The sequence below is a fragment of the Gavia stellata genome, chromosome 15 (genome assembly GCF_030936135.1).
Source record: "Gavia stellata isolate bGavSte3 chromosome 15, bGavSte3.hap2, whole genome shotgun sequence".
Taxonomy (NCBI): domain Eukaryota; kingdom Metazoa; phylum Chordata; class Aves; order Gaviiformes; family Gaviidae; genus Gavia; species Gavia stellata.
In genome coordinates, this window is record NC_082608.1 from 1,294,118 (window position 1) to 1,429,286 (window position 135,169).

Genomic DNA, 135,169 nt, shown 5'->3' on the forward strand with positions numbered 1-135,169 from the left:
GGGTACGCCTCTCCTGCAGCTCCCAGCAGCTTTAGCGTGGCTTTCTTGTTAACCTTTAATGAGAACAAACGAGCTGGCATGGGCTGTCGCTGCGGGCGCGTCGCCTGGCTGTGTGCCGGGTACCGGCTCCGCATGGCTGCCAGCGCGGCGGAGCCTTTGCAGAAGGCTGGTGGGTCCCAGGGCGGTGCCGGCAGCGATACCTTCCGCCGGGGAGAAGTAACAAGGGGGGGAAAGCCCTGCGGTGGCCCCCTGCCCGTGGCAGCCATCGGGTCGGGACTTTGCCTGTTGGTGGGGAGAGCTGGGGGTTGCATCCCGTCCAGGTGAGGTAGGAGACATGGTCTTCATGCGAGTTCTTGAAAGCCGGGGTGGGGATGGGTCCCCCTGCACCATGCTTTGCCGTGTGCTGCGCTGCTGGCTCCTCTCCATGCTCATGACACTGGCATGGAGGCTGCAGGCAGGCGGGCAACCGGACACCTCCATTTACCAGTCCTGCAATGGTTTTTCCTCGGATGCTGCTCGGGGCCAGCCCAGTCTCACCAGCTCTTCCCGCAGCCGCTCTCCCAGTGGGGCTGGTGCTGTGCACTCACCTGGGCACCCGCCCGAGCACCAGGATGAGCACCCAGGGGCTCAGCTCTCTTTGGTGGCACTGCCCCAAGCCCCAGCTCTCCAAGTCTGGCCGTGGCTGGCTCCGGAGCCACGTGCATGGGTGCCCATGGCAGGGGAGCCATGCCACCCTACATGGGAGCCCTGGATGCTTCTCCTCCCCTGCGGTGTGCTGGCCCCGTCCTGCCCAGGGACCAGTAAGGAGGGGACCAGCTCTGGGCTCGGGAAGCAGCCCCAAAACTGGCTCACCCTCTAGAAAGGAGGTTAACCGTGTCCAGGAGCACCCCATCTCTGCAAGCACCCCCCCAAAAACTCTGCCCCAATGCTTTTCCTCCCGAACCTGGCCTGACCTCGCTCTAAAAGCAGCAGCAAACAGGAAAGGAGCCTGGGAGGGAGGTGTCTCTTCCTGCCCCGGTGACGTGGTGACGGCAGCCGGTCCCAGCCTGGATGGGGCTGGCTGCTCCAGCCTCCTCCATCGGAGCTGGAGGGGGGGTGCCAGGCCTGGGTACCCCAGGACCTGTGCAGGGACCTACAGCGCTGGAGGCGGGTGACGTCAGTGCCACAGGCTCCCCTGGATGTTTAGGGCATCCCTGTGCCCTAAACATGGAGTTGTGGGGCCGGGAGGTGCCGCTAGCTGCTGGGGTTGGCATGGAGGGCAGGTGGGTCTGCCTCGGTGCCCCGTGGGAGCTGGACCCCCTTGGTTCTCATGTGGGAACGGCACCCAGCACCTTTGGAGAGTGCTGCGAGGAAGCCCTGGCTGAAGTCAGCCCGTCCGAGGCTTTGGAGACCCAGATGACATAAACTGGAGATATTTGAGCAGGGAAACCCTTTTCCCAGCAGCTCCTGGGTGTTGCAGGGTGCTCACGGGCATGCCACGGGGATGCACGTCATGGGAAGCCCACAGCAAAGCCACAGAATATATATATATATATATATATAAAGCAATGCAGAAGCAAGCAGCAGGGCTGCTGGGACTGCTTCCCGCAGTGGTGTGAGCGTCGGCTGCCTGCTCTGCCCACGGCTTTGCGCCTGCCGCAGCGGAGCGGGCAGGGCTGGGGGCGAGGGGCTGTGCCCAGAGCATCCCCCCACCCCGGAGCAGGGACCGGCAGCAGCTCGGGGCCAGCGGTGCGTTCGGCAGGGTGGTGTTTGCTCCTTGGCTCATGGCCTGCCCTGGGTGCCGGAGGGAAGGGGGTCTCCGAGGGGAGCAGTCTCGCGGGGGGCTGGCTGGCACGAGGCCAGCGTGGCACGCAGGGCTGGCGGGGGACGCTGCGGTGCCCGGTGCAGGCTGCAGCCCTGCTCTTCCCCTTGCTTTAAAGAAACCCAGAGAGGGGCTGGGGAGAAGTTTGCACCGTGGTGACCTGCAGTGTGGTTCCCTCCGCTGCGCCTGTGCCTCAGTTTCCCCGGGGAGGCGGTGGGGAGGGAAGGATGGGGACAGAGTTGTGCTATCCCTGCTCCTGGGGCAGCCAGTGCTGGTGGGGCCCCTTCTCTCCAAGGGGGACAGGCGTCCTTCTGTCCTTCCGTCCTCCGTCCTCCTGTCCCCAGCCCTTGAGTCACGGCCGGGGCTGCGGCGCTGCGCAGTGATGTCAGCCCTCGGCAGGGGAAACGTGGGAGGAGACTGCTGCCCGGGGGGAGCCCTCCCGGCCCCGGCCCCCACACACGGGCGGACGGACAGACGGACGGACGGCATGAGAGAGCAACAGCTGCTCGCGCCACCTGGGACGCTGACCCCAGCCCAAGGGGGACGTGTTGCTGCAGCCCGCCATGAATGGCAAACCGAAAGGTACCGAGCGCCGGTGGCACCGGGGCCCCCCGGCAAACACCGTCAATTTGGGGATCCCCAGCTGTTTTGAGGCTCCTGGGGTGACGGGGCCGGGCTCACGGGGAGCTTTTTTGGGTGAGCGGCTTCCCTGGGAGGAGACCTCTCCCTGCCAGGGGCACCAGGGATGGGTACCCGCCACCCGCAAGGGACACGGTTGTCACCGTGGCATGCAGTGACGGGGTGTCGGGAAGGGGTGTCTGTGGCAAGATAGGACTCAACGGCTGCCCAGCTTTGCCGTTGCCCGCGCTGAGACCCAGGTTTGGTATCTCCAGGGGGGAGAGGGGCCACAGCTGCCCGCTGCTCCCAAGCGATGCACCCCGGCTTCCACGGCAGCACGGCTTTCCTCAGCAAATTGGTTTTCTCCCCCTTGTACCTGCCACGTCTCGTCTGCGGCCGTGCTAATAAGGACAAACAGAGCCTGACTCCGCGTCGAGCATCCCTGGCACCGTGGCCCCAGGGGACCTGGGTGGAACTGGGGGTTCTGGGGCGGCTCTCGTGCACAGGGGCCAAGTTTCCCCAGCAGGATTTGGGGGAGAAGCTACTGGTACCCAGCAGAGCATCCCAGAGATGAGAAACTAGGGGGTGAAGGTGGCACGTGGGACCTTCGCAAGGTTATGCCAACCCCAGCAGGATCCTGCCAGAGGATCCTTCTGCTCAGCACCTCTGAGAGGGGTGACAGCCCACTCAGGAGCAGGATCTGGTGCGCCTGGCCGGGCTGCAGTCCCATCTAGGAGGGTGTGAAGGTGTTCTATAACCCCTAGACCTCCAAAGCCATGGCGATCCTGGCTGGCTGCTCGCTCTGTGCCTTTGGTGGTGGGGTCCCACCTTCACTGGGGTCATGGTGGTCCTGGGCTGGTTCTTAGGAGCCGTCCTAGAAAACAGGTTGGGCTTGAGCTCAGCCAGGCACTGGGGAACCCCCCAGCCCCAGCAGTGGCCACATCCCTGGGTCCCAGTTTGGGGCTTGCATCCCTCTCCGGCTGTGAACTGGGAGCCCATGGGATGGGTGGTGGGGTGGGAGGCTGTGAGCCCCCCCCGGGGAGCCGGCCATGAGTGTCTGCCTGCGCCGTGCCCTGCCCTGCCCTTCCTCGGGGATACTCCGCGGGGTAAATAAGCACTTCCTCCAATTCTTCCCATTTGCAGCTCCTTCCCTTTCCTGCCGCCCTCCCACTCGGCCCAAGGAGCCAGCCGGCCTCCCACAGATGCAAGGGCGGATATCGCCGCCGTGGCCCCACCGCCGCGGGGCCGAGAGCACCCAGCACCCATCCAGCCCCCTGCCCACAGCACCCAGTCCATCATTCCCTGCTCCGGTGGGGGCTGTGACCTTATGGCCGGGAGTTTCTCTCCTGGGTGAGTCACAGGGAGCCGGGATGCCATTCACTGACTCATCTGACTCCCAAAAAACCCCAATCCCCCTCCTTGCTTTGTGTGGGGGACAGGCCGGGGGGGGAGTCCTGCCTGCCTGGAGAAGAGGCAGAGCGTGGAGGTCAAGGAAGAGGCGTCCCAGGCTCCCCATGACCAAGGCGGCATGGCGTCGGATCCCGGATGCTCCCCTCCTCTGTGCCGGGGAGGGACGAGGGGCAGCGGGAGGGAAGAGCTGCTCCAGCCCACGCCGGGAGCCGGCCAAGGGCCGCCCCAGGGCCGGAAGGGGCCGAGGGGGAGGCTGGGGTACGCGCCTGGGTTAGGGCAGCGGGGACGCAGCTGTGCAAACAAGGATGCAGCGGCTGGGCTGGGGGGAGCCGTGCCAACGGGCTGAGTTCGCAGGCTCCCGAGGTCGTCCCTGCCGCGCACCCAAGGGACGCTCAGCCAAGGGTGCCGGGGCGGGGGAGTCGTGCTGCTGGTGTGGCCTGGCAGGACACCCTGCTTGCCACAGAGGCCGCGGGCGGGATGGACTGGCCCGTGGCCACTGTGCTGTGCCCTCGTTGGGGGACACCGGTACCCTGCTGTGCCTGGGGAAGTGGCCGCGGTGCCATCAGCGTGGGGACCACAGCCCAGCCGTGCCAGCCCCTCCTTGGGAAGCCCCTCGGGTGGCCGTGGGTGCTGCTGGCTGGTCAGGGATGCCACTCCCCAGGGCCAGGGGTGCTGGAGGGTGCTGGGTCAGCCACCCAGGGCATTGCCAGCCTCCAGCGAGTGACGTTACTGGTGATGGTGGTCAGAGCACCCCCAGCTCCCAGGGCTGCAGGGCTGGGGGTTTGGGGGGAGCCAGTTTGGGGCGTTTCCGACCGGGGCAGCGTTGATAAACCCGCCAGAGCGACCTGAGGCTGGTGTCTGAGTGTCGGAAACAGAAACCAGCCGGGACCAACCCAGCCGGTCGGACTGCCCCCTCCGCCGCTCAGACCAGCATTCTTGGGATCCCAATCATCTCCAGAGCACCGGGCGTTGGGAGAGGAGCTGGCAGGCGAGCTGGAGAGCCCCGGGGTGGGCTCCAGCACCCCCCCGCCACGCCGCCCGCCCAGCTGCTCACACCTGGCTGCTCTGGCCTCTCGGCCGCTGCCCGCGGGCAGCACTGGCCAGGGACAGACGGACGGACGGACTCCCAGGATTGCGTTTCCTACACCAGGAGAGCTGCAGGCGGTCTGTGGCGGAGGCACGGCAAGGTGAAAAGCTTGGTTGGGAGGCAGCTTCGTTAGCACCGAAGCCCTAATTAAGGGCAGGGGATGGTGGGGCTGGCAGGGACTGGACGTTTGGGGCAGGACTTTTGGGGCAGGACCTCTGTGGCTCCTTCTCAGGAGAGGGAGGGATGCGCTTGGGGCTCAGGCCATGGCAGGGACACGAGTGTGCCGGTGCTCTGCCCGGTGCTGGCCTCCTGGCAAGCCTGGCATGGGGCTTACCGGCCCGGGGAAGACGTGGCGGCCAGCTGCCCCTTCCAAGTGTGCCCCGGGCTCTGCTCCCCACCAGGGCTGGCCGTGCCGCCGCCGTACCAGGTACCTCTTATCTCGGTAATGTCAGGAATGCACCACGCCGGGGTTTTTTCCTCTGGCGTGAGCCAAGCGTGCCAGGAGCAGAGACCCTGCACCCTGCCTGCCCTGCCTCACGCAGGCAGCGCTGCCCTCCGGCACCTGGCTGACTGCCCGCGTGTGCTGGGCTCGAGCATCCTCAGAGCTCCCGGGGCATCGGGTCCTGCAGAGCAGGGGCTTGGTGTTCCCCTCCTCGAAGCGGGTTTGGGGTCCTGGCACGGGAGCTGGGCTGCAGGGTGCCAGGCCTGGGGACGCAGGGCGCTGCGGCAGACAGGCTGGCGCTGGCAAGACCTGGCAGTGCCTGGGGCCAGGCGCTGGGCTGGCTGGCAGCAAGTGCTGGGGCTGCATCGTCCCTTGCTGCCGACTCAGGTCTGCACCCACCCTGCCAGTGATCTGCCTTCGTGGCGTGGTGCATTGCAAGGGGTGTTTGGGGGAGAGTCGGGTCCGTGGGCTGGAGCACAAGGACGTGGTCCTGCCAGCGGCCACCACCCATGGCACTGCTCCCTGTGACGGTGCAGGAGCCTCAGGTGCCTGGGAGCACGTCCCAGCCCGGCGCCTCTGAGGGATCTGGGTGAGTGGCTGGGGATCTCTCTGACTCTCCTGGGGAGTTATGCTGGGGCATTGGTCCTGCGCAGCACCGCCAGCATCCTTCTCCCCCCGCGATGCCCTCAGCATCCTTCTCCCCTGCAGCACCCCCAGCATCCTTCTCCCCTCTGACACCCTCAGCATCCTTCTCCCTGGCGCAAGCTCCTGCCTGCGTGACTCTCCTTAGAGCCCCACCATGCCCCCAGACAGCAACGTGGGCTGGAGAAGGATGGGCTGGCAGGGCTGTGCTCACCCCATAGGAGCTGTGACCTGCCCCATGCATGCAAAGCCCTGTTTTAGGGGTGGTGGGTGCTCTCCCTATAGATGAGCCGCTGTAACGCCCAGCTGGGGCAGCAAGCACCGGTGCCATGGGCCTTGCTCGCTCAGTGGGGGGCAGATTAAAGCGCCGTAATCTGCCCAGGCCCTGCAGGTCAGACAGGCTGCAAGGGATTACAGCTTCTCCTAATGAGCTTAATTGGGACAGTGTTGTCCTGGAAACTGGAGGGACTGGCACCGAGATAACACAGAGGCGACGGGACCCGCAGAGCAGCTCCGTGGTCCTGGGCTGGGACCCAAGTGCCAAGGAGGGACCAGATGGACCTGCTGCATCCCAGCTCCGCTGGGATGGAGGTTATCGGCGGTGGCCACCCTTGACTCCAAACGGCCCTGGCTCATCCCGAGCACTGCGAATGCCCAGCCCCAGCCCGACGTGCGGGGAGGTGACAGCATGGCTGCGGGGCGGCGGGGAGCGCAGTGCCGGGGGGATGTCCGCCGGCAGCCCAGCAGGTGTGTGCCGCGCGGGGCTGGTTTGAGCTGAGCTCCCGGGCTCCGTTGTGCCAGGGGAAGGAGTGGAGATGACGGAGAGGTGGTGGGAGCCCTGGCAGTGCCTGAGTCCCTGTGCCATCCCTGGTGCTGCTGGGGCCGGGGGCTCGCTGCTGGCTGTGCTGGGGGCAGGGGGAAAGGCAGAGTAAGCCCCTTAGGGAGTGGGGAGGTGGCTCTGGCTGGGGTTAGCTCAGCCCCATCTGCCAGCCAGGGAAGCTTTGCATCCCTGGGGCCCTGCCTGGCTTTCCCTGGCAGGGTCCGTGATTGCTGGGCACCGTGTGGGCTCGTCCCCAGCAGCTCCCGGCTCCCCAGCCCACAGCTCGGCTCTGGGGGCTGGCGGGGACAGAGGGACTGAGTTGGTGTCAGCAGTGGCCGAGATGAAATGGAGCATCCAGCAGCCTGTGCCATGGCTCCTGCGGCTGCCCCACGGGCTGGGCTCCTCGGTGTGCCCAGCTGGCACTGCTGGGGGTGGCAGGGCCAGGAGGAGCCCCGGACTCCCCTGCTCTTGCCTTGTGCTTTGGGCTGCCCTCCCAGAGCCCCTGCCAGGGCTGCAGCGATGCTCCCTGCAACATGGGGTGGCAGCCAGGTCGGGGCCCTGCGACTCAGAAGTCTGCTCCGTCCTGGCTGGCATCGATTGCACCAGCTGCGACGGGGACAGGCAGGTACCAGCAGCGGTTTTGGGGCTCCTGGCATCATCTCTGGTGCTGCCAGAAGCAGAGGGCAGGGTTGCGGTGGCCATGGGGCTGGACACGTGCTGCCTGTGCGGACTTTCCAGAGTCCGGCAGGGAATGGCTTGGTCTTTCCTTCCCTGATGCAGAGCTCCTGGCAAAGCCGGGGACTTTCCAAAGTGCTTTGTTGTCCGTGGGTTTCCCTCCTGGTTGCTGGAGCGAGCGGAAGCGAGCGTGGAGACAGCGAAGGGCTGGGCAGCCAAGTCCGGCCCCGCACCCTTCCTGCCCCTACAGTGGGGTGGCACGGGCGACAGCGAGACATGGGACAAGCCGGGGTTCAGGAGGAGGTGGCTGGGCTGGGGCACAGCGGAGGGTTTGCCACGGTCATGTCTGGGAAGGGCGATGGTAGCCCCTTCCTGTGGCTCCCGTGGGGCCAAGCTGGGACACATCCGTCTGTCCGTCCCCACTGAGTGCTCACGGTGTCTGGAGCCCTTCTTCACCCAGAGCAGGACACTGGCACCATCGCTGGGGGCAGCATGGGACCAGCATCCCCGGTGCCACCAGGAGTGTCCCTGGGCTGAGAGGGAGGGAAGGCTCCCAGCCCATGGGTGCTGTAGCCACCCTGGTCCGTGGGTGCCGTTCTTGGTCCCGGTGGCAGCCCTGTGTGTGTTTCCCCACCCTGCTGCTGATTACCCTGCTCTCTTGTGCTCCCCAGGGAGGCCCTCCAGGTCACACTCAACGATGTCACTGTCTGCGCGCCCGCAGCGCCGCGTCCTCGTCACCAAGATCAATAGGAGCCAGTCCTTCGCTGGAGTGAACTCAACGGCCGACCGGCCCTTCAGGTAGGAGATGGGTCCTCGTGCTGCCCGCCATGAGGGACGGGCATGGGGACGGGGACAGGCTGGGGCACGGTGGCGGGACGTGCCGCGCATCCCAAGGTGCCTTCCCGACACATTGCCAGGCATCTCCCGCAGGGACCTTTGTGGTACCCAGGGGATGTTGCACGGGGGGCTGCAGGGAGCATCGAGGCCAGATGGGTGACAGAGCCCATCACCCCAACCCTCCGCTGCGCCGTGTCCCAGGCTGGGTGAGGACCCCACGGCTGCTGCAGCCAGAGCATGGAGGGGGAAGGTGTAGCTCACCCTCATTCTTCAACCAGCTCTTAAGACCTTCCCTGTGACCATCTCATCATGTTTAAAGGGTGCAGTGAAGGAGCTGGGGTGGCTTTGAAGCATTGTGTCTCGACGGCCTTGACATCCTGCGGCGGCTGGTTTCGGGGTTTGAGTGCTGGCATGAATCAGGGTTTCCTCCGGGTCATTTCAAACCTGTTGCTGAAATGTTTTATTGGCTGCCCGTCAGCTGCGTTGCGAGGAGCAGCCGTTCCCTACTCATCCTCTACGGCCGCTGGCGATGTTATGGTCGCATCATACCCTTCCTCCTCCTCTCTGCTGAACCTCACGTCGGTGAGAACCACCCCACGCGCTGCTCATCCCCGCCACCCTCTTCCGCACCATCCCTAGCTCCTGGCTACCCTCTCGCAGGTGGCTCTCGGGACACGGGTTTGGGCTGCGGGACTATGGCATTTTAATGCTTTTAATCCCTTTTCCTAGTGCCTAGCCATGCTCCTTACCTCCCAGTGCACCCACCGGTGCCGGGGGAGAAACATCTCTCAGCTAAACAGCTGGGGAAAGCAGTGCCAAACTGCCTTGCCAGGCTACGGGCACCTTCACTGGGTGGGCACAAGCCCAGGTAGAGCCTCCCCATGCCTGGGAGCAGACCTCCAGCCCTGCTTGGCTCTTGTCCCCAGGTCCTGTCCAGTTTCTGGGCCAAGTGACACTTTCCAGGCCACTGGCACGTCGCTGGATCTGGAGGTGCCAGGGGACAGGGAAGCGGGAGGACTTCTGGATGCCCGCAGCCAAGTGGCTGGTGGGGAGATGCTTGGGGGAGATGCCTCCAGGGCCCCTGGAGGAGAGGAATGACGAGGGATGGTGGATATCAAGCACTTACCCGTCACTCTGGCTTGGGAGGAGGCCAAGACATTCATTTCCTCCCATCAATGATGCGGGGAAGTCTTTCGGCCACTCCTGCAAAGAGCGGCACAGGATGGGAGGTCCGGCCCGGGGCTGGGAACCGAGGAGCCCAGGGTGTCTCCTGGGCGCCGGTGGTGCGACGATGCATTGGAAGGAGGAAGGGAAGAGCCGGTCTGAGTGGGGCGTTGCTCGCTGGGCTGGGGAGTGACTCCGTTGCACAAGGCAGGAAGGGTGGTGTTCGGGTCCCGGGCACTGGGTCGGCGATCCCTTCTGGTCGGCCGGGTGAGGTCCCCAAGACGGCGATGGGGCAGGTGGAGGCAACAGGCAGCTGGTAGCTCCATACGGCGGGTGTGGTGACATCTGGAGAGATGTAGCATCAGTGAGGATGTCCCTGCCCCGTGTTGCTGCACTGTGTGATGGGGTGACAGGGTTGCTTGTCCCTAGGATGCTCCTGTGCTGCCACCCGCTGGGATCCCTGCCTGTCCCTGAGAGCATACGGTGACAGGGCAGCAAGCTGGTGGTGGCACGTGTCACCCTGCCACAGTGCCCAGACCACAGGGAGCATCTCCATGCCCCTGGCAACATGGCGTGCTGGGGATGGAGCAGACCGTGGCCCCTTCGGAGGGTGGCCAGGGCTGGAGATGTCCCCACAGGCACTCCCGGAGCGCAGCTTGGCTCCAGCTGGTGCCAGCCCCTTTTGTCTTTTCTCCCTCCCGCCGGCTCCTGGGACCCCCACACCTCCGCAGAGGCTACCCCGCAGCCAGCCTCTCTGACCCCGCTGGGACGGAGTTACCCCCCCGCTCTTCTCCACCGCCAGCTTCGCGGGTTTCTCCTTGTCCTTCCCAGGGCTTTGGGGCAGCCAAATGCATCGGGAAGGGCTGCAGGCATGCGGTGCAGGCAGTACTGCCCAGCCTCACGGCCCCATCTCACCCAGCCCCACTGGCTGGTTAGACTGGCTGCCGGGGCGTCCTGGGAGAGGCAGGCAGGTCCAGGCAGACCTGGCCTCCATCCCAGAGCTCCTTCTTGTCTCGAGACAGGGTGCCCGGCAGGTTGGGACACCCAGGCGGACCCCGGTGCTGGGTGCTGACCCCGGCTGCACCGGGTTTGCCTGCCTCTCTCCCCAGGAACCTCTCGCCCTTCACCCCCACCGTCTCCCGCAAGACTGGCTCCAGGGTCAGTAGGATGTTCTCAATGTCCCACAAATCCCCACCACCCAAGGTGCCTCAGCCCAACCGCCTGGACGAGGTGTACGAAGCTCTCAAGAAGGGCCTGACGTAAGTGTTGGGGCTCCCCGTGGCCGGGTGGTTGGAGGCAGGGAGCCCCTGAGGGGCACAGGGACAGCTTGCCATGGGTTGGGGTTGGCAGCTCTCCGCTCTCACCAGGCAGGGACATGCCAGGTCTCTTGGGCGCAGTGCCTGGGGGTCTCGGAGCTGCGTGGGGTCCTGCATCCCACCACGTCCCACGTAGAGGCACAAGTGAGCTCCCTCGCCTGGGTGCTGGAGCGGGGAGTGGGGACGCGGGGCCAGATGTGCTGGGTTGGTGTGGTCTGGGGGTGGCAGGAGCCCTGGACACAGCGTCCCAGCCTGACCCCCCATGGTGTGGTTGCCCCCAGAGCCTACCTGGAGGTGCACCAGCTGGAACTGGAGAAGCTCAGCACCCAGATCCGTGAGTCCAAGAGAAATTCGCGCCTGGTGAGTGTAGCTGGGAAGAGCCTTACGGGGAGCGGTGCTTTGGGCAGACAGCCAGAGTTGTGGGCACGGCTGGGTCCGCCTGTGTCCCGGGGCAGAGCCTGCTTCTGTGGGGACATCAGGGCCCAGCCCGGGCTCTGGTGTTGGGCTGCACGGAGCTCCTGTCCTACTGTCATGCACTCTCCAGCCCTGGCTGGGTGCTGCATGGCCCCGCCGACGTGCTATGGGTGGTGGGTGCGATGTGCTGGGTCTCCTTGGGTGGGCAGAGCTGGCTTTGTGCTGCATCTTATCCCTCTCCTCTCTCCTCCAGGGCTTTCTCTACGATCTGGATAAGGTAAGCGGGATCAGTGCCCCGTTCCCCTTGTCTCCCCCTTCCCAGCGCCTGGGATGTGCTACTGCCAGCCCCCCTCTGCTTGCACTGCCCCGCTGCCTGCCCCCCGTCCCCTGCACAGCAGAGTCCCTGTGGGGTGGGACTGGGGCTCTGCGGGCAGGGTGGGTCTGGGCAGGGGATGACGCAGAGACAGGCAGGGGCTTGTAACTCGCATCCTGCAAACAAAAGCTGTTGTTGGTGAGTGCTGAGCCTGGGTTAGCTCTGAGGCTGGGAGAGGAGCACCCTGGAACCTGGCTTGTCTCCTGGGGGACCCTCCAGAGCAGGGGAGGCTGGAGGATGCTGCAGCACGTGGGTGCAAGCGCAGCTTCTGCCCCGCTCACCGCTGGCTGCCACCCTGCACCTCCCAGGCAGGGCTGGTGACCAGGACCCGTCCCAGCCGCAGCACAGGCACGCAGCAGGGCACATCCTGACCTGCGGCTCCTCTGCGGAGGGGTTGGGCTGCCGCTCACACCGTCTCCTCTGCTTTTCCAGCAAGTGAAGTCAATCGAGCGCTTCCTGCGTCGCCTGGAGTTTCATGCTAGCAAGGTGAGAGCTGTGGACCGGGGTCACCTTGGAGCTCCCTCGGTGCAGCGCTGGGATGGATGGCTGTGCTGTCCCCCTGTCCCTCACTGCAGCTCGGGCCTGTCCTTGCAGATAGATGAGCTCTATGAGGCTTATTGCATCCAGCGACGGCTCCGCGATGGAGCCCACAACATGGTCAAGGCTTACAGCACGGGCTCACCGGGCAGCCGGGAGGCACGCGAGAGCCTGGCTGAGGCCAGCAAGGGCTACAAGGAGTACACAGAGGTGAGAGAGCCGGCTGGGGTGGGCTGGCAGGGTGCAGGGTCCTATGGGTGGCTGCTGATGGGTGCTGTCCGTCATTCTGTCCCCAGAACATGTGTCTGTTGGAGAACGAGCTGGAGAGCCAGCTGGGCGAGTTCCACGTCCGGATGAAAGGTAACACATCCCGCTCCATCCCTGGCCCGCTGCCTGCCTGCCTGCCTGCTGCCTGCTGACGCCCCTCTGCCTTCTCTTGCAGGACTGGCAGGCTTTGCCCGGCTCTGTGCTGGTGACCAGTATGAGGTTGGTGGGACCGTATGGGTTGGGATCTGCTCTTCTCCTGCCCTGTGGTCCTTGGCATGCCTGGGGGGCGTAGGTGGGCATTGCTGTGGAGGGCATGTTGCAGGGCAATGGTGGGTGGCATGGGTCCCTGGCCATGCCCGGGGATGCACAGAGATCCCTCACCAACCCAGGGCTGTATCTCCCCAACACCCACGTCTCTGCATCCCCAGATCTTCATGAAATACGGACGGCAGCGGTGGAAGCTGCGGGGGCGCATCGAGGTGAACAGCAAGCAGGTGTGGGACAGCGAGGAAATGGTTTTCTTGCCCCTCGTCACCGAGTTCCTCTCCATCAAGGTACAGTGCAGAAGCGGGCAGGGATGGTGTGGGCCAGCTACCAGCCTGCATCCCAGCAGGGCTTCCCTCCAGCACCTCACCTAAACCTCACCCTCACTGGGGTGGGAGGAGGCCGTCTGGTGGTGGTGGCATCCTGGCACACAGCATGGATGCAAACAGCATGGATAAGGTGAAGTCCATGGCTTCATCTCATCCTCTCCTCCCTCACCTTCTCCAGGTGACGGAGCTAAAGAGCCTGGCCAACCACGTCGTGGTGGGCAATGTGTCCTGTGAGACCAAGGACCTCTTTGCGGCTCTGCCCCAGGTAGTGGCTGTGGATATCAACGATTTGGGCACCCTCAAACTCAGCCTGGAGGTGACCTGGAAGTGAGTATCTCAGCAGGCATTGCTGGTAGCACATGGCAGGGCTAGGGATGCCCGGCATGGCGTGGCAAGAAGTGGTCTGCCCCGGGCTCTCTCCCATCCCAAAACTGGGCTGCAATTATGGGGAGCTGGCCTGGATGGGGTCCTGATGTCCTGCTTGCTGCAGAGCAGAGTCAAGACCTCCCCAGGCTGGCACAAACCCCTCACCTCCCTCCTCTCCTCCCCAGTCCCTTCGACAAGGACGACCAGCCCTCGGCAGCCAGCACCGTCAACAAAGCCTCCACCGTGAACAAGAGGTTCTCTACCTACAACCAGAGCCCGCCTGACACGCCGTCCCTGCGGGAACAGGCTTTCTATGTAAGTGTGGCACCGGGCAGGGCTGCTCGGGAGAGGTGGCCCGTGGAGGGGTCCGCGCAGGGGTGTGTCCAGGCTATGTCCCAGAGGGTGGCACGGCTCAGGCACAGGGGTGGGCAGCTCCTCTCCAGCCATCCAGCCACAGCTCCCCAGTACCGGCACCTACTCCTCCCACGCTCACAGCTCCTCTTCTCTCTGCCCAAGAGCCCGGGGCGGGCGACCGACAAGCCCGGTTGGTCCTTGCTGGACATCTTTCGGGAGACACTCTTCGAGAAGCTGTCTCAGAGCTGCTCCTGCGGCGACGTCTCCTCGGCCGAGCTCGGGAGATGGCCGCAGCAGGGCCGCGTAAGTGCGAGGGCTGGAGCCGGCCAGTAGCTTAGCCCAGCGGTGTGGCCGTACCGCAGTAGACGTAGCTGCTCCTGGTCTCCTACTCACTAGCCCTCGCTGATGCCTGGAGGCCTGATCCTGCCAGGCGGGGGTCTGGCTGGCCCTGGGGAGACAGTCCCCAAGCTGGGCAGCCTGGGCTCCACGGGCCAGCCCCGCTCCTCCGTCCACACGCCCTCATGCAAGAGCCGGGCACTAGTGAGTAGGCGGCTTGTCCATGTCCCTGCACTGGTGGCGTTGGTGTGCTGTGCCGTGGCATTGGTGTGGTGCTGGTGTGGTGCTGGCATGGTGCTGGCGTGACGGCGCTGGTGTGGCACTGGTTCAGTGATGGTGAACCACTGGCATGACGTTGGCGTGCTGGCTGGTGCTGCCCACCATGAGCTAGTGCTGGAGCTGTTGACATCCTTGCAGCCATGGCGGGTCGTGTCCTCGGCTCCACGAGTCGCACCACGTCATGGCCATGCTGGAGCTGCCCGCTGTGCCGGGGAGCCGCTGGCACCCCGAGGCCCCGGGGCATGTGTGGCTGGGCCTGGGGAGCCGGACTCCCCCCTGGCATGGCATGGAGTGCAGGGCTGGAATAGGCAGCCGTGGTCTGCTGGGTCCTCGCTGCCTGCCCTGCTGTGCCGGCAGAGCCAGGGCGGTGTGACAGCCTGTGCCGGGGGTTGCAGCATCCTCAGTGCCCTCCACCTCGGCCGGATCCTGCCCCCGGTTGAAGGAAAGGCAGCCGGAGGAGCAGGGTCGGCAGGAGGGTCTCGTCTGACACCATTTCCCCCCCTCCCCAGAACATGCTGCGGCGCCAGGAGGAGCTGGAGAACGGCACGGCCTGGTCCATCTCCTCTGAGTCCTCAGACGACTCTTCCAGCCCCCAGCTGTCTGGCAGCGCCCGCCACGCCGCGCACAAGCCCATCGTGCAGCCCGAGGTGCAGGCCTCCGCCCCTGCCATCGAGATCTCCTTCTCCCAGCAGCCGGAGGAGGCCGAGGCTGGGCCCGGGGCCGGCAGCGTCAGCGTCCCCACGGCCGGGAGCCAGCCGGAAGACCCGGACAGCCGTAAGAAAGAGGCGGTGGCCAACGGGCATGTGCCCTACTCCCGGACTCTGAGCCACATCAGCGAGGCCAGCGTGGATGCCACGATGGAGGCCAAGGCTGCGGAAAGCCCCTGGGAGCCCACGCCAAGCCCAGAGGACACAGGGACGGGCGAGCGGGACGCGGACCCCCTCCCCGGCGCCTCGGTGGCAGCTGCCACAGCAGGGCAGGAAAGGGGCGCTGAGGCCAAGCCCCGTGCCACCGTGGCATGGGCCACCACCTGCGAGGCAGAGGCTGACGGGGCCGAGCCGGTGCAGAGCCAGGCGCCAGCACAGGGCGGCTGCGGCACCGCGGTCCCCACGGCGCTGGCGCAAGCCTCTGCGGAGGAGACACCCGTCCTGGCCCCGCCACTGCCCGCCGGCATCACCGAGGTGCCACGGGGGAAGGTGGTAGATTCGGGTCTCGAGGAGGCCATTGGCCTCCTGGGCTCGGCCCTGGACGACTATCGAGGGCAGTTCCCAGAGCTGCAGCCCCTCGAACGGGAGCTCAAGCGCCTGGAGGAGATGCTGCTGGTGAGGGGCTCCCAGCAGTGCCCGGGGGTGAGGGGGACGGGGCCGTCCCTGCTGGCAGTGCCCAGGGATGATGGGGACAGGGCCATCCCTGCTAGCAGTGCCCAGGGATGATGGGGACAGGGCCATCCCTGCTGGCAGTGCCCAGGGATGATGGGGACAGGGCCATCCCTGCTAGCAGTGCCTGGGGACAGTGGGGACAGGGCCATCCCTGCTGGCAGTGCCCAGGGATGATGGGGACAGGGCCATCCCTGCTGGCAGTGCCCAGGGATGATGGGGATGGGGCCATCCTGGCTGGCAGTGCCTGGGGACAGTGGGGACGGGGCCATCCCTGATGGCAGTGCCCAGGGATGAAGACGTCAGGGTCATCCCAGATGGCAGTGCCTGGGGACAGTGGGGACGGGGCCATCCCTGATGGCAGTGCCCAGGGATGAGGGTGGCAGGGTCATCCCAGATGGCAGTGCCTGGGGACAGTGGGGACGGGACTATCCCTGACGGCAGTGCCCAGGGATGAAGACATCAGGGTCATCCCAGATGGCAGTGCCTGGGGACAGTGGGGATGGGGCCATCCCTGATGGCAGTGCCCAGGGATGAAGACATCAGGGTCATCCCAGATGGCAGTGCCTGGGGACAGTGGGGATGGGGCCATCCCTGATGGCAGTGCCCAGGGATGAAGACATCAGGGTCATCCCAGATGGCAGTGCCTGGGGACAGTGGGGACGGGGCCATCCCTGATGGCAGTGCCCAGGGATGAAGACATCAGGGTCATCCCAGATGGCAGTGCCTGGGGACAGTGGGGACGGGGCCATCCCTGATGGCAGTGCCCAGGGATGCAGATGGCAGGGCTGTCTTGGCTGGCAAGCCAGGATCTGACCCTGCCATGCCTTCCTCCACAGCAGAAGCAGGGTGTCTTCCTCAGCCGGGCCTCCAGCATCAGCTTGACGGTGGAACATGCACTGGAGAGCTTCAGTTTCCTCAACACCTCCGACATGGAGGACTCGGAGGGCTCTGAGGAGGAGCCTCTCCAAGACGAGAGGTGCACAGTGGGACTCATGGGATGGGGCGTGGGGCAGGATGTGGCCCTGGGGCAGTCAGGATGGGGGATTCCCAGCTCTGCCAGGGTGCCCAAACACATTTAGACTGGCCCACCACAGCTCAGGGCAGGTCCAGGGTGAGAAGCAGCAGGATCTGGCCCAACGGTGGCACAATGCCACGCCGCATCTCTCCATGGCGGCTGGGCTGGGAGGCAGCCCCCGTGCCCTGTGCCCCTGGGGCCTGCTCCTTCGCCCAGCCCTGACGCCGTGATACTGTAGGTCCTACAGAAACTCTGCGTAGGGTTGCCCCTGTGGGTGGGGAAGGGGCTGGTCCAGGTTCCCTGCGCTGACCTGCTGCCTTCGTCTCTCCCTGGCTTGCAGGAGGGCTGGCAGACCCCGGCGTGGCAGCAGGGCCCCCAGCGCCGGCGAAACGGGGGCAGATGACACCGGCATGTGCAGCGGCTCCGAGGCCAGCACCGACCCCATGAGCACCGGCAACGAGTTCCTGGATAAGGCCCTGGTGCTTCACCTCAACAACTGCAACCGCCTGCTGCTGGTGAGGACAGGGGCCATGACACGGTGGCAGGACACGTCCTGGGGAGGGAAGCCCTGGGGTGGGCTGTGGGTCCCCCCTCGAGGGGTGTCTTGCCGCAGCAAGGAGGCTGCGGTGTGGGCGGTGAGCTCTGTCCCTGAGGTCCCCGGTTTGGCCGTGCCTTGCAGAAGCTGGGCACCTTTGGTCCCCTGCGGTGCCGGGAGATGTACGCCCTGGACAGGCTGCTGCGGGAGGCGCAGGTGCTGGAGATCGTGTGCCAGCTGACGGAGGAGCGAGCGGGAGCAGCCGGCTCTGCTGCCGAAGGTAAAGTCACACGGCCGAGGGGACCGTCCGTGCCACCCCATGGGATGCGTGGGGCCTGGTCCCCCCTCGCTGCGTGGCTGGGCAGTGAGGGGCTGTGCCCGTTGCCGTGGTCCAGGGAGGCTTGACAGCGCCTGTCCCCGCAGTGGTGCAGTTCTCGACACGGAAGGAGGGCGTGCTGCCCCTTTGGGACCGCTGCGTGGAGGAGCCCAACGTCTACACCTGCCCTGTGGAGCGGTTCCTGCAGGTGCTCAGCGCTCAGTACGCGGCACCCATCAGCGAGCGGCACCCTGGCCTGGCCGATGCTGGTGAGTGGACACCTAGGGATGTTCGGGGAGAGAGTTGTCAGCCCCACTTGGTGACCATGAGTGGGGGTCTATGGGTGTCAGGAGCCCTTCAGAGGGGCGGCCATGGCTGCTGTGCACCCTAACCCCAGCCCTTTCCCGCAGTGTGTGTGAAACTGGTGGAGGACGTGCTGAATCGGCGGCTGCCCCGGCGGCCTGGCAGCACCCAGGGCGAGCAGGTCACCATCTTCCAGTACTGGAGCCACTTTGAGTCGCTTGGCACCCTGGTGCTTGACACCTACGTGATGGAGCTGGCAGAGGAAGGTGAGTGTCCTCCCACCCTCCCTAGAGCCTGGCATGGGGTGCCGGGGTATCACCAGAGGGGATCACCCCGCAGCACCGCCACGACCTGCCATGGGGTGTCACCCAGAGGCTCAGCCATCCTTGGGGTGGGAACGTAGGCCTGATCCGGTGCACAGTCCACTCCCACGCTGCCTTCCTGAGCACCCTGGGTCTTTGCTGTAGGTCCTCAGCGTCTTGGCTTGGGTGCCCCATCAGCCCCACGCACTGGCACCCTGCGTGGGGCCACCTCTGCCCGGCACGGGTGCAGGGTGCCTGGGGATGGGTTTCCTGGGGCAGCAGGGACACGCGGGCAGTGCCACCGAGCTCCCCACACCTCGGCTTAGCCGGCGGTTCCCCACAGCGTTGCTGGCGCAGAACCTCAACTCGGACGACCAGGACGTGGTGCTGCGTGCCCTGAAGCGCGTGCCCGAGGGCCGCCTGAAGAAGGAGGGACTGAAGGCGCTGAGCCTGCTCCTCGTGGAGGGCAACAGCAAGGTGGTGAGCGCCGTGTCGGCCCAGCTCCGCAGCCTGGCGGAAAACCCTCGCTTCCGCCAACGGGTATGTGCCGGGCAAGCCAGGGATGAGGCGGGATGGTGCCGCGGTCCCCGGGGTGCTGCCCGCCAGCTCAGCCCTGACCGCACCCCATCTCCCCCAGGCCCTTGTGTGCTACCTGGAGCAGCTGGAGGATGAGGAGGTGCAGACGCGGGTGGCAGGGTGTGCAGCGCTGGGCTGCCTGAAGGTGAGAGGGATGTGGGGAGGAGGTGGCAGGGCTGTATTTTCTGGAGGAAGAGGAATTGCACACCGCCGGCTACCCTGGACATAACTCCACAGCCTCCTGCTCCCGGGAGAGAGGAGTTGGGGGTGCCCCAAATGTGCTGGCAAAGCAGGCAGGGGCAGAGCAGGGAGGGAAGGGACAGGATGAGGGATTTTCCTGCGCCGTGGGGCTGCAGTGCCCTGTGCTGCCGTCCCCTCCCGGCTGTGTCCCTGCTGCCAGCCCTGCCAGCCACACTCAGCCCCTTGTCCCTTCCTCTGCAGGCCAAGGAGAGCATCGAGCAGTTGGTTTACCTGTGCCAAACCGACAAGGAGCCCGTGCGGGAGGCAGCCAAGCAGAGCCTGATGCTGTGCGGTGAGTGTCCCGCTGCTCCTCTCTGCTCCCTCCCCGCCCACGGCATCCCGAGTGGCATCTCCCGGCGCCTGCAGTGCCCGCAGGAGAAGGGGGTCCCGGGCTGGTCCCTGCCTACCCCCGCGCACTCTGGCTCATCGTGCCCCAAGCTTTGCTGGGCAAGCGCGAGCTGGCCAGGCGTCCTGTGGCCACAGAGCACTAAGCCTGGTTGTTATTTATTATTTGCTAGATGGCACTGAGAGAACCATCTGAGTGGGTTTCTAGGCCTCCAGATCGCGGCAGCTGCTGCACAGGTTGGGACACGTGAGCTGTCCTCGTCTCCCCGTCCCCACTCCTGCCGCTTTGCTCACGAATGTCTCCGTCTTAGAACCTGTCAGCCATGTCACTTTTTGGAGTCTGTGTGTCTTGGTTGTTCATAGAGCCCGTCCCCGTGGCGCCCTGACACATGTAGACGCCTTGTGTCCCATGTCCCAGCAGATTGTCCATGTCACCACCTCTTGCTGGGGATGGCCGCTGCGGGCAGATTTGCGTGCAAGGGTGCCGGGTGAAGATCTCAAAGCCAGCTTGTAGCATGGATGTGTGCATCCCTCTGTGTGTGCCCGGGGGTCCTGGGGAAGCCCTCGGGATCCCTGTGCCAGTGCATGCAGATGTGCACAGCTGTTGGAGATGCTGGAGCTGGCACAGCCCCGAGCCCTGGCCCCTTTGCCCCAAGCTAGGCTCTCCACAAGCCAGCACTCCAGCACCCCAAATGTGGGTGGTCCCTGCCCCACGTGGGTGATCCCTGCCCCGCGTGGGCACGGGTACGGCAGGCAGCTGAAGAACAGGATTTGCAACATCTGAATCAGGAGCTCTGGGGGCTTTTTTAAGCCAGATCCTGGCTGGGACCTGCCTAAGGGTGTGCTAAGAAGGACAAGAGAGGTCTCCACTCTGTGGCCGTAGCACACCGGCTCAGCTCTGCCCGGCGTTAGTCACATTTCCCTGGAAAGGCCGGGGGAATGAACAGAGCTTCTGCAGTTCGATTCGCTGACCACGGCGTGTACTTGCAGGGGAAGACGGTAAATCAGCTCACCGGCGGCTGGAGGAGACCCTGGACAGCCTCCCGAGGATCTTTGCACCAGCCAGCATGGCCAGTACAGCTTTCTGAGATGCCACGCAAACCCACCTGCCATTCCTTGAGGGCAAAGGCACCGCTGGGCCGCCCGGGCTTGCATGGACTGGGGCCGGCCAAGACCCGGCAGCTCCCGCTCTCGGCAGCACACCGCAGTATTACCCCCGCCGGCAGCTCGCCGCGGCCGCACACTGCCTTACGGAGCACCGCTTCCCCTGCCCCGGCCACTGGCCCCATGGGGTGCCACGTAGGCACCCCTGGGCAGGGGGGGCTCACCGCACACCCCACCCTCTGATTGCTATTTAAAATACACAGGGAGCCCACCCTTCCTGCCCCCCGCGTCAGCTACAGCTGCTGGGACCGAAGCGGCAGGGAGATGTTCTGGATTTCTCTGCCTCCTCTTGCCTTCCTCTTGCTCGAGGGCACGTGCCCCGTCCTGGAAGGACCTGCACTTTGGAAACCACGCCGTTTCTTTCCAGGAGTTGCCTGGGCTGTGGGGACTGCTGCCCTTTGCCACCTGGAGTCCCCAGGACGTAAATAAAATGAAATATGAGATATTAATATATTCTGCTGGCGTTTCTTCTTTCCAGCTCCATGTGCTCCTGTCCCTCCCCGGCTGTGGCTGTAGGGAGTGTAGTGAGATGTGGCCCCAGCCCAGAGCCTTTCCTGGTGTGTTGGGAAGCGCTGTGGAGGGCAGGGGCAGGAGGAGCGGCAGAGGGACGGACAGACGGACAGACAGAAGCTGCCACCTTTTTTTTTTGTTTTATTTTATTTTTTATTTTCAGATTTTTGCAGAAAAACAAAAGCAAAAAATTCTTTTCTATAATGTCTCTATAAATCTATATATAATGTAATTACAGAGAACGACTAATTTTGATTTTAAACCAGAAATAAAACCAAACCTTTAATGAGTGACGGTGTCGTTGTGTGGGTGTTTCTTTGGCCCCCGCTGCCCAGGGCCAGGGTAAGCTGGGGGTCACTGTAGCAGGCGGGAGGGTGGTGGTGGTGGGGTGTCTCATGGGGCATAATTGTGATTTCTGGCATCACCCGGGTGCAGCCCTGCCCCGCACCTCGGCCACCAGCAAGCTCCAGCCTGAGCCAGCACGGGGGGGGCTGCTGGGTGCCTTTCGCAGCCGGGTGTGCAGGGGAGCAGGTACCTGTCACCCAGCACAGCGCTCAAGAAGTCTTGGCCCTCCTGGCTTGGCACAACCGGGGCAGACAGGCTTGCCCTGGTTGTGCGTGGCACTGCCCGGTCCCTCAGCATGCCTCCGTGTCCTTGCCTTCCAGGGATGCTGTCGCTGTGGGGATTTAAATGCCATTTCCAACATTGTCTTTATAAACGCGCGGAGGAATGCTTCTGGACTGAGGGACAAAGCTGGGCTCGGCTGGGTGTTTCTCGGGTGCTTGGAAAGCTGAGGATCAAGACTGCTCCCATGGTGGCCTTTAGTTTCCCCAAAAGGAGAGCAGGTCTCTCTTTTCAGCAGCGGAAGGAGTTTCCACCTTCCCTGAACTTTGCAAGAGTTGCTGAGATGTTGCCAAACTTTGGCTGCTGGGCATGGGAAGCATCACCCAAGGTGGCCCGAGGTGGCCACACTGAGGCTACATGATGGGGGTGCCCAGCCCAGGGAGCCACTGAAACCAGGGCTGCCCCGGGAACAGCGACAGCGTGGAACGCTGTCGCTGTTCCCGGGGCTGCCCTGGTTTCTACTGTCTTCTGTACCTGTGGTGGGAACACACCATGGTGCCCAACCCCAAGCAGGGGTCCGGAGAGCCGGGGACGGAGCTCGCCCAGCTGAACTGGTTTTTTGAACCCATCCCCACAGAGATTTGGCACCTCTTGGCGTGGGTCTCGTTACCGAGCCACGACGAATCAGACACTCACAGAATAGTTTAGGTGGGAAGGGGCGTTTGGAAACGCTCGTCCACTCCCCACTGCTCAAAGCAGGCTCAGCTAGAGCTCAGGACCACATCTGGTTGGGTTTTGAGTACCTCCAAGGATGGAGATGCCAGAATGTCTCTGGCCAACCCGTGCCAGTGCTCGACCATCCTCACAGAAAATGCTTTTCTGAAGTGTAACTCGAATCCCTGTACTTCAGTTTCAGTTTGGTGCTCGGTCTTTCACTGGGCACCACCAAGGAGCATCTGCCTCTGTATTCTTTACCCCCCACCAGGTATTACTAGACACGGACAAGAAACCCCCCCAACCTTCATTTTTCCAAGCTAAACAGTCCCAGCTCTCTCAGCCCCCTCTTCTATGACAGCTGCTCCAACCCCTTCATCATCTCAGTGGCCCTTACGGTCTTGGGAAGGGAGCAGGTTAAAGCAGCAGAGGCAGGGACCCCCACGGCACTGCCCCGTGGCGCTGCCAGCCACCCGTGCCGGAGCAGGCAGCGATTGCACGGGCACTGCCAGCGCTGGCGGAGCTGGGGATTTATGGCCCCCAGACGAGCAGGGTCCATCCAACAGCGCTTCCTGGGGTTTCTGAGCAAGTCCCAGCAGGTTACAGCCTCCACATCCTCTTTCCTCACCGGAGCAGAGCTTTTTGGGCTGGCTCAGGCAGAATGCCACTTGCGGCCGGACACGCAGGGCAGGGCCAGCCTGCGGCTCCGTGCTAACGCTGCATAGCATGTCGCAGTGCATGGGGTGTCCCAGATGGGACACCGCCTTAGCGCAACCACTTTTGGATGCGGTTTTATCTGCAGATGGGATTGCAGGAAGGGGACATTTTGCTGCATCACTGCTTGCTTAGCCTTCTTCCACCTGCTTTGGGGGCTGGAGAAGCCCCCGGAGGGAAGCACGGTGTTTCTCCGAAAGCACTGCATCACACCGTCAGCTGTAGGCAGCAAGAGATGTGGGATGTGGGTCCCAGCTGGCACATACACCTGGGGACAAGAGCACCCGAGGGGTGGAAAGTGGCCCAGCCATCTCATATGTTTTAGTTTCTTTTGCCCCTGAATAACTCCTGGAAATAAAAACCAGCCCAGTGCTCCAGTGGCCAGAGCCACGAATTCAATTCACTCACCTATGTGGGTGTCCTCCTTGCCCTGCCGAAACCTAGCCCCATCCCTGCAGCGCAATACCACCTTCCAAGATAAGCTACACCTTGGCTGGAGAGAGATTGGAGCAGGAAAGCAGCCTTCTGTCAGGGCAGGCAGGGAGCTGCAGGTCAGGACAAAATGACTCTGCTCCTGGAACTGCAAGGAATAATCTCATTATTTATGTGGCTTTAAGAACATCTGGGGAAAACACCCCAAACAGATTAATTTAGGAATCTATTGCCCAGCCCCTTGCTCTGAATGGGTCTATGCCAGCATTGCCAAAGACCTCTGCCTCATGGACACTGCCAGGGCACCCGGAATTGCAGGATTGCCATTTTAACTGGAATAAACTTCAAAAAAAAGTCTTGTTTTTTGGACAGCACTCACCAAAAACATTCACTGCAGTTTGCATCCTGCTTGGGTTTTTTGGTTGTTTTTTTTTTTTTTCCAGGGCTGGGGAGGAGTAGGACAACCGTCACAAGAGCCAGCTGTTTGATAGGAGGCAGGGGACTCAACTTTTCCCCCCGGGACTTAATGTCTCCTCCAGCCCTTGCACAGGAACCGCACCGCTTCACGGGGTGAACTCCCTGGGAGCCACTCTCACAGCACACGGGGACGGACACAGCACCGCAGAGCATGTTTTGCGGCAGCATGTTTGCTATTTCAAAGGAGACTGTGCCAGCACCACGTTTGTCAGCCAAATCTGTGTCAGCACTTAAAAAATCTCCCTCTCGTACGGACGTGCTTGTGCTCAGCAGCACCGATGACTGTTGCAGCTACTTGCTTTTCTTGTAGGAGCTGCAGCCCGTGGGAGGGTGTCTGTGTCACAGTTGCATTACCCATGTGCTTCGGCTTTGGAAAGACGTTCCTTTTCCCCATTTACTGCAGTTTTCCTTTTAATTAAAGGGGCGCATATGGATTCTGGAGCACTTTGCGGTATTGGGTTTTACCTGCTGGTCTCAGGGTAGTGTTCTGAGGAGCCCCTGCAGATCATCAGCACAAAATAACTGATCAGCCAACGGCTGATCTTGGATGGCATGGGGGCTGGTGCAGCTGCCCGGGCTGTGACACCAAGAGCACCCACCAGCCAGAATGACCCCAAGCAGATGCTGTCACTTTGGAGTGCCACAAGCTCCGATCAGCCCAAGTGTGAGAAATTACTTAAATCTTGATGCCAAGTCATTTTTAGGGTGTTGTATTTTGGGAATCTCTGGTTTGAGCAGCCTCAACGTTGGACCTCTCACCTTATACCAGGCTTACATGAAATCATGTTTCCAAGGCATTCACTAGGGCACTTAGAAATTTTTCAAAAAGCTAAGCAGTCTGCGTTGAACCACAGCAAAGCAACAACCTCCTCATGATCATTGAGATGTTCCTCGCAGGGCTGTCAGGCACATACGGACAGGCTTGTTCTCCAAGGACTGCTCCTAGGGTGACAGCTGGGACCTCATTTCATACAGAGACCAAAGTGTGCTCCAGGCAGTCTCCAAAACTTATTTTAATGCTGGCTCTCAAACTCGACTACTGTTTTCCTTAGAGCGGAGTGAGGAGAGGGGTGGTGACTCCTGAGGGCTTGTACAGCGTGAGGGTGATGGAAGCACGGAGCTAGGAAGAGCAGGGAACGAGGGGGGTGACCTCACCCGGGGCCTCGGCAAGGTGGTCGGGAGCTCCTCGGCTTCAGTTCTTGCCATTCTGCTCATGGGCAAAGCATCTCTGAGAAAGGCCTCTCTCAGGCAACTGTTCTAGAAGGAGCATCTGCCTCTGGGTGTCTAATTTGGACAGGCTTGGAGGCTGATTTTCAGGAGCACCCACAATTAGGACTGAAGCTGAGGGCTTGAATCCTCTGCAAATCAGCTCAAAAGCACCTCCAAGTGAGAAACCCAAGGTCAGACCCCCAGCACATGCCGGTAGATGGTCTGGGACACTTCTGGCAGGAGAAGTCCAGAAATAGGTGTTTGCCAGAACAACTTCTGTTTCCTAAGCAGCGACATTCCTACTACAAAAGACAAGCGACTGTTTGTCATAGGATGGCTACAAACAAAAGGCAGAGGGATCATTAGCACTCATTTACTGCCAGCCCTGGGTGAGTATTTAAAGGAGCATGAGAAGCAATTTTACATATAGCCAGTGTTCCTCTCCATTTTGATTCATGCCTGAACTAAGTTTTGAGCTTAAAGCAGGATTCATGGCTACACAAGAAAGATACACCATTCTCCCAAAAATTACAGCATGAGAATTGATGGGTTGACAGCTTAGAATCAATGCAAATGTTTTTTTAAAAACTCACACTACAGAATCTCATTTCTCCAGAAATGTTCTTAGCAGATTCTTCATGCCGTACTGCCTTAATTTCCTTTTACACCAACCTATCTAATAGACAAAGGGAAGGCAATGGATGTGGGTTTTTTTGGATTTTAGCAAGGCTTTTGATAGTCCCACAGGAGTTGGACTCGAAGATCCTCGTGGGTTCCTTCCAACTCAGCATATTTTGTTTCTATGATTCAAATTTCTCATGCAATGAAGACCCCAGAGGTCATGGTTGTGGGCTACACCCTGTCATAATTAATGGTCACTTTTTGCCATTGCTTTGTAACTAATCTTCTTCTCCTTCAGCCAAGGCTGAAGAAACAGAGCTACATCCTTGTGGCTCAACACAGCTCGTCCCCTCTGGCCGCTCGGTTAGCTCCAGTTCCCCCACTGTAACTAATTAATGGACTCAGCCTGGTGCCATAATCTCAGAAGGGAACTTGGTCTCCGTTGTCAACAGCCCCGAAAGGAGTATCAGTGCTCACAACGCAGCCCACGGCACTGCCACTGGTGCTCCACTTCTTCGCAAGGACAGGGAGAGCTTAGGCAGGAGAAACCCGTAAAGCAGGGTCAGGAGCCGATCTTCTCACTCGCCACCACTTCTCAGCCAAACTCCCTCCTCACAGAGCAGCGGCCTGGCAGACTCTTCTCCTCTCCACGACACAGCTCAAGACGACATAAGCATTATTCAGATTAGGATTTAAGGGCACATGTACGTATGTCTGATGGTTTTGTCACTTGCTAAGCAGGTTGGGGTAAAGCCTAGGCTGTTGAACAGCTTTTACTCTGCCCTGCAGTGACATCTCAAGAGGCAAAAATTTGGGGCAAGATTTTTAATATCAGTTTTTACAGCCTTGTAACTCTTTAGTCCTGCTAGCACAGGTTTGTGTTGAGGTTTCTTTACATGTAGTGTTCTCTCTGAATTCCTGGCCTTATTGTCCTCCAGGGACTGATAGGTGAGTAAAAGGAGCAAAAAAAGCAGCTTCCTTCCAATGCATCTTATTTTTGAACTATTAATATTTTAACCTATTACTCTAGCTCCATTTCACATGTTTTTATGGTAAGAAAATACAAAGAGGATGCAGCATAAGCTCACAGAATTCTCCCCTCCTCTCAGCTTGCCTGTCAGTTAGCTACGGGTCTGCAACAACGCTACTGGAGATGAGAAAGTATGTTAAACCCAGAAGATTCAGCAACACAGGAAACTGCAGAAAATGAAAGTCACGCAAGACCCTGTGCTTTCTCATACAAATTCACACATCTCGCTACAGATGCCGTGGCTGTTTCCACCTTTTGCGGGTGGAGGGGGAAAGTTGTGGACAGAAAACGCTGCGGCAGCTAACTCCTGATGGGCACGACCCAACCTTAACCTCCTTAGAGGCTCCCTACTGAATACCTGGCACCACACTCACCATTCCTGCAGTGCTGAAGCTAACTTGAGCACTTCGTCCCACTCGATTACAAGCTTGGCAAACCCAAGGTCCTTTAAAACCACCAGGCAAATACCATCTAATTCCAGTAACTTGTTGGTATTCATAAAATAGCCCTACAACTTTCCTAGTGATTAATTCATGACAGTATTGACTCCTCTTCCAGCTTAAGAAAAGCTTCAGCTGGCAAACCCCTCCTCAGCACGGAGGAAGGCACAAATTTCAGTAGGGGCTTTCGCTGCGGCCTTATCCTCCTCACGAGCTCCTTCCCCTGGAGCTGAGGCACGGTCTCCTGCTCCACTGGGCCTGAAAGTTTCGCTGAGGTGAAGGGGGCAGTTTTAGCTCATGCGAAGCTTTGGAGAGGCGTGCAGGGCCCCGGGCGGGGGTGTCTGAGGGTGCCTGGGGCTCGGGGTACCAGTGACAGGGCAAGGGGCCCTCAGAGCCCGCGCGGCTGGGGCACCAGGCGCTGGGGAGGCAGAGCGGCAGCAGCCCCACGGGGCTCCCAACGCACCCACCGGCTCTACCGGGGCGTCCCCCACGCGGTGCCGCCACCGGGCTGCCTGCCACGCCGGGAGACCCGGCGGCAGAGGCCGGACGGGCTCCCCTCAGGGGCGCGGGGAGGGGCGGGGCCGGGGCGGGCGCGGCGCAGCCTCCCACCACCACCACCCCCACCCGCCCCACCGCCAGCCCGCCCTGAACAACGCGTGACGCACCGACGCACGCACAGGCGCGCGCCGGCTGACGCCGCGGCCCCGCGTTTGAAGTTGGCGCGCGATTCGCGCCCCCGTCCCTCCCGCCCCGCCCGCCGCTCCCAGCCTGCCCCGCGCGGCCGCTTACCCCGCGCGCCGTCCCTCCCTCTTCCCCCCCCTCCCCACCCCTCCCCGCTCCGGCCGGCGGCCGCGGCAGCCGCGCTGGCGCAGGCGCACTCCGCCCGCCCGCCGCCATTTTGTGTCCGAAGCGACTGTGGAGCGATTAAACCGCGAGCTGGTGCTGGGCGCTAGCGGCGGCCGCGGCGGGGCGTGCGGGGCGCGGCGGCTCCGCGGGGCCCGTGGGCGGCGCGGGGCGGCGGCGGGGCCCGGCGGCCGGAGCGAGCTCGGCGGGGTGCGGGCGCAGGTAAGCGGTGGCGGGGGGTTTGCAGTCGCTTTCTCCGGCCTCTAGGTGTCACGATGGGGCTCCGGTTCGGCTGGGGCCCCGCAGCGGCCGCCGCCGGGGAAGCAGGGGGCTTTGTCTCCCTCTATCGTCCCCAGCGCGGCCGGCGCCTGCCTGCCACCGCCGCCATTCCCCACAGCGCGGCGCTGGGTTGCGGGGCCGCCCGGGCCTCCCTTCCCGCCGTCCCCGCCCGGCCGGGCCGCCGCCGAGCCGCCGGCCCCGACTCCATTTTCTTTCCTTTGTCTCCTCCGCCGCGCCACCGGGGCTGATTACCGCCCCCTCCCCGCCACGCGAGCCGCCGGCACCCCCCCCCCCCCCCCCCGCCTTCCCTTCCCGTCCCTTCCTCCTCCCCTCCCCCGCCTTCCCCGCCCCGCTGAGCCGGGCCGGGCCCGCTCCCCACCCGCTCTGCCGCCGCTTCCCCCCCGCCCCCCCCCGCCACCCCGCCGTCTTCGCGCGAACCTCTGCGGGGCTCGGCCCGGCGCCCTCCGCCCGCTGCCCGTGGCCTCCCTGGGTGTCCGGCCGGCTCCTGACCGCAGGGCGGTGGCGGTGGTGGCGGCTGCGTGTCCCGCTCCTGCCGGCCGCCGCCTCGCTGCGCTGGCGTGTGCTGCGGAGTGAGAGGCGCTGCGAGGCGCAGAGCGGGACTCGAGCTCCCTCTGCAAGGCAGGCTGAGCAGCGCCATGCAGCACCGGGACGCGGGCACGGCTGGGGGGCGCCCGCTCTCGCCGCTCTGCCCGGCCGCCAACACCCCCCCCCCCCCCCCGCCACCACCCCCCCGCCGCTCCGCTCCCGGAGAGCGGGTGTCCCGCCGCCGCCCCCCCTCCCCCCCCCCCCCCCCCGCCACCTCCGCGCCGCACCCGGCCCCGGGGTCCCCGCGGGGCTTCAGGCCGCCGCGGCGTGGTCGAGAACTGGCGGCAGCGGGGGCGCACCGGGGTTGTCACCGACCCGGCGACAAGTTGTGGCGCTTGCTTCGACTTGGCCCGGGCTGCGGGCCTCCCGAGGCAGGCTGCGGGGCGGCCGCCCTCCGCAGCCGGGCCCTTGCGTAGGGATGGAGCCCGAAAGCCCATGGCAAACCACGGTTTTATTCCCTCTCTCGCATGGGTTTGTTCTGCGGGAGGGGGGGAAGCACAAAACCCGATTCTTTTTGTGATGCAGAAGAGGAAATCGCACATGCTCTGTGTCCAAACAGTTTGCTTTTTGTTCTCTACATCAACTTCAAATTTCTTCTGTAAATGTATTTCTACGGCATCAGATTTGGCCTTGCCTTAGCTTCGTGAAATGACTTGGATACAGGGGTTTTGTCATGTCGTATGCATCCTTTTCTGTTGGGTGTAATCCTCAGGACTTGCCTGCTGGTGAGAATGAGCTCGCTTTCCTGTTCGTGACTTCCTATTTTTTTTTTTACCCACTTTCCCCCCCTTAAATGAATGCATGGCTCTTCCTCACCTCCTGCCACTTACTGAATCCTGGTAATAAACGCCAGAGGTGTTATTAGAAGCATCTGAAATACTGCTTACCACTTCCAGTATATGTGTTTTTTATTTCAGTGGAGGAAGTGTGTAAATATTTTCTCAGGTTCTCCAGTTTATTCTGCTTGTGCAGAGCCTGTTGAATTTGCAGGGGTCTGTCGGGTGTAAGAAATAGCTCCGTATTGTATTCAAAGCTGTTGTTCTTACTTAAGCTGTACCTAACATTTTACTTCAGCGTGGAAGACATCATTAGGACTGAAGGAAGGAGCAATTTGAGCATAAGGGCAAAGCAATGCTTTCTCTTTTTTTAGGTTGGTAGATTTTTTTTTTTTACTTCAACTTTGCTTTTCTTCTGGATGTATAGGGCTAGCTCAATTTCAATGTCCTCTGTACTTAACAGTGTACATGGGGAAGGTTATTAGGATGCACAGAATGGCTTCATTAATACTCTTGAAACTTTGTGGGCTATTTTTGAGGAATAATGTCTGAGCAAAAGGTGCAAAATTGGAGTTCCTGTAGCCTCAAGTGGCCCTACAACTGAAATAATACAGCAAGTCTCATCCAATTCGGACAGAGCTTGGCGAGCTGTCGCTACAGCGTTAAGGTTGCTGGCAACTCGTGCCTGCAGCGTTATTGAGGGAAAGAGCTGTTTCGGGAACTGCTTTTCGTATTGGCAGGCTGTATCTTGAATATGAACTGTAGCTAATTTGTGGGTATCGTTACCAGCTTTTGTGCCTGCAGGTTGATACCTGCCTGATGCGGTACCATTGCTGCTGTCTTGAAAATGCTAGAAGCTGACCTGCGTTATTCTTGTGTTTATTCAGCACTTTCCTGAAAAATCTAATTATACGTGATTATTAACTTAGGAATTTCAGTATAGGACCTACTCCAGAACTTTCTTCTCTTCCCCTTAGTACTTGATGTCCAAGAACTACTGCTTTTCTAATGAAGATTTTTAGAAGTCAGGTGCTGAGCGCTGTTAGGCTTACCTGCTCTCTGAGAAGAAAGAGCCAGCCTATTCCCTGCCCTTATGCCTCATACTTTGGCAGATTCTTCATCACTTGTGACAGCAAGCGGTGTTGAGCTCTGATCTCTGGATAGCTCTTCTTGCTCTGTCTGAACAGTTTTCTGTATGTTAGCTATTTCACATATATATGTATAGAATATATTTACATAAAAACCTCTCTGATTCACCCATCCTGGCAGTCTTGCTTGTCTTACCTCTTCTTTACCAGAGAGGGAATGCATGAGGGAGTAGTAGAGCGTTAGGATCACAAATACTGCTTCTTCCTGTGCTTGTACGTGCTCTAGAAATACGTGTAGTAAGGAACAGCCACCGCTGCTACCTGCACGTGTGAAGGTGCACACTGACTGAACTGCCAGTCTTCAGCTTCCGCAGTGGAGCTGAAAGAAACCAAAGCTTTGACTCAGTGGTTGTTTTGTTTGTGTTAACTTACTGAACTGTACTGATTTCTTTGCTTAACTTGAAACCTCTGTCCATCCATTTGGCTCTAGTTCAGATGCCCAGTTCAGTCTTTGTTGTACTAAACCTTTACATTTCAATACAGTATCAAGCTCTACTGCTCTGCTATGCTACGAGGTCTTAGAGACGCACACAGATCCAGGAAACTTCCTTTTTTAGTTCAAAGGTTATATTTACTGCTCATAAAAATGGTCTAGAACATGGCTTTTGTTTTTTTGCTAAAACTTAGAAAGAATCTTTGTCCTGTCCTGACTGTGACTGAAGATGTGGCCTTTTTTGTACTGAAGGATATTTGAATTTCATTTAAAAGACCCTGTTCTGCTGCTCCTCCCACTTCTCTCCGATAATCCATCATTCTTCAGGCATTAAATAGGTGTCTAGAATGAGCATATCTCATTTAATAAGAAAACTAAATAGCAGCTGCTTATCTTGAGTGATCTCAGTATTTTCTGATTAACAAAAACAACCTTGAAAAGAAGAGTAGAATAAACATGAGCTGGGTAGGGAGTTTTATGTTTCAGGTTGTATAAACATCCAGGCAACTGCACACTGAACAGTTTTGGTGTCTAATATAAGTTAAAGCTAAAGTGAAGTTTCCCTCATTTAGTATTATGAAAACTTGGAAACAATCAAGTCTTAATGTCTTTCCAATATGGTTCTTAACAGGTGAAAATACAGAAGTAGTACAGAGAGAGGTCTCAAGAATGGTGCCATTAACGTGCGTTACTTAGGGGAGATCTGTGGTAGAATGGATTCCTGAAGAATTATTCTTTAACTGTTCCTACAGACGAAGTTGTGAGTCATAGATGTTTACAATTGCATTTCTTATGTAAAGGTTTGTTTTCAGAGACCCTTCAGTTCCAGCCCTCCCACTTTTTACTGTCAGCTACCTGAGGATTTCAGTGTGCTGTATGGAGTTGATATCAAAAGGTGAGGCCGGGTATGTTTAAAAGCATTTAAAAGCACAAGAAGTGCAGCGATCAGTTAGGATGTGCTGACCAGCTGACACAGGGGAGGGCTACTGCACTGGCAGCAATGAAGCAAGCTATGCTACAGGGTATTTTCTTTACACCCCATAGTTCAGGTAGTATGCCCAAATACATACTGTTTTGTCAGTCAGCTATCAGTGTCTTATTTCTCTGCCACAGAAACAAACCCATGACGTTTCTAAAACTTCATGGGTTTCACTAAAGAGCTTCACTCAAATGTAAAGGCCGAGTAAGGAGACTGAACTAAGTTCAGCTTATACTGAAAATCTTATTTTACCTCTCTTCTTTTTTCCCCAGAATCTAAACATTTCTGTTGACATCACTGAACTTGTCAAATTCTAACAAAACAGAAGCCAAATCACAGATTGTTTGGAGCGTGAAATACACCTTTGTCTTTATTAATATGCATCATGATTAGAAGCTTGTATCTCTCTCAAACATCAGCAGGTAAAGTAGCTATCTGTAAAGTAGAGGAGAAAGTAGCTTGGTCCAACTAGGTAAAGAATATTACTTGCCTTAATTGGGATCCTTATTCCCTTTTTCAGGTATTTAGAATTAGGTTGCTGTTCTGAAAGCTGCTGAAATTCCTCTGTTGTGTGTTTTGTGTTTGGTTTTGTTTTTTTTTAAAAAAAAAAAAACCAAAACCACAAGACAAAACATAAATAACCACCCCCAAAGTACATTGGGAGGTGAGAGAGATGTTTGCCTTGGCCAGTGTATTTTTTTTCCACTTTTAACACTGGAATGTCCCTAGCTGTAGTAATGGAAGGAATACTGTATACTTGATGCACTTTGGAACACTAGGGAGATTCCAGGAGATGGGAGAAGTGCTGATGTATCGGTATTAAAAGGAGATGGAGAGGTGGGTGAACATGGCAGTTATTAATGTAGTGCCGTGCAGAGACACCTGAGCTACCTTGGGTATTTGACTAGCACTGCATGATGTTAATACATATATAGTTTACATTATTACCAGCTCTCCCATTTATTCTTAGTACAGAATTTAGTTAACAAAGAGAGAAAAGTATGTAATTAATCCTAGTAAATAAGACTTTAAGGAAACTAGAGCTTGTTAAATTTATTATTTGACTTTGTTAAAGGAATCTTTCTTGATGTTGAGAACCTACAGAATATAAAAATGAATGCCATTCAGTTCAGGATAGTTCAGGAATAGTCCGGGGGTGTACAAGACTGAATAGTTTCCATGGATGTGCAGCAAAAACTGGTAATTGCTTGTCACAATTTGTTTTCATTACTGATTTTGTTGGTGCAAAATGTCTGTTGATTTAGAATTTTGGCATGATAAAATTGCGGTTCATGGAAAGGCAAATAGCACTAAGGCAGCCATCGTGATTGTCAGATGAAGTAGATCCATTTAGATGTGTGCGCTAAGGCTGCCGTATGTAAAGCTATACACCTGGGAACAAGGCAGTTCAGCTGAATTTAAATCAAAGCACGTGGTATCCTAGAAAGCAGTGGCTGAACGGCATTTGGAGTCATAGTAGATAAACAGCTTAAACATGAGTTTCCAAGGTGATGCTGTGACAAAGAAGCTAATGTAGTTCTCAAATGTGTTAATGGAATGAGTAGAGGTATGCTATTGCCTGTGTGGGGTGGGTTGAAGTCATTACCAAAATACTGTGTGTGGTTCTGGCATCAGCACTTAAAAAACAAGCAAACAAAAAAAATTACTGTCTGCAAGTGGGGTTAATCTCTAATTTGATGGAGAGCTAAGAAGTAATGCCATGCAGTGAAGTGCTAAGCGTTTACTGTGCAGCTTCTCAGCAAAACTGAGAGGTGACTTGATTAGAGTCCTCAGATATCTCCCTGGCAAGATAATACTGGATATTAGTGAGCTTTTTTAATCTTGGTGACAAACACAACAAGAATTTGTAGCCAGATAAATTCAAATTAAAAGACTAAGTTTTTCACAGTGAAGGCGATTAACCATTGGATTATGATATGAAGAGCAGTCGTGTATTTCTTGATTACTTAACATCTTTGAATCAAGATTGTGGAAAAAAATCTGAAAATTGCTTCAGCCAGCTGCAAGGTACTGAACTTCTTTTGTTTCATATACATTTAGAGAACTGTAACTCATAAGAAGTCGGAGTTGCTCATCAAATGAGAGGTAACCATGCTAAAGAAAAAAGATGGGGAGCAGCTCCTCTTCTCTTTTACCAGCTTCTCTCTTTTTTGAACAGACATAGGTTTAGGACTTTTCCTTAGAAATCTAGAACATGATCAAGCCAGTAAAATCTTTTGAACAGGAGAAAGTAAGCACGTATTGATATATATTGGAGATGTGTCAAAATAGTGTCCCGTATGTTTAGTCCAAACTTGTCACTGTAAAAATCTGTGGCTATAGCATTAGTGAGCTGTTGGGAGGATAAAAATTACTACTTTGCTGCCAGGGCACGCTGCTGGCTCGCGTTCAGCTTGCTGTCTGCCGAGGAGCTGCTGTCCAGTCGGTCCCAAGCCTGTATCACTAAAGGGTTTCTTCCTTCCCAGTTCACAGCATGGGAAATGCTCAGTGAGGGTGAAGCAAGGTGATTTTTATTGAATCCACTTCAGAAAACATAGCTTAATAAAATTATTATTTATTTGATATGTTAGATAAAGTTGTTTATTGAATCATATTTTATATATTGCATTTATATGTATTGTGTGAAATTATTTTATAATGCAGTGATCCTCGTTTTAAAGTGGATGCTGAGTGAAATACTGAATTAATCAGGAATGAAACTAGGGAGAGTAAAGCTGTGGAAGAAGGAGTAAACAACACTTAGTAATTTTGAGCTATGATAATGCATCATGTGTGGAGTCTTGACACAACTGTGACGCTTTCTGAGCTCTCCAGAATGTTACAGTGAGTAGCCTGATGGTGGAGTAAGCATCTCTAGGTGGAGATTGCTGAAAGCTAAAAGTACTTTTTATGTCTTACATATGTTAAAGGTGGGAAGGGGGAAGTGTAAGCCTGAGAACTGTCTCACTGCAGAGGTAACTTGCATATATAATCCATGTGCTCCTCTGGATGGTAATTTCAACGGAAGCAGCTGATGCTTGAGTTTGGCAATTCTGTTTTCTCCTGGGTGTTTGTAAGAAGGCAAATAGGGCAGCTCTGCTGCTACCACCTGTGTTCTTTGCAGAAATTCAGTCTGCATCCAGTCTGATTGCTATTCTGTAGTGTGGTTCCTAGCACTCAGGCAAGGCCAACTTTTTAGGTAGATGCGGTGAGTTTTGTGGTGAGCCTGTACCTTGTAGGAGGAAGAAATGGGTAAAATACACCACAATTGATGGAAAACCTGTTCTGGTAAGAGACTGTGGAGACGCTGCAGGTTCGGAAAGGGATCAGCAGGTCCAAAGGCCTAATCCCGTGGCTGGGTGTTGGGATGGGGGTGGTAAACTACAGACATGACTGAATGCTGTCCCTACACAGCGTTTCCTGCTTGAGCTTTTGGAGGCAGACTGCTGGAATAAATGGACACTGATCTGTCCGTGCAGAAGGGCATGTTTATGTCAGTGTTGGAGAAGGGGGAAAAAAAGAAAAAAATCCTAACCCATTGATAAAAGCTATACAAGTGAATGTACAGCTCTTGCTATGTTGGGAATACCACCAACGCATTTAGGGAAGTAAAAGACATGGCTTCCCTGGAAAATTAAGTTGGCTTGCATTGGGACTGTTGTGACTCCATCTCCTTCCACTTGTGTGGTGGAAATTGCATTGCCAGGTGATGAGTTGGTCAGCTGAATTTGCTTCCGGTGTGTGTCCATCTGTTCCTGTCCCCCAAAATAAAGGTGGGGGGCAACTGGATGTAAGTGGATGTGGGAAAACTGCAGCTTTGAGTTTGATTTAAGCCTTTGTGGAACCATGCCTCAAAATATTTTGGGGTAAGTAGAGGCTTTCTGAAAAGGTAGTTGAGACCACAAGTACTAATGGCAGCATTTGGATATTTGTAAACAGTTTTTTTACTGTTTTGAAATAGACCCGTAAACTTTGCTGTATGTTTAAAATCACTGTCAAGGGAATTGAATTATACCATTGTTTAATGATGAAAGAGACATCGTTGCTCTGGACTGGCTCCTGGAAGAGCTTTTCACTGCTGTGGAACCAGTAGTGATTTTTGGCCAAGTACTTCACCTTCTTGTATAGTTTCTCTGTCTCCTTGTGTTCAATTTGCAAAGCTGTTTCCTTGAAGCCACCTTTAACATCCAGACATTTAAAATGAAAGCAGGAAATGCTACTGAATTAAAAATGTCCCCCTGTTTTGGGTTGTACGTACTTGACGTAAGTGTGACAATACTACATTTTAAAACAGTAGCTTTCTTCTATGTGCTAAACTGTTTGCAGCGGAGGTGCAATATAAACTTTAGTCTTGCTTTCCCAGTATGGACTGGGAGAGAACCCTGTAGAGGCACTTCAGGACTTTTCAGATTACAGGTTGGAAAAGTCAAAGTTTTGAAGGCTAGTAGTTTCAGTCAAAGCTTATCAGATTATTAAAACCTTTTTTCTTTTCTTTTCTTTTTGGAGGATGGAAGAAGTTAGTGTTATCCAGTATTCCTGCTGAGTCTATAACTTACTGCCATTTCTGATCTTTGAAGAGAGATTTATCGCTTCCTGTGGCAATACTGAATACTCAAAAGGTACTCATTGATTACTTGATCCTTGCCTACCTTCCATATTAACGCACTCCTCTCCTTCCTGCTCAGGAATGACCACTGTTGAATCCTACCTACTTTGAGCTACTAGAGCATTGTATGAGCCCGGAGTAGTTTATACTTGGCTCCTGTAGTGTGTGTGGAAATAATTTTGTCCTGTTGAAGCAGCTGCATCCTCTCCCTGTTCTACCCAGCGTTTTGACCTACATGAAGAATTTGGCAGCTTCCAGGACAGTATGATGGAGCAGACTATCAAATATTCAGATGTCTGACTTGCCTGACATGACATCTGTAATGTTTTTGGAGACATCTGCTTTGAGTGGCTTGTGCAAACAAATCCTTAGGGATGTTTTCTCCGGCTCCACCAGATTCAAAGAAGGGAGATAGCATTGAATGTTTGTCCTGCTCTGTTATCAGTCTGGCTCTCCCTGGTTAGAAGTACTTGATCCAGTGCAGTTGTTGGTCTGTATGATATTTTAACATCTGTTCTTGTCCCAGAGCTGCCTTTTCAAACAGGCTGTACCGTGCTGGCAGCCAGGGAGCCTTCTCAGCCACCTTCTGGCACTCAAGATATATAACCTCTTGTTAAGATTCTGGAGAAAAGAGCACACAGTAGTCCTTGTTTCTTCAAAGACAGATTTTTCTCTTCTATTAGTTTGGATTTACTCATTGTGGTCCTGGGTTTTCTCCTGCAAATTAAAAAAAAAGTCCTCTGTCAGTACTGCTTCCACCTTTTCTATCTGAGGTTCATATAGGAGCCTCGTCTCATGTTGGTCTTTGTACAGCCCTTCTTTGACTTCATATCACATATGGTTTTGTGCCTCCTAAAAATAATACACTACACCTGTGTTCTTCTAATGCTGCTCTCTTAAATTAAATATTGGGCGGCTTTATATGTTCACCACTCTGAAAGTGCAGGTCACTAGTAGATTGCTGAGAATGACTGTACTTCTGCACGCTAGCTAAAGCATGGGTCAGTGTTTGAGGTCTTAATGAAAGTGTTCCAGGTCCTCTAGAACTTGTGTGGAAGCGAATGCTGAGACCAGTAAATCTCTCTGTCCTAAAAGCATCACAGTTATAACTGCATAGATGAAAAAAACCTCACTGTTTTTGTGTTTTGAAGTTTAAGTATATCCTTAATTTTATACAGTGCCAGAGAATGGTAAAATAATTTGGCTTGGAAGGGACTTCTTGTGGTACCCTGATTCAACCCCTGGCTCAGTGCAGGGCCAGCTTTAAAGTTCGATGAGGTTGTTTAGGGTTGTATTTAGCAAATATTTTCAATAGCTGAAAGATTGGAGTTTCCACAACATCTCTGAGCAACCTGCTCCAATGTTTGACCGCTTGCATTGTTGCAGCTTGCCTGTTGCAGCTTGTCCTTTCACTGTGTACCTCCGAGAGTGTGGTTTCATCTTCTCTTTGCTCTCCTGTTGGGTAGTTAAAGGTAGCAGCAAGATCTCCCCTTAGCCTTCTCATAGCTAACTGTCAGTCTGCTCTTGTAGGTCTTGTCCTCTAGCCACTTCATCATTTTGGCAGCCCTCTAATGGGCTCTTTCCAGTGTATGTCAGTGTACTCGGCTCAAAAATGGACATGTGGAGCACTTAAATGTCTAGCTTTTCCCGTTGTCCTTCAAGTTTATCAAACTTTGCCCATATGTCAAAGATCTGATTGGAATGTAAATTCATGTAAGGTGTTTTATGCCAGAAGATACCCTGGTTACTGTAACAGGAGTAGGCTATCTTTCCAGTAAAGGAGGGTAGGATGGCTTTTCTTCCCCCTGGGACATCACCATGGAATGGATCAGAACAAGTATGCCTTGCATTTTTTGAAGTATGTATCTTTGCAGTGCTGGGATACATTGCTTCTTGGGTTGTACATTAGTAGGCTGATGTACCTTGAGCAGTGTCTGAGCTGCTTACTATAAAACATCTCTTTAAAAAACTCCAGTAAGCTATTTCCTTAGCAGAGTCAATACCTTGAGAAGAGCGATGGTTTTGCTTTGCGTTAACCCACCATCACTTGTAATCTGCAGATATCCCTATAAACTACTCTGAATGTGTGTTGTCTATGGTGTGGAAAAGAACTACAATTATTATTGTTTTGTTTTTCTTTTCCCTTGCTAGAGGTTGCGTACAATCTTTACTCGAAACAGATCTCTCCAGTGTTACGTCATTTGCCAAGCAGAAGGTTAGGTTTTGAAAATGGGAAGAAAACTATTTCTTGATTCAAAATTTCAGGAAAATCAAAGTTAGGATAAAGGAATAGTAGATAAAAGGATTCTTCCATGCAATTAAATGTGCTCTATTGAAGAGTCCTGGTGTGTTTCATCCAGTGATGAAACTTTCTGAGATAATGCAGTTCCATGTGGGAGGTGTTCACTTTGCATCAGGTGTCTCCTTCGCTCTTAAGGCTTTTCTGTGTAAATTTACAGGTTTTTAAGTTTTAGGAAATAGCAGTCTTCTCCAGGGTCACAAGTCAGGAATAAAAACTCACTACTGACAGTAACTATTTTATATGCCTACCGCTGTGCACAAGCTCTCACCAGCGCAGAACCTGGCAAGGATGCAGCTTGTGTCAGCAGTCTTAATGTGCCCTTAGCAGTGGAGCACACCCCACGTATCCTCTGAGCATCCCCTTTTCTGGTCAGTGAATGTATATAGCATATGTGATTTTTACAGAGTAAGTGTTAAATAAAAAGAGATCAGTTCCAAATGCTTTTTTAAAAGCTTACTATCACTGCGCATCCATAGCTCCAACAAACTTATCAGTAGTGCTCTTTGAAACTGATAAACAATTAAAAATAGACTTGCCAAGGGAAAAATGCAGCCAGAACCCAGACTTGAGTGCCTTGTCCTAAATAAATGACAGAAGAACTGGGGAAGAAAGTACTTAAATTCAAAGGGCATAGAACTAGTGTGAAATTCAACACTGCTTGGCCCGTGTCAGAGTGCAGCAAGAGTATGTGCCTTGCTTTAGAATTACTCCTGTGGAGTTGCTTACTGTTCCCAGGGTTTTTAGCATGTATGGACGATGAGGACTGAAAAGTGTTACAGATGAGAAATAATGTGCTGTCCTGTAAATATTTTAGTTTGGTAAATGTGACTATTTTAAGCCCTTAATTGATCAGGGTTACGAAGCTAGCTTCGCAACTCTTCAACAAGCTGAGGCTGTTCTTCCTCGCAGTAACAAGGTTAGAAGTCTGTTAGAGCTGATGTTGTTACTTTATTGATAGTGTTAACTTGCTGCATTGACAGTATGTAATGGGTTACACTTGCTCTGATTTACACCCCTTTTACAAGAAAAAAAACCTGCTTTTGTGTTGTGACTTGGTATTCCACAGCACAGGAGCAAAAGGCCGCCTGAAGTAGGCATAACCAGCTCTAAAATGTCATATTGCATTCTGAATTCGACATGAGGCATACAGAGTTCTGGGTTGTAAGAACCGTAAATGCTAAAGAGTTTGAGAAGAGGTAGAGAGAGGAGTTTGTAAAATGAGTTCATTCTTCCTGGTAAAAAGTATTAAAGCCAATTAAAATACTTTTTTGTTTTTGTTTAAGGCTTTTTTGATAAGCGAAGGGGTCCTCAAGCAGTTATCAATGCTATTCTTAGAGGTGTGGGACTACACGTTTTCTGTTAAAGAAGCATTAAACATTCAAAATGCTTTCCCCCCTTCTCTTCCCTTTCTCTTTTATGTAGTTTCACTAGTACGACTCATCTGTTCTGTTCCAGAGTGTGTTCTGACATCAAGAGCTGCATGAAGAATAGCCAGCATGAAGAGAACAAATCAGTCCAGGCAGAAGTGCAGAAGCGTCAAGAACATAAATGTAAATTAAGGGGTTTTAAAGTGTGGTATGCATTCCATGCTGAGGCAGTAGTTTCCTGAACTCTTAAAGCTTACACTATGCTAGAAGAAACCCTCTTGCCGTGCTTCTCTTTTGGCTGGCCTGAGTGTTTGGGCATACCAGAGACCTGGTCTGGATGGAAATAAGTATCTTTTTGGCTGGGTGAGTTCTGGCCTGGATTAGTTTCCTGACCAGTTAGCTGCAGTCTTAGAAATGCCTGCGCTAACATGAGGAATAGTTGGGGTGATGTGGGTGGGAACGAGTGGGCAATTTAAAGGCAGGGATGGCTTCTCTGACAGAGTTAGTGTGTTTGAAAATGAGGCCTTACTGCTGATGGAAAAGGTTTTTTTCCTCCAAGGTCAAGTGCCTTTGTGGGAGTTCTCTTTTTTCCTTCATCTGCATTGAAGGTTGATTGTAAAAGCACTTCTAGGGCTTGGTGTATAAGAATATTTGAAACATGAGTCCAGATGAATTAGGTGTGTGTATAAAATGGATTAAACTGCTTAAAACTTTAGCATGAGGACCACTGTCTAGGGTTCACCTGGGTTTAATTCTGTTTACATCTGTTCCAACATTTATTAATTCATCTGAACTTTTCTGCGATCTGTGATTCAAAAGCAAGGATGACTTAACATAGGCTCCAGGAGTTTGTTTTGTCCACCACCCTTCTGCCGTAAGTGTTTTCAAAACTCTCCTGGAATTTCCTGTCCCTGCTGCAACAACAGTGAACTACACCTCTACATTTGACAGCCTGACGTTAAGCTAACTAGCACTGACTTTAGTTTTCCTTATATATGGCAAGGTGTAATTTCTGAGGTGACTAATATTTACTGCATGGGCAGCTGTTGTTCATGGGGTAGGACCCATGTTACCATCCCAGGGATGAGCACTTCTGCTCCTCCGATTTGGAGCCTGAAATTCCCTTGTCCAGGCAGAGTATCGCTAATTAATGAGTACTTGGGCAAAGATAAAAGGAATAGCTGTTCCCCAAAGGTCTGTTCTTGGATACTTGTTCATCTAGATGAAGCCTTAGAGGAAAACAAAATCCAAATGCTTGAACCTTATTATGAAGTCTTGGGAACGCCATGAAACTTGTTGCACTGGTCTCTTTTCAGGTGCGGTGGTGTCTGGTGTGGCCGTTTTGATATCATGCAACGCTGCATCAGATGGCCAAAGAATCCTGCTCTGGTCAGACTGATTTTGAAGAAACACCTTTTTTGTTAGCGGTTTGCTAATAGCCCGAATGAAAGCATAAATCAATGTGTGAGGGGAATAATGACCACAAATACTTGCTGATAAAATTATTAACCTTTTCCAATATCTACCTATAATATTAGACTTCTTGTGGAAATGGGTTTTACAGGCCTTTTTAACCTGAAATATTTTTCTAGTGGTCTTCTGTGAGCTCCTTCATCATTTTTGTATTATGAAGAACTGTAAAAGGGAGGGACTGATTAGTTTTATGATCCAGCATCAGCTGAAAATGAATTCTTCTGTGACTGCTACTTTTAAAGTGTAAATCTTCCTGTGTTTACACCTGATAAAATTGCACATTTGTCCTTCTGAAATGAACTGTCATGTTAGCAAAACAGAATACCTTTCTTATTGTATTATATATAAAAAAGAGAAATCCAAAAAAATGGTTTAATTCACATTTCCTCACTTTCACTAGAGAATTCTGTGTATGACGGAAGAACTAGTTTCATCTAGTGAGACTGCATTAGCAGTTATTGGAAGAAATAGGGAAAATTTAAATCTAAAATTTAAAAGAATGTTAGATACGAATGGAAGGAGAAATTAAGGAAGAATGGATCAAGGTTTAAGAACAAGAATATTTACTAAAATTGTCCCTACTGCCTTCTCAATAGAATTCTAATTCTCCAAATCTAAAGGAAAAACAAGGGGAAAAATCGTACTTCCAGAAATAAAGCTGAAATGCTTCCACCAGACTTTCTTCATTAAGGCTTACCATGTCAAGCCAAAAGTTAGTTGTAGCCCAGATGACTTGAATATGTGTGGGATTTATTGCCAATAACTGCAGTGATTTTTTTTTAATTATTATTATTTTTCTTCACAATGCAAGTTTCAAGCAGTTGACCTTATGTATTATGCTTTCCTCTCTATTGTAGGCTACAGCTTATTACGGCGGAGTTAGCAATATTAGTTCTGCAAGAGCCACGATTCTGGGGCCTTTTGCCGCTGTCAGGTGCAAGGATTAAGAGGGAGCTTGTTCTGCAAACAGCTGAGGAAAGATAAGGAATTGAGTTTCCTTCTGTCTTGCTGGGGGACCCTGTATATATATATATATATACACTCTTGTTTTCATGCCTTGCTCATGTCTTCCCCCAAGTTCTTGATCCAAAATAACAGGTTAACTTTATCCTGAGTAATTGCAGAAAATCACAGGTGTGTGCTACTTGCTGACTGAAAAATAGGGGTCAGTGCTGACTGAAGGTTCTCATCACTTTGAATTATTTCATGAGACATGATGAATGTTTGTAAGAGCTCTGCTAAGAACCCTGGGCAGGAGCAGCAACTAGGAAGATTACTTGTGTGTAGGTTACAGAAGGAGAGAGGGAAAAAAAAAAGCGTGGGGGGAAGGCTGGAGGTAGTTGTAGAAATGTCACGGGATGCATTTTGATTCTCATTCTACACCAAGCTCGCTGTGGATAATGAATGTCCTGCAGCCAGGGAGATGGCTTGGCTGTGCTTTTGGGAGTTCCTAAGGGTAAAAGGTAGATTAATTCTGATAACATCTGGCCCAAAGTGTGCTACCTTCACGTAAGTGTAAGTAAAAGGTTACTTTGGTTCACAATTAACAACTAATTGAATAAAATAGCATGTGTTTGATCACAGTTAAATGCTGTTGGCTTTAAACAGGAAGGCGCCCACAAGCTGGCTGTGACCCAGAGGGTTGCAGAATGCTTGAGAGAAAGCAATTTCAGTGGACCGTGTACTCGGTGGATGGCACAAAGTGGAGGGACACAGCGCAGTGTGGCCACCTAGCTTCTGGGATACAAGGTTCTCGGTGCCGTGGTTTGCTTAGCAGTGCTGTGTTTTCCTGTCTTACAGGGATTATGAAACCATTTCGCAAGTTAAGAATCTGGTCTCCTGTCTGGTTAATGGGGAGAAAGGTGGGTTCCTCTAGATGGTAATTTAGTGTAGGGATCCACTTAAAAGCTTTGAATCACTCTCTGGAAGAATGTAGTCTTCTCCCTGCCCTATTTAGGGAGGCCAGCCTTCCAGCACAGACACCTCGATTGGTAACCGCCGGCAGGACTCCAGACACTATCAAAGCTGTCTGTCTGCATCTGATCCCTTTGCAGGGTCAGTATTTAAGGAACCCATCCTTCTACAACTATATGTTCGCAATTGCAGCTGTCATTCCTGTAGCTTTTTTTGCATATTTCTTGGGGCTTCTTCACATTGACAGGCCCCTTTTGTACATAGAAAAAGCACAAGCATTTATTAACCCGTGATGAAGTTCTGTTGCTCTTCTAGGTTTCTTGGTTTTCCTTTTCCTTACTCTTTCCAAGATGCTAGAATATTTCTCAAAGTAATTGCTTAACAGTGAATTAATGAGACTGCTTTTTTTTAATTTAAAGCTGCAGTAGATGTATATGGAGTAGTACACTTGATTTTGTTTTTCAGTGCTGGTGTTGTAAGTGGCAAGGAAGAAATGAGAAAACAGCTGGAGATGGGTGTAGCAGTCATAACCAGTGGATATGGAATTTAATGCAGTAGGCAAACAAAAGCTTTACATTTCCTTTTATTACTAAATAAAAGAAAGTTATCCCACATCTTTCTAGATTATGCTGTTGGTAGTAAATCTTTCAGGTGTTGCATGGGATAGCACTGTGAAAATATCCTCTTCCAAGTTATTTACAGGATGTTACCAGTTCCTTAAAGTTCTGTGAGCTTTGTCAAGTAGTTTCACATTCCTAGGCTTAGCTTTAAAAGAAAAGAGGATAAAGTTGGTTCCCTCTTTCACCTGTTCCTAAAGAATTCAGCACAAGATTCTTAAGCTTGTGTACAACTTTTATTTATAATTGCATGCTTAAGTAACTCCACCCCTATTAGTCTTCTATATTTCTGTGGGTAGTTACCAACAGAAATGGACAAGAGTCTACTATGAAATTTCAGTCTCTGTGTATATAGAGAGTAAGCTGAGTTCTGGGTAACCTGTGGGTCTTTGGCTTTATTCACAGCTAGCCTCCTTTGATCCAGCTGAGCCTCTGGAGCGTAGTACCATGGCTGAGCAACTCCTAGAACCACCTTAAGTTCAAAAGCTTCACAGCCATGTTTGTGAAGTGCTGAGACCAAGCTAGCAAACTTTTCTTGGGGTGTGTGGGCCTACGCAGAGCTCTTCAAGCATCTTCCTACCACTTTCCCAGTTGTGTCAGGATTTTTTGATTCAGTGCCACACAGTGTGTGCTTTTAAACAGAGAGGTGAGCTTTGAGAAGAGATTGCATGTACACCTAGTTCATATCGCGGATTTGTTGCCCGTCTAGGGGTGCTACTGGCATGCCCAGGAGATTGGGAGCAATTGTCGTCAATAGTGAATAAGAGCAGAGCTAGGAAAGGCTGTTCTTAATGCTTTGTGTTTCATATGTCTATTTGCTTGAGAAAAAGTTACATTCATGCCATGTTCATCTCTTATCAGGGAAGCGCTGCTGGAGGAGAAGCAAAGGCTGCCTACCTGGTAAACTGCCTTATCTTTGACTATGCTTAGTTGGGAGGCTTTTCAGAAGAAAGATATGGCTGTTTCATGATGGGGAAGGAGAATGGCCAAGAACTCCTGCAGTTAATTTGCATCTGCTACTGTCCTTACTTATACTTATTATACTTAAATAGACAGATATTGACTGCAAGCAGGGAAAAGAAAAAATGCCCGTTTGTCCATAAACCCTGTTGGATGTATTTTTTTTTAAATCTTTCTCTTGCTTTAAGTGGCAGAAATACTGCTTAACTGTAGACTCTTAGGTGAAGTTTTTGCTTATTCCTCTCTTCAGCTTTCAAAGGTTCACAGGGTATGCAGGAGAAACATGTCTCCCATGGTTTTAACATAATGCTTTATTTCCACTCCTGTATCAATTTTAATAAGTGGCTAATCCATAAGTGTCAAAGCCATGATAATTTTGGAGTGGGGTGTGTATGTGGATTGACTTGAGTTCAAAGTCTGAATGTGTTGCAGGGTGTTTTTTCGCTTGCGCTAATGTAGCTGCTGATATTTTCATGATTTTATGAATGCCAAAAATGTATTGACAGCTAGCATTTGCCTTCATTGTTTCTATTGATTTTTTTCTTATTTTTTTTCCTCAAGGGAACTGTATGTTACAGCACTAAATCTACTTTTCAGTTGCTTTGAATGTCCCACAGCTTTTAATGAGACTGTGCCTTGTTTGGCAAAAACCCAAATATTTCACTGTTGTTTGGTCCATGAAGCTTGATGCAGTTCAGGGTTTGTTTTTTCTGACGTTGGCTGAGAGGCAGGCAAATGCCTCTTTCTGACAGTAGCTTTATCATAAATAACCCAGCTAGAAAAACATGCAATGGCACTAGCCATCCTAACATATAAACATCTATCTCTGCATTTGTATTGTCTGCGTTGACATCTACAGCAAGTTGTCTTTAACGTTTCTACAATTAAGATTAATGCTGTTGTAGGACTGCATTAATTGAATGCTACATCTCGGTCTTTCTGTGTTGATGGGGTGAGTTTTATCAGCCTTGCTGTACTGGAAGTTTTCTTAAATCATGTTCCTGAATGTGAAGAGTTTATACCTTCAAGCTGAATGCTTTGCTGGTTAAGTGTAAGGCTTTTGGAAGGGACCCAGAATGGCAAAATGTTGTGTTGTAATTGGGCTGAAACTCTCCTGTGCTGCAGTTAGTAGGGCTGTTGGCATAAATTACTTTCTCTCAAGCAACCTTTTGATGCCTTTCATTGGAATAAGGTGTCAGTTGTATCGAATGCATATCCCATCTTATTTCTGCTTGTTTCAGCTTTTTAGATGAGCTGCCTGTCAGTTATTTGAGAAAGCTTAGGTCTGTTGTTTGGACGTCACAACTTTTTACCTGGCTAATTGGATCGTGACAGTGCGTTGAGCTCTTTAGTGACGCAGTGACTCTCATTTGAGTTGGTAGAGCCTGTTGAGCGAGCACGTGTGTACAGACTAGCTTGAGCTATTATATGGGAATTGTGGTGTTGATTTCAGATGTTCTTTGGCCTTTTCTTGGTCACTCTCCTTATTCTGAAAGCTCTTTCAGGTTTTTTTTTTAGTGTTGATTTACCAAATCATCTTCTGTTAACCTGCTGCTTTGTTTTCCTTTTTAGATTCAGTCATTATGGAACTAAGCTATTGGTATAACGTACAGTAACAGGTAGGAAGAGAGCTGAAGATAAAAGCCAGAAATAAAAGGTTGGGAGAGTGGTAAAACAAAATATGTTCAGCAGTTTTTATTCCTAGTGTTCCACTATAATGGTCTTAGTTGTAGCAAATGACACATGTTCTCTGAAATACCAGAGACTTTATCTCAGAACTTGGCTGGGTAATTTCTAGGAGTAAGTAAAAAGTTGAGGAAGATCCACTTCAGTTAAAACTAATGGAAATGGAAAATCCTCAGCAAACTGCAGCATCACATCCAGTGAGTTGATGGTATCTTCTGGTAACTCCTCCAATAAATAAAAAACTTTCCTCTAAAATCCTCTTTGTGAAAAAGGAGGATTAAGTTAAGAAAAAAAATGGAGAAAGGAAAAAAGCTAGCAAATACTTTAAGACAGAGTGATTGAGAAGCGACATGGACAGGTAGTGCAAAGCTTACCACAGCAGAGTTGGAGAGTGTTTCAGAGAACTTATTTAATAGGAAAGAGCCCATACATTTTGCCTGGCCCTCTTTCCTCTCGAGTTTAGAGGCCATCCTGTGTCCCCCCGGTTGTAGAAGTATTTTAATTTGAAAATCCACACTTTCTTGGGAAGAAATCTTGGCAGCTTGGCAAGATTTTTGAGCTGGCCAAGACATCAATCGAGACTCCTTCTGTATATTTCTGTATTTTTATGGTACATTGTGAATATAACCTGGAGCAGTTTGTAGTTTTCTTTAAAATACTGTAACATTTCCCTTGCTGGCGAGAGCCTGGTTTAAAGCCAGTCATTTAATTTTCAGGTTCGTTTACTGAGAGGAACGGACTGTAGTGCATAGCATGGAATAGGCAGGAGTAAATGTTCATCCATGTGCTGAATTTTGGAGTGCAGGAGGTCCGAGTCAGAATGATCTAGAGGGCGGTGAAAGAGGAGGTGGTGGCAGGAGACCGTCCCAGCTGCGCCGCTGCACTGCGTGTTGCTCGCCGCTGGAGGACAGCCGCGCTTCGCCAGGCCTGCTGCTTTGGGGTCTGGCTTTCACAGGAGGATGTTGCGAGTAGCGACAAGTAACTCTAGGGTATGAGATAAGCGCCTCTAAGATAAGAGAGGGAGCTGGAAGAAATAGGGGTGTCTCAGTTTCTTTACTGAATGGTTGTAAGAGTCCTTCCACTTATTTCACACACGTGTACACCCCTCCTTGTGAGCATCCTTTGAACTAAGTCGTGCCTGCTGGTGTTTATTTGGTCTCAGTGTAAGCCTGCATTTCTAGGCTGGCAAACTTTCCTGACAACATGAGCTGTATGCCAGAGTCTTCACGTATGTGAGTGACCTGTTCCTTGGAGGACACAGGATTTTCTGGTGTACAAGTCTGAGATGATACCTTCCTACTGCTCCACTGGAGGACCTGCTTCTGCAGGACCCTGGAGGGCACTGGCAAATCTTGGCCTGTTGGCTTGCTTTCAGGTGACTTAGCAGACTTGTTACTAACTTGGATATTGGCAATTAATGTGCAGGTCCTTATGAGAGCCCCACCTCTGCCAGAGCTGCCTGTGCTTGTGTCAAGGTTGCTGATCTCTGTTTTTCTACAAGGCACCAAAGTGGAATTGCATTACCTCTGCAGATGGGCTTTTGCCGTTTTTTCCCCCTCCATCTTAAATCTTTTGTTATTACCCCCCCAGCCATTTACCACATTCTTACATTTTGTTTAGCTCTGTTGTTCCTTTTCTTGTTCAGAGACTTTCGGTCACCTGAAAAGGCTGCTTCTCTCTCTCTCTCTGCAAATAACTTGAGATAATTGAAAAACAGTTTGCTCCGATTGTTTAGCAGTTGCTGTAGGCCAAAGACCAGTGCTCTGTTCTGATCGCCTGCTGGCTGGTGTTAAGTACTTACATCATCTTGTGTACTTCAGCTGTTTGTCCATATGGATTTGCTCTGACTTGAAAAGCTGATGGGTGGGAAAGGAAAGGAGAGGCCGGATCCCTGCAGGGAGTGCACACGAAGCCATATGTCAGTATTTCTGGGTATCTGGTGCCCTCTGGAGACTGCTGCTGCCCACAACATAATGAATATCAAGACTGCACATTAATAGATGTCCCTAGTCTGAGCAGCCTGAAGAACAATATGAACTATATTGTTCTCGCAACAGAAGCGGAGGGTACTAGAAAAGGCAGTAGAGTAAAAGCAAGGACTTTCTAAAAATAGTAACAATTACATGTCTTGTAATCCTTACAGCTAATGAAGACTGACAGCTGTGTTTCATGTTTGTGTATTTCAAAAATGAGTATGCAAGATTAAGTGTAGATACTTAAAAGTAGTATGATGTGAGATTTAAGTGTTGAGTTCACAAGACAGGTTAAATAGATTCCCTTAGCTGGTCTGAGAGGCCAGTCAGTCTAATAGGAAAATGGGGAAGTCTTTTACCAAATCTGGAATTGGAATCAGAACTTTATCACAAGCTTTGTAAGGAAACTGGCATTTTTGTTACTTGTACCAAGGTCCGTTTTACTGCTGAAACATTTTTAACACTTAAGTGAGGGGTATAATAAATTGTATCCTGCTGCAGGGAATGTATTGACGTGGTTGTGGAATCTGCTTTCGTTTTTCCAAAGTAAACCACCTGAAACAGAGGTAGACTTAGGAAATACTCCTTTATGATGACTTTTACCATTTTCATTTGGGGAAAAAGGTAGCTGCAAAATGATTATTTCTTTTAGCTATTATTACTCTTGAAACATTCTTCCTGCAGAATGAGAATACAAGAAATCCATATTTTACCCTGAGTGCGGAGGAGAATGCTGGATAGCCTGAGGTGGAAGAAAATGTCAATGTTACGCTTGTATGGAACTATTTTCAGAGTTACAGTTAAGGCCCACCAAACTGCTGAGCTTCAGTATTGTTGTTTGTTTATGACTATGTGGCTAGATTTAACCCAGGTGTCATGAGAAATCATTAAGAGTCCCTCAGCTCTGAGTCCACATCATTTAAATGGAAGTAAAATTTTACCTGAGCCTTGTCTGCCTGCTGCGGCTCGTTCGGCCCAAAGAGGCACTGTGCGTTGTCCTCTGCTCAGGGGCCAGGCGGTGCCCCAAAGTGGGAGCAGGAATTGAGCTTACAAGAAATATACGTGACTAACTCAATTATGTACTTTTTATTTTTGTTGTTCAGAGAAATTTAAACATACAGGAAATAGTAGCTGTTTGACATGAAGCAAGTGAGACTTAAGTTCTTGTGCTCAATTCATAGTGCTTTTTCTTCCTGGAAAAGTTCTGCAGTTCTCAAATGTGATACTTTCTTTAAGGTTGGCTTTTTACTTTTAACAGAGTGTTATTTTTGTGCCTTTAAAATTTATGGCCGAAGACTGCCTCTGATATTGCTCAGCTATGTGAAGTGACTAAACAAGCTCAATAAGGAATAATACTGCTGTACATCTTGCCTGTGGGATTTGCGGTCTTTAAGAAATGGGAACATGCATATCACTTAATCTCTCCTCCTTGCTTTCCTTCCTTTCCAAGAAACCGGTACAGTTGTCTCACTTCAGGCAGCGTTCTGTGATTGCCTTGGTTTATGGTGGCAATAGGCTAGTGGAGACCTGCTGTTCTCAAATCCTGTTTTCTGAATATGATTGCAATACGTTGCTGCTGTTGAGCCGGTTGTTTTCAGTTAGGCCACTTGTCCCTCTGTGGGCTTTGTGCAGTTGTTAAAATACATCGGATGGTGTGCAGTGTTCATTCTCTTGTTTTTACAGCAGGAAAGTGAAATGGAAGGTGAGGCAGTCGAAGCTATTGTGGAGGAGTCGGAAACTTTTATTAAGGGGAAAGAGAGAAAAACCTATCAAAGACGCCGTGAAGGTGGCCAGGAGGACGATGCTTGTCATATACCACCAAACCAAGCAGACGGAGGTGAAGTAGTGCAGGATGTCAACAGTGGTGTGCAGATGGTGATGATGGAACAGCTGGATCCAACTCTTCTTCAAATGAAGACTGAAGTAATGGAAGGTGCAGTGCCTCAAGAAACGGAGGCCACGGTGGACGACACGCAGATCATAACGCTTCAGGTTGTTAATATGGAAGAGCAGCCTATAAACCTTGGTGAGCTTCAGCTGGTCCAAGTACCTGTACCAGTGACTGTACCTGTTGCCACCACATCTGTGGAAGAACTTCAGGGAGCTTATGAAAATGAGGTTTCCAAAGGAGGCCTGCAAGAGGGAGAGCCCATGATCTGTCACACCCTCCCTTTACCAGAAGGCTTCCAGGTAGTGAAAGTGGGTGCGAATGGTGAGGTGGAGACACTGGAACAAGGTGAACTTCAGCCACAGGAAGATCCCAATTGGCAAAAAGATCCAGACTATCAGCCACCAGCCAAAAAAACAAAGAAAAACAAGAAGAGTAAGCTTCGCTACACCGAGGAAGGCAAAGATGTGGATGTCTCTGTGTATGACTTCGAAGAGGAGCAGCAGGAGGGTTTGTTGTCTGAGGTCAATGCAGAAAAGGTGGTGGGCAATATGAAGCCACCTAAACCAACAAAAATTAAAAAGAAAGGTAAGCTCCCCGTCTGCAAGTAGATTTTGAAAATGTGTTTGTTTATGGTGGGACCTTGCAATATGGTTGAAGTGACTGAGTAGATGCAAGTGGGAGGAACACAGATGTGCCCAGTGTCACTTACTCTTTATATACTATTGTTTCTTGGGCAGGCCTCCCATCTCCTCCATTTAGGCTATAAAGGAGCTCATTTTCCTTGAGTCTGATGCTGTGGCATTAGTATTCTCCTATAAATACAGTTGAAAAGATTCTGCTCTTTGCTGTAATACATATCTTAAGAGTTTGTGTGCATGTGGTTTACATCAGGAACCAACAGTATAATTAGTTCTGTGGGTTTTTTCCTAACCGATTGCTGGGTAGGGTTGATGGTGCAAAATACAGCAGTAGGTATGTTTGACTTTTCTTAAAGCTGTAAATCAAGGAACCCTTTTTAGAGTGGAGAAGGAACATTGAGTGCTGGCATACTAATGAAAACTGAAGCCAAGCCAGCCATAAGCAACGACTGTTCCTAAGGATATGCAGTTGGATTTAATGGTTCCTTGGAGTAGTTACACCTCCAAGAATCTTCCTTTTCCTTGCTGATCTCTTATGTTATGCAGTAGACCACAGTACTGTCAAGAGTAAAGATGACTTCCTTCATGTCTAGGTGTAAAGAAGACATTCCAGTGCGAACTGTGCAGTTACACTTGTCCGCGTCGTTCCAACTTGGACCGCCACATGAAAAGCCACACTGATGAAAGACCACATAAGTGCCATCTCTGTGGCAGGGCTTTCCGGACAGTCACGTTGCTGAGGAACCACCTCAACACTCACACAGGTACTATTGCTTTTGCATACATTGGTTTTTGTAGGATCTGCTCTGTGGTTAGAGCAAATACAAAACAGGGTGGATCTGTCTTGAATCTGTCTAATTCCTCTAACGGAACAAGCTGAAAAGGAAGAAATTACGCAGTGCTGCTGTTCATTTCTCATCTGAACACAGTTTTCTGCCTGGCCAGGTCAGGTGCAAAGCTCATCCTGTACATAGGTATAAAGCCAATCCTGGGCTTGATCTGAAATCACCCAAAGTTACAGAAAATGTCCAGCTTGTCTTGAGCATTAGTAGTAGTTGTGTTCTAAGCTTTGTGTTGCCGCTGCTGCTTGGGGAAAAGTAAGATGAGAGTTTAGCTGGAGCTAAACGTAAGGGAGTTGAAAGTAGCAAAAAAAAAAAAAGCCCAAACCAAACAAATGCCCACCAAAAAACCCCCCCAAAAATACAAAAACAAAAAAAAAAAAATCAACCCCCAAGGAATAGAATATGAACTAGACCAATAAAACTTATGGCTAGGAACTGTAGCACACTTCTGTTTTGTCCTTATGTAAGTTTCTGGTATAGAACTACAGGTTATTGAACTGTAATCAAGCTTTTTGTGACCTTTCTGCCAAAAAAAAAGTCATCCCTCATTTTCACTGCCTACTTACATTATGTCTGACTAGATGGTTTGAAATTTGTAATTAACCAAATGATACAAAAATAACGGAGTTTGTTTTCTCATTGAAAGGATATTAATTCTCTATGGTCTTCAGTCCGTTAGTTATGAATACAAAAGTTGACTCCTCTGTAGTACTTGTTGCTCTAATCTAACCTTTCAGAACATGAAAGCAATGTTGTTAATTCACTTAAAAAAAAAAAAAAAAGCTGTCCCGTATTTTCTTTTGCCACTAAACCTGAACGTCGTCATCTTCCTGTTTTGCTGCAAACGATTAGGTACTCGCCCTCACAAGTGCCCAGACTGCGACATGGCCTTTGTGACCAGTGGAGAGTTGGTTCGGCATCGCCGCTACAAACATACCCATGAGAAACCATTCAAATGTTCAATGTGTGATTATGCTAGCGTGGAGGTACGTTACTTAATTGTTACAGCACCGAATACTTCCTTGTACGCTTCAGAGCTTGTTCGCCATCTGTCATAAACTCTGTTCTTAGGCATTTCCTCTTTGGCCATTTGTTTAAAAGGCTCTGAGCAAAAAAGTTACAAATCGGGTCTGCTCTTGGAAGCAAATGGTGGGGTTTCCTCAGTTAACGAGAGCATTTATGCACAGAAATCCTAGGTGATCTCCATTTCCTCTTTGGAGACAATAGTTGTTATTGTTTCTTAAATTATTTGGCCTTAAGATGATTGCAGGAATTGTGGCGTGCTCCATGTTGAAGGAGGCAGCCATCTCCTGCTGCAGTTGGCTGTACTTTCAGAGTAGAGGTGCCCTCCCATTTTAGAAGTGTGCATTCTGCACATTATCTGTTTATGCCACCAAGGTGACTGTAGGCAAAATTAATGAGCCTTTGCCTCAATATTGGTGAAAAGTAGCTTTGCTAATATTGGGTGATTGTCTAGTTTGCTCGAGCAATTTAAGCTTCCTTGAATGCTCTGCCCTATGCAGTATTGCTACTTATGCTACAGGACAGCTTTTATATTGTGATAGGAAATTTGAATAAGATGATGAGCAACATAATTTTAAAAAAAAAAAAAAAGGATGTTTGCAGTGGGAGAAGGCTACAGTGGGGAGAGGTTGAGGAGGGGTTTTGGGCTTTTTTCCTACCCACACTGTGGCTGCAGTGCTGTAATTCCAGGCCCTGTGGTTTGAGTGTTGAATAAATTGTGTTGCAGTGGTTTTCACAGTATGAATTAGGAAAGAATAACCAAGTTGGTCCTTATGTGAGTTTGTGCTGCATTTTGGAGACATAGGTTGGTGATTAAGCAGTGTGGTCAGGCTGGAGTAGAAAATGCCTTAACATTTGTGTTCATGCTGACCTTTAAGCTGGGTTTGTGCCTTCTCAATAAAAGCAGAAGAGGAAAGGAATTAATTGACCCTGTTGATTGTAGGACTAGATTTTTGTTGTTCTTAGCAAGAAATTCATTTATCTTACCCCTCTGAAAGTAACTGGAGAGGACCCAAGAAAGCACCCTGTGGAGAAAAATACACTGTACAGGGGACAGTAACCCACCTGCAATGTTTCTTGGGTGCGTCCTTTCCCAGAACGCTTTCTTGTGTCTCTCCAGGACACTTCCAAATTTTAGCGTGTCTTCAGATGCTGAGATGGACGATAACAGTAAGGTGAGCACAGGATTAAACCAGGCTGCACTGAATGTGGGAACAAGCATCAGGCAAGACTGGGAATGAGGTTGGGAGGTGAAGTAGAGTGGGCAGGAGTGGGAGGCTACGTGCAGTGTGAGAATGGCGTCGAAACATGCTTGCTTGTTTTAGTGGCAAGATAAAAATATAAATAGACTACCTTAAACTCTTGACTGATTTCTTGTACTTTTGGCAATCTGACCTGCTCATCTGTGCTAACTTCAGTCTTGCTCTTGACTTCCAGGTTAGCAAATTGAAACGCCACATTCGTTCTCACACTGGAGAGCGCCCGTTCCAGTGCAGCTTGTGCAGCTATGCCAGCAGGGATACCTACAAACTGAAGAGGCACATGAGGACCCACTCTGGTATTGATGCCATGTTTTTTTAGTGTGGTTTTTTATGTTTTAGTGTCAGAGTGCTGAGGCTGTGTACAATGTGTTAGCATTGTAACAGCAAAACGGCAAAAAAAATACTATTTTGTAGCTTAATATAAAACCTTCATAAAGCCTGATGAGAATGCACAATGATTTGTAAGCACTGGTAAATTCATAACCTGATAGTAATCACTGCACTGAGAAATGGGCTTGGAGGATTCTGTTTTCCAGTTTGCCTGTGAGGTGATAAAATACAGGCACTTCTTCTGGTACGAAGAGAAGAAACTCCTATTATCAGTGTTCCACTTCCAGTTGAACTTCATAGGCATTTACAGTTTCATGCTTGAGTGTCGTTGCAAAAGCATCTCATGCATATTAGTTTGTAAATATCCTAAACTTTTTCTTCAATAGAAATAGGGATCCTTTTAGCACAGAACGTTACTGGAGTGCCAAATTAATCATATTGCTAAAATTGAAGGGGGAAAAAAATGCCCTTGCGTGTATACACGAGCATTCAGAACCCCCACCCCCAAAAAAATCTGATGCCGCTTGCTGTCTTCCGGCAGCCTGTGTGTAGGTCTTCTGTGCATTTCTTAAAGTAAGGATAATAATTAAACTCATTTGCTTAGAGACTGAACTCGAGTCTCTTTGTAGAAAGATGCATACTGGAGCTAAATTTTCTAGAGAAAGAGGCATTATTGAGCTCCTTCTAGAGTTACTATTTCTATAAACTAGCTGTCTGTGGCAAGTTTCTGGGAAGTTGTTTTGTTTGGGGCTTCTTGGTGAGATTTCTTTTTAATAAAAGTACTTGTGCTATTTTTTTCCTTCTGCTACTGAAGGAGAGAAGCCATATGAATGTTACATCTGCCATGCTCGCTTCACTCAGAGTGGTACCATGAAGATGCACATTTTGCAGAAGCACACGGAGAATGTGGCCAAATTTCACTGTCCTCACTGTGATACTGTTATAGCAAGAAAGAGTGACTTGGGTATGTATCTCACAGAAGTGGCTATATGGTGAAGATTCTACAAAACACTTCCCAGAATTAGAGTTCACGTAACCCAACTGCTGTCTCCTTTAACCTAATACTTCTGGTAACTGTACAACATGAAACACAGGCTTAGATGTGTGGCTGGTGATACATGCTTTTAGCTTACATTAGCTGCTGCAAACTGTAAGAATTTTCAGTTTCTTCTCATTATTTGACAGTGTAGCATGTTTTCCAAGTGTACAAGGCAAGTTACTGTTTTCAGGCCCATAGGTGCAAGGCGTTTATTGAACTTGGATTGAGGTTACAACTGCATATGGATTGGGGTCTGGAAAACCAAAAGATCACTTGGCTTGACCTCCTGCACATTGGAGGCCATTAAGTTTCCTGCAGAGATGTTTTCATCAAGCTAAAAGGTTTGAATTAGACCAAATAGTTTATTTTTCCAGGATGTGGAGCTGTGTGCCACAGGCAGGGTAGGAGAGACTGAGTTGTCACAAAAGCCCTGAGTCCTTGCAGTTAGGAGAGTCTTGATCTAGTGAGCAGTACTCGGTGTGATTCCAGCAGGCAAGCTCTCTTTTATGTTCTACAAGAAGGTGAAAAATAATATCATGCCCAGAGCAGCTGAGGGAGAAGGAAGAAGCCACGATTTGGCAGAACTTTCTGTCTATAAACAGAATATCACCCAAGTAATGGGAAGGCAGGCTCCCTTCCAATAAAGACAAGTGTAAAGTGCTACAGTGAGAGGCAGTTTGAGAGGATGGCAGTCAGTTTATGTCAGGAGCAAACGAGCTGATTTACAACAGAAGAAAACTGATGTTAGCTCTGAAGAATTTTTCTTCTAATAATGCTTTAGTCTACCCTAAGCTACCTTGTGCAGCTGTGGTATGCTCTTAGTTGGAGGATTTTAAAGAAGCTACTAAAACCTCTGTCGGGGATTAGCTGCTGGTATCCCTGTTGCCTTCTAGCCCTGTCACGCTGACTTCTAATCCTGCCGAAAATCCTGTTTCCCCCAGTGTATTACCTGGCTTCTGGCTGTATCCAGGCAATTTGGAGTAGTCTTAAACATAAGAGTCCCCAAGACGCTTTACTTTGACGATCATACTTTATCAAATGCAAGTGTACTGTATCCGCACAGATTGTGACTAATAACCAAATCTAGAATCCCCTGGAAAAACTTGAGTTTTTCTGCAAGACCTTTCTGTCTAGAAATTGTTCTGGTTGCTTTTAATTACGAGTCTTTTAGGTTTTTAGTTGAATCCTAAATTAACTATTTCACTTTTTTGGCTTGAGCTCAAGAGTATGTGGAGGGGAGATCGGTAAGGGAAATATCAGCTAGTCGTTCATGCTTGGAAAGCCATGGTGATTAAAGCCTCCAATTCTTTTGCTCCTAGGTGTCCATTTGCGAAAGCAGCATTCCTACATCGAACAGGGCAAGAAGTGTCGCTATTGTGATGCTGTGTTTCATGAGCGGTATGCCCTCATACAGCATCAAAAGTCTCACAAGAATGAGAAGCGCTTCAAGTGTGACCAGTGCGATTATGCATGCAGACAGGTAAGCTGGTGGGACTGGCACCCCTTATAAGCATTAGAACGGGAGCTAAAAATAAGAGGTGGGAATCTTAGCTGTTAAGTTTGACCAGCTGTTAAGATGAAATTAGCTCTCTAAATCTTTTGAAGGGTGTGAAGGAAAGTTCAGTGGCCTTTGCTTCTTGGTGTAGTGCTCCTCTGTAGAGAAGTACCTTCTAAGTCCCAGCTGTGATGTATCTGTCAACCAAGGGGTAAGAGTCCATATAGGATGGAAGTAGGTAGAGCTGAATCTGCCATCAATCAAGGTGTTCTCACATACCCTTTCCTTGATATCAAGGATACAAGTTTTGGCCTCCTTTTAGCTGAAAATCCGCTCTTCTGTATCCATATGTCTGAGCTCTCAAGCTACTTTTCCTGTCTTGCTTGTCCCTGTCAGGAGCGGCACATGGTCATGCACAAACGGACCCATACTGGAGAAAAGCCTTATGCCTGTAGCCATTGTGATAAAACCTTCCGTCAGAAACAGCTCCTCGATATGCACTTCAAACGATACCATGATCCCAACTTTGTCCCTGCTGCCTTTGTCTGTTCCAAGTGTGGCAAAACATTCACTCGCAGGGTAAGGGAATGTACTGTTCTGAATTGTGGGGTTTTGCGCTGGAATGAGGCTTTCAGCCAAGGGAAGGGGAACGTGTTTACCCAAAAGGAAAGGTGGGTGGGGTACAGGGCACAATACTGATCTTTTAAATAGAGCACTTCTTTCTGAGGAGGAGGTGGGGGGAGACCTGGTATAATTCAGAATTACTGCTAGCACGTATTAGCATTGACATCATGAACAATGTGAAAATGTGACTTTATTCATAAAAGTTAATGAAATTTACCCATTTCCCTTAAATAGTCTTCCTTTAAAAAAAAAAAAGTTAGCAGAAATGTGAAAATGCAGAGCCAGAATATTTGATCTTGAATTCAATGCGTATTGTATTTTTGTTGTGTTTTTTCTCTTCCCCTGAGTAGAACACAATGGCCAGACATGCTGATAACTGCTCTGGCCTGGATGGTGGGGAAGGAGAGAATGGAGGAGAGACAAAGAAGGGCAAACGAGGCCGAAAGAGAAAGATGCGGTCTAAGAAAGAAGATTCCTCTGATAGTGGTAAGAAACAGCTAAGTACATTCTGAGAATTAAAGGCCTGTGATTCACTGTGTGTGTTCGCTGTTAGTTTGCTGTTCTGCAGGTTTGTTCTGACACTTGAAAGGCTTTTATCTAGTTGGCAAGCAAAAAATGATAGTACGTGGCCAAGTACAGAAGATAGTATGATCTTCAGCAGGAAAATCCAGGTGTAGTCTCAAGACCAACCAGTTCAAAGATTATTCGGCAAAAAGGATGTTGCTGATTAGTCTTTTATCTGAAGTGCTTTATGTAATTAATCAAGGAGCGTAGGTTGGGAGAACAGGGATCTTTCTGGCCAGAGAACGTGTGCCTGAAATTTTTATGCGGCAAAAAGGTTTTACAGGAAATGAGATGAGTATGGTCAAATGCCATGTGCAAACCTTGACTGCAAAAACTCCATAGAAATAAGTGCTTAAATTCATGTTTGTACGTATTTGAAAAAGTGTGTTACAGTCAGTTCAATAAAGCTTGTGTAACTAGTTGTTCATTTAAAGCACGAGAAGATCTTGGAGGCAGAAAGAGTACAATAACTGCTTTGATGGAAGGTAATTCAAAACCTGGGATTCTGTAGTATCTAGTTTTTAACTTCTGATCTGTAGACTTCCTGTGAGTTTAGCCTGTTGTAAAAACCTAATTTTACTTAGTTGGTATGGCCTGGGGTTCAAAACAGTTTTTGGAGAAGCTGGCCAAGAGTCATGCTTGTTAGATGAACTGATGAGCATTGTATGATTGTGGCTCAGACTCCGTGTCTGAGAGAATCCCTTCAGCCTCAGTCTGGTTTGACTTCCTCAGGAGTCATTTGACAGACGTGAAGAATTGGAATAATGTGAGCTGAGTAGCAGTAAGAAGGAGGTCCTAACCACGTGCTTGGAGAATTGCATTATTCAGTGTTGTTCTTATCTCTAGATCTGCAGTTTCATAAGTTTCGGCAACTGCTAAATACCTAAAAATGGTGAGCAAAGCTGTGACAAAACAGACCTGTCTTGTGCTAATGGGAAAAACAGCAAATAGCAAATGGTAGCTTTGTCTCCTGTCTGGCCTGTCTGCCCCAAATTAGACAGACTGTTAGATGATAGACACTGAGTTGAGGGGCGAATGTAAAGAAGCTCTAAAAAGGTGGGACCTGAGAAATCCAATAAATGAAAGAGATTTGGCTTGGGGAGTACTCCTTGAGTGACTGTGTAGAATAATGCAGCACATACGTGCCTCAGTGTATATAAGGGACAGTTTGTTTGGGGTTTTTTTCTGCTTTAGTCGAATAAACAGAAGTATGCCTTATGCAATGGCCCTTTCATTCATGAGTGAAGCTGCTCTTCTATGCAGTGGATGCCCTTACAAGTTTAAGGGCAATCACTTTGCTGTCCGAACAGTATTATCCTATTCAACATCTCTTACTGCTTTTTGTCTGCTTTGCTTTTGCTGGGACACTCTGAACATGTCGACGTGCTAACCTAGTAACTAAGGAGTCTTCTGAAGAACCAAGTGTAGAGCAAAAGCTCAGTTAACAACATAAAAGTTGCAAAAACCCCACAGCTTGCATAAAGGCTATTGGATTGGAATCAGCTCCGAAGTGCAATGAGGTGCAAGGAGTTGGTGTGAATGGGAGAGGTGCCATCGTAAGTCCTTTGAGTAGACAGGCCTTGTAAAATACACTGTATTAGGCCTGTCCTGCCTCTGAAGAGAGGTCTTGGAAGATCCTCTTGGTCACTGGTTGATAAATTGTATGTTGATGGCCCTGGAAAGCATGGTGAGTGGTCTGCAGGGCTGTGTTCACTCATAATGTGTAAGAACGCCCCAGTTCTGTGTGGTTCTGCCACATCCAGCGTGAGATTTTGAGGTCTTGGACACGAGTCCCAGTGTCTGGGAGCTGCTACCCTGGTTTCCTGTCTACTTAACAGAGAAAGACTGCAGTATGGCATTGCTTTTTCTTGAGGGCTAGGAGAATTGCTCTTGGATCCCTCTTGATCTCTAGTGTTTCACTATAGTGAAATATATATCCAGAGATACTATAGTGGCTGCTACCACTATTTACGTGCAACTGGCCCCTTTTATCCTCTTGCCCCTCTATTTTCCCACACTTAGTCCTCTCAAAATCACCTCAGCCACTCCCCTAAGCATCCCATAAGTAGTCCTGCGTGATCCAAAACTGCCTTTCCCCTGCATCCCATTATTTGTCCCACCCTAACACCCCTGTAGTCCGAAAGGTGATCTGGAGAGCTGCTCCTCATACCTCGTGGTGGGTTTCACACCTGGACAGTGGGGCTGATGGCTATCCTGGGAGTGGCCCAGACAAGATGGACAAGTCCTTGATTTGGGTTCCCACCTTCCATTGTGCACCCCTGTGCTCCTTATCTGGGATGTGCAGGTGGGATTTTGATGGGCTGATGGCTCCTCTGATGGGCCTGGGAGTAGCCCAGCAGTGTATTATTTGGTCCCCCTCCTGCCATTGTCTCTCTGAGCTCCTTTGTGGATGTGCAGAGGAGTTCTTATCGCGTAATGTAACATAATTATGTTTCCTTTTGCTTTCTGAAGGACAGCTTGTTCTCTGATGTGAGGGTAACAGACTTAACAGTCTGTGCCACCAGCTTCTCGACAAAGGCCTTGTTTGCCTCCTTTCTCATCAGAGTTGACTCCTTTTGGATGAGGATTTGATGATGGTTCTCTGTAGGTGGATGTGTTTTGTCCTTGTTTAAACTGAAGAGTTACCTGATGTAACATCTCTTACAGAGGAAAATGCTGAACCAGATTTGGATGATAATGAAGATGAAGAGGAGACAGCAGTAGAAATTGAGGCCGAACCAGAAGTCGAGCAGGAGGCTCCTGCACCACCTCCCAGTAAGAAACGAAGAGGAAGACCACCAGGCAAAGCTGCCACCCAACCAAAACAATCCCAGCGTAAGTCACTATTTGAAGGTTATGTTGCACTGCTTGCTTTTTCCTTGGCTTTGGCAGTTCTTGTAGGAGAACTGCTCCCCTCAAAAGTGAGCTTATTTTAAAAGTAGATAACTGCACTTTGTCTCTACTTTGTGAAGAACTCAACTTTTGCATGAAACTTGTTGCAAGGATTTCCTGGTCTTGAGGGAACATAGCCACTTCAGACCATGCTAAAAGGAGAGGACATGACTTTTTTCTTTCGCATTATGCCAATTCACTGATGTGCAAACTGCTTGCTGCTTTTTGCACCACTTATGGTGTCTCTCTATAGTACAGTTCCTGGTAAAGCAGCTGTTGGTACAATCACCGTGTAAACTTTCGTAGGTATTACCCCAAACGAACATGCTTTAGGCTTGTAGTTCTGAGCATAGCATCAATGCAGATGTCGTTTCAACTCTACGGAGTTTTCTCCATAAGCATAGATTTCAGTTATCAATGTCTGAGTAAATAAATTCTAGGAACAAAGAAGGAAAGGTAAATTTGTTCCTTCAAGGGGCAATGGCTTCCCCAGTGGTTTGTCTGTCTGCTCAGTGCTACAAGTCTGGCCCGTGTCCTTCCTAGAATTACAGCCCGTGGAAACATTTTATGCTGAATTTGTCACTAGTGTCCCTGGACTCCCCTGAATTTGAAGCTTTGCCTTACGCCCATACGCTGTTTTGGTCTTGTTTGTTGATTACTCTGCGAAGTCCGTTGTTCCAACAGTGCCTTAATATCAAAAGGCATACTGGAACTGTTGTAGTGGTAGCACATCTTCGTACAGGGGCAACAAAATAGACGTTTGATGCTTGGGTGAATGAGGCAGGTTGAATCGCTCCGCACTAATGTGGGAATGTGTGTTGTGGCTCCCACCTTCCCTTTCCATGGAAGAGTCTTAAGTATCTCCTGAAAAGTTATCTGGTGAAGTGCGCAGGCCAGCTCTGGAAGCAGTAAAAAATGTGTCGTTTCCCCCCTCCCCCTCTGTTCTCTGCCCTTTTAGCTGCAGCAATCATTCAGGTTGAAGACCAGAACACTGGTGAAATTGAAAATATTATAGTTGAAGTAAAGAAAGAACCTGATGCGGAAACAGTAGAGGAAGAGGAGGAAGCTCAGCCTGCTGTAGTGGAAGCTCCCAATGGAGACCTCACTCCTGAGATGATTCTCAGCATGATGGACCGGTGATGGAGGAAGACCACGCTGGCTGACTGAACTGGCCTGGGCTGTGTTTAAGCGGCTCAAATCTATTTTTTCCTTTTACCTTTTTTCTTGGCTTTGGGAAATGCATCATTTTAGACCATTTTACCAAACATACTGGGAAATAAAACTTCAAAATGATGTTAGAATGTGATTTAACTAGAACTTGCTGTTTTATGTTAGCATTACAGGATCATGGAACATTAGGAAATACTTTGGAGTCCTTGAGGGTTTCCTGCGAGATGCTTGATTTAGTTTTGCTCTGAACTGCATTGTAAAGCTGGTCCAAGGGCCGTGTTTACATGCACCAAGTTTTAATATACAAAAGTGGAAGCCTTGACTAAAGTACGTGGTAAACCACTCCGGACTTGCCCTTCCGGTTCCCAGAGTCCTTGAGCCTCCTTCTCTCAGTAGTGTTTTTAACTGTAAATGCAGACTTGGGAGGGTTCTAGACTTTTAAAATGTTTTTTGCTTTTCCCCACTGACTAGCTCCGGTTCTCCAAGTCGGCTGCACACGGTAGTTTTGGCATGCTCCAACTGGTTTCTGTCCTTAATATGCTTTGCTTTCTGCAAAGCATTTCTGTAATGGTCAAGCTTGTAAATAACTTTTTTTTACATTTTAATCTTTTTCCATTAATTAAGAGGTATGCAAAAATGCAGTTTAAATAAACCCCAGTATTTTAATTCCTTTCAAACTAAGTGACAAGAGAATTGATAGAGTGTAAATGTTGAAAAAGCTGTTGATAACCAATCACGTAGAGAAGAGACGTACCCAGACTATTGCTTGCAGAACAAGAGAACCCCACACGTGAAATCTGGTTTTGAAGCACACAAAACTGGCATTTGAAACATGTATAATTAACCTTCTTTTTGAGTTACAATTTCACGACTACATTTTCTTTGCTCTATCTTGTAGTTGTATTTTGTGTTTATGAATCCTATGTTAAGGCAGAAGTGGTGATTTATAAGTGGGTCACTGCAGCCCTCAAAACCTGGGCCAGGAAATTTTAATAGGTCAGTAATTATACAATTTTGGATCTCTGATAAAGACAAAAAAGGAATAATGTGAAATACAAATGATGCCTGTATATGAACTGTCACATGTTAAAATATGTAAGCTTTTTATAGAGCCTCAGTCTTGCTGATTTCAAACAAATTTTTCTTCTATGTATCGCTTTTAAGAGAGCTATCAGTTTAGCTATCAGACTCTAGGTTGATGCATTTTTGTACTTAGCTGTACTGTGTGATATTTTTCATTATTTTAGGAAGCCAACATGGGAAAAAAATACTGTTATAAAATATGTAATGGGGTTTGAAAGCTGGGAAGGAGAATATACTGCTGTACAGCTAATAAATAATAATGGATTAACATGTGTGCTCACTGACTGCTTTCTTTGTGTATATTAACGGTGTGACCTGGCAGTGATCTCCGGACTGTAAAGCCACTCCTCCCAGAAGGATGCTGCACGCATGTGACAGGGACGGGCTCTTCTCTTGCTGTGAGCGTTCCCTCTACCCTGTGCCGAATGCAAGGTATCCGTGACATTAAACCTTGGTGTGCCGGCAGCGGGTGAGCGCACACGTAAGCAAGGGCCCTTACTGCGGTGAAGCCGTTGCGTAGCAGGGGTCTAAGCTGCTTGCTCAGCTGGGGCTACGTGGCTGAGCGTGCAGCGGAGAGGTGATGTAAAATGTGCCACTTGCGAACGTCCACATTTACAGCTTGAGCTAAAGTAACACAGGAGTAGTTGTTGCTGCTTTTGTTGGTTTTGGCTGTGAGTTTAAATGGTTGTAGCTGATGGTTTAGATAGCAGGAATATTGTTTCCATTTCATTCTGGGAAGTGGGACTGATACTTAAGTGGAGTTTCTGTGGTGTATCTTCTTAGTTACCTGTGGAAGCAGGTTAGAGAGCCAACTGAGAGTAAGCAGTCAGGTAGCTGCACGCTGTGTAAGTTCAGGATAGTACCTCTTGTACTACTAGCTTCAGAACAGGAGTCGCTACAAATGGCACACTTATTTAAAAAGAAATCTTAAATAGCACAAGAATTGCTAGACTTAATTTTCACTCGATGTTTGGTGACTAGTTATCTCTGGTCCTGAGAGATGGTCTTTCTCAAACTTGCCAAGAAAAGCTGTCTGGAGGTTGATGCCTGGAATTCTGAGCAGGATGGAGGCAGTTTCAGCAGGTGGGAGAGGTAAATGTAAGGGCTCCTTCTGCAAGGAGCCAGGCCCGGCTGCAGGGGTGGATAAATCCTCAAGTGCTTTCTCAGTTGGACAAGGAGCTGGTGTACTCAAGACGGAGGCAGATGCCATTTTGCATAAGCCTAGAGCTAGGAAGGCTTTGTGGCAAGCTGGAACACTGAAGGTGTCCTTGGGATCCATAAGGAGAACTGCCACCAGCTCTTAAACCCTGTGGCTCAACCCACCGCTGACAACTGGGACGTGAAGGGTGTTGCAGTGGCTTTGTTTTAACTGGTGACCCGTGATGGTGCCCCAAGGATGCTCTAGTCGTGGATGCTGCAGCGGAGGCCTGCTCTCCTGGGGTTGAGAGGAGCTGGAAGAAACGGCTGCATGTTAACGGCTTCATGGTGGGCTGAGAGGAAGAGAGCCTGAGAGGTGTGTTTGTCCAGAGACTACAGGTGTGGTTACTCCCAGGTAGTCTTTGATCTGCTGGTGGTGTGTCGTGTTCCTTTGCAGCTCCTGCCCTGCTAGACACAGCCCACTGCCGCAGCAGGGCTGGGGAGATGAGGCTGGGCTCCAAAGGGGACTGCTGGTGGCTTCTGTTGTGCTTATCTGAGGAAATGATTTCTAAGCAGCATTTTATTGCAGGCTGCTTTTTGAACTTTCTCCAGAAACCCAAGCAAGGTTTTAGTGAGGATGGGAGCAGTCACCCTGTGGCCATCCTCCTTTTCTCCTCAGCCTGGTGTGTTACTTCGCTGTCTGCTCAGTTGACCTGGTTTCTTCGTGCTCGCTCAGTCAGTAGTCCCGTTGTGCAGCCTGGATTTTATTTGATTTGAGCTGGGGCTCTTTCTTTGGGTAGTATCTCTGCTTGTGTGTGTCTCTCGCAGTCTTCTGGTTTCCCCTTGGTGGAGTTGCTCTGGAGAGGTGCAGAGCAACGTCCCAGCCTGCTCCCGAGGGCACATGTCCAGGACAGCATCTCAAGCCTGAGTGTGGACAGAACATTTTCTGCTCAACCCTGGTGCTGTTACCAGTGCTGGAAAAGCCATGCCCTGTGTCCTGGACTGTCAGTGAAAAGCCAGGACTAGTATGGATCCAAGGAGCATCACTGCCTCAGCCAATTGCTTGGCCTGGCTGCCGTCTCTGGTGCTTGGGCTGCTGTCCTGAGGGCATGCTGGAGAACAGCATCAGGACGGAGAGGGGCTGAGAATGGCTCTGTGCGACCGCTGCAACCTGCCAAAAGCTCCTTTGGCTTCCAGAGGTTGAGAGCTCCCCCGGGTTAGAGGGACTAATGCCTCTTACGCTTCTACCTGGGGGTCCAAGCCCACTTCTTTAGCCAAGGGTGTTAGACTGAGGTGGTGTTGGTGCAAACCATGGCGTGCTTTCTTCTGCCTCATTGGAGGGAAAACTAATGATCTCTTCTACTCTTTTGTCTTCACATCATTACAGCAGGTGATTCTCCAGGTGAGAAGATGACAAATGTAGCTGAGGGGACAGCGCAGGGAGATTAGGGCAGGGGGGCAGCTGTTGGCAGAGCCTCCAAGAGGTGGAGGACACAGGGACACCCTTGCAGAGCAGTTTCCCAAGCTGCCCGACTCCTGGAAGGCTCGTGGAAGGTGGGTGGAATCCAAACCGGTGCTGACACGACAGGGCTCGTGGACTAAACTGTCCTACGCTATCCTAAACCATGTTGGTGGGAGCAGGGCAAGAGCTATGGTGGATTTGCTGGTCTGAGCGTGCGTTTTGAGAGCAGACTGAAACATGGGCCAGAGCTGTGCAAAAACCTAAGGAGGTTTTCAGCAGGAAGTCACGCAAGCGTGGTGGGCAGCCAATGTGGCCGAGCAGGAAGGGAAAAAGGAAGGACACAGAAAGTGGAAGGGGGGACAGGCTGCCCAGGAGGAGCAGACATTGCTTGAGTGTGCAGGGATGGAGTTGGGCAAGCCAAAGCTCAGCTGAAGTTGAACTTGGAGAAGCATGTGAAGGACAAAAAGAACAGCTTCTGTATTAAGAAAAGCTTCAGCAGCAGTAGGAAGGCTTTGGAAAAATGCAGGCCTGCTCCTTAATGGAGCGGAGGACTTAGTGGCAAAGGACGTGGAAAAGACCAAGGTGCTCAGTGCTGCTCTTGCCTTGATTTTGGCTGGTGAGGTCTGTCTTCAGACTGTCCAGGGCCCAAGCCTAATAGCAGAGTCTGCAGGAAATATCTGAAGGTGCTGAGGAAAGCAGCCGATGTCATCGCACTCTCATCTTTGAAAAGTCCTGGTGATCTCTGGTGATCTGGGGAAGTTCATGACACCTGGGAAAAGGCAAATGTCCCACTTGCCTTCAAGAAGGGTAAGAAGGAACTTGTGGGCTTGGGAACTACCCCATTGCATTCTCCGAGGGGGTGGCTGGCTGTGTGGACAAGGAGAGAGCAGTGAACATTCATCTGGACGTAAGCAAGGCCTTTGACACGGTCTCCTGCAGCCTCCTTATAGCAGAGTTGAAGACATGGGGGCTGGAGAAGAGGATTACTGGGTGGGTGGAAAGTTGGCTGGGCCACCATGTTCAGTGGGGTCAGACCTCTAACTGATGCTGGTTGTTCATGTTCCTCAGGGATCACTTGTAGGACCAACTGGTCTCATCTTGGCTCCCCAGCGCAAGAAACCAGTGAGAGACTGGCACGAGCCCGGCGGAGGCCCCCAGGATGGTTGCAACTAGAGCTCAAGACGGATGAGGAGAGGCTGTGGGAGACTGGTGGGACCAGCCTGGAGGAGAGAAAGCGAGGGGGACCTTACTGTTCTCTGCAAATAGCTGATGGGAGAGTGCGGAGAAGATGGAGCCAAACCCTTTTAGGAGGTGTCGTAGTGAGAGGCCAAGAGACAAACTGGAGCAGAGGAAACTCCAGCTCGAATTAAGGAAAACCTTTCTCGCTGTAAGTGTGGTCAAACATTGGAAAAAGTGCTCAGAGAGGCTGTGGGGTCTCCATCCTTGGAGATGTTCCGATCTCAGCTGGGCATGGGCCTGAGCAGCCTAACTGGCCCAGTCTAGAGCAGAGAGTTGGATCCAGAGGTGACGTGACCACCAGCCAACGTAGCTCAAGGAGTCCGTAGTGGTCGAGAGCCGTGGGAGAAGCTGTCACTGTGAGAGCACCCAGGACATGGTCACTGGGAGGGCACCCGGGTGCCCACATCAGCGCAATGCGGGAGCGTCGGGGCTGGGAGGGGAGCTGTGGGCAGAGGACAGGATGAAGTGGTGTTCTGGAGCCAGGGGTGAAGAGCTCCTACTATTCCCCCTGAGCGTGGTACATGCTTCAGCTCCCCAAGGGTGATCTAAGGATGGAGAGGAGCACCAGGACCTCTTTCTGGGAAGGTCCTGGTACTCTAGGATAGAGCTGAAAATGCCCAGCCCATCTCCTCTGGGGGGAAAGACAGAGGAGATGGGTTGCTCTGGACATCCTGACGTGCCTGGGCTTGCACAACAGATGGGGAACGCTTGTGCACGTGGATGTCTTCCTCTTTTCCTGCTCCTGGGGGAGATGTTCTGCTGCAGTGATGCTCAGCATGTGGGACCCAGTATTTTGGGGAATGAGCTTGGGGAGTGGCTTGCCTGAAGCTCCTTTGTGCTTCTAAGCTTCAGTAGAAGCCATCTTCTGATGGGTGCAAGGGGATAGCTGCTCTCTCCATGTCCTGAATATCCTTCCATGATAAAGCTGGGAGCTGGTGCCCCTCCTGCAATGTTCAGATACCAGTTGCTTAATCTCCTGTCATCCTGGAAAAGCCAGAGAACCAACCAGGACTGTCGTTGGGGGACACCGACCACGTTGGGTGGTGAACACCTTGTGCCCTTCCTGGTGCTCATCTGCTCGCTGACGTAGCTCGGGAGGTTCGAGGAGGTGCCTCGGCAGAGGTTGGTCCCTGCCCTACGCCGTGTTCTCCCCAGCCACCTCCTTGAGAAGAGCTGCTGTGTGTTGTGGTTGGGCTCTGTGGAGACGCCGTCCCTGCAGGGAGATGGCTTCCTGCCTTTGCTTTCACGCTGAAGGTGGTTTCAGAAGCGCTGCAGCCCCAGGTGCAGGCGGTGGGACAGCACCATCGCCCAGCCCTTCCAGGGATTACCTTCTCCTGAATTATTCCACCTCTGGAAAAACTCCTCTGGGAGCCCTCGGTTGGTAGATTGCAGCTCGGGCAGCCTGGAGCTTGGTGATTTCTCAAAAAGGGCAATTCAGGGGGACAAGGCAGCTGGTCTTGGGGACCCAGGCTGCTGGCTGAGAGCAGCTCTCCTAGCTCCCTCAGCACCTTCTCCGAGCCTCTGGTAAGGTCTACTGAGCCAGCGCTGCGGAATGTTGGGTCCGGTGAAGTTGTGCAGCACTGCACAGGGCACGGGTCAGCTTTCTGCTCCGTCCTGGAGCGCAACTGGCTTTTTGCCTGGTCCAAAGCCTTCCCTGGGGAGCAGAGTGCTTGACGCCCTCACTCCTGTGGCTCTAAGGACGCCACCGAGCCTTTGCCTCTCATCCTTGCTTTGGGGCAGCGGATCTGTCATTTTGGCATGACACCCGGGGCGTTTCTGCTCTGGAGAAGCTCTGCCTGCAGCACCCTGCAGTGGGCACCAGCACCCATCCTCTGGAGAAGCACCCTGCCATGGGCACCGGCCCCCATCCCCATCAGCTCCTTTTGCAGATGCCCGGTGCAAGGTGACGGGGCTGGGCTGACCTCCCCGTGCCAGGAAGGGTGGAGCTGCTCTTTTCACGCTCACCGGCCATCTTCAGGCAGAAACATGTCCCCATGAAGCACCCCGGGGGGGCTGCAGGGCAGGGACAGGTCGTGGACCCTCAACCCTTGAAGGCTGGAGCCATGGGGAGATGCTGCTGCTCCTGGCTGGGAGGCACCGGTGGGGTGTCCTGCTCGCCCAGGTGAAGCCACGTGGGAGGAGAAGGGCTGGGTAGAGATGCCCTCTCCTCCCCAGCGGGGCCGGTGGACCGCAGGCGCCGTCTCTTTCATTTCTCTTCTCTTGCTCAGGCGGTAAATCTCGCCTGACGGGGCAGGAAGAGGCACCGAGCGCCGGGAGGGGGAGGAGGTGCCGAGGCGGCGGTGCTGCCGGTTGGTAACCTCAGCGCTTCCTCCCAGCGGGGCGCCTTTCCCGCAGCGCCCAGGGATGCTGCCCTGACACCCGCATCCCCGGGTGGCTGAGCCCCAGTCCCAACCATGGCCGCGTCTCCTGGAGGGATCCCCGCTGAGCTGCAAGGTAAGCATCATCCGCCACCGCGCTGCCAGGGCACTGATGCCACATGGAAAGTGTCGGTACAGGGCCTGCTCGGCCCCGGTTTGCTGCGCTGGAGTTGGCGGAGCCCCTTTTGGGTTCCTCATCGGCAGTAGCTGCGGTTCAGGGGGGTCCGAGCAGGGTCTGGGGCGTGAGGGCTGCTCCTGCCCCCAAAGCTCGCATGCTTGAAGATGCTGCTCGGGCCAAAAGCATCCCCAGAGAAGAGGTTGGATCCTCAAGGACGTGTGGTTCTCCATGGCTCCCGCTGCCCGGTTTGTGGGTGCAGCCTGGTGCTGCTCTCTCCCATGGGTTTGGGGTCCCCCAGACATGCGGCTCAAGGTGCTGGACCCCCCAGGGCTCTCGGCAGCTTGGGTGAGGGCCGGAGCGAGCGGCATGGTTGTGGAAACCTGGTTTGCTTTGCATGGCGACGGGAGGTTGTGGTTCTGGTCCCGCTCCTCCAAGCGAGAGGTGTGAATCGGGAGAGCTGTGGAGGCAGCGCCGGGAGGCGATGCTCAAGGCAGGAGGCAGCAGACGGGAGCGATTCTTTCACTGGTCCGCAGCGACTGTGGGAGCGACTGGTTTGCGAACGCGGGGAGGTTGGCACACACGACCACCCGTGCATATCACGTCTGGGAGAGTTGCCAAAAAAAATGCAAAAGCAGAATACACCCTTGGCTGCACCGTGGGGAGGAAAAACTTGGGTGCCGAGTTGTTCCCCAGTGGTAAATTTGGGAAGGAAGGAAGGAAAAGAACCCAGGACCCTCTTGTTGCTCAACACCAGCTCCCAGCGAGCAAGGCAGCACGTGCAGCGTAAACCAGCGACCCCAAAGCTCTGGTCAAGGCTGCAGAAGCCAATGAGGAGGTGAATTTATCACCCGAGCGCCAAACAAGGCCCAAAGCTGGTGAAGAAGCGCGTGGCTTAGCTGAGAGATCAACCAGGGTCCCACCATCGGGTGTGGATGGAGAGGAGTTGATTCAGGCGGGGACATGGGGGACAGTGTCCCCAAGGGCAGCAGGGCACGGGGAGAGGACCCCACTTCATGGGGACATTGGTCTTTTCAGAGGGCATCACCGCCTTCCTGGGGACGAAGAAGGTTCTTCTGGTGATGAGCGTCCAGCTGCAGGTGAAATCCAAGTACGATGACTATATCTTGGTACGTGCAGAATCCGGCCTGGTTCCCGCTTTCCCGGTTTCCCCAGGCAGCCATTACACGGCTGCAGCAGGGGACGGGGTGGCTCCCGTGTCACCCCACTCCCCTGTCACACCAATGTCCCCCTGCCTAGGTGCTGACGCCCTGGCGAGCCTACGTGCTGCCGGTGATGCTGCCGGTGAGGGTAAGTGCCGGGGACCCTGCGCCGCGGTAGAGCCCCGTGGCTCCCGGGACGGCATGGCTCAGCTGCTTGGGACACCGGGGTGGGTGTCCCATGGGACAGCCGTGGAGCACCCAGGCTGCCAGGTCTGGAGAAGCCTCCAGGAGCAGGATGAGGAGGAGGATGGGGTGAATGGGAGGGCATCTGGTGAAGGCTGAGGAGCATGGCGGGGCACTGCCTGGGGTGTTGGGAAGGGTGGGAGCCGGGGGGCACCCTTGGGTGCCCCTTATCCATCAGCGCCGGGGCTGATTCGGCTCCTTTCACCCCCAGGTTCACAGCAGCTTCAGCTTCCTGGAGGTGAGGGAGATGACGGTGCGAGAGCCCAGCTTGGTGAGTGGCAACAACACCCGCGGCAAACCCAGCCCGGGCACCCACCCCACCTCATACCCACCTTCCCCCATGGCAAACCCTGGCCCGGAGCCCCCCCGCGGGGTCTGGGGGGTGTCCATGCTCCCCGTTGCACGTTGAGGGTCGCCAATGATGATCTGTGAGGGGTCCACATGGTACTTATCCCTTCAGCACCTCCAAAGAAATCCTCTTACGGCCTCGCCCGGGTATCGCCCTCGGGGCTGGAGGTGCAGGGAGGCACCCAGGGGTGCTGGGGGCGAGCGTGGGTGCCTGCGCCTCTTCCCCTCCGGCAGCCGCAGACAGCGCTTGGCCGTTGCACCTCCTGCTCAGCAGGGACAAGGTGACAAATGGCTGTTGGCTTACCCAGGCGAAGCCAAATTTAGCAAGAGGGTGTCTTAAACCCCGTTAATCCTCTTAGAGGGAGGCGTGCGCATAGGGCAGATGCGGCGGGTGGGAACCGTGGAGGAGAGGAACGGGATGCCCTGGCTTGGATGCGTCGGCCGAAACGGGGCTGCGGTCCTCGTTAACCTCTCGTCTGTCTTCTGCTCATTAAAGCATCATCAGCGACGATAACCCCAGCGTCTAAACAGGGTTTCTGCTGCTCGGCAGGCTGCGTGCTTGAGCTCTGGGAGCGAAATAAAGAGGAGCTGGGCGGAAAGCGAGGGGTGCTGAGGGTTGAAACCCCAGGATGGAGGGGGATGAGACATCTGACTGGGATATGGAAAGCCCTGGGGTTATTAATCTGCAGGCAGGGCCGGGCCCCGCTGCATCCCGCAGCCCCGGGCAGCGGCGGAAGCGCCGTCCTTGCACGATGCCAGCGGATAATTGTCATCTCGCTCCCACGCCTCAATCAGCATGTAATTAAATCAGGGAGCGTGTTGCCATGGGATTTTTTTTTTTTTTTTCTGGTAGGAACTGAAAGCTCAGAAAGCCTCAAAACCCGATTAGATAAACTCAGGGAGGAAAACTCCGTCCTCCAGCTGCGGTTGCTGCAGGCAGAGTCAAGGCTGCTCTCACCCCCGCTGCTTTCGGCTGCTTTTGCATTAGCTTAGCTCGAATTTTGGGGAGGTTTATGCCTTATTCTGGTACGCTACGATCTCTGTAACATATATTTATCTTAAACTCCTGATGCTCGCAGCCTTCCCTGTGCTCACAGTGCTCTGGCTGGGTTTATAAGCAGCGGCTGGGTGTTTGCAGTGAGGAGCTGGTGGCTGTCACCATCGTGTCTGGGGACTTGGGGACGCTGTGTGCTGCCAGCTCACTCGGGCATCTCCCATCCTTTGGACCCTGCAGGTTGTCATAGAAATGGATGCAACATCTTATGCCTTCCGGTTCATGTCCTTCGATGATTTGGAGCAAGTTGTCATCCATGTCACCATGTCACTTAAGAAGGTCTTTCCAGACTCATCCCCTGGGTAAGGGTCTTCTGCTCCTCAGGGCTGTGTAGGTACCAGAGCAACCTCTTTGCTCAGAAAAGCCCCAAGTATGGGATGGGTTCACAATAGCACCTTTTAACAGGAGAAAACCACACTGACGGAGGCCAGACTCTGCTCCCCGATCGCATCGGGAGGACTATTTCTGGCCACCCTACACACAAGGGTTGTAGCTAAGCATAAAGTGGTGGGGATGCTCTTCTCTCAGCTCACCGCCACACCACCCCTCTGGTCCTTCCCCAGGATGCTGCTCAAGAACTCCCCCCCCAACCTGTACGAGAGGATCCGACGGATCACGGACTCGCTGGAGGAAATGCTGCAGAACAGCCCCGGGCCCTGTGGTAAGCCCTTTTTTTTTTCCCCCCAGGATGGGCCAGGAGGGTTGGAGCACCCTGGGGACCATCACAGCCCAGCACCCATCAACGCTAGCTCTGCAGACAGCCCCCGCCTCTCCTGGCAGGGCACCCAGGGTGGCTTAGGTCGGGAGGAGCCCTGCTAGTGGGGTCTGCTCTCCACCAGCCCACCCCATCCCACGGGACAGGAGAAGGTCTGAAGGGACGTAGCTCCCAAGAAAGGAGCAGGACAGCTGTGGGGCAAGGATGCTCAGTGTCCACCCGTGAGGACGCGCAGCTGTGGATGCTTCCACCCACCTCATATGGCATCGCTGCAGAGCCAGGGACTTTTTCCGTAGCCTGGTTTGGAGTGGTTTGGAGTTGGATACCCCTTATCATCACGCGACGTACCTTGCCTGGTATCTACATGGATCAAGCAAAGCAAGCCGCAGTCCCCTGAGTTGTGTGATCACTTTTGGGCTGGCAGTAGACCACGCAGGATGCTTTAGTCCCTTTGAGGGTAGAAGAGAGAGCCCTCACCATCCCTTCTGAGCCCCCGGCATCCCTCTCCTGCTTCCTGCCCTCTCCAAAGGTCTCCTCCATGTTCCCATGGGAAGGTCTGCCACCAAGACTCCCTTCTCTTTGCAGGGGGGTTTTCGGAGACCTACGCTGCTTTATGTGATTACAACGGCTTTACCTTCCGCGAGGAGATCCAGTGGGTAAGCTTGTCTGTCCCATGGAGAAGAGACAACCGCAGTGTGCCGCTTGGCAGGCAGGGAAGCAGGATGCTCACGGGGCTGCTGGGGCTGGGAGCATCCCAGCGATATCCCAGAACTGGGAACTGCAGTGTTGCCTGGCTTGAGTGCTCGCTGCTCCTTTGTGGGGTGGAATCAAAGCGGAGATGGGGATGAGATGCCTCAGACCAGGTTATTTCCCAGACTGTCACATAAGGAGAGCCCCTGGAAATCTGGGACCTCGCTGGGTGTCCCTAGAAGAGAACCCTGCCGGGACCCAACCACAGCGGGACCAGCTGTCCTCCTCTTCCTCCGGGACACTGACTCCAGCCCACCTCTCCCCACACCCTTGTCCCCACCAGCCTGGGGGTGCGTTACCTTCTTCTGGCCAGTGCTGGCAGAAGGGGTCCAAGTCCCATCAAGCCATCCCACCAACTTAGGACGTGTGCCCTGCCAGCCACAGCACCAGGGGAGGTTTTAGTCTTGGGGTTTAGGCAAGGGGCTCCCCAAGGGGGGTCCCCAAGGGCTCAGCTCCCTCCAGCAGCACCGGGCACCCAAGCCCTCCCCAGGACCAGGTGCTGAGCCTGACCCATGTGTCCGTCTGTCCGGACAGGACGTGGACAACATCTACCACAGCCAGGACTGCCGAGAGTTCAACCTGCTGGACTTCAGCCACCTGGAGAGCCGGTGAGTCCCCTGGCCGTGCCACGTGCGGTGACTCGTGCCATGCCAGCGCTTGTCCCCGTCCTCCCCGTCCACGGCAAGGATGGCCCAACGCACTCCTCCGCTCGTGTTAGAAGCTTTTATCACTTTACACGCTCCAAGGACACCACATCTGCAGGCTGACACTCCCCCGCACCAAATACGATGAGCCCCATCCCATGGGGCAACAGCCCTGCGAGGCCGGGCAGCCTCCCCTGTTCATTTTTAACACTTAAATAAGCCGGCGAGCTGCTTACGGAGGTGAAAACCGAACGTCAAGGCGGCTTTTGGTAGCTCGTGGCTGTCAGGTGTTTCCCTATGCAAAGCAGCCGGTGCTGCTGCCCCTCACATGTACAAATACATATCACAGAGAGCTGTTACGGGGTTATAACCTCATAGCGGGGCCATGAGCTCTGGCTGTGCCCAGAGTCATCCTCGTGGAGCTCAGCCACATCTTCATCCCAACAAAGATGGAACAAGGCTTCAGCTGAAACTGAAGTCAAGTTTCCAGTCAAGCAAACCCATGTTTTTCTTTACGTGAGAGTTCATAATTAAAAAAACAGGTTTTGACAGAAGCATGCAAATATTTTGATTAATTTTATTTTCCCTGGGGAAATAACCTGGGGAAGCTGAGCTGTGTTTGTGGGTTGCTTTAAATTCATGGACTCCAGTCCTGCTCCATTGAATGGTGTCTTGGGGCACCCCAGGGCTGGGTATCTTGGGGCACCCATTTGGGATCAGGCTTGGCTCAGCTTGGCACCCGATTCCCTTGTCCCTGTCACCCTGCAGAGACGTGGCACTGAGCATCGCCGCCTTGTCCTTCAACCTGTGGTTCACCAAACTCTCCTGCAAGGACTTCAGGCTGGTGAGTGCTGGCGCCGCGGCGCTGGGCATGCCGGAGATGACCGGGTTTCTAGAAAGGCTTTCTTCTCTCCTGCCAGAACCAGGAGATTTCGGAGCAGCTGCTCTACATGCTCAGCAAATCGGTGACGCTGGAGGAGTTGGTGCTGGAAAACAGCGGGTTGAAAGCGTAAGCAGAGGCGTTGCAGGGCCCTGGTGTGGTGATGAGCAGGGTCTCGGCAGCCCGGTGGTGCTCCCTCCACATAAGTGGAGCAGGGGGTCCATGGACCCATGTGCCAGGGGGTGTTGGTGCCCCATCCCCTCCACAGCATGAAGCGCCCTGGGAGCAGAAACTTCCCATAGCCTGGAGGCCAGCGAACATCACCCACCCTTGGAGATGCTCTGCTCTCTCCTGCCGGCTCCTCAGATGGAGCCAGCTCTGCCACATGGGCAGGAGCTGGTGGCACATCCCCATAAGTCTATGGGGTTGGTGGCCACGTCTCCTGGAGGTGGCTGCACCTCGCTCAGATGGGTGACCCTTCTCCCCACAGTGACTTCGTGCAGAGGGTGGCCCAGGCGCTCAGCAATCATCCCGACTCTGTCCTGCACACCATCAACCTTGCTGGCAACCAGCTGGAAGACAAGGGTACCCAACTTCTGGGGCGGGATGAGTTTCCACCCATGAAAACCGATGTTCAGCTCTGGATCCCACCGGCAGCTGCCCCCTGTGCCAGAGGCTGTAACTCGGGGTGGAACGGCCACCCGCTTGTGCTGGCACGGCCGCTCAGGGCTCTCTGCTCTTTCATCAGGGATTGTAGCCTTCAGCCGGCACGTGGAGAAGAGTCCCAAGGGTCTGCAGAGCCTCAGCTTGGCCAGGACGACACTCACTGCCAAAGGTGCAGCCCAGCACCCCGCTCCCTGCCTGGGTGCCGTGGGGAGGCTGGGCATGGCAGCACTTGGGGCCAAGCTGGCACCCAAGGGGTGGCTGGAGGGGCTGCAGGGACACCCTGGAAAGGGCCTCTTCAAGGATGCGATGTCCTGCTGCCCGCTGGGGCAGTGTCCTGCTGCCCGCTGTAGGAAAGTGTCCCTTCCTCGGCTTCATGGCTCTCCCCGGTGCAGGGGACCCTTGGGCATCCATCTCTCCCCCTCTCCTTGAGCAGGGATGAGCACGTTATGCAAGGCCCTCGCAGATAACAAAGCCATCGGATCCTCCCTCCGGCACTTGGACCTCTCTGGAAACCCCAGCACCCTGGCTGGGGACGACATCAGCGTGAGTGCCCGGGCTGCGATGGGGTGACATCACCCGGGCTCGGTCCCCTGGGGTCTGCGCCCTGCCTTGCAGCACCCCAGGGATGGGGAACTCATGGCTGCAACACCTTCCTGCCTAACTGGGAGCAGCTGGGGGATGCACTGGGGACATCCCAGTGGGAGGGTGGGAGATGCCACCGTGGAGCAAGGAGGCATCCCAGGAGCGAGCGGCACGGGACTGGGTCCCTCTGTGCTGGCTTCGTCCCTGTGCTCAGCAGGAGGGAGGGTGCAGGCTGGAGCTGGGATTTCTGGGCTGCAGGGTGCTGGGTGGGGGGTGGGTCAGGGTCCTGGGCAAAGCCACTGAGCTCTCTCCGTCCACAGAACCTGCAGAGCCTCCTCCGCCAGTGCCACTCGCTCTCCTACCTCAGCCTGGCCGGCACGGACTGCCCTTTGGATGCTGTGAGTACCCACTCAGGGAGACTCGGCAGCGAGCCCCTGCCCTCAGTCCCCCTCCCAAAACTGTGCCACACTGCTGGGGGGTGCTGCCACCCCATCCTGGCTGGCACGGGGCTGCGGAGACAGGGCATGCGTGGGGCAGTGGGCAGCCAGCCCAGTGACGTCCCCCTCTGTGCCCTCTGCCATGGGCTGGTTGGGGGACTTGGGGTTCAGCAGGAGGAAGAAGGGAGCCCCAGCACGGGGCAGACCCCCTTAGCATCCCCCATAGCTCAACCCCCACCATCACCCATCCATCCCCGGGCTGTGTGAGGGGCCAAAGCACCGGCTGGGTCCTCCTTGACACGGCTCGCATCCCCACCCTGGCAGCTCTTTGGAGCCCTGGTCCACGGATGCCACACCAGCCTCGTCCATCTGGATGTCTCCAAAAACGTGTACTCCCACAAGTAAGCCCCCGGGGGGGGCGGGAAGGGGTGCGCGGTACCCGGGCAGGCGGCCGGTGCTGCGCAGTAGATGACGCCATGTTGTGCCCGTCCTTTCCAGGCGGGTAAAAACCATCTCCCCTGACATCAAGGAGTTTTTCAGCCAAGCCTGTGCCCTCAGGCACGTCTCCCTGGCGGGTACCAAGCTGCCAGCGGATGCCGTAAGGTGAGGTGGAGCTGTGAGTCCACCAAGGGGAATGGATTTGGGGTGAGCGTGGTCTGGGGGGGGACCTCGCTCGGGGCTTTGCATGTTGAGAGGGCTGGTGGGGAGGATGGATGGGGCTGTGAGAGACAGAGCTCTGGGAAGGATGTCTTTTCCAGCACCCCGCTCTCACTGCCTGGACCGTTGGGGGTGCCCCACGATGGGTGCTGGTGCCCTCGTTGCTTGCACCGATGGGTGGTTTTGACTTTTCCAGGGTGTTGCTGCAAGGGCTGGCAGACAACAGTCACATCAGTGACCTGCGCCTGGATCTTAGCAACTGCGAGGTGAGGGGCCAGCACCCATGGGTGCCGTCAGTCCAGCCAGGGGGTCCCATCGTGGCAGTCGAGGGGGCTTGTTCCCTGTGTGGGAAGGTCCGTGCCCTGTCCGCCGTGGGGCTGGGGTGACGTTCCCGACGGCAGGATCTCGTTTGCAGGGCTCGGCGCGTCCCCTTGTACTGATGTCTTGCTGTTTCTTCCAAGCTGAGATCAGCGGGGGCCCAAGTCATCCAGGATCTCATCCCCGACGCCAGCTCCATCAGCAACCTGGACTTGTCTGACAACGGTAGGTTGCTTTTTCCCCTCCTGGGAGATGATCTCCTCCATCTGTGGGTCCAGCAACCATGGGCTGTTTCACAGAGGCCAGCTCAATGCCAGCGCCTCGCGAGCTTGTAGGAGTCCCCAGGGAGGTGGGTAGGATCTGCTGCGCTTGCCTGCCTCTTGAGCGCGCCGGCTAATGCAACATTAAACTGTACTTGTTACCTGTAAAAGTCCTTCAGCAGCAGACGCTGCAGCACTACAGGCTGCGTCTCATGGGGATGAAGGCACCCAACGGCCGGCAGTGGATTCCTGCCTGAGAACTTACCACCTCATCAGGCTTGTACGGCTTTTTACCCCCCCAAAACAACCATGCCTCCGCCTTCCCTAAGGCAGGCAGTCCTTACATGTGCTATTCTCCCTCTGCTGATGTCCTTCCCAGCACGCCAGGCCTTTTCCATCACCTTCCAGCGTTGCATCCCACGGTGGGCAGCGGTGGTGGCCCTTGCCTCTCCCCTCGTTTAGAGGGAGCATCTCCAGCACGGGTTTGTGGGGTGACTTCTTCATCCCCTCCTGCCTCAGGACTTGCCAAAAATTCTCATTTCACGTCTTTCTTGGTACGAGCCTCTTCAGCTCACTGAATCCGAGGTGGTCTTGCGTTGCTAGCTCAGGGTTTGAAGCACTGAAAAGGTCTCCCTGGGCTGAAACTCTTCCCACCTCTCTGCAGGTGTTTGCAGCCTCTGCTGCTAACCGTGTCCTGCTGTGGGCGAGCAATCCTAATTATCACAAACATCACCTCTGCCAACTCTTAATTTCACCTAAAAGGCCCCAAACCTTAAAGCAGCCTTGCTAAGATCTCACAGCAGACCATGCAGCTCCCCGACAGCCTGATGGCTCTGGGAAATCTGACCTGGTTTGGAGTCCTTCAAAAACTTCTTCAGGCCACCAATGCTCCAAAAGCTCTCTCTCTCACCCAAAATCTCCAGCCAACCTTTGCCAAAATATGCTTCTCTTTTTGGCTTTCCCTTTAGAGCAGCTCTGTGCAGGAGGGACAGTCCCGTAGGTGGGTCTTGGTGCCTCTTGCCCACGGCTGGGCGAGCAGATCCCTGCCCACATCCCTCGGGGAAGGATATCACCTTGCCAAATTTCCCTGGGGATGGTGCAGCCGTGAGGATGGGAGTGCAGGCAGCTGCCTGCAAGCTGTGAGAACTCCCACCACCCTGGACAACATGGGAGGCGGGTGATGGAGGGCACATCCCTGCGGGATGGCAGAAAGCAAGCGCCGTCTCTAGCTCCGTAAGCGCTCCCCGGGGCTCAGCACAGCCTTGGCACCCCAAATAGAAGGATTCCTCAGAGCGGGTGCTCCTTCCCTGGAGTCACTCCTCGGGTACCTTGGCTCTGCACAGGTCTTTGGACTCCTTGGGGGAGCCGTGAAGAGGAGGAAGATGCTCAGGAGTTGCCCTGGGCATCTCTCCACCATCCCACGGTGGCAGTTGGTGGCTCTGCGGGTCTCCTGTGAGGGACCCCGTTGGTGCCACCTCTGTGGACTGCTTGGAGCATCCCAGTGGGCGTCTCCCATCTCTCGCAGGCTTCGACCCTGACATGGTGACGCTGGTGCTCTCCATCGGCAGAAGCAAGTCCATTAGGCATGTCTCTCTGGGGAAAAACTTCAACATCAAATCCAAGTAAGTGCAAAGCCTCAGCACCCGGGCCAGGAGTCATCCCGGCACCAGGCACCCGCCTCGGCTCTCTCTCCCCATCCAAAGGCCATAGGCAGGTCGGCAATGCCAGGCATTGCCTGCCCATCCTGCCTGCTCCAACCCAACGGGGAGCCTGGGGCAGTGGCGGGGACTGTCACCTGCTCCTGGCGCAGTCCCTAAGGGACCGCAGGCGCTGCAGGGACAGGTCACAGCCTCAGGCAAGAGCGGGAGGGAGGACAGAGCTCTGCCAGCTGCCCCCGTGGCCCCGGGGGGATGCGTGAAGGGGATGTACCGGTAACCCCCTCACACCTCTCCCGCAGGGAGGGGCTGTTGGACGTCCTGCACCGCATCGTCCAGCTCACCCAGGAGGATGACTGCGTAAGTCCGGCTTGCCCTCAACCACCCCAACCATCTCACCCATGCTCTCGGTCGCCCTCCGCCACCGCCGTGCAGCCTCCGTGCCAGGGTGCCGTCCAGCTCCCGCCCAGCACAGGCTGGGAGCAAAACCTCTCTCCTTCCCGCTGCCATTCAAATCCTTCTGCTCTTATTTTCCTCTGTCTGAAGCAGATGCTCCGACAGGGAAGCGAGAGCTGTTCCCATTCATCTGGGAAAGCGGGAGCCTGTGTCTGGCTAAAGGCACAGAGGAGATGCTTGGTGTAACCTGGCTGCAGCCCAGCTTTCCAAAAAAACCTCTTTCCTCCTGGCTGCCTGCCAGGCATCGGAGCTAAATCAAGGGTGTTGCCTAAGCACCCGTTGCCCTCCTGTTTCTTGGCGTTCAACATGACTTGGGCTCTCCAAAACCAGCACCAAGTGCCCGCAGCTGCTGCCAGCGCAGTGGCTGCCGGACGGGGATGGAGGCCATGTCTGCAAGGGTGGCACACTTCCTGACATGTGTCCTGGCCACCTCTCCCCCTCCTTGTCCCCTTTCTAGCCTCTCCAGTCCCTGTCCGTGGCCGAATCGCGCCTCAAGCTGGGAACCAACGTCCTGCTGAGCGCCCTGGGCAGTAACACCAGCCTCATCGCTCTGGACATCAGCGGCAACGCCATGGGGGACACGGGGGCCAAGATGCTGGCCAAGGCCCTGCAGATCAACACAAAGCTCAGGTAGCAGCAGGTCCACATCACCTTGTGGGTCCCCTTCCCACCTTGTGCTGGGTGGCCCTGATATGGTGGTCCTGGTTGTGATGCTGATGCCATCAAAGGAGGCTTATCATGGCTCCTGGTGACCACGGATGTGGCCCTGGACCGTTCCTGGCGCACCGTCAGATGCTGTGACCGTACCTTGCTCTCACGGCAGATATCTGGCAGTGGACATGTGAAGGACAAGAGAGCAGCTCAATCCCTGCCCCAGCACTTGCCAGCTCTTTGCCAGGCTCCTGCATAGCCCGGGATGCTGCAGCTGGACCCTTGCAGTCACTGTCCTCACCCCACGCTCTGGCATCAGTTCCTAAAATGCCATTTTTTGACCACTTTGTGCCTGCAAAGGCAAGGCAGGGGACGGGGAAGGGTCTCCCAGCCAGGGCTGTTCCTCTGGGGGACGTCTGCCTCTGCCAGCAGGATGGTGCCTGACCGTGTCCTCCCTGCCCTTCACTCCTTCCAGGCACCCACGTACTTTAGAGCTCCTTGCAAAGTCTAAGTTTAGGTTTTGAATATTGAGATTCAGATTTTTAACCCCATTTCTAGGCTTTCTGGTGCCTGGGGTCAGCCTTGGGCTCAGTCTTCCTGGCACCCGATGGGTGGGCACCCACCTCGGGGCTGCGTGAGTGCGGGCAGGGCTCACTCGTGTCCTTCTCTTTGCAGGACCGTGGTTTGGGACAGGAACAACACAACCGCCCATGGGCTCCTGGAGGTGGCTCAAGCTTTGGAGAGGTAAGGAAGGAGCCACTTGGTCCCCCTGGCTTGTTACTGCCATGGAAAAGAGCTTCTGGCACCACCAGGATGTCACCGTCCCCAGGGCCTCTTGTCCCCTTGAAGCAGCAAGTGCATCACGCAGTTGCATACAGGTCCCAAGGGAATTGGTCCACAGCGTGGGCCTTACAGCCAGCAAAACAACCTGCCACCCGTTGGGTGATGGCACCTTTGTTAGCAGCCTCAGGGTCTCCCCTGGGCTCTGCATCCCAACCCAACACAGCCCCTTGTCACCCAAGGCAGCCCCCAGCGAGCACGGGGGGGTCTGCTGGTGGTGGAGATGCGATGCTCCTCTCCTCCCTGCCCGTGAAAGATGGGTGGAAGTTGTCCACCTGCAGAACGCACCGTCAGGTCTGGTGTTCAGCCGTGCAGGTTCTCCAGAGGTCTGAAGAAAGAGGGGTGGACGGAGAGCCTGGGTGGGCCGTCGCTGCTGCCCCATGGGGGTTTGCTGTTGGCCAGAGTTTGGCCATCCCCATCTCCAAGGCTGGACCTTGGGGCAATGTCCAGGCTGCCGTTGGGTGGGCTCTGGGCCGATGTTATGTCCGTGGGGAAATGTACGGTGGGGATGGGCCTCGCAAGGCTGACGAGGGGTCTGGCAGCACCCGCTCATCCCCACGCTGCCTCGCAGGAATTACACCCTCAAGTCCATGCCCTTGCCGATGAGCGATGTGGCGCAGGCGTACCGCAGCAACCCGGAGAAAACGGAGGAGGCGGTGCACAAGGTGGGGGGGACGCAGGCTGGGGAGCACGTGGGGCTGGGTGCCACCAACACCGGTAGCTCATGGCCTTTCGCCTGCTGCAGCTCCAGTCCTGCCTGACGAGGAACCAGCTGCGGCACACGCTGCCCGCGCAGACCTTCCGGCTGCAGCAGGGCATCCTCACCACCTCTTCCGAACAGGTTTGCCGGCCAGATTGCTGCATGGGGCTGCCCTCCCCTGCCCCAAACAACCCTGGCTAGCTCTTGTGAGCTCTTGCAAGCAGCACAAACCCCTTTTCACCTTTTCTGAGCGGCGGGCTGAGAGTGGGGCCAGGCAGAAAAGATTCTCTCCAAGGAGCCCTCCTGGTTGCATCCATGCGTTTCATGCATATGCAACACTGGGATATCTCGCTGCTACGCTACCCCACGCAGCGTGTTCCCAGCTCCCTGTGCATGCTCGCAAGCAAATCCCCGTCATGTGGCATCCCTGATTACTAGGCAGGGATGCTCTGGGGGCTGTAACCTGCCTGTGCTCCGGCTTGCCCCATCGGGCAGTGCCAGCACATCCTTCTCCTGGAAAGTCACGGCAAGGAGGGGAACTGGCAGTGCTGCTCCGGCGTCGGTGCGTGATGCAGCCTCTCCGCGCTCCAGATGGTGAATGAGATCTGCCTGAGCGTGCAGAAGCATGTCGACATCCTCAGCGCCTGCCCGGGCAGGGAGACGGAGGCGGACATCCTCTGCGCGGAGGAAGCCATCAGGAATGCCAACCTCTCCGTCAGCGTGAGTCCATCGCATGGGGAAATCCCTCAACTCGCCCGGCTTCAATTCAGGATCGAAGCGGGTTATTGATTAGTTAATGACATAACTAACCAGCAGTCAGGGAACACCGGAATCGTCAGTGCAACCAATGCACACCACTGAGCTCTTGCGAAATGTTAAAGAACAGCTGCGTATTTCTGAATCCCCTTCTAGAACAAGTCCCAAAATATTCTTAATCCCCCCCCCCATCCACACAGGTGTGTGCATACACCCTGGGAACTGGGGGTTACAAGCGCACCCCCTCTTCAGCAAGGGCACCTTGCCATTCGTGCCCTCCTCCTTCTTCGGGGAGGTGGGTGCTCCAGATTTGGGCACACCCTGCAACCCACGGATGCCCACACTGGTGAGGAGCACTCCCCCCATCCCTCCTTGGGACACCCCCATCCCACCCCGACTGGATGCAGCCCAGCGATGAGGATGCTCCATCAGCCCATGATGAAGGCCACCACGTTGGCTGAGCCGCTCCTGGCACTGACAGCCCTGGTTTGATCCTCCTGGTTCCGCTTCTCTCTCCCCATCGCACCTTTTCCTTCTCCTCCTCTACTTCTCTTCAAACCATCACCTTTTCCTTTTTCCCAACTTTCTTGGCACCCCGCTGCGTATTAATCCGGTGGAGATAGGATTTAAGAGGACAATGCCGATGGTGGAAAGGTGGTGAAAGGGACAGGAAAGGATCTCCACTGATGTGGGCAGCAGCATCCTGGGTGCAGAGCGGGAAGGAGGGTCGGTGGGTGGTGGGGAGCAGTTGAGGATCCAGCTGGGAGGACACGGGGACCGCGAAGGGCCAGGATGCCCAACCCTGGCCCAGCAAAGCCAGAAGGTCACCGGGTCCCCCCCAGCTGACGCTGGCAATGCTCTTCCACGGGGCAGCCACGGATGCACTGCTGAGCGTGGAAGGGTGGAAAGCAAGGATGAGGCGCCACGGAATGATCCACATTGTCTCTCTTCCCATGGCAGATCCTGCCGCTTTTGTACGAAGCGGGAAACACCCCGTACCAGAACAGCAAGCTGCAGCACAAGCTGGAGTGTCTCACGGAGGAAGCGTCGCAGACCTGCGGCCGGGAGATCCAGGTGGGCACCCGTGGGGAGCTGCCGGCAACATGGGATGCTCATCAGCATCGGCCCGAGGATGAGGGACATGATGTCTCCTGGAAACCACGTGAATCCTGATAGAAAAGACACCAAAACCTCCCCTTTCCTCCCCAAACTTCAGGCGATCATGCAGGCAGCGCTGGACACGGCGCACAGCCTCTGCCCGGCCGTGGTGCAGAAGAGCGGGGTCAGGGACCAGCTGGTCAACGCCATGTCGGAGCGGATCTACCTCCAGGACCACCTCAACCTCAGCGCCGTCCTGGACCAGATGATCACCGATGTCTTCAGCAAGCTGAAGTGGGTGACGTCCCGTTCTTCCTTCTCGCTCGGCAGCGGGCTCTCGCTCACGGGGCCGGATGGGGATTCTGGGGGCTCCCTACCAACTGCTCCCCTCCCCACGTGGTGGTGGTGTGCTGGGTCTTGCTGCTGCGTTTTCCCAGCTGTGGCTTTGCTTCCCATTCAGAGCCAGTTCGGATGTGTCCACAGGGAGCTGGGAAGTCCCATAGGGTGACATTCCTGCAGGCACATCCCCGTGGCTGGCAGAGGGGAGCCCCAAGCATCGATGGGGGGGAAGCGCTTGGCATTCTCCATCCTAGCCAGTTCCTGCTCCAGCAGCACGCACCCAGCGAACCGGAGCCCAGGGCATGTCCTGGGTGCCCCTCTGGGTGCCACGGCCGAGCATCCATCTCCCCAGCAAGGCTCTCCCTGCGGGGGCTGGCCCCAGAGCTTGCAGGGGCTGTGGCCCTGACACCCCTCTCTCCACTCCCAGTGAAATCAAGCTGTCCGTCACAGCCGCCGTGGCCGACTGCATCGTGGATGCCGTGCTGGGAGACCTGACCGTCGCCCAGTGCAAGCTGGTGAGTGCCGGGGGTGCCAGCCCCTGCGGAATGGGGATGTGGGATGGGGGTCCGGGTACCCCAGCATTGCCCAGGCACCAGCCAACGCCCTGACCATGGATTTGCTGTCTGGGAAGGAGGACAATTCCCACCCAGGCTGGTTTTCCTCCCAGGTAATCCTCTCCTGGAGCAGTCGCTGCAGCATTAATGTCCTGAGCGAATTCCGGGAGCTGCTGTGTGGTGGGGGGTGCCGGGGTGAAGCCGGGCACCGGCCGCTTGTGCACCGGGGCAGGCGTGGGGCAGCTGCGCTGGGGCCGGCAGCCGGCTAATCAGGCCTAAATCCGCTCGCAAATCCCGGGTAGGGAGTGGAGCAGCACGGAGCACGCAGGGCGGCCGGGCGTGCTTCAGCCCCTGGGATACTTTAAGCGCTTCCTAATGGTTTTAGGCAGAGAGCCTCCCCAAGCAGGGTCTCGACCTCCCGGTGCTGCTGCCAGAGCCGGCTGAGGATGATGCCGCCGCGCTGGCGAGGGGCAGGAATCCTCCGGACCTCGCCGTGGAGGAGGTAGGGTCTGACCCTGCTGCCGCCGCGTGAAGCCCGCGTTATAACTGCCTTTTATCCGCCTTACCGGATGATGCCGGGCTTAACGCCGCAGCCTCTCCGGGCGCACGCACCCCCGGCACCCCCCCAAGGGCAGCGCTAAGGCAATTAGTGCTGGGAAATGGGACCGTTAGCCTGCCTGGCCGTGCTGCCTGCCCTGCCGGCACCGGGAGCATGTCCTTGCCGTGGCCCGGGCTGGCCCTGGCTGCACGTGGTCCCTCTGGCTGGCCATTGCTTCGGGACTGGGGGTCCAGCGCAGCGTGGGGTCCCAGCCGGGAAAGCATCCGATCCGGCATCGGGGGTGGTTTTGGTGCCGGATCAAGATGAGGGGCTGGGGGCGATGGAGGGTTTGCACCCATCAGCGGGCGAAGCCTGGCTGGCTCTGGCTGCCACGGGATGCTGCTCGCCGCGGCCGGCTTGTCAACGCCAAAGCCACCGCCATCCCTCTCTCCCTGCAGTACAAGATGGCCCTGCGGAGGAAAAACAAGCATTTCAGGAGCATTCGGCCCACGCCAACTGTGAGAAGTAAGGTCATGGCGCGGCTTTCCCTTTGCCACGGCTCGGTGTGTGCCATGCCGTCTTTGCCGGGGCGTGGCAGGAGTTGGGGGGCTCGCCGCAGCGATGTGGGGGGCTGCTGGGCAGAGCCATCCGCGATGGTGCTACAGGCTGCGGGCAGAGCCTGGCAGGGATCTGGCCCCTGCGGAGAGCTCTTTCCGGTGCCGTGGCACGGGTCTGCAGGCAAAGCTCACCTTGAGCTTACTCTCGTGCTGTTTTTGGGGGGACTGGCTGGCTCAGCCCCCACCAGTAGCTGGGTAAATGCCCTAAGCTCCCTCCCCACATAGCCAGGCAGGGGTGGGAGGTTGGTCCATGACTCCGGATGCCGTGGCATCTCCCCCCACCATCCCAGGGACCACCCTGGGCACGAGCATCACCAACCCACCCCCTGCCCCAGGGACCTGGCACAGGGGAGGAGACGTTGCCCACGGGTGGTCCTGAGCTGCCCCAGGCTTCTCGGCTGCCGGTGTTGCCCCACTGCGCCCTGCGTGCCGGCTTTGGGGGGGGGGGGCAGGATCCTGGGGGGCCGGGGGCAATGAGCAGCTGATGGGCGACTTCTGCTTTTCGGGGCTTTGGCTGTGATGCGTATTCGGCTTTGGCTGAAGCAGAACTCATGCCGGACCTCAGCGCCTGGCACCCAGGTGTCCCCAGGGGACCCCCGATGTCCCCAAGCCCAGCAGCATCCTGACCCCCATCCAGCGGGTAACCGGGCTGGGGGGGTGGCGGTGAGGAGCTGTCTGCAGAGCGAAGCCGGTTGTGTTTGAGGGTGCCGCTCGCCGGGCCAGCGCTGGCAGAGTTTGTGCCATACCGCCGCTGCTGGCTGCGAGGGTCAGCTCGGTCCCTGCCGCAGCATCCCCCCCGCACCCCCCCATACACCAAACCTCCGGGGACCATTGCAGGCTCCGGCTACGCCGCAAAGCCGCTGCCTCGGGGGGCCGCCGCGCAAGCTCTCGGTGGGCACGGCCGCGCTCCCCTCCCCGCGGCGTGGCACGGCACAAGCCAGCGCCCCGCCAACCCTCGGCGCGTGGGCGAAGGCGATGGCGGCGACGATGGGGAGGCCTGGCGAGGCCGGGTGCCAACCGGGGCCCTCTCACCCCTCGTAGGTGTCTCGGAGCTGGAGCCGGTGGCGGATAAGGACGCCAGCGGACTCCGAGCTCACCGGGCGCCGCCGTCACTCAGCCCCGCCGCGCCGCCGGCACGCCCTGCCTCCACAAAGGATGCTGAGCCTGCGAGCTGCTCGCTCCCCTCCACGCAGCCTGCCACCGCCACCACCGCCGGATCCCTTATGGACCTGCCGACCGCCGGCGAGAAGCTGGAGCATTGCACCAAAGCCAGGCCCCGGCCCAACCGCCGGCACAAGCAACCGCCCAGCAAGCCGAATGTAAGGGGGTGTGGGGGTGGTGGGCAAGGGGTAGGGGGGTGGATTTGGGGGGGGGGGGTGTCCCTTTTTTTTTTATTTTACAGTTGGGTGAATTATCGCAGTCGGGGTTTGTCGCGAGGCAGGAAAATGAGATGCGCGGAGCCGCGGCTGGTTTATTATCCCGCATTTCAGCTGCTGCCGGAGCCTCCTCCTCGGAGGGGGGCAGCCCGAAAGGATGGGCAGGGGGGCTGGGGGGGGCCAGGGAAATCATCCATCCCCTTTCCTGCTGCCCGCTGGGAGATGCGGAGCGGTGAGAGCCGGCAGAGAGGCAGGGGGGAACGAAAAAACCCGCAGAGTTTGGGTGCAGAGGGCTGGCGCGTTTGGCAATGGCTCCGGCTGCTTCTCTCCTCCTGCGCCCAATTTGCTCCCCCCCATCCAAAACCCCTTGGCCCTGAAGCGCCGGTGGCCGCCACGGCTCCCAGTGATGCTGGTGGGGATCTGCCGGCTGCGGCAGGGTGGGTATCGCCCCCCCACCCACCCAAAGGGTGAGCACTTGGGGATATCCTGCCTTCGCAGCCCCCTTCCCAAAGGAAAAGTAACTTTTGGGTGCAGTTAGCGGAAAGTCTGGCTCCATCGCCGTCCCCAGGGCTGGATCCTCCCGGCATCACCTCGTCCCCACGCCACCGTGATGCAGCTGGATCCTTCCACCAGCCCAAAAGTCCTGGCTTGCATGGCTGTGGCGATGCTTGCCCTCGGACCGTGGTGGGACCAGCGCTGCCGTGGGGCCGGAGGAGAGCCCGGAGCGGTTTCCCGCAGGCAGGGCGGATGCTGGAGGCTGGCAGGGGCCAGGCAGGGCCTGGGGGCCGTCACCCTGGCACATCTCTAGGCAGCGGGATTGGCATGCTCGGCACCCGGCGTTGGCCAAGCCTTGAGCGAGGATGGGCTTTGATGGATGTGATGTGACAGGGAGAACAGATCTCGGATGGCTGGAACGGCTCCTGAGCGGCATCAATCCAGCCGTAATGAAAAGTCGTTATGGATTGAAATGCCATCGATGGGGAAGCGCCTCCCTTTCAGCGCCACCAATGCTGTCCCACGTGTCGGGGCGAGGAAGGTGCCATGGAGGAAGGCTTGGCCATGGCATGGACTGCTTTGCCGTGGGGATGGAGTGGGTGGCCTTCGTGCAGGCTGTGGTGGCATTCCAAGGTTGGACTTGAGGATAACCATCAGCCCGAAGGGTGCAGATGTGGGTCCACTCAGGAAACCCGCTCCATCACCCACCAGGAGTGTGGGTGTCTCTTCCTTGGGGCTCAGACGGAGGAAGCATCCCTGCCAAAGGCTTCTCCCACAGGGACAGTGGGGTCGGAGACCCGGCCCAGCTCTAGGATTTGTCATGGTGTGTCACCAAGGAGGGTCAGAGGCACCTGAGCGTGTATGGATGCCGTACCCCAGCCACCGTGCTGGGGAGCCACCAGCACCCCAGACGTGGCACCCAGCAGGGTGCAGGCAGCCGAGCTGCCCTGCCTGCGCCGGCAGAGCGAGGGGCTGGCAGGAGCCCAGGGTGGGCTGGAGCTCCCGATGCCCCAGGGATACGGCAGGATCAGAGCTGGGATGCAGCTGATAACACCACGGTCTGACTTTTGTGCTGGATGCACAGCGAGATGGAGGTTGCTAGCACCCATCCTGCACAGGCACCCACTTGTAGGTGCAGAAGCACGGGTGGCACATGTTTGTGCGGGGGGGTGTATCTTTGCCCCGGGCCGGGCTGATGGCCACGCTTGTTTGCAGGTGCAGCCCGTGGCCTGTGAGAACAGCGAGGACAGGAGCATCACCCGCGTGGACGAGGGGCTGGAGGACTTCTTTGCCAAGAGGCTCATCCCAGAGGAGCTGCCGTAAGCCCAGGGGGATGCCCGGGGTCCCCCACAGGCACCCAGCCCCAGGATTTCACCTACCCTGCAAACGCTGCTGGTCCCAGTGCCGGAGGGATGCTGGGGAAAACATCCCTTCTTGCGACAGGGACCCAGCTTGTGCATCTCCCCGGGGCATCGCCAAGGGCGAGGCTGGTGGTGGTGGGAGAAGGCTGGGATGCAGCTACAGGGTGCAGGATGCGGCCAGCACCCCGCTCCCACCAGCCTGGGGAGGGGCTGTGGGGCCTGTCCCATAGCGGGGAGGCAATGGGGCAGCACCCATAGGATCCCATGCTGGGAACAGGTACCGTTGCTGGGACAGCATCATCTCGGGGCGGGGGAGAAATGATCCCTAGCCCCTCGGCAGAGCTCTGGGTTCACCTTTTCCAATGCTTCATCTCTCCCCAGCCCCACGGCTCCGGAGACCTGCCCTGGATCAGCCCCTCTGGCCCCCTCCGGCTCCCGCACCCTCAAGAAGAAAATCGGGAATTTTTTTGCCTTCAAGAAACCCAAATCCAGCCGGGGCTCGAGGTGTGAGAAGGAGCCCGAGGGTGGCCCCGCCGCCCCCAGGAGCAGGCGCTCGATGCTCAGTGACATTTTACGGGCCCCCAGCAAGGCGGGCGAGGCGGGCAAGCCGCTGAGTAAATCGGAGGAGGGGGGGCTCGCTGCCGAGCCCCGGGCAGAGCCCGAGCACTGCCAGACCCCTGACTCTGCCCGCAGAATCCGGCCCAAGTACTCACGGGAAGGCAAATCCCAGTCGCTCATATTGCTGTCCGGGGAGGATGAGGATGCGCTGGGGGTCAGGCATGACAAGGTAAGCACTGTCACCGTCACTGAGCCACTGCTGACCCTGCTCTTCAGCTCACCCGGTGGGTACTGCTCCCACCCAAGGGTGCTGGTGGGGGGGTCAGCTGGGCACCGCAGGGGGATGTGGGGGCACCGCAGGGGGATGTGGGGACACCGAAGCGATGGCTGGGGAAATCCCTGCTGGGTTGTGGCCGTGCCTTCATCTCCTGGGGGCACGGCTGGGGTTAGGGACCTGGGTGCCCTGTAGGCAGGCAGGGGGGTGCTGTGGGTGCTGCGCTGGGTGCCGTGTCCACGGCAGGGCTGTGTCTGTCCCGCAGAAGAGGCACCTGGAGAAGAGCGAGGGGGAGCTGCCCGGCTCCTTTGAGCAGCGCGTGCAGGTCATGCTCCACCGCATCGGCGTCACCAAGGGCCCGGCTGCCGAGGGCAAGAAGCAGCAGGTGGGGAGCGGCTCCGCTTTCAGGACAGATCCTGCACCCAACGTGGGGGTAGAGGTGGTGGTCCATGGGATGGGGGTACCCTGGCCAGGACCAGCAGCACCCGGCTCTGTGCCGCCACTGCTCATGGCCTCTGTCCTGTCACCTAACCCTCTGTATGGGGACCCATATATGGGCTCCTATACATGCATGGTGTCTGTCTGTCCCTTCTTCCCTGGCATGCACCCATACCCTGCAGCCACCCCAGAGGCCAGCAGCACCCTGTCCTCTGCCACCCATTGTCCTTGAGGGAGCTGCCACCCTGACCCGCCCCCCCCTTACCAGGTTTCTTTCCTCTCGCAGAGCAAAGACAGCGAGATCAAGAAAGCCGGCTCAGACGGTGAGGGGCTGCATCCCCACCCTGATCCCCCCACAGCTGGGCACCCATGGGGTGGGCACGGGCAGGCACCCTGGGGCTCCCAGCTGCAGGTCCCACCACATCCCCCCCTTGCCGGGTGCTGGTGGCACGGGGTAGACCCCAGCTCGCTGATGCTGGCCGGTGACTTGTGCTTGCAGGGGACATCGTGGACAGCTCTGCAGACTCCCCCCCCTCCCTGAAGGCCCGCACGCACTCCATGTCCACAGGTGGGTCACCAGTGGGTGCCGGGGGGGGGGTCACACTGGCCCCCAGGGCAGAGGGCTCTGTCCCCTCCGCTAGCACCAAGCAGCACTATGTGGGGACTGGTGCCAACGGGGACATGTGGGCGTGGGCACCCAGGCAGGGTCCTTCCCTCCGGAGGGTCCCCTACACCCATGGGTGCCCAACACCCCTGGGTGCCCAACCCTGGCGATGGCGGATGGAAACCCTTGCCTGATCCCCGGGGTGGCTGCAGGCTGGTTCCCAGCACCAAGAGCCATCCCCTGAGGCCGTTACTGCCTGGCACCCACAGCTCTGTCCTGCCCTCCCCACAGACGCACCCTTCCGCAGCTCGGCCGCCGCGATGGAGCCCAGCGCCGGCGTGGCGGAGCCCCGGCCAGCCTGGAAAGCCCTGGGGAGGCAGCTGCCCGCCGAGCCGCAGGGCACCAGCTCCGACCAGCCCCGGCGCTCCTTCATCCTGGCTGAGCCCAGCTGGCTGCCGGAGCCCGGGGGTCGGGAGGGTTGGAGCAGCAGCCTGCCACGGCCGGGAAGGAGTGTGCCGACAGCGCTGCCGCGGAGGGTCAGCCATGGTGGGGAGGTGGGTGCTGGCAGCCCCCTGCCCACAGCACCCAACACTGAAGGTAAGGATGCGTGAGCTGCCAACGGGGTCCCCCATCCCGCTGCTGGCGTGTTCCCGGAGCCCCTTGGGAATGGAGGGCAGCAGGGATCCAAGCACCCAGCACTGGGTGCTGATGGGGGACTGCCAGAAGGTCAGGGTGCTGCAGGCTCCCCCCTTGACAGCACCTCCCTGCTGCTTTTCCAGACAACCGGCTGACACCGTGGCTGGCAGCACCGCGGGGAACCGGCCGCCGAGCTGTGTCCGTCCACGAGGAGCAGCTCAGGGAGCCCGAGTGCCCGGCGGAGCTGGGAGGTAAGTGAGGGCTGGAGTGGGACCCCCAAACCCCCCTTGCATCCCACGCCAGAGGAGGCAGGCGGTGGCACGGTGGCATCCCATGTGCCTTGTGGTGCTGCCTGTCTCAGCTGGTGGGTGGCTGCCCGTGGTGCTGGGGTGATGGATGATGGCATCACCACACTGGGAAGATCCTGGGGGGGAGAATTGGCATTGGGATCAGCTCCAGCAGCAGCCAGGCTGCCTGGGATCACAGGCAGAAAGTGGGCAGGAACCAGGCGGTTGCGCCCCACCGTAACACGGGGCTGGGTTGTGTTTCCCCCAGCGGGCACCGTCCCCCCGCGCCTGCGGCGGTCGCCCGTGTTCAAACGGAGGACCAAGCACGACTCCCTCCCGGAGCCGGAGGGCAAGCCCAGACCATCCTCGGATGCTGCAGGTGAGAGGCGATGCTCCCCTCCCTTGCACCCCGCTAACGTGGGTGTTGGCGTATGGATGGTCCGTCCCCTCCACGCTCACGCCAGCACCCGTGACCTCTCTAGGTGCCACGCTGCAGGACTGGCCCCGTGCCGGGCTGGAGGAGCCGCAAACTGGAGCGGGCACGGAAGGCGAGCGACCGCAAGCCCTGGCACAAACTGTTGCGAACGCACAAGATTCAGCAGCCGTAGACCAAAGACGCCCGGTGCCGGGCCGGGGGGAGCCAGCCCTGGGACAGTGAAGCCCCTGCATGCCGCTGCACTGTTCCCAATAAAACCCTGCAAGCAAGCGCGCGGTGCCGGGGTGATTGGCAGCTGGGGTGCGGAGAGCAGAGACGGGGCGCAGGTCTGCTCCGTACCGGGCTGGCGTGGATGCGGCCACAGGGCCGGCTAACGACGGCATCACCCACCTTTCGCTGCGGGGACGGCCAGGCCACCAGCATCGCCCGGGAGAGCAGGGATGCCCAGGGACTGTGCCGGAGCCCTCAGGATGCACCGAGTGACATCGGCTTCCTCGGATGGCCCCTGCCGCTGCGGGCTGCAGGGCGGGAGCTGGTGATTTTAGGCAGCAGCTGCGCAGGCAGTGGCGGTGCTGGCAGCCAGCCATTTTTAGCAAGCGTTACTAGGGCCCTTTCACCTCTCCAGCTCCTCACCCCGCAGGGTACCGCTTTCTCCAGCCCCTCAAGATGCAGGTTTCCATCAGCGGGACCGTGACCCATCGCATTTCAGCACGCAACTCTGCAGCCAAGCTCCAGCCGCGCCCGCCTCGCCATCCCCGCAGCTCTCCCGATGGCACCAGCGTTACCCCAACACCCAAGAGGCTTTCTCCTGCGTTGACCTCCGCTCCGGACCAAATGCATTCCTTACATGGATGTTTACGACAAAGCAGCAAGATGCTTATTTTTTCTTTTTTTTTTTTTCCCTTTTTTTTTTAATACAAGAGCTGTGTATTTAAAAAATATACAATTTTTATTTTTAATTTCTACAGCATAACCCTGCGGGATATTTTTTGTAACAAACAGTGCAGGACCCTACCTAGACCAATCAATAAAACGTCCAAACTCCTGCGCTGCCTTCGGAGCGGGGATCAGGTTGTAGGGCCTCTGCCATTGTTGCCACCCCTGCTACGGTGGCACCAGGTCACCTCTTGTCACCCACTCGCTGGGCCAGGGCTTTCGGAAAGGATGGAGAGAGAGAGGTGGGAGAGGGATGCTGGCTCATGCACAGGCATCCCTGAACAGATGCTTTCCCCTCTCAGCGCTGAGGGTGCTGGCCTTCAACAGGTCATGTCCCCAGCATCTCTGGAGCCAGGGTCTCTGCAGCCAGGCCAACCCACTCAGCGGTCCCCTCGGGGACAGGGGTCCTGGAGTCCCCCCCATCCCTCCCATAACTGCTCTTCCCAGGCAGCACTAAATTGTTTTGGCTGAACTGGTAAAGAAACGAAGGCCGGGCTGGGCTCAGGAGTCCACCTCCCTGTCTGTGAGTATCCAGCACGCCCACTTCAGCATCGCCTTCGAGATCCTGCGAAACCAGACCGGGGGAGCCAGGGTGAGAAGGGACCCGGCTGGGGACATGCTGCTGGGCACCGGGGCAGCCCGGTGACAAGGGGTGAGGCGGAGTGTGGGGAGCCGCCGCAGGGATGCAAGCAGTGATGCCCACATCCCATGCGGCCAGCTGTGGAGGGAACAAGGGACGGCTGTACGAGGCCATCACTGCACTGACCTGACAGATCTTATCCGCTCGCAGAGCTCGGAGCTTGGTGCCTCGTATCTGTACTGGACCGGCTTCTCCTTCACGTACTGCAGAAGCAAAGGGTAGGGTGAGGCTGGTCTGCCCCAGCGGCAAAGCCCAGAGCACAGCCCCACCACCCAGCCTGATACACCTAGGGAACTCCGGGGACTCTCCCTCAATCATTTCCTGTTCTTCCAATCTTATTTTACCCGGAGAGCTGGAAGATGTTCCAGCAACCGTTAGTTCCCACCCAACAAAGTCATGGATGGGCTCAACCACATCTTCACCCAGTGCTCCAGATCCTCCTTCGCAAGGGTTGGGGCCACCATCTACACGGACACCTGCCTTCAACTGCTCAGCCCCATCGGCCAGGTGAGGAAAGGCCTTGGCATGGACACCATGGGTGGGGGGACACAAAGACCCTCCCTGGGGACCACCCCCCAGGGGACCCCACCAGCTGCTTCATCTTTACCGGCTGCAGAGCTCTGCGCTGCTCCGGCCTGGAGCTGGGGCCGCTTGCTGGGGATGCTTCCTCCTCCTCTTCCTCAGAGAGCTGCTTTCCATGCCGCAGCCCCGTGTCTTCCTTTCTGCTCTTCTTTGCGCCCCGTGTGCTCACGAGCTCCACCCTCCTGCCTGTGTCTCTCCCCCTGCCCCATGGGGCACTTCGGGGATGCTGCCGCCCACTGAGGGCCAGCAGCGCCTGGCCATCTCCCGCCAGCAGCTTCCTCTTGGCACCCACAGCATCTCCTCCCTGGGTCCTGGCACGAGCCAGACCGTGCTTCAACGTATCTGGAGGGAAAGCTGTGCCACTGGAGTCCGCCTGCTCCCTGTGAGGCGTCCCTTCGGACAGGGATTGCAAGCGGCTGCTGGGCAAGACAGGAAAAGCCGGAGAAAGAGATGGCAGGGTGGCCTGAGAGCCCCCCGATACCTGCGGGCCTTGAGCAGCGCAGGGGGCATCGCAGGCTGCCTCCGCAGCTGACGTTGCCCGGGTGGTGCCGGCCTCCACCGGACTGGTATTGCCGTAGGAGCAAAGCAGGGAGGGAGAAGAGGTCTGCACTGGCTCTCCCTGCGGCAAGCCCTCGGGAGTGTCCTGGCTGCACGGTTCCAGCAAGTCAGGGGTGTTGCTGTCAGCAGCCACATCTTGCTGGGTCTTTGGTGAAAGGTCGTGTTGTAAGGTCTTCTCTGGTAAGAGAAAATGCATGGTCAGCTTGGGCAGGGGGCAGGTGGTGGGACCTGCCGCAGCATGTCAGGTTGGGCAGGACAGCATCGGAGCTGGAACGATGCAGGCACAGGGCAACGGGAACACTACAGCACTACTTTTTGGCCAGGGGAAAGCAAGCTGGCATCCAGGATGAGCTATATGGTCACCCAGTGAGGGGAGAGGGGTTGTCTCCTGCCAGCAAGGCAGGCTGGATGCCCTGGGGCATGGGGACTCACCACCCGAAGAGTTCAGGGTCAAAGATATTGGGGGGAGCCTGTTCCAGGGGTTGTCCAGGGATCCCTCCGAGCTCTCCGACAAGGCTGTTGACTCTGCGGCTGCAATGGTGAAGTCGAGGGTTGATTTTGGCAAAGGAAGCGGCTGCCCACTCCCAACCCTGCGGCGGCTACAAAGAACTGTGCACAAGGTCTCGGAGGCAGCACTTGAGGGGAGCTCTGAAAGCCCTTTCCAGCCAAAACTGGGGTGTACTCCAGCCAGACTTCTTCCACGACCTCCACCAGCCCCTGTAGCAGGCAGCAGAGAGGCAAACGCTGCCCAGGGAGCAGGCAGGCAGGAGGAAGACCTCCTACACCCTGCACTGTCCAGGACAGCAGCTCCCTTCATCAACTCCTCTACATAGAGCTCCTGCAGGTACTTCTGCAGCAAAGCTTGGTGACCCCAAGCCCAGTGAGGTCACACAAGCCCATCGGTCAGGAGACTTGGGCTCCGTGATGGCATCCAAGGGACAAAATAGTTTGTTGTGCTCCTGCACAATGAACCAAAGCTGCTCAGCTTCAGGAGGCTGCAGGAATGGGACCATTCCCTGCCTGCTCAAGGCAGGGCTGCGAGTCCTGGTCTCCCAAAGACCTGGCTATGCCGGTACCTCCTCTGCTCAATCCAAGGAGAAGATGGGCTGAGCCAATTTCAGAGGAAAACACTATGAGGCTGGATGGGATCTGGAGGTCCCACTACTCACGGCTGGCTTGGGATACAACACTTGAGTCGCCCGGCACTGTCCTGTCATCATCACTCTTCCCGGGAGTTGCCTCGCTTGTGTCTGCAATGAAAGGGGAACAGCTGGTTGCGTCCCAGCACGGTGTGCACCCAGAGGAAAGGAAGCCTTCTCCCCATCCCAGGGAGACCCTTCGCCTGCCTGGGCACTGAACTGCCCACCTGCCTACCCCGCAGACAAAGCCACTGCACTGACCTGCCTTGGAAGCATCGCAAGCAACTGCTTCCTCCTCTGGAGGGATCACCAGGGTGTTGGCTGGGACCGTGAAGATGTCCTCACCCTGCTGAAATGAGACACGTTACGTGGTTTTTGCTGGGCAGTCCCACTGGAGCTGCAGGAGCCCACCCGTAGCTGGTAGCTGAACGCCATCTCTCTCCCCAGCAAACCTCCAGCTCTGGCCAGCGCTCTTCCCCTTCCTTCTCCCACCCCTCCAGAGCAGGGTCCCCACCATGAGCTATCTCAGCAGCCAGACTGACCTCTTTCTTGCGCTCTGCCTCCCACTGGGTGACAGGAACCTCGTCCTTCACTGTCGCTGGGGTGTCATTGGGCATCCGTAAATCCAAGCATTCCTCAGCATTTTCCTTCAAAACCTCCAGCTGGTTCTGTCCTATGGCATCGATCAACTGAGAGATGGATGGCTCTGGAGCAAAAACACATGAGTGTTAGTGGAGAAGACACCTTAGTTCAGGGCAAGCCTCACTTGCAAACGCTTTTACTCTGCTGCATGACTGTCATGTGCACTGAAGCCTGTGGCAACACACAAAATTCTGCATTTCCTTTGTTTCTAGAAACTATTTTTCCTTTCTCCACACAGGTCCTGGAGCAGCAGCATGAGCATGGGTGTGCAATGGCCCATGCTGCTTTAGCTGTCAGCACCATCTTGTCCTGCTTTGGGCTTAGCAACGTTGCCTTGTGAGATTTGGTCATGTTTGTGCTACCTCTGCCTAACACAGACAAAGCTGAGAAGAGCCGGGAGCCCCACCGAGCAACCAGAGCATCGCGTGCCCCCCCCCCAGCCCTTTACCTGAGCTGGGAGCGTTCTTCAGAGCGAGACTCCTCCTGCAATGACCAAGGAGAAGACAAAACCTGGTTAGGGCTGGGGCGCACAGAGGCCAGCAGCCCTTTGCAGCTCTTGGTCGCAGATCGAGCACCCTGGCTTGGGAGAAGCAGCTTGTGAAAGTAGTGGATTTCGCACTGGGTGCCAGATCCAGTCACTGCTCAGTATCCCAGGAATACCCATCAGGGGGCCCTGTTGCTGCAGACGGACCGATGGAGACCCCTGAGGATCTCCAGAGTTGGGTCTCCAAGCGTGAAGAATGAGCTGTGCAGGGCTTCACCCACCCGGTCGTGCTGCCCACGGCTGGAAGAAGCAAGTTCCCTACGGGTGTTTCCTCCCAGCTCTGCCAGCTCAGAGGGAGAGGCTGGGTTAGAGAGCCCTCTGTGTCACCAGGATCTCATGGTCTACTCAGCTCTGTCACGTCCTGGGCCAGGGAGTCCCACAGGTTAACCAGGAGCTGCCATAACATGTGCCTGCCCTTGCCAGCCTGCTCTAGCCCCACTCAGAGCCTGCAGGCTCTTGTCATGGTGTCTGGATACATCCCCCCAGCAATGGCCAGCCCCGTACTTACAGCCAGAGCTCCTTTATCTTCTGCAGCACAGAGGGCTCCTGGTTCCTGCGGCAAGAGAGAAGCCAGTTACTGATTCCCTCCACATCCCCACCTTCCTTCACAGCTTGCAATGGACACAATTCCTCTTTCAAAGAGGAAAAAGTCCCCACCACAACGAGCTCACACCAGGACTCCCACGGTCAGCACCGCTCTGGGGAGATGAGGAAGCCCCCCTAGAGAAGAGCCCCCTCCCCACCCCATGGGCCGTACCCGTCAGATGACTCCAACCTCTGCCTCTCCATGGGCAGCACGATGAACCGCTGGGCTGTGAGGTAAAACTCGCAGTCCTCCTGCGGGGAAAACAGAGCCCATAAGGCACCTCTGCAGTCCCACCTCTGCTCCTACCTCCCCCGGGGCCAGTGGGGACCCACCCCAGCTCTGCCACTGACCCTCCAATCAAACTGAGAGCCTTCCCCCAAAGGACAGCCCCCTTCAACTGCAGGTTTGTACCCTCCTGCATCAGCCCATGGCTCTTCAAGAGCCACAGGCCAGGCTGGGTCAGCCCGAGGCCACGGGGACACTCCTGAACCCCTGCAAGGGGACAGCAGGCAGCTCTGCCACCAGTGCTCCACGCAGGTCTCCTGCAGCTGCACGGCAGCAGGAGATAACAGCCAAGTGGCCCTGGAGGAGATGCACCACATCTCCATGGAGGGCTCGGGCCATCCCCTGACCCAGCACCCAGGTTAAGCCGTCGTCACTGCCACAGACCCTCCCAGGAGCTGCACATGGAAGAAGAGAGAAGAAAGACTACCCCTCATCTGCCTCCAGCTCCTGGGAGCAGCTCAAAGCAGGTAAGCATGCAGGAAGCAAGGCAAGGTCAAGGAAGAAGTTGCTTCCACTCATGAGAGCCCTTACCAGCCTGGCCTCCTCCCGGAAACACACCGTGTACTTCTGCAAGACGATAATTCTGCAAATAAGGCTGGAAAGCCTGAGCTGCATGTGGGTGCTAGAAAAAGAGCAGAGCAGGAATGTCTTGGAGAGAGGAAGAACAGAGTTGGACCACCCAGACACATAGCGGGACTCCCCAAACAGCTATGCCAACCAGATCGGGGCATGCTGGCACACGTCTCGGCATGAGCGTCAGGGGCCAAGGGCTTCTGGTTCCTGCAGCTTATTCCTGCTGCTTATCCTTGGCTCTGCTACCAGCACCCTGCCAGTCTAGGGGTGTCCAAATGGGGAAACAGAGGAAAGCACTGAAGGAGCAGCCCAGGCTACCATAGTTAATGCTCTGGCTCCTTTCACAAAGACCACGGGCTCTTTAGTCCTTTCTAATCACGTCTACATGGCATCACAGCTTCTGCCATTGAACCCTGCCCACTCCAGCCAGCCGAAACCAGAGCACTGAGCACCGGCGTTCCGACTTTCTTCCCTTAGCAGCTCTTTCACGCAGACTTCCCACCCTGTGACTGCTTTAGCTTAACACAACCTGAAACAAGACCAGGCAGGAGCCCCACTAGCAGCTGTGGAGAACCGCTGTCCCAGCCACAGCCGAGTCACGGTGGAACCCACTTTTCCTCCGCCCGCAGAGCTTCGGACGTAATGACCACGCGGATGTAGTAGGACCCATCTGAGACCTGTAGGACGGCATCTTGGAGGACCCCAGGTTGGCCTGGAGCAGTTGAGTCACTCAAAACCTATCAAGAGATTGAGGAGGGGGGGAAAAAAGTCTCACTCAAACTTCCCAGTGAACAAGGATAGGAAACCAGGCCTGGCTGAGAGCCTGGACTCTTAGGAGAGAAGGTCACCATTCACCGTGAAGCCAGGTGGTAACGCTTACCCCAAGGCCAAGTGGTCCTGGCTGGACCGAGCAGCCTCCATGCCAAGACAGAACAAGGGACATGCCACGTTGTGCAAGAGAGCAATTGAAGGCAAGGTGGGAAAGGAGCCAAAACCAAGCATTTTTTTACCCAAACCAGCAACAGGAATCCAGACAAAAGGGATCTGGGCAGGCTTGGGACACATGCTCCTCTGCAAAGCAGAGGGAGACAGAGAGCAGCAGTAATCAGCAGGATCATTACAGCCATTCTGGTCTTCTGAATGAAGTTCCTGGTGTAGCAGCCCTGAGCCTCTACTAAGCCGTGTCCATGCTGGGTTGAAACAACCCCTGAGGGAAGCAATAAACTGTTCATTCAAGTCTCATACCCACCTCCTCCGTGGGCTGGGAGCTGTGGATCAGTCCCGGCCTGTCCTAATCCCTACAGCCCTGGGCTTCTCCTGGTACACACCTACGGTTTGGTCACATACGTCATGTAGGTCGTTTACCTGACTGGTGATGTTGGGACATGAAGCACAAAGAAGGGACGTGAAATTGCATGTCCCACCGTGCACAAAAGCCACCTGCATCTAACAAGGGGTGCACCCATGTCTTTTAATAGGTGCTCACCGTGCTAAAAAGACCAGTCATTGTCAGCTGGGACCTTCTGACAACAAAAGCCTGCCAAACCTACAGCATAAACTCCCTGTACAAGCCAACAAGGCTTGCTGCTGGGTTTAAGGATGCCCATGGCACCAGGATCCTGTTCTGGCGGGTATCACAGCTCAGCCACCCAGCAGTCCCCGCTGGCCGTGTCCCCTAGCCCTGGTGGGAGAAGTCCAGCGTGCAGGTGGCCAGTCCCACCACGTGCTCACTCACTGTGGGCAACTCTTGATTCCCAACGTGGGGCAGAGTGGCTTAGCGCACGCTGCGGAAGAGCACCGGTACCTGCAGCAGGCAGGGCTGGGTAAAAAACAAGATAAAAAGGACGGTAGGTTTGGAAGTTATAGATCTGAAACAGATAGAGAAGAAAGTAGGCATAGCTGGAGCCCCGAGCAAGCAGGAGAAAGGGTCTGCTTCCAACCTTCATTCATTGTGGAGGACTCAGGTGGGTGGAGGTTGGAGAGTGGTCACACTGAGGGAACTCTCCCCATTAATCTCTCGAGCCCTAGGCAGGAGCCACTCATTCAGCGCTGGGTCTTCATCAGCCCAGGCACAAGACGTCTCCTGCTTGGGAGCGGGGACTGGGCCGAGAAGTAGGGAACCAGTGATTTTACCACTTCCATGTCTTCAGATGGGATGGGGAACAGGACCACAGGGTCTCTTCTCTCTCGCTGTCATTTTTTTTCTCCCCATCTCATCTCTGCTTCCATTTAAATCACAACATCCATCTTTCTCCTTCCTCCTCCTGTTAGTAAGGAGACACCTGACTTGCCTCAAACATTTCATCCCCAAAAGATGTTAGGAGATTGCCAACAATAACATTGTCCATGGTGGGATGCTTCTACAGGCACCCAAAGGCTGTGAGAGAACAGCAAACTAGAGCACCGAAGCTGGGTTTCTCCAGCATCCAGGTCATGACCACAACCCATCATGAGGCAGGAACCACATGCCCTGCCCATGTGGATCTCATATGTGCTTGTGAACCCCGTTGTCTCACAGCACCCTCATCCAATCCCTCCAAGTCCACAGCAGCACTGACTCTGCTCAGTTGTTTTCCTCCTGCTTCCTTCCCGCTGCCCATCAGGCCTCAAACAGGCAAGAGTCCCCTCACTAAAGCTCTCTCCTGCCACAGGGGATAGATCAAATGTCAAAGACATCGCCAGTGCTGCACAAAAAGCTCTCCAGGAACTACGTAGGGGCAGGTTTTGTGCCTCAGAGCCCCATGCCCTGAATCACCCCAAAAGAGGCTCTCCCAGAAAAGCCAGCATCCATGGGAGGACGAGCTCGTGGTCCCACCAGGGCTCACCACCAGACAGGACGAGGCTCCAGACACCTCAGCAGGTCCTGCTTCTGCCTCATGCTACCTGCTGTCAGGACCACGCATCAAAAGACATGATACAAGGAAGGACGGGATGCAGAGAGGAGGAGGAGGAAGGCAAGGAAGCCTGCGAGTGTGAAGCTAGGAGAGGAGAGAGATGACCTTGGAGACCACAAGCTCTTTGGGCAAGAGCAGGGCACGCATACCAGAGGTGCAAAAGTCACTGAAAGCTGCCAGAAATGGGCAAAGCAAAGCTCCTCCACCTCAAAAAAACAATAATCAGGGACTTTGAGGAGGAAGGGTCACCCACCCACAGGCACTGAACTGGGAACCACTGAACGCTTCCAGGAATTTGGATTTCAAACGCTGTTGGAGCACTTTAGGACAGTCACCCTCAGTACCTACCCGCAGGACCTGCCCAGCGAGGAGATTCTCATTGGCATCCAGCTGCTCGTAATTCACCAAGAGGTTGGCAATCCAAGGCTGCAAGACGTAGACTTTAGGAGAAGACATGTTCTTGTTCTCATACACAAACCTACGGGAGATGAGACAAGGCATCAAATCAGAAAAATGGGACACTGCAAAGCTCCGGCATCCCAGGAACAGTTTTACACCCCAAACACAGCCACAACCCCAGGGGCTGGCTCCAATCCAGCCCAAATCCACCCGCTTCTCCACAAGGACACCCATCTTAAGGGAGCCGTGCCGAGGAAGATGTGCTGCTGGGGCCACGCACGTCCTGCAGCATCCCACTCCTGCGGCAGAGAGGGGACATCAGCAGGCTCCAGAGCTGCGTGCGGGCCGCGTCAGGCCTTTTACAAATCTCTCGCCCATTTCAGGACATTTCCCACCCCCGCCGCCCCTCTTCCCATATTGTTTAGTATCCCCCAATAATTCTTTTCCTGGGTCCAGGACTTAACCATCGCTCTCTTAACCGCAAAAGGGGGAAGGGGGTCTCTCTTTGCTGGATAAGGGCCGTGCTGAGGGGCTGGGAGAGGCAGGGTTGGGGACAGGCAGGGGCATGGGGACGGGCAGGGGCATGGGGACGGGCAGGGGCATGGGGATGGGCAGGGGCATGGGGACGGGCAGGGGCATGGGGACGGGCAGGGCTGCCGTGCCTAACCGCCCCCCGGCCCCCCGCCTCACCTGGGCCCCAGCACCTGGCGCCGCCCCGCCGCCACCCCCGGCTGCTCCCGCCGGCCCCGCTGCTCCCCCGCGCCCGCCCCGCCGGGACAAGCGGCGGCCGCCGCCGCTGCCGCCATGGCCCCGGGCAGCGAGGCGAGATGGGGCCGTGACCCAGGAAGAGGAAACGGGGCCGGGCTGTCGAGGATCCGGGGCGGAGCGGCTGGCGGAGCCCGCCCGGCCCCGGCCCGGGCCGCGATTCAGGCCCCGGCCCCGGCTCCGACCCCGGCCCCGGCCCAGGCCCAGGCCCAGGCCCCGGCCCCGATCCAGGCCCCGGCCCCGGCCCGGGCCGCGATCCAGGCCCCGGCCCCGACCCCGATCCAGGCCCCGACCCCGACCCAGGCCCCGGCCCAGGCCCCGACCCCGACCCCGATCCAGGCCCCAACCCAGGCCCCGGCCCTGATCCAGGCCCCGGCCCCGGCCCCGGCCCCGGCCCCGGCCTCGACCCTGACCCAGGCCCAGTCCCTGACCCCGGCCCCGACCCCAATCCAGGCCCCGGCCCCGACCCCGATCCAGGCCCCGGCCCCGGCCCCGACCCCGATCCAGGCCCTGACCCAGGCCCCGGCCCCGGCCCACACCAGGCTCTTTGCTCTCCTCCAGGCTTTTCCTGGGCACACAGACACTTTTCCCCCTTGTTTAGCCAACTTTCTGTTACCGTTTCCCATTCAGTGGTTCACGCGTGATGACAAACCGTCACTGAAACGCCACCTCCTTTTCACGTTGTTTCCTTTGGGTTTGGCCCCAACAGCTCCAAGCAGCCCCCAGGTTCTCCCCAGGCAGTTGTCCGCGGGAAGAAGCATCTTTTCACAACGGGCTTGCGCACGCTTTGCCTCTTGGGGCATTAAAGCTGCTTACCTGCTCAAATCTGGCAAGCAAACCGGGAAACGTTCAGGCACATGCTGAAGGGACAGCAAACGCCTCCTCTCGCGCAGGTCAGGGCTGAAATCAAGCCGTCTTAAGTCGTGGCTCGCTCCAGCCGGCGTCTTTTTATCCCCAGGCCGGCGGCTGTGGCTGCCTCGGTGGGCTTGGGTGAGCACGGTGAAATGCCACGTCAAGACTGATGAGTGCTACACAGAAGAGTAGACAGCAAGGGTTGTTTTTAAAGAAAAAAATGAATTTATCGGGATCTCTGCGTAAGGTAGCACGCGCACGGAGGATCAAATCCCTTGAACAGGACGGCTGGTTACTGTCCAGCTGCAAAGGTCCTCGTAGCAGCATCTCCAGCTGGAGCAGCTGACACTCCCCGAGCTTACACCCACCCCGTCCCACACCATCACCTGCCTGATCTGTTGTTACTAATTATCTTAAACTACCTACAAAACATCTCCTAACCCTCTTATATATATATGTTCTGCTATTACAAATTGTCTGTGCAGAGTTTGGTCGACGCTGCAGCAGGAACCACCTGGGGAGGCCATGGGACGCCCAGCTCCTCCCCGCAGCGTGTTCATCGGCCCGTGGAGACACGCAGGTGGTGCTTCTCCATTGACTTTAGGTGCAGCAGGAGCTCCTGGGGGATCTTCAGGCCTGTCCCGAGGCTCCTGTATCCACCTCTCAGAGGTTTTCTTTGGAAGGCAGCTAGGAGTTCAGTCCATTGGTCGGTCCGGTGCCTCGCTGCTGTAGGAACAAGCCTGGATCACCCTGGGAGTGGATGTCCATCATGTGCTGTGTGTGCACCTGGGCACAGCCCCAATTCCCGGCCACACCACAGTTACACCCGGATTGCAAAATGGAATTTTATCCTTCTATCACACTTACAACTTAAATACTATAGCTGTTGTTAGAGCAGACTGTCAGGAAGGGGTTGCTCTGGGCAGCTCTGGAGGGTTTCCAAGCAGTCCTGGAGGGTTTTTAGGTTTTCCAGCCTGTTACGGTGGCTGAGGGACACTCACCTGTCCCGGCTGCTCCATTTCTGACCCTGGCTTTGGCATTTGTACAAATCAAGGCCAACAAACTGCACTGTGCAGTGTCAGCAAGTCAACCCTTGCCTGCCTGACCTCGGGTGAGGGGAGGGACAGAGCCTGGTGTCCCACGAGGGAGGGTGGCCGTGGGAGGGGACATCTCGGTGCAGGAACAGGGGTAACGCTGCCCTGGAAAACTGAGCAGCTCAGGTTTGATGAAGCAAGGAAGGTACAAAGAGCAGCTTTCCAGACATCCAGCCCAGGGCATTCCCTGTCTGGGCAGGACACCTGGCTCCCCTTACATCATTCCTCGGCCGCCGGGAAAGGTGGATCGTGGGTATGGACCACAGCCAAGCGGCTGGGGCACAGGCAGAGAATTTCCTAGAGCCACAGGCTGATGCAAGCCCTCACGGGAAAATGTGAGATAACTGAGTAGCAAAAGGCACCTGCAGAGTCAGGGTGAGAGCAGTGCAGCGGCGGACGGAGCAGCATGGCAGGACTTCAGGTCTGCTCCGTTCTGGTGACTGGGGCCAACCGGGGAATCGGCCTGGGGCTTGTCCGGCAGTTCCTGGGGCTGCCAAACCCACCCAAGTGGGTCTTCGCGGCTTGTCGGGACCCCAAGGGACAGCGAGCGCAGGTGAGGCTGGGCTGGGACACAATGGGTTGTAATGGGGGACAGAGGGCCAGGGCAGCAGGTTGGAGCAGGGAGGGGGTTTGCAAAGGGCTCGAGCTGTAGCCGGGCACCCCAGGTGCTGCAGGACAGGGCAGCCCCAAGTTGCAATGGCTGTGGGACCATCTGCGCATGGCATGTGCGGAGAGGACAGTGGCACGTGGTGTGTGCCAGATGCACGGAACCCCATCCGAGGGGAGCAGGGCAGCCAAAGTAGGGTGCTGGGCACGAGGCTGTGCAGGGACGGAGCCAGAGCGAAACGGGCTTTGCCTGGGAAAGGCTGAGCCTCTGCGCAGCTGGTCCAGCATCACCATGCCCACGAGGTCCATTTTCTTGCAGGAGTTACAGAATTTGGCCTCCAAGCACTCCAACCTGGTCATCATCCCTCTCGGTAGGTGCCCTGAGATAGGAGTCCCTCGCCCCAGTTCCCCTGGCGTGTGCCCGGGCGCTGCGCACACCCCGGGAGCCCCGCGCCAGGAGGGAGCCGTGCCGACAGGCCAGTGCCTGTGGGGACACTGGGTGCTGCCATCCCTCCTGCCCATGGCCAACCCCGAGGGCACGTCCCTGGGGGGACACAGGGACCTTCAAGCCACCATGGGCACCCGGGCACTGACCTCCCCTGCGCTGGCTCTGCAGAAGTCACCGATCCCGCCAGCATCAAGGCAGCTGCAGCCAGAGTCGGGGAGCACCTGGGGGGCGCGGGGCTGAACCTCCTCATCAACAACGCTGGAATTGCCAAGTTGAACTCACTTGATACCGAAACGCTGGAGGACATGACCCAGATTTACACCACCAACACGATCGGGCCCCTGCTGCTGAGCCAGGTGAGACCCTCACCCAAGCTGGGCTGTCCCGGGGGGCGCAAAGGGCCGGTGGGAGAGGGTCCCGCCTCTGCTCCGGTGCTGATGGGTTCTTGCCCAACAAGAAGCTCATGGAGCCGCAGGCTGGAGCTCAGGAGCTGGAGCCTGGTGGGCTGGGGCTGTGGGAAGAGGAGGGAGGATGCTCCAGTGCTGGTGCCAACATTGACCGCTGTGGAAGAACCTGGTCCTCTCCCCTGCGCCACCCCCGTGTGTGCCCCTGTCTCCTCTTTCTCCTCGTAGGCGTTCCTGCCCTTGCTGAAGAAGGCTGCCCAGAGGAGCCCGGGCTCAGCGCTGAGCTGCAGCAAGGCAGCCATCATCAACATGTCCAGCTGTGGGGGCTCCATCGCTTCTCCTTTTGGTTGGGATCTGATGCAAGTTGTCTCCTACCGCTGCAGCAAGGTACAGCCATGCCATACTGGGGATAGCTTTGCCTCCTCTGCCCTGTCCCTGCCGTGGGGTCTGCACATGTCCCCTTGCAGCCACCCTTCCCCTCCCACCGCCATCCCTTCCCTGTCTCCCCACAGGCTGCTCTGAACATGCTGACCAAGTGCCAGTCCCTGGGGTACCGGGAGCACGGCATCCTCTGCGTTGCTCTCCACCCTGGCTGGGTGCAAACAGACATGGGGAGCTCAGCCGGACACGTGGTAAGAATTCCGCCATGGCGGGTCCATCAGAGCCCCTGGGCTGATTTTCCATGGGAGGAAGTTGCTGCCCTGAGCCCCTGACCATGACCTCCCTGCCTGCCCCATTGCTGCCTGGGCAGCTCCCCCTGCCCTGGCCCCGGGTGCCTGGTGCCCCCATCCCTTCGGCTCCCTGCCCGGCCCCTCTGCCTGGGGCTGGCAGCTTTCCCCTTGCCCTCGAGTGGCTCCTTCCCTTGGCCCCTGCTGCTCCAGGGCAGCCCTTAGCCAGGCCTCGGGCACGGGCTGCCTCTCCCCCTCTGCCCCGCAGGCCCCTGTGACGGTGGACGCCAGTGTGCAAGGGATGCTGAAGGTGCTCTCCTCCCTCTCCGAGAAGGACACCGGCACCTTCCTGGACTGGGAAGGGAAGGTCGTGCCCTGGTGAGACACCAGCCCGACCTCCTGGCAGTGGGGCCCTGTGCCGCTGCTCCCACCTGCCCCATATCCTCAATAAACCCCTGCCCAAGAGCTCTGCTGTGTGGCCCCGCTCCTTATCCCGGGGTGTGGCAGTGCCCGCAGCCGCCTGCCCGACCCAGGGCTGTTGCTGGGGTCCCCACGAGTGACAGCCTGTGGGTCCTGTGGCACCGTGACCGCCCTCTGGAGACGTCCCCTTCAGGAGGCACTGAAGCCAGGGCAGAGCCTCTCTTCTGGGAGGAGAGAGATGTCCTGAGCATCCGCAGGGCTGGCGAACATCCCGACCATCCGCAGGGCTGGCTTTCCCCCTGCCCGGCTGTGGGGCACCCCTGGGGCTGTGCTCAGCCTGGGATGCCCAAAGGGCTGGGGGTCGCAGGGACCGGCTGCCCTCTTCCCTCAGTCAGGGGACACTTGGTCGCAGCCGGGACAGACGGACACATGACACTCGGGCAGCACGTGGGGAGTGTGTGCCAGGCTCGGCCGGGAGGTTTGAGGCTGGGGGTGCAGAGACAGAGCAGAAGGGTGTCAGCTCCCGGCATTTACAGAGGCAGGGGGTACAGGGGCTGCAGGGCCAGCCGTGGGGTGAGGAAGGGGGAGAGAAGCTGCTTCCCATGCCCTTCCCCTCTCCCTGACAGCCCGGAGTAGGCTGAGGGCAAGCCAGGTGACCACGCGGAGGGGTGAGCTAACAAGTGGGAGGCTGCAGCGTGGGCAAGAGGTGCTACCCGTCTGTCCGTCCCTCTGTCCATCACCAGGGCAGGCTGTTCCCTTCCCAGTCGAGGAAGGCTCCGGAGGTGTCCTGTGAGAGGCTGGCCAGCACGGTCAGGATGCCCCGCACACTGTGCTCCACCGTCAGGGGTGCCTGCAGAAGAGGACAAGGCGCAGCGTCACTGCCGTGGGCTGCGACCGGCACAGAAAGCAGCTGGGCTTGGGCAGACGGGAGGGTGCAGAGTCTGGGGAGCAGCACCCAGGGGGCATTTTTTCTTACTGCCGCCCGCCCTGCTCTCTGTGCTGGGTCGGAAGGACAGGGCTGGCTATCCTGTGCACGTGGCATTGCAGCTTGCTGCCTGCTCCCCGCCTGCTCCACCCCAGGAGATGGTCCTGGCAGCCCACAGCATGACACAACGCCCCCTGCCCCAAGTGCCCCTGCCCTCCCCAAGAGGTGGGGATACAGCGGGGGTCCTGCTGACCCTCCCCTGCACAGCCCAGTACCTTCTCCGTCCCCATGTCGGTCTTCACCCAGCCAGGATGGATGGCCGTGCACAAGATGCCCTTGTCTTGGAGCTCCGCAGCCATGCACCTCGTCACCATGTTCTGGGCAGCCTGGAAGAGGCACCGCCATGCCAGCACGACTCGGGGTGCAGGTGGCCAGGAGAGGGGACAATTCTTAGCCAGAAAATGGCTGTGGAGTTGCAAAATGGGACTTTGCCCTGGGGTGAAGCATCGGCACAACCCGCCTGAAAGGCTCAGTCCCGGGTGCTGCTGGTCTCAGTCTCTACGCTAATGCTCAGGAGAACCAGGCAGGGGGTGGGTGGCCTGGGACAGGTGGGTGCCCCCATGGGCTCCCCTCCATGGGCATGGTGCACAGCAGAGCATCCCCAGCACCTCCCCTGGCACCTCACCTTGCTGGCACGGTACGGGTACATGGGGGCCTCCAGCACCCCGAGGCACAGCCCGATGGAGCCCAGTTTGGTGGAGACGTTGATGACCGCGGCCCTGCTGCAGCTCAGCCCCTCCTTCCCCACGCCCATCGCTGCCTTCTCCAGGAGCGGCAGAAATTCCTGGCGCACAGACACCGGTGCTCTGTTAATACGTGGCAAGCCCCGAGCTTGAGGACTGCCCTGGAGGTCTCTGTCGCAGACCATGGACGAACAGCTGGACAGACACCCCCGGCAGAAGGGCAGGGGATGGGCAAGATGCCCGAAGGATGGGCCAGGCTCCAGCCTTTCCCTTCCCCAGGGAAAGAGCGAGCCGGCACAGCCAGCCCAGGGCAGGCGGGAGCTCCAGCTGGGGAGGAGCGAAGCATGGGAGATGCTGGAGCTGGGCTGCCTCTCAGCCTCCCTGCTCCTCTGGGTGGGCAGAGGAGACCCACGGTCCTGGTCTTGCCCCCATCAGTCTGCCTCACTAGAAGGAGCGAGAACCCACCCAGCTGAGGGCACCTTTGCCATGGGGAACATCTCCCCAGGCAGGAGAAACCCAGAAGATCCACATGTACCTTGGCAACCTGGAGTGGCCCGACCACATTGGTGGCAAACACAGAGAGCATTTCCTGCAAATCCAAGGAGCGCAGCGTGGCGTGCGAGCTGACGCCTGCGTTGTTGATGAGCAGGTTCAAGCCCTGGTCCTTCAGATGAGACCCCACAGCCCGTACGGCCCCTCGGATGCTGGGCAAGTTCACTGTGTCTGCCGGGACAAAAAGCAAAGTGGAGGAGAGCTCCAAAGTGGAGGTCACGCACTGCCTACTAGAAAACTAGCTGTGGCTGGGATGGGCTCTCTTTAAACCAGCATTATCCAAAAAAAAAGGACCGGGGTTAGCAGATTGGGGTGTTAAACGCATCAAAATGAGCAGCGGTTTGTCCTCACCTCTTGGTTTCTCACACTTAGCTGAATTAAACTGTGATTTGGCTCCTTTTTAGTCATTTAGGAGGTGACTGTTAAGAAGAATTTAACTGTATTTGTTTTCTGTATTCAAGGAATTTACAATTGCAGAAGAGATGCTCGGTCCTTGCAGACTGAGGCTCCCGGTTTTATTTCCACCAGGAGCCAACGCAGTCGGATGGGCACATTTTATGGAGACACCATCTTTGGGGAAACAACCTCTTCGAGCCCTTCTGTATTGCACAGCAGCTATAGGGGCTGTTAACATAGGGGAGACACATTCATTTTATTGTTGAATTACGTGAAGATCTTTTCTGGTTTATATCCGTTCTGACGGATCATTTAGGGCTATCTTTGCCTTTTTTAACAATTTGTGCTTAAACGGATCTCCCATAGCACAACTTCCCATAGCTTTACAGCCGCTGGTATGCAAAAATCCTTCCTTTTTTCTTTTCTTTTTCTTTTGGTTAGATTTTTTTTTTTTTTGCTTCACATTGTTACCCATGAGGATTTGGAGCTGACAGGTGAATACAAGTAATAAAAGATTTGGGATTATCACCTGCAGTATTTGTTCACAGGCTCTGAGTCTGAACCTCCCCATCTCTACAGATGATCTGGCCAGGCTGTGGGGACAACCCCTCTCAAGTAACTACAAACATCTGACCTCCCTGAAATTGTGCTACCAGGGGGTAAGCATTTCCAGTGCCTTTTTCATCACTGAAATATTGGTATCTCTTTGAAGATCTGCCATGCTTTAATTGCAGGATTTTTTGGCTAAAGCAATAGGAGTGGTATTTTTTTGTGTTCAGGTTTTGGGTTTGCTTGTTAGGCTGTGCATGCCCTAGCGGGTACTCGCCCCACTGAAGTGGCCATTGTTGATTTAAAAGGTGTCGTCTAAACACCTTCAGGATGTGAAATGGGATGGTTAGGCCAACATTAAACTTTATATATTACCTTTTAATACCCCAAGTACACCACCGAGCCCTTAAGAACCATGAATATTCACGCGTATGGGCATGTTGGAGTGTGCCTTTGCTCCCCGCGCACATTTCTGCGCACACTTTTTGCAAGCATTAATCTGATGAGCCTGCTGGGTGGGGGGATCGCAAAGCTGGATTTCTTTTCTGCAACACTTTGGCCCCCGAGCTGTGTTTCTGTTCTCGTGCTTAGACAAGACTGACTTAGCAAAGGTTTGCAACGCTGAAGACTCCCTTCTTGGAGTATTTTGTACACTGTGGAGCAGCAGAAAACCCCTTTTTCCTGGCATTTTTAACTAGCCTGGTGTCTTTATGGTGGTAAGCAAGTATTTGAGTGGCCTGGGACTTGTTACTAGCTTGCCTTGTGCAGCATGGACCTTCACAGAGGTGTCATGAAAATAATTTGGGGGAATTTGATGAAGTAATCTGCTGTGGAGCTGCCGTGAGGGGATGGAGCCTTGGGATTTGAAAGGACACGCATGGCTTGCTGCAGGACGTATTGAGGGTGCTGTTTAGTGACTTCTGTTTGGATAAGGATCAAACGTTCAAGGCTCCATCACTCCACCACGTGCGAGGGATCTTTCAGTTGCTTTGGTGAATGATTAATTCCTCTGGACTAGCAGAGTCATTGCCTGGACCAGCACGTTTCTAGTGCTAGGCCAGCCACGTTTGCTGAAGGAACAAACTCTTGTCTCTTTGGAAGAAATAAGAGGATAAGGATGAGAAATAAAGAGTGAACAAAAGGAAGCGACACATCTTAATGCATTTTGGAGTTAATTTCTAACTTTCCTTTCTGAAAAGTGCATTATTCTTACTGGTTTGAAGCCAACCTTGCCTTAAGATGGAGAAAACCAGCCTGGAGCAGCTTCTCTTTTTTAAAAATATTTTTGTTGCCATTGGATTTTTCAAAGCTTTTTAGCTTATTTTGGGACTTTATTGATAGTCTGGTTTTTGGGGTGTATGTCTTTTAGTAAAGGTTGTTTATTCAGTGGTCAGCCCCTTGAGATGTCCCTTTTTATGTTAGCCATGCTTTAGTGAGCAAAGTAAGCATGCTCTTCCCATCATGTACTGCAGGTTGGGGCTCACAGTTAATTTTAAAGATGCTATTTTTTATGACAGAGAAGTTCACAGAATCACTAAGGTTGGAAAAGACCTGTAAGATCATCAAGTTCAACCATCAACCCAACCCCACCATGCCCACTAAACCATGTCCCGCAGTGCCACGTCCACACGTTCCTTGAACACCTCCAGTGATGGTGACTCCACCACCTCCCTGGGCAGCCTCTTCCAATGCTTCACCACTCTCTCAGGAAAGACATTTTTCCTAATATCCAGCCGAAACCTCCCCTGGCACAACTTGAGGCCATTTCCTCTTGTCCTATCACTTGTCACTTGGCAGAAGAGACCAACACCCACCTCCCCACAACCCCCTTTCAGGTAGTTGTAGAGAGCGATGAGGTCTCCCCTCAGCCTCCTCTTCTCCAGGCTGAACAACCCCAGCTCCCTCAGCCGCTCCTCATCAGACTTGTGCTCCAGACCCCTCACCAGCTTCGTCGCCCTTCTCTGGACACGCTCCAGCACCTCAGTGTCCTTCTCATAGTGAGGGGCCCAAAACTGAACACAGCATTCGAGGTGCGGCCTCACCAGCGCCGAGTACAGGGGCACGATCCCCTCCCTACTCCCGCTGCCCACACTGTTTCTGATACCGGCCAGGATGCCGTTGGCCTTCTTGGCCACCTGGGCACACTGCTGGCTCATATTCAGTCGGCTGTCGACCAACACCCCCAGGTCCTTTTCTGTGGGGCAGCTTTCCAGCCACTCGTCCCCAAGCCTGTAGCGTTGCATGGGGTTGTAATACATTTGTTATACATTAATCGTCTATTTAATAGTAAGAGAGAGATTTGTTGCCTCTTTTTTGGTAAAGCCTGACTTCAGGAATGCCTTCTTTGCTAAGAAATGCTAAAAATTTACTTGAACTTTTCAGGTGATTTTTAACAAATAAATAGGTAGGTAGAAACCGATATTGTCTCTGCATTGCATTAATTCAGTTTTCTTATTATTGGCTCTAAGACTCAAACTTATTTAGAAGCTCTGGTTGCTTCCCACCTCACTTATAATAGTGATGGCAATTCTGGTGCAAACCTTTCCTTCAAACGCCTCTTTTGGGTTTGGATGGGTTTTTTACCAATTCTTCTTGGAAAAAAAAAGGCTGCAAGCAGCCCCTGCTCTCTCAGACACCGCTGTCTGCCTTCTCAAGACACATCTGCAGGAAACCATGTTCCTCAGCCTGGTGCTCCTTATCTCCCCATGCCTCACCCCACGCTGTCCTCCCCAGCGAGCCCCCATCCCTGCCCAGCACCCTGGAAGTTGCCTGCCTGCGAATACCCCAACTTTGGCAATGCCAAGCGCTGCCCTGGCTGCTCTCCCTTTTCTCCCCCAAGTCCCTGTGCTGTCCAGGTCTGTTTGCCACCTTCTTCTGCTGCTCCCCAGCACTGCTGACAAAGGCCACCGAATCTGGCCCACCTCCACAGGAGCAGAGAAAGGACATCTCCCCAGGCCAGGCTGCGGACATCCCGAACTGAAGCATGCCTCCAAAACTGAGCATCAACCTGGGATACCACCACCACCACAAGGCCAGACTTCCCATATGCATCCTTTTAGCCTATTTCTTTTTTCCCTTTTTACCATCGGCAAAGGAAATGCCGACCATGGCCACCTCCAAACAGACCCCAAACCAACCCTCCTTCTTAGGAAGCATCCAGTAAGTTTGCTTGCTGTGCCCTGCCTTGCTTCGTTTTGCGAACCTGCATGTCGCAGCCCAAAACTCGGGCACTGTCTTTAGCATCTTTGGGAAACAGAGGTCATGCCTTTCCCATGAAACTCGCTCAGCTGAGGTGTCCAGACCCACCTCTGCCTGCCTCCGAAGCCGGTTTGACTGCTTCCAGCCAGAGGACAGCTCTGCTTGGAGGGGGAAGCCTGCCCAGATGTGTGCCCATCCCTCCCCGGCTGGCACGGCTACAGCTGCCTGGCTGACAGCGTTAAGGCAGGCTGCCCGACAAAGCTGCCCATGGTCCCATCCCCGAAGCAAGCAGAGGGCTAGAAGCAATGTTGGGTGCAAGGAGGGAGATTGCTCCATACCTAGCTGGACCAGTTTGATGCTGGGGTGCTGCGCAGCTAATTCTCGCAGGGCCTGGAAACAAAGTGATGGAGCAAGGGAGGAGGTTAAAAGTCACCAGCAGCACGGCCAGGTCTCCCACCCCTGTTCCCAGGTCACCCCAGCTGGAGCTGGGATAGGGTGGCTTTGCTTTTGCTGGGGAAGGTGTGCGGGGCTGTTCCCAGCGGATGGGGCAGGGCGGCATCCCCGCAGCCGGCAGAAGAAGGGGTGCCACTGGGCTCAGGCACTGCCCCCCGTCCTGGGTGATCCCAGCATGGAAAAGGGGTTGGCCAGCCATCGGCATGGCCAGGAGCGAGCACTGAGGACATGGGCGACATGTCTGCCCCGCCAGCCTCATCTCACCCGGCTGGGTCAGCGCTGCCATAACTACAGGGCTGGGGGGTTGTGAGACCCCACCAGAGCACTCCTGTCCCCACTGCCGGACCACCCAGCCAGGGCCAGATCCGGCAGAGAGCCGGCAGAGCTGCTGGAACCACAAATTCCCTTTGCCCGCCTGGCTCAGGACCATCCCCGTGCCCTGTGCCCGCACTGACCTTCCCTCTCGGACCCTCGGGGTCTCGGCAGGTGGCAAAGATGTGCTGCGGGGGCTGGGGGCTGGCGGCAAGCTGCCTCACGAGCTCCAACCCGATGCCCCGGTTGGACCCCGTCACTAGGACGCTCCGAGCCAGCGCAGCCATCTCCACGGCCTCTGTACCGGGCGGTGACACACGGCAGGATTGCCACCTGCTCGGCGTGAAGAGGAGCCAGGCACAGCCCAGGGTGTGGCTCCAGGTGCCCACGGGGACTGGGATGGTGCCAGCACCAGCCCTGGCCCCTCGCCTGCCCCAGGCAGAGCCAGGGTCCCCGGGGTGGACCAAGGGCTCCCCGGGCGTATGGGACTGCGTGTCTCCTGCATCACCCAGTTCCCCACCACTCAACTCCTCTAAAGCCCCAGCTCCCAGAGTCCATGTAACTGATGGAGAAGGGTCACCTCCACCACAAGCTTGGAAGAGCACTTGGAAGCACTACCAGGAAGCGGAAAACACATCCAAATATGGCTGTGGCCGGCAATCTCCCAGTTTGGGGGGTGAGTTTGGGATGGTTGAACCCACGGATGCTAATCCGAAGCGCGGTCTGGGAAGCGCCGGGAGAGCATTTCTAACACTGCAAGCTCAACTCATGCCAGTGCTTTCATCCAGAGCACCCAGGAGCCAGCAGAGAACACCCCCATCTCCCCGCAGCGCCTTCCGCCCGCTGCTGGGGCTGCAAACTCACGGCCATCACTCTTCTCCTTGCTAGAGGACAATGCTGGATGCTTATCAGCCCAAGAGGTGCCTGCAAAGCCAAAGCTCCTGCAGCTCAGACCAGCCTGGGGGCATGAATTTTTAGGAGGCAGAAGGGAGTAAGGTGCTAAAAGAAACAAAGACCTGTCGTGTAAAAAGCCTTAGCTAGAAAGGAAGAATTGGGGCAACCTGAATTTAAGGTGGGGGAGGAACTAAGAAAAGGAAAGTAGCAGGGATGGGTCCGTCACATCTGGATGTGCCCAAAGGGACACATCTGTTGCCCAGCCTTGCTCAGCCTGGTGGAGGGGACAGACCTGACTATTCCCCAAGTATTTGAGTGGTTCCAGGTCTGGCAATCACCGAAGAAATACTTGGGCCAGCAGCTGGGGTATGGTGGAGTTCGGAAGATGTGCTTCCAGGCAACACAGAGCATGGAGAGAAAGAAGCAGTCATGTTTCCTTCCATCTTGACGGGTAGACTATGGCCGCCATGAAAGGTAAGCATGCTGGGTGTGGATTTGGGTGGCGTTGGACTCAGACCCGCTGTAGCAGGCGTTATTGAAGGTGTAATCACCTGCACAAGCAGTTGCACTGCACAGACTTGCCCACTCCTGCTGCTATCTGCAAGCAGCATCCAGAGCGGAGTTCCCATTAAGAACCAACAAGACTGGAGTTTCCTCTTTTCCTTCCAGGCTCCTTGGGAAGGAGAGAACAGACACAAGCGAAAAGGGCTGCAAGGACCAGGAATGGTGGGAATGGCTGCAGGCCAGCACCAAGCTGGGGAAGGCAAGCAGCGAGTGACCTTTGGAAATGGCTAACCGACGGCAAGCGAGGCCAAGCAGGACAGCAGCACAGACATGCTTATGGCTCAGGAACCACGGCTTGGGGCCAGAACGACTCCAACAGTGGCCAGAAGGGATGCTCTGGGAAAGAGATGAGACCAATCTACAAGATCTACAAGTGTAGAGGCACTTTGGGACCATTCAGGTTGGAGAAGACCTGGGAGGGCTCTACTCCAAGCCCCGTCAAGAGGAGCAGGGTCAGCAATGACTTCAGATCAGGTTGCCCAGGGCTTGAACCACACCTCAAAAACCTCCAAGGACCCCGTGGTCTCCCTGGGCCCCCATTTCAATGCTTGACCGTCCTCATAGTGAATTTTTTTGTCAACGGGGCACCTCCCCTGTGTACGTGCCACCCCTCTTGGCCTTGGACTGCATGCCCCCACCCCACCAACTCCCTGACTGCATGACCGCAGCGTGTTCACCATGTAGTGAAACCCTCCCCTGCATCTCTTAGCCATGACCTTGTCCCGTCAAGACCCATGCAAAGGCCTTGTACCCATTACGTCCCCCAGCAAGGAAGCCCACAGGGCTTTGGTCACCACTCCAGCAACCACCTCACCCCCCCTCCCCAGCCAGCTCCCTCTCCCCCACATCCTCTTCTTGGCCTGAGCCTTTTGCAGCCCCCTGCTCTCACCACGCCAGCGGCCAAGGCCTCAGGCCTGCCTGCAGGGAGCGGGGCTGCGCCAGGTGGGCCAAGGCCTCATAGTACTGCAGCGTCATGGTGCCTACAGTGAGGAGGGGCGGTGAGGAGGGGCTGGAGGGCCCTTACGGTCCCAGCTCCCTCGGTCCCCCCAGCCCGGTCCTTCCCTGCTCCGGAGCCGGCCTCCCACCCCAGCCCCACAGCAGGGCTGCCACCCCTAAAATGGCGGCTCCCTGCCCGGCTTCAGCCCGGCCGCGTCACGTGGCCGCCGTGTCCCATCATTGCATCAGCCGGCGGGCGGCCCACCCCCAAGGCCGGGCGCGAGGAGGGGGCGGAGCTGATCCAGAGCGACGGCTCTGGCAGCCAATCGGAAGCTGGCATACGGCTTTGCGGCAGGGAGGGCGGAGCGGAGCGGGCCCTGCGGCGGGGCCGGGTGGTGCGGAGCGAGGGGCGGCGGCGGCGGCCGCGGAGGTAGGGCTGGAGGGGCCTCCGCTGGAGCCTGAGGGGCCGCCGGGGGCCACCGGCCTTCGGGGGTTGCCTCCACGGGCTGGTCGCCTCCTCTGGCCTGGCTGGGCCCCCCCGGGCCGAGGGGAGACGGCCTGGCCTGGCAGGGCAGGCAGGCAAGGGGCCGGGGCGGGCAGCGGTGAGGGGCGGGAGGGTGGCGGTGCCCCGGGCTCCTCTCCTCGGCCAGGGCCGCGGGGGGGATGCCTGTCTGCCGGCTCTCCGGCGGCTCTCCACAGGGCTGCCGGGCACCCGCTGTGCCCTCGCCTCTCCTTGGGCGCTTGAGACAGGGTGGTGTCAGGGCAGAGGCCCTGCTCTGCCCGGGGGCCGCCGCTGCGCCCAGTCCTTCCCGCCTCGAATCCTTCCCTCCTCCAACGACTCTCTGGCCTTAGTTGTGAGGGGAATTGTCGTCCCCCTGCGCCGGAGCAGGGTGCTTGACCCTCTAGGGAACTGCATTGCGCTTCATCGGCAGGGGACAGCTTTATGTACCCGCTGGGATATGCAGGAGGTGCTCACCTCCAGACTGTCACTTGGCACTGGTGTGCCTCTGGTGATGTGGCTCCTCTCAGGGAGGGTTTCCAGCCATCCCTGGAGTTGACCCTGCTTTGAGCAGCGTGGGGAGGGGGTGGACGAGGTGATACTCAGAGGTCACTACCAAACTCAGCCATTCTATGATGCTATGATTTAATCACCCTGAATGATTTTAGGCGGCAGCAATCTTCCCCCTCCCCTGTGTCCCTGGTAAGGCAGACATAACCTCTTACTAAGTTCAGGATCCAGGTGAACCTGGTGTTTTAAAAACACAAGTTTTCAAAGAGCAGGTAGCTTGAGCTTGAGCTCTAGAAATTGGGGAGATTGGGGGAGAGGAAATTTGGGTTTGGCTCAGCAGCATTTGGGGCGGACTGATGGTTAAATTGAGGAGTCGATGAGAGTAGTTATCAATATGGCGAGACCCTTTCAGGGATTGGAGGCAATCATCCTGGTGCTACCGCTTGAGCTGACACCATGTAAGAGCCTTGTTTGTTGTTGTCTCCTCAGACTGCAGCAAGGCCTTGCCGCTTTCCCTTCCGCTTGCTTTGGACAGCTGTGATTTGCAGCTTCAAGATGGAAGCTACGCTGACAGCTAGCCAGATCCGGCAACGGTTTATTGACTTCTTCAAGGAAAACAAGCATACCTATGTGCACTCGTCTTCTACAATCCCCCTGGATGACCCCACGCTGCTCTTTGCCAATGCTGGTATGAATCAGGTAGGATTCCCACTCTGGTACTGTGGTCCTTATGAACATATCCTGTAGCAGTTGAAACCTGTGAAAGTGTTTGCACAGCTGTTCATGGCGAAAATTATTGTTGTTTTCTCCATCTTCCTTCTGGTCACAAAGAGGTGGTTGGTGTGTCTGCTGGAGTCCTCTGCGCTTTGGCAAAATTGGCAAGAGCACTGGGAGAGGTTCCTGTGTCTGCTGGGCTGACTGTGCAGCGATGGGAGCACTGCCAGTCTCCCTTCCTTGACCCTTTGTACTACAGCCCGTCCTGGCACAAATTACTAATGGTGTCTTTAAAGAGCAGTTGGGGCTGAGCTGCTGAAAGGGCTCTGCTGGAGATCAGCACGCAGTTTTCACTGTCTTTTTTTTCTGGTCAGCTGGGAATCTGGCTACTTCCAATCCCTTTGGAAGTCCTGGGGTTTGGTGGGCTTCAGGAACACGTGCATGTGTGGGAGTGCTAAGCTATAGGCCTTGCTGCAGCCTCCTCACATGCAGGAGACAGCAGGCTTCTTGTTTCTGCAAGCTGCCTCGGGTACATCCAGGCTAGTGGTATCGTGACGTAGATAATAGTGTTGCTTGCAACATTTGAAAACAGGCTTTTAGTGCTTTTCTTGATTGCCCTTTTTTCTTTCCTCTCAGTTCAAACCCATCTTCCTCAATACTATTGACCCCTCGCACCCGCTCGCTAAGCTGAACAGAGCCACCAACACTCAGAAGTGCATCCGAGCAGGGGGCAAGCACAATGACCTGGACGACGTCGGGAAAGATGTCTACCACCACACCTTCTTTGAGATGTTGGGGTCCTGGTCCTTTGGGGATTATTTCAAGGTAAAATAGGCTAGGTGCAGCTCTGCATGCCTTGCACAAAGCTACCCATCTCTATGAAATCAGCAGAGCATTTGCCAAGAGGAAGGAGAATATCTTGGCACAGAGTGGTTCCTAAGGTGCCTGTGGCTCCTTCGGAATAAATGAGCTTGGAAGCTGCCCCGACCCTGTAGAATGTTTTGAGATTAATTACTTAAGGTTTACAAAGCTGATTATATTAACTCTGCCAGTTTGGAGTCTTCAGGCAGAGGTTTTAGTGGCTGTCCTGGAGCTGTGGGGAGTTGCATGTGCTGTGCAACTATGATGGATGTCAAACAGGAGTGATTATAAAATAATGCCATCCTTTCCCAAGCGTCTTGCTAGTGTAGGGTTCATATTCACAAAGGTGATATTAAGAGTACAGCATAACAGCAGAATTCAAAGGCTTTTTTGGGGCGGTGAACATGCTAGGAGTTAACTTGGCTGCATATGGAAAGCCATATGAGTTGTTTCTTGTGCCCTGTTCACTGCATGTACTGGTTTGCCTGTTTCTTATGCTGAAAGTTTTTGGCTGTGTCTTTGTAGAGAGCTGCTCATGCCTATGGTAGTCAGTACTCTGCATGTGCAGGTGCTGCATGTTGAAGAGAAACTCTGTTTGCATTCACTTGCTGACCTCATCTTACCTTCTGCAGGAACTTGCTTGTAAACTGGCACTGGACCTTCTCACCAAGGAGTTCGGCATCCCTGCTGAAAGACTCTACGTCACTTACTTTGGTGGAAATGAGGCTGCAGGACTGCAACCGGACCTGGAGTGCAAGCAGATATGGTTGAATTTGGGGTAAGGCCTTTAAGTGAGGAAGGTGCATGTTTTGATGAGCAATAGTCATTCAGAGAAAGGTGGCGTGTGTTATGTGGCAGAACACATATAACAGGAGGTTTTAATAAAATTAAAATGTCACAAATAATGTTTGCAGGGTGGTGGAGCTGCAAAGCCAAAGGGAAGTACTGGTATTAGATAGAAGAGACCGAAAGCTTTTGTTTCAAAATCTATTATGTAAGCTTAAGAACATAAGAAGTGCTGCGCTGGGTCAGATCAATGGTCTGTCTAGCCCAGTGCTGCCTCTGACAGCAGTTGGGAAGGTGCTGTTCAGGGAAGGCAGGCACACTTGACTGTGACCTGCACTCTCTTTTCTTCCTCCCCTGCCAGCATCCACAGTCACCGGATGAGTTTGTTAGAGGGTGATCCATCTACTCCCTTTAGCCTCTGTTTGGGGCCCTGCTCCTTCAGAGTGTGTCTGATTCTGTCTTGAACCTGTTGGGTTTTTCTAAATCTCAATCGTAGTCTCCCACCCAGCCTTGTCCTCTCCAAATTGAAGAGTCCTACTCCTTTCTATACTCTCTTCCTAAGGCAGCTGTTCCACCCCTAGGTAGTTTTAGTTGCCCTTCTCTATACATTTGCTAATTCTATCTCACCCTCCTTGAGATGTGGAAGTGAGAACCACACTCAACACTCAAGCTGTGGGTGGGCCAAAGCTTGATGTAGCGGTGAAATGATGCCTTTGGTCTTGTGGCTGTAGTCCCCTCTGAAACCTGCCACTGACCCTGTGACACACCTCTACACTGTGGGGCCAAACCTGCCTCGTGTGTATTAAAGTCTGAGATCCACCTGTCTTCTTGCTGGTGGCTTCGCTGAGGTTGGAGGCTTCGCTGGAGGCTTCTCTGCCTTCACTGGAGGCCACTGCCAGGCACCAACATTCACTTGATCCTCCTCAGCAGGGATCCTGAGAGTTAGGCTCTTGGATTGGTCTGCCTCAAGACTCTGACAATTTGTCTGCTCATCCAGGGAATTAGTGAGCTGAGGTTTCTCTGGTGTAGCCCTTAGTTTGGGGAATTCTTGCCTTGCTGTTAGTCTCTGTTGCTCAATAAGAGTTTCTTGTTACAGGCTGGCTGAGGGCAGGATTCTGCCTGGCAATATGAAGGATAACTTCTGGGAAATGGGAGACACAGGCCCCTGTGGCCCTTGCAGCGAGATCCACTATGACCGGATTGGGGACAGAGATGCTTCCCACCTGGTCAATCAGGATGACCCCAACGTCCTGGAGATCTGGAACCTGGTGTTCATACAGTTCAACAGGTGAGCAAGACCCTCCCCAGGCTGCTCCAGCTCAGCGTGGGGGCTTGCTCGGACTGCCCACTGTTTTAACTGCTGCTGGCTTGCTCGCCTTTCCCTCTTGTCCAGGAGCTATGCACTTTGTGATGCTCTGTCCCCGACCCACCTGTACAGAAGAGGTTGGTCACACTGGCTTTGGGAACAGGCTGGAAATATTTTCTCAGTTCATCTGCCAGGAGTTCAGTAGGGAACAAGTGCCATCCTGCTCTAGGTCTAAGTTGTCACTGAGGGTCTTGTTAACCATATTTTTATCAAAGTTGTCCTTTGAGCGGCTTGTGTCTGGGCCTGTGTCACAAATCTGATGGAACAAAACACATGGAGATGAGAGGAAAGATGGGGTTGCCCCTGCAGAGCCTCCATCCATAACAGCTCATCTTTCTTTTTGTGGCTGGGCAGGGAAGCTGACGGGACACTGAAACCTCTTCCTAAGAAAAGTATTGATACTGGGATGGGCCTGGAGAGGCTGGTCTCTGTGCTGCAGAACAAGATGTCCAACTATGACACCGACCTTTTCGTTCCTTACTTTGAAGCCATCCAAAAGGTACAAACTGGGGAGTCTGGGTCTGGGCCTGACCCAGCTGCATCCATTCCCTGAATCCCTGGGGAGATGCGTGGGGCTGGTCAGACAGGGCGGTTACGTCTGCAGGTCTCTGCTTTTCCAGCTGCTGTGAGCCCTGGGGGTTTGTACTTTACTGAGGGTAGGAACGCAGGCTGGCACAGTAATTGCCGCCTCGGGGCGTGCTTCCAGGAGAAAACATGGGACAATGAGCGGTGCAGCTTTCCCAGGTGTTTCCTGTGAACTGTCCTCGTGGTGCACTCCTTGGTCCTCTCTGAGTGGGAGATGCTCTGCTGTCCCATATGGCCAAGTGGCATCTTTTTGCCATGTGGTAGAGAGCACATGGTGCTGCTGACCCAGAAAGAGAGTTTGTCCTTCAGTTTCCCACCTGAAACATGCTGATCTGTAGAAAATGCCCCGAGAGAGGAGGTCTTTGCCGTGAACCATGACAGTCACTTGCAGAATCAGTGTGCTGTTGCTTCATCTTCCTGGATGGGGTCCACGTTACCAGAGCTGGGAGCTCTGTGTGCAAGTCCAAACCTTTCTTTGCTCCGTGGAAGGGGCAGAGCTTCCTGGCTGCAGATCGTGCTGGAAAAAATAAATGGAGAAGAGCCCAGGCTCCTGCTGCCTCTGAGGGATGAGGTGTGGAGCTCCAGAGTTGGAAATGGAGAGCTGCCTTTCTTTGATGTTAAAGCCACTGGCTGGATACAGCCCATGTGTTCTTGTCTGCCTTCCTGCAGTGTGCTGGGAGCCTGGCTGTGGGGACTGTGCCCATGGTGTGAGCACTGCTTTGTTACAGCAGTATCTTTCTCTTGAGTACAGATAAAAACACCCTTAAAAGAGGGACCATCTCCCATGTGACAGAATTTGAAAAGTTTCTTGGCTGGGCAGGTTATGCCAGGCCGGAGTCCTTGAGCCAGTGTGCAAAACAGATCATTTCCCTGCACTCTGTTCTTCTCCCTCTCTCTTCTGTCCTGGGCTCTTAATGTTGGGATAAATTGGCTTTTTCTCTCTCTGGTCTTGGAGATCCTTTGGCCCTGGAAATGCAGACCGTGGCACCATGTAGAGCCTCGCAGCTCTCCGTCTTCCCTGGCTTCACTGAGTCACCTCTTTCCAAGAGGAGTCTGCCTCTTCTGTGGCTGGGGGCAGTGGGATGGGGCTGGCTTCTGAGGTGCTTCCCTGTAGTTCTGCCGCATTGCTGGTCCCCACTGTCCGTAATCGTCCCCTTTGCCCACCGCCTTCTCCTCCCTGCACAGGGCACGGGCGCCAGGCCGTACATGGGGCAGGTTGGTGCTGAAGACGCCGATGGTATAGACATGGCCTACCGTGTGCTGGCTGACCACGCACGGACCATCACGCTGGCCCTTTCTGATGGGGGCAGACCTGACAACACCGGCAGAGGGTAAGAAGGGAACTGCTTCAATGCTGCCACTCCCATTCTGTTCAGCACAGCTTCCCTGAGAGGACTGGTATCTCATGTGTCTCTGGGATGTCTTTGAATTTGTTATTTAAGCAGCAGATAGCCAAGTGTTTGCTCAGTATATTTGACGCTTGAATCCCTGTAGCAAGGTCCACCCAAAAGGCAAAGACACACAGGTCTGGGGGTTCTTGTGAGTATCAGTCCTGCTGCGTCAACTCCCGGAAAGGATCACTGTGGACCGACAGGCACAAAACCCTGCTTGGTGCAGTGCTGCTGTCAGAAAAAAAAAACAAAAAAACCCCAACAATGAAGTTTGGGCCAGGGGGGCTGTGCTGTGGGTGCTGCTGGACTCACAGAACTGACTCTTAAGCACACAGTGAATCTGGGTCACAGAGCTGGGGCCTGGCACCTCATCTCTGGCTTATTGCTGGTGTGAGTGGTTACTTGAGAGAAAATGTGGGGAGAGAACCCTGTGCTCTTGGTCTGAAGACTGGGTGCTGGCAGGTGGATGCTGGTGGATCCCCTGAGAACAGCTCAAAGGTGTAATGTTTGCATGAGGGGCTCTGCTATTCCCTAGGTATGTGCTGAGGCGGATTCTCCGGCGGGCTGTGCGCTACTCCCATGAGAAGCTCAATGCCCCCAAGGGTTTCTTTGCTACTCTGGTTGATGTGGTGGTGCAGTCACTGGTAAGTTCTTCCCCCACGCCACTGTATCTGCTGAAGACTTTGTCTGCTGAGGTGTGCGGATCTCCATTGCTGAAGGACTACTCCTCTTGGGTCTGCAGGGAGATGCCTTTCCTGAGCTGAAGAAGGACCCAGATATGGTGAAAGACATTATCAATGAGGAAGAGGATCAGTTCCTGAAAACACTCAGCAGAGGACGTCGCATCCTGGACAGGAAGATCCAGAGCCTGGGAGACAGTAAAACCATCCCTGGTAAGGCTGTGACTTCTGTCTGGATACACCAAAAGGCATTTATCTTCTGGGACCGAGTTAGGGCTCAGCTGGGCTGGGAACTGAGAGATGGTGGAAGGTGTGAGGGGGCAGAGTTGGAGTCAAAAGACTGTTGCTCAGAGCTGGGCCACCCCTCTCTCCTCTGGCCTGCGTTCACTTGCTCAGGTTTCTAAGCTGCCCAGATACAACATGGTAGAGTGATCTCTGTGCTGTCAGTGAGGAACCTTTTTGATGTTTGTGTTCAGCAGACCTGTTCCATGTCCTGCCATAGCGCCGAGCCAGTTGGGTGGGACAAAGCCAGTTGGAGAGCAGGAAAAGGAGCGGTGTCTCACGGTACAGGAGTGCCGACTGCTCTGCTTTTTCTCTGAAGGTGATACTGCCTGGCTGCTGTATGACACCTATGGTTTTCCTGCGGATCTCACTGGGCTGATTGCAGAGGAAAAGGGCCTTGTTGTGGACATGGAGGGCTTTGAAGAAGAGCGGAAAAATGCTCAGGTAGGTAACAGCTCCAGGGGGAGCTGGTCTGAGAGTGGGCAGGGAGGATTCTCTTCCTTGTAGTTTGCAGTCATAAGCCTGGTCCTTTTTACCAGGTCTGCTCATACCCCGTGTGCCCTAGTGCCCTGTGGGAAAGGCCAGGGCACGGCACCGCAGTTGCTGTGGGACATGTCTTTTCTGTGTGGCTGGGGCTGGTTTTGCTCACTAACACTGTGCGGCCCAGGGCCTTGAGCTCAGCCTTCAGAGAGAGTTGGTGGAGTGCTAGGTGCACCTCCCCACTGTCCTGTTCTGGATAGGGAAGTTCGGGACTTCCCTTTCCAAGGAGCAGTGTCCAGGCAGGCCTGCAGCTTGGGTGCCTCTTCCAGCAGTTTGCTGCAGCAGCAGAGAGTGGAATCAAGCAGCTGGCTGGGTACTTGCCCTTGCTGGGCTCAGGCCCGCTTTGTCTGCGTGCTGGTAGCACTGGAACACCCTGCTCTGAAGTCAGAAAAGATGGGAGCACTCCAGCTGCTGTCACACGGCTTCCCAGAGCAAAGCTCTGAACCAAGGAGCTCTCAGGGATGTGAGTGAGGTGTGCAACTAGGCTGGTGTGCACAGGCCAGTGCTGAGGTGGGTTTTATCAAACTTTGGTGCTTGTCGTTGGCAGCTCAAATCCCAAGGGAAGGGTGCTGGAGGGGAGGACCTCCTCATGCTGGACATCTATGCCATTGAAGAGCTAAGGGCCCGAGGGCTGGAGGTGACTGACGACTCGCCAAAATACAGCTATGCTTCAGATCAGAGTGGTGCCTATGGTATGAAAAAACCTTCTCAGAATCATCCTCTGCTGCCAAACCTTTCCTGGCATGTACCTCAACAAGGTCCACTCTGGGCTTACCTTTCCTGGGAGGTGGGAGTGGAAATGCGTGCAGGTGAATAGCCTGCTGGTAACAAATTGAGCAGGGAAAGAGAAGGGCAGACTGTTCAAAGGGCTGCTGTACTCTTCAGGTCCGTTGTTGCCAACCTAAGGGAATTCCTGTTCCCTGCAGCTTTGTGTCTCCACACTCCTATGTTTGTGTTTCTTAGCTGCTCCTTTGCCAGTGCTGCAGAGGACTGCAGTTTCTGCTTGGTCTGCTAGAGGGTCCTTGGCCCACTTGCTCTGGCTCTTGCTGCTGATTCTTCAATTTGTTGGAGATTCAGGAGGCCCCAGGCTCCTAGCGGCACACATGGCTGACTTTTACCGCATAGGTGTGGAAGGAGGTGACAGTCCCTGCCTTGGAGAGCACTAAATAGAATTCCCTCTTATCCAACTAACTATTGCCCTAGTTCTTTCTCCTTTCCCCCTGCAAATGTAGCTGCCATGAGCTCCTGCAATAGCTGGGAGGTGTTGCTGTGATTTTCTGCTCCCATGTGGTGTCTACAAAGTTTCGCTGTTTTACTGACACTGCCTGTCGTCCTGGTGACAGATTTTGGGAGCCTCGTGGCCACAGTGAAAGCCATCCGCAGGGAGAAGAAGTTTGTGGAGGAGGTGTCCACTGGCCAGGAGTGTGGGATAGTGCTGGACCGGACCTGCTTCTACGCCGAGCAGGGCGGGCAGATCTATGACGAGGGCTACATGGTCAAGGACGACGATGGCAGGGAGGATGTGAGTGGGCCTGAGAACCTTTTGCTAGACTCAGTCTGACCTGGGGCCTGAGCAGGCGTGTGCAGAGAAGGAGAAGGGGCCAAGCAAGCTCCAGCAATTTCCCGTCCATGGCAGGTGTGAGGCATTGCACAGGTTTCCTTTTTGGGGGTGCAGCATGGCACGGATGTGCAGGAGTTTTTTTCCCCTTGCTTCTTGGGCAACTGAACTCTGCGCTGCAGTGTCAGGCTGTCGCCAGAATGTGGGTGCCTGCGGTGGTGGTGCTGGGATTGCTGTGCGGAAGGACAGAGCTTTCGAGCCGTGATGGGGAGCTGAGGTGGGGAGCTCTTTCAGCTCTGCTGTGCCCCATAACCATGCCCCACCTTCTTTCTCTTCTCCGCTTTGCGGCCCTGTGTGCTGTGCCTGGGGACACTCAGCTTTCTCCTACCACACGCACCAGCCTAGCTTTCAGCTGAGATCTTTCCAGTTGTAGCTCAGACCTCCGTCTGGACTGTCTGTCTCTCCTTGGCCTCTCGCCCTGCTCACTGGATGCATTTCCATCTTTATACAGAAAACTGAATTCACAGTGAAGAATGTGCAGGTCCGAGGAGGCTACGTGCTTCACATAGGAACTCTGTATGGAAGCTTGAAAGTAGGAGATCAGGTCCACCTGTCTATCGATGAGGTGAGTTAAGACATGGTATAACAGATGGCCTCATCTCTTTTCCCTGGATTTTGTCTCCTTTGTTTCTGGGTTTTGCTGACCAGCAGCAGAAACACATTTTGGGTCACGGCTGGGAGGTGGAGAAGGTACAGTGCCCCACTGCGTTGTGGATGACTGTAGAGAGGGCCTGGGCTGTCTGGCCTGCTCCAGACATTGTTCCAGTGGGCTCAGCCTGCTGAGTGAGCGCTGGGTTGAGCCTAGTCTGCAAAATGCATTTCCCTTCCCTATAGAGGTGGCACCTTTGGAGCAAGAGGGAAGGCTCCCATCTTGCAGTGCTTTTCCCTGCTGAGTGTCTGTGACCTGGTCCGTCCTTGGCCTCTCTCCAGACAAGCCCAACAAGGGGACTGCCAGGGAAAAGCCAGGCACAAATTTGGTGGGGGATGTCCTGCTCCGTTAGCTGAAGCTCCAAGGCAGCAACTGTGTTAAGTTGTTTCTGGTCTCCTGAGCTAGTTTAGGTTTCTGTTGGAGCGGCGTGTTAATCTCCACTTCTGCTGCTAGGGGTGATCTTGGCTCCACAGTGTGGGACCCCATCTAACAGTGACTTCTTCCACCAGACTAGGCGGAGGCCAGTCATGAGCAACCACACGGCCACCCACATCCTCAACTTCGCCCTGCGCTCGGTGTTGGGGGAAGCTGACCAGAGAGGGTCGCTGGTCGCACCGGACAGGCTGCGGTTTGACTTCACAGCCAAGGGAGCCTTGTCTACCCAGGAAATCAAGAAAGTTGAAGGGATTGCCAACCAGATGATTGAGGAGGCAAAGGTGGGTGTGGCTGATGGGGTGGATATACTCACCCAAAAACTTGACTCAAGGTACTTTTTTCCTGATCTGGGGTGCTGGGAGTTTGGCCCAGCAGGAGTCTTCTGAGCTGCTGATGCAGTACTGTGCACAGATTGGCATCAGAGTATTTTGAGTGGGAAAACTCAATGTAGATTGCTCCATTCATTGGTACCGAGCCCTCTCTAGGGTTGGAGTGTTTCTATGCCTGCTCTAGTGTCACATTAGCTACGAGAGCCAAGAAGTTTGGCAGAGTAGTTTTGCAGGCCTGGCTGGATTTACAGTGTATACCCAGACCCCCCAGTGATGTGTCCTCAATGGTGAGAGAGTTTCTCTGTCTGGTGCCAGCCCTGTATCAAAAACAGACTCTCTGAGCACCCTGTGCTCTGCTCAGGAGTCTGTGGTTAGAAATTAATGTACAGGAGCACGGGGGATCTGAGCAGGCAGTGGTATCAGGAATTTTGAAGACGGGGCATCTGTCAATGACTTCGGGCTCCCTGCAGCTCAAAAAATTCCAGTGCAGGTGAGGCATGTGACTTCCCTTTTAGGATCTTTCGGAGGAAGTCAGGATTCCCTGGGAATGCGGCCTCTCAGTCACAGCTGACAGGATGGGCTCTTACCTGCATCCCTTTCCTGTCCTCTGCAGACTGTGTACGCCAAGGACTGCCCTCTTGCAGCAGCCAAAGCTATCCAAGGACTGCGGGCAGTTTTTGACGAGACCTACCCCGATCCTGTGCGTGTGGTCTCGATTGGCATCCCCGTGGAGGAGCTGCTGGCTGACCCCTCTGGCCCTGCAGGCTCCATCGCTTCTATTGAGTTCTGCGGAGGGACGTGAGTATCTGGAGAGGCTGGGGAAGGCGGTGGGGTGGCTGAAAAGGAGTCCCTGGGGAGCCCTAGCTCCCAAGGGCTGTTGAGTGCTGTGGGCGTATGCTGGGCCACAGCCAGGGCAGAGCTGGAGGTGGTGATGATGATGTGCCTTTGCGTTCCTAGTCCCGAGGCAAGCCGCGTTTCAAATCAGCCTTTGTAGGCAGGGGAATTGCCTGTATGCTGTCCCTGCCCACACGCGTAGTCTCTGACAGTGCTGGGAACATAGCCCTTGCCACCCTTTCTTCGCTCATTTGCTTTTAGCGACTAGGTTGGGTTTTCTGCCTGTCCCCACACTTCCTGCATCTCCCTGGCGGGGTGGTTTTCTTGTTTCCATGCTGATTCCTGCTGAGATGAGAGGTGAACTTCTAACTCTGTCTTGTTGTGGGTCTTTCTGGTTTCTTTCCAAAGGCACTTGCAGAACTCCAGCCACGCTGGCCCCTTTGTGATTGTTTCAGAAGAAGCAGTTGCTAAAGGCATCCGGAGGATAGTTGCAGTCACCGGGGCCGAAGCTCGGAAGGTAAGGGGAGGCAGGAGAGATCCTGTGAAATCCATGCCCTGTGGGAAACCATTGGCACGTGCGTGCATAGATACTAACCCTGTGCCAAGGTCCTTTTCATTTACGTTTGCCCAGCATCCCTCAGCACCAGGCAGAATTGGCGTGAGTGCCTGAGGCACTTGTGCCTTGGACTCCCCCAACACAGCGCAGAGAAGGATGCTGCTGTTAGCAAAGGCTGTGCTGGAGGCCCCTGGCTGCGCTGCAGCCAGAGGAGAGAGCTTAGAGGGAAGAGGGGGAAGTCTCAGCTGTAGCTGTTGTGTTAGAAGGGCCTAGGGTGGGTCCCCGAGGCAGCTGCGGGTTTAGCTCAGGTTGCTTTGCAGAATGGGCTGCTGATGAGAGCTCTCAGCAGCTGGAGGACTGGAAGGAGAGGTCTGCAGTCTGAGAGTCCAGTCCTCTGCTGCAGAAGGCAGGTGACTTTGGTTCTGGGCTAGCCTGGGCTGGTGCTTCCTAGAGTGGGAGAAGGGGCGTGGTGAGAAGATGGTTTTCTGTTTTTGGAGGATCTCTGCATTCCTTCTGGCAAAGAAGAGTCTGGGGGCCTGTCTGCCAGCATCACACCCTGCTTCTGGTCAAGCGCTGCCTGCTTTTGCTCTGCTGCTTCCCAAGGAGTTACTGAACTCCATCCCGGGGGCTGCAGTATTCTTCACCCCTTCTCATGGTGGTGGCCAAGAGCCCAGCCTGCTAAATCTCCCCGCATGACTTAACTCGAATTGTATTCTGCTAGGCCCTCAGGAAAGTCGACAGCCTCAGGAAATTGTTGTTAGCCCTGGAGGCCAAGGTGAAGGTCCAGACAGCTCCCAACAAGGATGTGCAGAAGGAGATCACGGATCTCAGTGAGGTGAGGATGGTAGCAGTGCTCTGCCTTCCCAAGGTGAATGGGACCTTGATTGCCAGCACTGGGTGGTATTAATGAGGCCCAAGTTCAGCTTCCTGCTCCTGTCTGAACAGAGGTCCCAGCCCTGTGGGTGCTGCAGCCAGCACCTTAGGCCTAAGTTGTTGGGCACTGGGAGAAGAGGGGAGGTTCCTGAGTGTGGTGCGGCATCCCCTGCCTCCTGCCACGGTCACCGGTACCTCTAACCCTCTCTACCCACTCCTGTTTTGCAGACGCTGGCCACTGCTGTTATCCCACAGTGGCAGAAAGATGAACTGAGAGAGGCTGTTAAAGCACTGAAGAAAGTTATGGATGACCTGGACCGAGCAAGCAAAGCCGACATCCAGAAACGAGTGAGCCCTGGGCGGGAATAAAGGATGGTGTGGGAGGGCTGCGGGGGGCTCCCTTGGGAGCTCCACTTGTGTCCAGCGTGGAAGGGAGCTGTGCTGTGGGGATGCCCCTCACTCTGCTCAGCCTTCCCGCCTCTGCTGCTCCCTCCCAGGGCATGGCTACCTCCACGCCTGTTCCCTGGGGTGAAGCGCTGGCAGCATGTCTTTGGAAGTTGAGGTGTTCCCGCCCTAACCGTGCCCCTGGGTTGCACAGTATGGGTGGTGCGTGGTTCTTCCTCCTGGATCCCATTGGATTTTCCTGGAGGAGGAATCACGTACAGCGCTGCTGCTGCCTTGAAGGCCACACACCCACCTGCTAACACATTTTGTTCCTGGCTGCAGAGCGTGGGGCTGCTTTGGGCTGGGGCGTGGGTGTGTTGGGGCACCTTGGGGGCCTCTACCTGCAGGGAAGCTCTACCTAGGTGGTTCTTGCGTCCATACGCAATGTGTGTGCTCTAGCATCTGACCACTGTTGTCCTCAGGTGCTGGAGAAGACCAAGCAAGTCATTGAGAGTCACCCTAACCAGCCGTTGGTCATTATGGAAATGGAAAATGGAGCCTCAGCAAAGGTATGGGAAGGTCTGGTCTCTCCTCAACGACATTCCTTGTGCCTGAGGAGCAGTTGGGTGGTCTCTGTTCGCTTGGGGAGGCGGTGCTGTGTTACAGAGCTGTCTCTCTTACCACCTGCCAGCCCTGAGCAGCGGCTAGTGAAGAGGGGGAGGACCACAGGGACACTCTGCGTCCCACCTCCTGGACTAACCCCTGGGTTTGCAGGGGTGGGTGGGGGTCTTGACCATTTGCTGAGCTTCCAGACCTGATGGTGGATAGGGACCCCAATAGAAATTGCATTGTGTCCCAGGTAAGACTCATCCGGGAGCGGTCACGACACTAAAACGCAGGCTCAAAGAACTTTGAACAGCAGCTCTGCAAGCCACGGAAGTCGTGATGCTTGTGGCCATTGCAGATCAGCTCTGGGAACAGTGTCCTGGGCTGCGTGTACGGACAGGGCCGGGCCAGAGAGCTGCTCCCCAGCTCCTGAGCACTGTCTGCTGCAGCAAGGTTCAAATTCTTCTCCAGCCAGGGCTGAAACTGCTCCTCCCCTCCTCCCCGCACAAGTTAAGTTTCTGAGCGATTTCTGTTGTGAATAAAAGCTCCCTTGCGCGCTGCGTCACAGTGCTGAGCCCGGCGAGCGCCAGGCGGCGGGGGCTGATCGTGCCCTGAGGTTGGACCACTTGAGTTTTAATGCTCTATTTAAATTTTCGCTCTGGGAGTCTCACAGCTGATCCTGCTTACAGACGCCTGCTGGCTCTCTGTGGCCGTCCCCACCTCCACAACGCCAGCACCTCTGCTCGCAGTGGGTGCCAACGCAGCGTTCTCCCTGGCAGAAGGCTGCATCCCGAGGGACAGCAGTGCCGGCAGGCCGGGGAGCTGCGTATTCCCTATCCAGCTAGAGCAGGGCCCGCTCCCAGAGCTCTGTGCTGCATCGTACTGTTTGTGTGAGCAAAAGATGATGGTCTCCTTGAGAATAACAGGATGCCTGGCAGTTTCTCCAGCATAATGTCTGATAACCCTTGCAGCTTCTTCATGCTGCAGTTGAGTCTTCCTGACTCCCTGCGCAACGGCTGCTCCCTCCTGCTGGGAGCTCACACGCAGGGCGGAACATTTTCCCCTCCAGCCAGTACACTCAAGCAAAGGTTCACTTGCTTTGGGGCTAATTCTGCCAGTTCCCGGATGAGAGAAGGTGGGGAAATAAAAGCAGCTCCTCACTCTTGCCTCCTTGCAGCTGTGAGGGGACACAGCCAGGGCTTGTGTCCCCTGCAAGGCTTCTGCACAGCTGAGGCTGTGAAGATCGCTTGTGTTTGGGAGAAGGAGCGGTGCAGGGTGCTGCTGGCTGCTTTAAAGCACATCTGGATCCCTAAGGTCTCCGGGGGTGCCGTGGGGGCTGGAGCAGGGCTGCCTGCGAGCTGGGGGGAAGGTGTGCTGCAATGAATTTGTTGTCCTGCAGGCCCTGAATGAATCTCTGAAGCTCTTCAAGACTTACTCCCCCCAGACTGCCACCATGCTCTTCGCTGTGGATAACGAAGCTGGCAGAATCACCTGCCTGTGCCAAGTACCCCAGGTAACACCGAGGCTCTGCCTTCCTCTGAGCCTGGGTGGAGGATCCGCAGCCTCCGGGCAGTAACTGCCGCTACGCAGCCAAAACTCGTGTGGGTTGGCAAGAGCTGTGACTCTTCTGCTTCGGGTTATCATCAGGCTGCAGAGGGGGGGAAGAGACAACGTGCTCTGCGATCGGGGAAGGGCGAAGAGCCAGGACTTAATGCAGTTGTAGGCATGGGGGCCCCAGGACTGCTGGCCTAGCTCTTCTCCGGGACCTGGAAGAGCTTTGTCCTGTTGTACCACGCTCGTGCACCCTCTTCGCTCACTGCTGGCTGGGTTGAGGTTGAGCTCCTTTTTTTTTCTTTCTTTTCCTACCTAGGAGACCGCAAATAAGGGCCTGAAGGCCAGCCAGTGGGTGCAGGAGGTGTCCGGCTTGATGGACGGCAAAGGCGGGGGGAAGGACGTCTCGGCGCAGGCCACGGGCAAGAACGTGGGTTGCCTGCCGCAGGCCCTGAAACTGGCCACGGACTTTGCCCGGCTCCGTCTCGGGGAGCTGAAGAACTGACGGGGCGGGGATGGGGGGGGTGTCACCGGCGCCCCTCTGCCCTCCCGCCCGTCCCCCGCCTGCCGCTGAGCCGCCCCCCGCCTTCCCCGTGAATAAAGGCCGCCTGTCCTGCGCGCTGCCGCCTCGGCTCTGCTTACGGGGGCGGGCCGGGCCGGGCTCCTCCTCCCGCCTGCCCCTTCCCTCCGCCGAGCATGCCGCTGGATCACCGCCGCCTGCGCGGCCCGGAGGAGTCGCAGCCGCCGGAGCTGTGGGCAGCGGCCGGGGGAACCGGTGAGGCGGAGGAGGAGGAGGAGGAGGATGCGGTGCCGC

General features: G+C 55.1%; 8 protein-coding genes across 11 annotated transcripts in view; 6 read left to right on the forward strand and 2 right to left on the reverse strand.

The window, feature by feature from the left end:
- Positions 1 to 2,306: 2,306 nt before the first annotated feature.
- Positions 2,307 to 21,306, forward strand: RIPOR1 (RHO family interacting cell polarization regulator 1). The gene is made up of 22 exons (XM_059824720.1): positions 2,307 to 2,383; positions 8,167 to 8,293; positions 10,606 to 10,755; positions 11,094 to 11,172; positions 11,480 to 11,503; positions 12,032 to 12,085; positions 12,194 to 12,346; positions 12,433 to 12,496; positions 12,579 to 12,622; positions 12,832 to 12,957; positions 13,175 to 13,323; positions 13,548 to 13,677; positions 14,841 to 15,653; positions 16,547 to 16,686; positions 17,066 to 17,240; positions 17,405 to 17,540; positions 17,684 to 17,845; positions 17,987 to 18,145; positions 18,525 to 18,721; positions 18,819 to 18,902; positions 19,199 to 19,289; positions 20,333 to 21,306. Exons 1-22 carry the CDS (start codon positions 2,365 to 2,367, stop codon positions 20,428 to 20,430), a joined length of 3,174 nt encoding a protein of 1,057 aa, XP_059680703.1. The 5' UTR covers positions 2,307 to 2,364; the 3' UTR covers positions 20,431 to 21,306.
- A 6,957-nt stretch (positions 21,307 to 28,263) lies between these two features.
- Positions 28,264 to 64,290, forward strand: CTCF (CCCTC-binding factor). Of its 4 annotated transcripts, none has more exons than XM_059824668.1 (11): positions 28,264 to 28,282; positions 50,863 to 51,655; positions 52,302 to 52,472; positions 53,403 to 53,536; positions 55,011 to 55,131; positions 55,980 to 56,129; positions 57,524 to 57,684; positions 58,096 to 58,278; positions 58,674 to 58,809; positions 61,555 to 61,722; positions 62,738 to 64,290. In XM_059824668.1, the coding sequence occupies exons 2-11, from the start codon at positions 50,875 to 50,877 to the stop codon at positions 62,917 to 62,919; spliced, it is 2,187 nt and encodes a 728-aa protein (XP_059680651.1). In that variant the 5' UTR covers positions 28,264 to 28,282; positions 50,863 to 50,874; the 3' UTR covers positions 62,920 to 64,290. The 4 variants fall into 4 exon arrangements, with proteins under 4 accessions (XP_059680651.1, XP_059680652.1, XP_059680653.1 ...); XM_059824669.1 differs by having other exon boundaries at positions 50,866 to 51,655; XM_059824670.1 differs by lacking the exon at positions 28,264 to 28,282 and adding an exon at positions 36,852 to 36,900.
- Positions 64,291 to 70,284: 5,994 nt separating this feature from the next.
- Positions 70,285 to 93,971, forward strand: CARMIL2 (capping protein regulator and myosin 1 linker 2). The gene is given in 41 exon segments (XM_059825026.1): positions 70,285 to 70,324; positions 71,402 to 71,493; positions 71,624 to 71,674; positions 71,981 to 72,040; positions 73,352 to 73,473; positions 73,735 to 73,832; positions 74,472 to 74,542; positions 75,171 to 75,244; positions 76,049 to 76,124; positions 76,201 to 76,289; positions 76,651 to 76,745; positions 76,909 to 76,995; positions 77,260 to 77,369; positions 77,729 to 77,806; positions 78,170 to 78,246; positions 78,344 to 78,448; positions 78,699 to 78,768; positions 78,964 to 79,045; positions 80,606 to 80,702; positions 81,038 to 81,095; positions 81,649 to 81,821; positions 82,518 to 82,586; positions 83,254 to 83,347; positions 83,428 to 83,523; positions 83,974 to 84,102; positions 85,099 to 85,212; positions 85,355 to 85,530; positions 86,003 to 86,090; positions 86,515 to 86,631; positions 87,126 to 87,200; positions 88,104 to 88,208; positions 88,211 to 88,603; positions 90,371 to 90,474; positions 90,898 to 91,303; positions 91,614 to 91,733; positions 92,073 to 92,109; positions 92,286 to 92,354; positions 92,682 to 92,987; positions 93,170 to 93,277; positions 93,582 to 93,692; positions 93,796 to 93,971. Coding segments are annotated over 41 exon segments (4,698 nt in total).
- Positions 93,972 to 94,739: 768 nt separating this feature from the next.
- Positions 94,740 to 104,229, reverse strand: ACD (ACD shelterin complex subunit and telomerase recruitment factor). Its single transcript, XM_059824802.1, has 14 exons — positions 104,218 to 104,229; positions 103,477 to 103,606; positions 100,847 to 100,971; positions 100,193 to 100,283; positions 99,548 to 99,627; positions 99,299 to 99,343; positions 98,695 to 98,729; positions 98,147 to 98,310; positions 97,866 to 97,953; positions 97,635 to 97,715; positions 96,898 to 96,996; positions 95,933 to 96,642; positions 95,452 to 95,528; positions 94,740 to 95,250 (listed from the first exon to the last, which is right to left on the reverse strand). The coding sequence occupies exons 2-14, from the start codon at positions 103,582 to 103,584 to the stop codon at positions 95,187 to 95,189; spliced, it is 1,767 nt and encodes a 588-aa protein (XP_059680785.1). The 5' UTR covers positions 103,585 to 103,606; positions 104,218 to 104,229; the 3' UTR covers positions 94,740 to 95,186.
- Positions 104,230 to 106,644: 2,415 nt separating this feature from the next.
- LOC132318243 (C-signal-like) lies at positions 106,645 to 108,746 on the forward strand. Its single transcript, XM_059824949.1, has 6 exons — positions 106,645 to 106,791; positions 107,164 to 107,215; positions 107,461 to 107,648; positions 107,925 to 108,083; positions 108,209 to 108,328; positions 108,633 to 108,746. The coding sequence occupies exons 1-6, from the start codon at positions 106,645 to 106,647 to the stop codon at positions 108,744 to 108,746; spliced, it is 780 nt and encodes a 259-aa protein (XP_059680932.1).
- Positions 108,747 to 109,520: 774 nt separating this feature from the next.
- On the reverse strand, positions 109,521 to 116,199 carry LOC104264737 (C-signal-like). Its single transcript, XM_059824966.1, has 6 exons — positions 116,056 to 116,199; positions 115,486 to 115,537; positions 110,988 to 111,175; positions 110,395 to 110,553; positions 109,985 to 110,095; positions 109,521 to 109,634 (listed from the first exon to the last, which is right to left on the reverse strand). Exons 1-6 carry the CDS (start codon positions 116,197 to 116,199, stop codon positions 109,521 to 109,523), a joined length of 768 nt encoding a protein of 255 aa, XP_059680949.1.
- Positions 116,200 to 119,808: 3,609 nt separating this feature from the next.
- Positions 119,809 to 134,860, forward strand: AARS1 (alanyl-tRNA synthetase 1). The gene is made up of 20 exons (XM_059824676.1): positions 119,809 to 120,014; positions 120,666 to 120,854; positions 121,523 to 121,668; positions 122,773 to 122,964; positions 123,397 to 123,541; positions 124,813 to 124,958; positions 125,554 to 125,662; positions 125,761 to 125,911; positions 126,300 to 126,424; positions 127,068 to 127,212; positions 127,864 to 128,042; positions 128,590 to 128,703; positions 129,297 to 129,503; positions 130,165 to 130,349; positions 130,794 to 130,902; positions 131,663 to 131,776; positions 132,043 to 132,162; positions 132,681 to 132,767; positions 134,204 to 134,317; positions 134,675 to 134,860. The coding sequence occupies exons 1-20, from the start codon at positions 119,871 to 119,873 to the stop codon at positions 134,858 to 134,860; spliced, it is 2,907 nt and encodes a 968-aa protein (XP_059680659.1). The 5' UTR covers positions 119,809 to 119,870.
- A 191-nt stretch (positions 134,861 to 135,051) lies between these two features.
- The window catches only part of EXOSC6 (exosome component 6), a 1,650-nt gene continuing 1,532 nt past the window's right edge, over positions 135,052 to 135,169 (forward strand). The window contains exon 1 of the mRNA XM_059825020.1: positions 135,052 to 135,169. This exon is cut by the window's right edge and continues 1,532 nt beyond it. Coding sequence (XP_059681003.1) covers positions 135,052 to 135,169 — 118 coding nt within the window.

What these genes read in the sequence shown, in the direction of transcription:
- LOC132318243 (XM_059824949.1), top strand. Translation starts at nt 106,645, where the DNA reads ATGGCAGGACTTCAGGTCTGCTCCGTTCTGGTGACTGGGGCCAACCGG. An exon ending in CCTGGTCATCATCCCTCTCG is followed by an intron (nt 107,216 to 107,460) that starts GTAGGTGCCCTG and finishes CTGGCTCTGCAG; the next exon opens with AAGTCACCGATCCCGCCAGC. An exon ending in TCTCCTACCGCTGCAGCAAG is followed by an intron (nt 108,084 to 108,208) that starts GTACAGCCATGC and finishes GTCTCCCCACAG; the next exon opens with GCTGCTCTGAACATGCTGAC.
- LOC104264737 (XM_059824966.1), bottom strand. Translation starts at nt 116,199, where the DNA reads ATGGCTGCGCTGGCTCGGAGCGTCCTAGTGACGGGGTCCAACCGGGGC. An exon ending in CCGAGGGTCCGAGAGGGAAG is followed by an intron (nt 115,538 to 116,055) that starts GTCAGTGCGGGC and finishes CTTTGTTTCCAG; the next exon opens with GCCCTGCGAGAATTAGCTGC. An exon ending in CCGACATGGGGACGGAGAAG is followed by an intron (nt 109,635 to 109,984) that starts GTACTGGGCTGT and finishes CCTCTTCTGCAG; the next exon opens with GCACCCCTGACGGTGGAGCA.
- ACD (XM_059824802.1), bottom strand. Translation starts at nt 103,584, where the DNA reads ATGTCTTCTCCTAAAGTCTACGTCTTGCAGCCTTGGATTGCCAACCTC. An exon ending in AGGTTGGAGTCATCTGACGG is followed by an intron (nt 99,344 to 99,547) that starts GTACGGCCCATG and finishes CTCTTGCCGCAG; the next exon opens with GAACCAGGAGCCCTCTGTGC. An exon ending in TTGCGATGCTTCCAAGGCAG is followed by an intron (nt 97,716 to 97,865) that starts GTCAGTGCAGTG and finishes CTTTCATTGCAG; the next exon opens with ACACAAGCGAGGCAACTCCC.
- CTCF (XM_059824668.1), top strand. Translation starts at nt 50,875, where the DNA reads ATGGAAGGTGAGGCAGTCGAAGCTATTGTGGAGGAGTCGGAAACTTTT. An exon ending in GCACATGAGGACCCACTCTG is followed by an intron (nt 55,132 to 55,979) that starts GTATTGATGCCA and finishes CTGCTACTGAAG; the next exon opens with GAGAGAAGCCATATGAATGT. An exon ending in AGCAAGAAAGAGTGACTTGG is followed by an intron (nt 56,130 to 57,523) that starts GTATGTATCTCA and finishes TTTTGCTCCTAG; the next exon opens with GTGTCCATTTGCGAAAGCAG.
- AARS1 (XM_059824676.1), top strand. Translation starts at nt 119,871, where the DNA reads ATGGAAGCTACGCTGACAGCTAGCCAGATCCGGCAACGGTTTATTGAC. An exon ending in ACTTTGAAGCCATCCAAAAG is followed by an intron (nt 123,542 to 124,812) that starts GTACAAACTGGG and finishes CTCCCTGCACAG; the next exon opens with GGCACGGGCGCCAGGCCGTA. An exon ending in TCCACCTGTCTATCGATGAG is followed by an intron (nt 128,704 to 129,296) that starts GTGAGTTAAGAC and finishes TTCTTCCACCAG; the next exon opens with ACTAGGCGGAGGCCAGTCAT.
- RIPOR1 (XM_059824720.1), top strand. An exon ending in CCGAGTTCCTCTCCATCAAG is followed by an intron (nt 12,958 to 13,174) that starts GTACAGTGCAGA and finishes CACCTTCTCCAG; the next exon opens with GTGACGGAGCTAAAGAGCCT. An exon ending in GCCTGGAGGAGATGCTGCTG is followed by an intron (nt 15,654 to 16,546) that starts GTGAGGGGCTCC and finishes CTTCCTCCACAG; the next exon opens with CAGAAGCAGGGTGTCTTCCT.